Source organism: Centruroides vittatus, unplaced genomic scaffold (genome assembly GCF_030686945.1).
Source record: "Centruroides vittatus isolate TY-2023 unplaced genomic scaffold, ASM3068694v2 contig_19, whole genome shotgun sequence".
NCBI lineage: Eukaryota > Metazoa > Arthropoda > Arachnida > Scorpiones > Buthidae > Centruroides > Centruroides vittatus.
In genome coordinates, this window is record NW_027121169.1 from 4,776,744 (window position 1) to 4,920,922 (window position 144,179).

Here is a 144,179-nt window from a genome sequence, read left to right on the forward strand (position 1 = left end):
AAGACAAGATCTAGTCTTTTATTTTTGGGTTTAGTTTATTTTTTTCGATTTGATTTATAGTTTAAATATTTATTTTATTCTTTTACATGTAGTTTTTTCCTGGTTTTTTTGCAATATGGTTTTATTTTATTGTTCTTTTAAAAAACCCTGTTTCTCACATTCACATTTTTATGCTTTGGTGAAGTGATGCCATCCACTATCATCTTTTAGGCATTTTTTTCATTAACAGATATGAACTACAGCAGAGCACCAATTATCCGAATACAGATCAACTGAAACATTGGTTAACCGAAAGCATTCCAGTCCTCAAATTCAAATTTCTGCTAGTGCTTTGGCACTGCAGCACTCTCCTTCTCCCTGCTAACCTAAACTGTAGGCCTACTTTAATGTATGGTTTAAGATATATATTTGTAAGACGTGTAATACAAAATATACAGTACAGTTTTGTTTAATATTTTTTTTGTAAATGATCAGTTATCCGAACAACCCCAGTTCCGAATTGTTTCGGATAATCGATGCTCTGCTGTACTTTTAACAATAAAAGCAGTAGTAGAAATTATTTATGCATCTGCTTCTATTCCATTTTTTAAATATTTTTTTTGGAACATACAATAGTTTGTACTTTACAATATGTATCTGTTTGAGAACTGTCCATTTTCTAAATCTAAGATGAACATGTCTGTACATGTGTGCTTACTGAGTGGAAAACACTTTGGAAAACAGTTTGATGAAATGTGAATATTTGTTATCAGGCAAGTGGATGCACCTTTAAAAGAGGATGCTGTAAATTATATAATTCTGTAGTTTAATGAAATTAAATTTGAATTTTCCATGGAAGAGAAATGTGCACAAATGACAGTCTCCTCAAAAAAATTGCTTTAACTAGGACGTTCAATAAGTAATGCACATAAGTCTTTTTCTTATTCAAGGTTTATTTTTTTACAAATCCAAATATACTACATTATTTTCCAAATAATTGGCTACAAGTATTCTTATTCCACATAGTCTCCATTTAAATCTATCATCTTATGCTACCTAGATGCTAGAACCTGTATTCCAGTTCAGTACCACTCAGCTGGTCTCTCAGCCATTTCTTGACATCTCCTATGATTTGTTCATCGTTGTCATATTGCTTCCCTCTCTCTTCTCTACTTGCTCCATCCCTCCAACTGTGCACTTATCTTACCATAAAATTTACACTTATCAAAATGATAACTGTTTTATATCTTAATGACATAAATATAATGTTAATCCAAGAAAATATAATCTGATTCTACTTATTTATAAGTTATTACGGTAGCTTCCCTGTGTGCTGGATACATTCCAAGACTCCCGACAGATGTTTGACACCATAAATAGTGCTAAAAGTTATATGTTTCTGCCAGATTCACATAAGTGAAAAAACGAAATTTCTCTACTTTTTATCTGTAAAGAAGTAGTTTACGGTATATTCTAATTGTCGGCATCACTACTGTTGTGGTTTAGTGCCATTGTAAAGTAAAATAAGGGTTACTTAAACACAAGCATTGTGATTATGTGATAGCTAGCAAGTGACTAATGGGCTGGTAACATATATAACATGGATATGCCAGATAAAGAGATGATTTACATCCTAGGAGGGACAGTGCAAGATTTCATTATGCTACTGAAAATAACATGCAGGCTAAACCTGTAAATAGGAAGTTACAATTTTTTTGAATATATTAAAATTTGATGTACAGTACTGTACATATTTGGAGTAAAGAATTAAGCTGAATATTTTTAAAATTTTTTTGTTACATATTTCTTAATCAAAACAATTCAAATGAAAATTACAAAATTTTTAAGTTATTTTAAACTTTTATATATACCAATTTCAAAACACGTGCCAAATCATCTGAGATAGAAATTTCAGTTTATTCAGATGATGTATACTTATAAGATGGTAATGTTTTCAATATTAATTCATATAAATTTATAATGAAAAATTTAATTTTACAAATTATACTTTAATAAAAGTAATTTTGAAAAATTTCATTTCAAAAAACATCCTTTAAACACATTTGTGATGTTTAGAAATAAAGAATGACATGGTTCAGTCAGATGTGTCAATGTTCCCATCATGTAAATAAATATTTACTATCTGTGGAAAGAGTTAAATTAATAGTACTTTAAAAATTGTAGTTCAAATTATATTATTTTCTAGTACACTGTTGTTATTAGTTCTGGTTTTTCCACCCTGTTTTTTTAAATAAATGTAATAAATACATTTTGGACTCAGAATATGGTCTGACTGGTAATCTATCAAATTAATGCATTAAAGTTAAATATAAAACAGGTATGTTTGAATCATATGAAAGTGAATGTCTTGCATCTAAAGTTAAAGGATTATTAATTGCTATACATGTCACAACCATTGACATTTGGAGCTAAAAAGAGAATTGGATAACCAGTTGCCTAAGGTGGCAGCCTATTGTTCTCAGTGAGCAACCCCAGAAATTTTTTGCAGACAATCTGGAATCACCGTTTAGCCATTCCATTCTTGGCCTGGCCAAAAATTCATAATGGATAGGATTAAAAAGGTTCTTTTAGTGACAGGACACAGGACAGAAAACAGCCAGAAATAAAAAGGGAAAAAACAAGTGTTAAAGATGGAAAACCAAACAAATTTGATTAAAGTGAAATATGAAGCAAATACACACAAATCCTAAGTCATATTTACCATTGAAAATGAATATGCACACAGTTTTTGTATTTCTGTTTGCATTTCAATGAGCTGCTCATTTTTTATATGAATAGAAGCAATGCTGTTTCTATTTTGTTTTTTAAAATATTTCTATCACCATTTCTGAATTGTATGAAGTTTTGTGCATTATGTCAGAGTTTCATAATGAAAAAGAATTCTTTGTCAAATAAAAGAAAATATGAGAGATTGCTTCTTTGCAAAAGTGGATCCTTAGTAAATTTTAAAAGTAAAATTGATTTATGAGAGGAAAAAAGTATATAATGCAAATTTATTTTGTTCCTCTAGAATTTTTATTCTTTGGTCAGTAGATACAATAATATACAAAGTTTACTATAACAAAATTGTATAACTAGTTTATTAATATGCTACAAATGAATAGCTGACATCAAAAATAAAATTGTTATGGAATGCATATTTTTGAAAGTGGTTTGATGGAAAGATTCCAATATATATAAAACTTTCCTGTAATACTTAGTAAATAGAATTATTTTGTTAATGTTTTGCATATCTGAGTTATAAAAACCAGTAAGACAATTTATATTTTATTATACCATGAAAGTAGAGGATAAAGTGTGTATTGTACTGTTGTTCACATGCTCAAATATTTTAGTATTATATTAATAAGTAAATTTAAATTAGCAATTTTATGAAACCGGAACCTTTTCTTTGTTCAAATTATTTTCTTCTGTGCAATAAAATGAAAAATATAAAATTTTATATTCAAAATATTAAAAAAAAAGGTTAAAATTCTATTAATAAAAATATTAAAGGAAAAAAAGAAGTATGTGCCTTTTGCTGGTATTTGATAAAAATCTTGCAATTTATTATGATTTAAAATATTTATATTTAAATAGAATTGACACAGATATGATATATATATTTGTCATTGATATTATCAAATGTTTATAGTTTTAACAAATAATTTGTAAGAAAAATTGCACTTTTTTGTTGTTCTAAGTATTAATTAATAAACTAAATACTTTGAAAATGCTATTTACATGTAAGTTGATATTTTTAGGGTATGGATTTGTATGATAATCCATTTATAATTAAAATAGTGTTTTGTAGAGGAGACTTTAGGGATGTGCTCTGTTATCACTTCACTTCTATTTTTTCATTTATCTTATTTATTGAATTTTGTATCATAATTTATTAAACTTTCCATTATTGATATTTCCTTTTTATACATATATAAAAATGATTTATAATATATAAATTTAATTAAATATTTATTGTAATAATATATTTAAAAGAAGATGCACTTTTATCATTTATTTGAATAAACATCACCAATGAGAAAAAAATGTAATTGTTTATAATGAATGTGTATTAAATAAAAGTAATCTTTTTTATAAGAAAAACAAAACTGGTGTTTTGTAAATGTTTATTGTTAAAATTAGGGGTAAAGCATAGATGCTGAAAAATTTATTTGCTATACATTAATATTTTCAGCCTAATGTATGGGCCATCCTCTGGCACAGATAACGACCTTAATCAGTTGTAAACTGTTCCAAAATACAGCACTAGAACACCAAACTTTATATTTAAATATTTAAAATTTTAAAGAACAAAAAGTAAAATTCTAACATAAATGTAGCAAAAATTTTAAAATAAAGTTAAATTCTAAAAAGTGAAATGAAATAAAATAATTTTTATATAAAAATAGAGGGTATACTATAGATTACTCCCTATGGAATTTCGTGTGTTTGGGTATATATCTGAACTCAGGGGATCGAGACGAGTTCAACGATACTCTACTTTTGGACCGGAGACGAAAAATAAAAAAGTTATCATACTTTTTTTCCGGCGATCGCGCGATGATAGGGAGTCGCGTCGCTCTCCGCTAAGTCGGCCTCGCTATTTCGATCGGGAGTCGCGTCGTTTGCCGTTAAAATTGCCTTTAGTAGACGTTTCCCCCTTTTTTACTTTGTTCAAGAACTACCGTGAATCGATCACTAGTTTAGCACATGGCGGCGTGTGGTGGCGCCCATACGAGAGGTCAGTCGGGCCGCCATGTTCGCTGCCATAAGTAACATTAACCGAAATGGCGATCGCGCGATGATCGGAAGTCGCGTCGCTCTCTCCGCTCTCGTATCGCGTGTTTAACGCTCCGGGAGATGACCGTAGTCCGACGTCACGGTTTGCAGACTTTACCGCAAGATGGCAATACTAGCAACTACGGTGCCCTCTGCTAAAGAGGATTAAAAAAGTATGGTAACTTAAAAAGTGTGATAACTTTTTTATTTTTCGTCTCCGGTCCAAAAATAGGGTACCGTTGAACTCGTCTCGGTCCCCTGAGTTCAAATATATAATCAAAGTCCTGAAATTCCATAGGGAGTAATCTATAGTACACCCAAAATAGAACTAGAATTTAAATTTTAAATATCTCTTAGCAAATGTAACTAAGTGTTTCTATAAAGTATTTTTTTTACAATAAATGCCCATGCTGATGGTAAACGGTCTGCATCTCTTGCATTAATGCATTAAAACATTTATCCTCCCACCTACTCATATATTTCAGCTTTTTTCAGTGTTTGGCACCAATGTTGACTGTAGTCTTAATTATCTCTGCCTCAACCAATTTTACCATAGATTCTTCAGTTTGTAGCATCTGAGATAGTACTGTATTGTAAAGGCCCTTTTTTATACTATATTGTTCTTTTGGTGACTCCATTATAATTTTCCTTTATTCCTAATTGCATGTCCTCATAAGGTACCAGTATCTTGTATCTTGTACACACCTGCTTTTGCCTCTTTAATGTATCTTCGTTATTCCTGGATATACTGTAAATATTTGGCACTCGTTTGAAAATTAGAACTTCTAGATAATTTAGAGTAGCAATTCCCAAACTTTTTCGAGCCACCACCCCTTGGTTCCATAGATTTATATACCCAATGCCCCTAACCGTTTTCCCTTGTGAGAAAAAGTCTTGGAAATATTCTTAGAAAAGCATTTCTACAAACCTCACACTTTGTGTCCTTATCATATATTGTTCTCAAATCTGCTAACCATTAAACGCAATGTTCTTACTTGTTTTAATAGAGGAACGAGAAAGGTCAGTGACCCCAACCTCGCCTATGGTCACCGTTTGGTCGGGACCGTCTTCAGCACCCCTGCCGCCTGACTTGTTTCTTTTCGTGTCTTATGTTTACTCATCATCTACAGGGAGGCAGTAGCGTCCACTTTGGGAACCACTGCTTTAGAGACTTTACGATCTGCCATTTCTTTCATAATGTTCATGTTTTTGTTAAAAGTGAACTTTGCCATTGTATTGAGTCTGCTGTTTTGAATTTTTGGTCTGCTTCCTTTATAGTTTCTAATCAGTGCTGTTATCTTGATAATTTTGTATCCCAGAGTTTTGGCCATTTCTTTAATTCTATTAAGCCTGTCATGTACACTACTGCGATATAACGAGCGCTCCGGAATGCTACCAGTTTGTATTGATGTGGATCATTCGAATTAGATGGGATGTAGAATGGGCTAAGTGCTTGATTTAACGTATTTTCTAGTGACTAAATTTCCTCTTAAATTCGATGTTTATGCCTAAAAAATGTATCTTTAACAAATTCTTTTGTTCCATCTTCAGTTCCAGCCTAAATTTGTTATTGAATTTCTGGATAAGGTTAATACTAATTGTGAGGGAGGTCCCAGACGAGGTCCGAAATCGCGTAAATCGCAGAATTCTTCTGTTTAAATTATAACGATAGATTATATAAGAGAGAGAGAGGGGAGAAAAAAAACTCTTGATCTAAACAACGCGACACAAAATATAAACAACGAGTCCCATGACGACTCCAATACGTGTTAAAAAATTCTGTCAATATCAAACTGAAAGGTAGAACTCTGACTCAAGCGCTCATAAATAATTAATCTAGGAAAATACATTCGAAAAAGAGGAAAGATCTGATGGATAGAAAAACATCGCGTACGATCGTTAAAGTTCCAAGACGATAAAAATCACAAACAACGGGCTAAATTATGAGCGCTAGTCTTATGGTTTTATCAACAATCTCCGAGCATAGTCGACAAAAAGGTGTCAAATAGACACCTCAAATCGGACCTTTCTCGTGGCCCGAGTTGGTCTCGGTTTTCCACTGGAAGCAAAGCGGGAGGAGACCAATCGGGAAGCAAGGAATGGAACCAATCCGAAATGCGGATAGTGGAAGAAAAACTATAAAAATCGGAATTTCAAGGTCGAAGGACAGTCTCCTCTGGATTAAGCTCACCGTGTGCTTTATATAGTTGCAGTGGCGTGCCGTGACATTTGATGATAGGGAAGCTGTGTTTCTGTAAGAAGCCGACTTCCAGGGGCAATCAGTTAATAGGGGAAAAAAGTGAAATCTACTCCGTACGCGGCGCTAGTATCGACGAGGTTGTAAACAGACTAAGCGATACGTTGTCGGTTCTAAAGTACGATTTGTTAATTCTTTAAACGAAAATCCAATAATTATTTTAAGACTGGGTAATGGCTGATAGAGGTTTTAACATTCAGGAATAACTAATTACTAAAGAAGTTGTGGTAAATATACCCACTTTTATGAGAGGAAAAGCACAGCTGAGCAGCAGTTTGTCATCTCGAGACAGAAAAACATCTAGTAAAAGAATACATATTGAACGTATTATAGGAATGGCTCATACTCACGTACTGTACATATAAAATTTTGAGGCAACACATGCATCCGGCAGTAACGAAACTTGGCAGTGAAATTATATTTATATGTTTTATGTTATGCAATTTTAGACCATGCATTGTTGGCAGAGATTCTTAATTTGTTTCACTGTTAGTCTAGCTCTCTATTAATACCGTATATAATTTTTTTTTCCATTCTAGACCCTAGCCTAATTTAAGTTTTCCATCTATAGTATTTTTAAATTTTTGTCTGTTTATAAATTCTAAGATTAAGAATGTATACTATCATACACAGTAAGGTCTTCATTGTGGAACTTCAATTCAAAGTAATATAGTGGTTTTAAAATTTGTACTATAGTTGAATAAATATTTGTAAGCTAATAAAAGAATTTTAATCTTTAAAACAAAATCTCTTTTTATTATTTAAAAAAATTCACACTATACACCATCTAGAAAAATTTTACATAAACTCAAATTGTAAAATAACAATTAGCTCAATTATTTTATAAACTTAATGTTTATAAAACATTTTTTTTTAAAAAAGAACTGGCTTAATATGCTCATGGAAAAACATAATTAGTGTTTCAATCATGTCTGCAATGAATTTATTATCTCTTGGAATGATACAAACTTTGAAGTCACTTTTTGTGTAAATAAACAGATGAGCAACTTGTCTATTTGTCACTGCTAATTGTCCTTGGATTTGATGAAAATAATCATGATTCCGTTTTAAAGTAATTTTGTCATCAGTACATTCCAAATATGGTATCTTTAGCACATTCACAGGAAGTTTAAAATTGGAGTAAGGACATTTAACTTCTAATATTTTATCATCATCCACTAGCCCATCTGGACTTGCAGCTAAGAATGGGTATTTTGAATGAAGAAACATGCCACATTCTTTCACAGGAGTATTTACAAAAGAATATGTTTCAATTGCTTCTTTTTCATACCTTAAGCCGTGAGAAATTGCCTTACTTTTTATTGGCCTACTTGACAGTAATGAGCCACACAATTTTACTCTGTCTGTTGATTTTAATTTACAAACTTTTCCAAAGTTTGAAGATGTCAAATGCAACAAATGTTCCTTCTTCCAAACTGCACTTTTTCATTGTAATCTGGTCTCTTTTTCCAAATGTTTTATGTACTCCCTACTTGCTTCAGTTACATGTAAAGCACTTAAAAAACATTTCAGACATTGTGCTTTTGCAATAATCATGATCTGATTCTAAAGCCCTCATGTTTGCTGGTTGCCTTAATTGCAATATCGGTATTGCACAACCACTTTGCATGTTCATTGCCAAATTAATAACAAAGTTTGTATAATCAGGGATTGTACTGCCAGATGGTCTGGGGTCAAATTTTTTGTCTTCCAATAATTTTCTTTTCATTCCTCTCTTCTTAAATAAATGAAATGGAAGCTCACTAGCCTTAACTGGGGAACCTTTATGTTGGCGGGTAGGCTGATGGAATGTTTGCAGAACCTGTGCGCATGTTTTGTGACACTTATATGTGCCTGTTCTTCCATATTCTTCTATTGCCAATAGCGTTACATATACATGTTTGCAATACGCTTTAGGCCCTTTACCTGCTGTACATTCACATATTACATTTTCTATAACCCCATCATCTGTAATTACTAAATCTGTGTAAATCTGTTCCCCTTGATTAATTCAGATTTTACATTACCTTTAAAATATAAAAAAATGTTTCTCTTTTGTTCCTCTTATTATTAATAAGAATTCATTAAAATACATCTGCACAGCAGACAGTGGCATTCTTTGATCTGACATCTCCATGTAGGCATCAATTGTCTCTATAGTCAAAACTGGTATTTGTAAACTTGGAGAGAGATCCTTATATTCAGATGAATCAGGAAGTTTGAGTTCAGGAGAGCTATCACAGGATATAGAAAAATTATGAGTTTCCTGATTCCTCTCATATGCCAGTAACCTGAAAATTATTGTAAACAAGTTTAATAACTAGTTAAGATATGATCACCAATATTTTATTTAGTTTTTTCTGTCTCATTGACAGGAAAGGCAAAAATTATTATTATATATTATATTCTTACCTTAATATATTACATATAATATAAAAATAAACAGTATAAGGTAACTGAACAGTATTGACAAGCACCTAAATATGGCATATATATAGTGTATGCCAGATTTAGTAAAAGAAAATGGGCAAAAATTCACTTGTACAAAAAGTTTATTGGCGAAGAAATTAGTCTTATTGCATTAAATTATTGAAACAAGATGACTTGTGACCAATAAAAAAGACATTTTGATTATACTTATTTTAAATACTCCAAATATTGTTTTCTCTTGGTAAAAGATTAAGATATATATCTCTTATATTGTCTTAGAACTTCATAGAAAGTAGTTTTGTTTGTATTGATTGTTGTTCTAAATTACAGTGATAACCTATTGGTACAGTTAACATTTCAGATACTGATATAAATTGGTTATAATATATCAGGCTCAGTACATGACCATATTCCAAAGGAAAAAAAAATTTATTTTAATTAAAGTTTTGACCTTATGTATTGGTTAGACAAATGTGAAAGGAATCAATGAGAACTTTACTGATCTTTAAATGTTTTTATAGACGAAAAATGTGCATTTTGTGAAATCTTATTCTTAAAACTTTCATCTACTGGTAAGTTACCTTATCATGTAATAGTTATAATGACTTGAAATTATAAATGTAATAATTAACGATAAAAATATAGATGTAGATTATTTTAACTTACCTTTCTATTAAATCGGCTTTTCTACCAGCTAACTTGGCATTGTACTTTTTTAATTCTTCCTTTAATTGTACCGTTGTTAACCTTCCTAAAAAATATTTTCGTTCTTCCTTTATTATAAAGTAAGCTATCCTTCGAACGGAACAGCTTGTTTACAACCGTATCGATATGCACGACACCTATGTCACGTGATCACTTTTTTCCCCTATTGCGCGTCAGTGATGATCTAGGGTCCATTCGTACGTGCGTGGTGTCGGAAGAGACGTATCTGACAAAAACCGACAAAAAAGAAACATAAAATAAACATATAGTATGTACAAAATAGTTTGCTTTAGGACAATCAGTCGTTCGGACATCCTGGGTGTCGATGTGGTTCTTCGATGGTCGATCGAAGGTGGCCCCGGGACAGTGGCGTTGACAAGTCTGTAGGGCACGGGGAGACTTCCTCTGTTGGCGTCGAGGACACGGTCTAAGTCCGAAATGGCACGGGTTACGGGTTGGCACAACAGACAAGAAATTGTATTTTTTTTTTTTTTTTTTTTTTTTTTGCGCGCGTTGACACACGGCGTTTTGGTTATTCGGAACGTTAACCGAGTGCGAAGTGTCCTCGATTGTCGGGGATTATATCAATCTCCGTTCTTTCTTTCGTCCATTTGATTGGTCATTCTCCTTCAATCGCACTTCCCGTTGTTCGTCCCTGGTTACTAAACGTAACGCGAGACTCTTACCTGGAGCGCAAGAAAAGTCAAAATCGAAGATGAATTCGATTTTCCACCGATCATAGGACGACTTCATTCCGCGATTTATGGTTTCTTCCTGGCAGTTTGATATAAACAATGGGTGTCCGACTACAAACGACTTTTTCCTATGTTTTTTTTTAAACTAATAAATTTTTCTCTAAATTAACCGTTTTTTCGCGTCTTTCGTGACGGGTCAGACCTGTCTGGAACCTCACATTTTCATAAAATACTGGAAATACTGGAAATAACAAAAATAAACATTTTATGTATTTTAGTTCTAAACTACAAATAATACACACATAATACAAATTGATATGATACAAACAATGATAGAAAAACTTAGTTTATAAAAAATTTAAAAAACAACTCTATTCGGCGATTTTTTCCGCAAAGTCGTTAATTAGTTTATCATAAAAGTCGCTGGTCGTCGACTCCATCAACGTATTTGAAAGCTCTTTTTCTATCGAAAGCAACGCTAGCGACCACAATTTTTCCTCTGACCGAGTGTTCCTGGCCAATGTATGAATTCGCTCCGTGGTCGAAAAACTGCGCTCGACAGACGCACTGGTAGATGGTACCATAAAAATTAATGATATTAAATCATATAATTCTTTTAGTACGTCTTTGTTCGGATCGACATTAATTATAACATGTTTTATGTTTAAGAGTTACTTGTCAATATAGTCCGGACACGAATATAAATATTGCGATTCACTACGTAATTTAGATAAAAAATTTCCCATAAAATTTACTTAATTTAAAGAATTAAAACACGCTTGGAAAAATTGTTTTTCATAATTTTAAAATTATTAATATCTAAAAGTGATTAAAATTCTAAAAATTTTATGTCTGAAAATCTATCAATATAATTACAGTATAATTAAAAGAAAATTATAATTAAATATAGCTTTGCAAAGAAACGTACATAAAAATAACATTGAATACTCTTTACTTTTTAAATCTTAAACAATTCACTTAGTCAGATAGCTCCCTACCGAGTGGCTAAGGGATAGAATCGATGGAAGCGTTACACGTGTGTAGCTTTCACCAGCTAAACCGGTTGAGGTTGGTGCTCTGTAAAGCGCATGCGCCAATGCTGTCTGGCTGCTTTACACCACTCAGTTATTCTCGCCGTGGAAGCTGTCTCGTAAGCGCTTCCATTCCGCCACTGATATTCGAATATACACATTAGCAATCTTATCGTTTTTTTCACGTGTAGTATAGAAATTTGTAATAAGATACATAATGCAGTTATGACAAAATATTAATTTTAATTAATTCAAAGTATTGTGCGTTAAAATATGAAAATTTATATTTTAGAAACAAGAGAAGGTCATTGAAAGATGAAAGCGACGCTTCCACCGCTTCCAATGACGGCACGCCACTGTATAGTTGTCGCCGAAGACGTCTCTGCGCACTATTGCCAAGTCTACCGAATTTTCGGTAGATCTACCGATTTTGGGTCCGATCTACCGATCGAAGCACCAAATCTACCGAAAAGTTGACGATAATTCAAAAAAGAAATTTTTTATTTTCAGTGTATCTAAAAATTATCAATAAAACACTTCTTTGTACAGTACCTTCATTTCTTATATATTGTAAAAGACTTTATTGCAATAAGCCTTGGTCACACTATGCGATTTGCAGCCGCGCAGACGACTGCAACCGCGACGGCTGTTCCCATTAATTAGTAATCTCCCCTCGAAAACCGGCGCGACTGCAACAGCCACTAGAAACAAAAAGTTTGTTCTATTCGCGACGGTTGCAAACGCGCATCCAATCAGAAAACGTCTTTGTGCCACGTCATACTTTGTGTTGTATATTTGTCAACATATCTTGATTATAACATATGTATTAACTCAGTTTCAGTACATTTGAATATTATTTGATATAAATCAAGTCTGAATTTATAAAAGTTATTGTTAGATTTATTTTAAAAAGTTTGATTACTTTTAATAATATACAATTGAATAAAATAAATGCTGATATAAAAGAAAAAAAATATATCGATTATAAATGAATTAAATCATTCAAGCTTTCCTCTAAACAACACTTACCCTCAAATATTCACTTTTATAAGATTGATAAAAAGCATCCAAAACTTCTGGGATAATGACTGATATCGAATTATGGATCACTCTAAACTGGTATGCCAAACTACGAAACGTTTCGCCTAAATTATATAAGTATTGGTATTCATACGGATATATCCCCTATAACCTTCGGCATCCGAAAGCCTTAATTCATTCATCAGCTAGTGAAAGCACGATTGTTTAGCCCGTTGATTTTCATTTCGCCAAGTTTTAACCCAGCATGAACGTTTCTTCTTATTTTTCTCTTTGTATATTCTCGCCAGCTCTAACAAAATCATCGCCCTTTTTCTTTTATTTATTCCAGAAAAGGAACTGCTTGCTATTTTAATAATAAAAGTGGCTAAAATTCCGTAAATACTCTGAAGTAGAACGTAAAATGTCGGTAAACTCACGAAAATAGACAAAAACAAGCTATTGTAATTTTATTGGTTTATCATAGGGTCACGTGTTCCGAGTTGCAATGTCAAGGAACAATGTGTGACCAGGAGAAGACGCGTGCGACTCGCGCTTGTTGCAGTTGCGGTCGCTTGCGCGGCTGGAAATCGCATAGCGTGACCAGGGCTATACAAAGTTATTTCTGCTGATCTGTTAACGCCTTCTATTATGTAGTAACATAATCACTGGTTACATTATAACAGAAATCGCCAGAAATGTACTCTTTTTAAGCGCGCAATAATTAAAGAAGATTTTTTAAATGAACCTGTGGTGATTTCTTGTAACCGTGAACGAATCAAAAAGCGAGATAAAATTAAAGAGAACATTTATTAGCTTACATACGTCCGACTTGGATTCTACACAAAAAACATCTGCTATCGTTAACAATTGACGAAATAAAAGTATACATTTATCAGATAATAAACAATTTACTTTTTGTATATACAACTGACAAGATTATGTTTCAAGTTATAAACAAGCGGTCTTTCGATGGTCGGACATACAAAAAATGAACAGACAGCGCCTAACTAAAGCGCGGTTTACAATAATGAATATGATTAATCTTAACAGAACCAGACAAAACTCTAAATCTCCGAAATATATTCAAACCTTACCGGCTGCGCTACCGATGACTGAGTCGGCGACAGTGCAGGGCAGCTAGTGGCGCAGCCAGTCACATCGTTATTAAAGACAATAATTCAAAGGACGACTTTGACATTCTTAAGTAATTAAAAAACTTGTCGTCTGCACACACACAGTTCATCAAAAAGAGTATAGTACAACCCTTTAGATTCCCTTAATGACAGCATAGGGTGTACATGCATCTTTCTCTCCCTTCGTCTTCTCCTTTCTATTAAAAGTTCAAGGAGGAGCATATATAATTGTTGTCCGACATGTTTTCTCGTCAATAGAGCAGAGTAGACTGACAATGTGATGGCAAAACCGAGTGCAGGCGGGAGTGGCTGGGCCGCCTGGTGGCCCAGTGTAATAGTCTCGGTATGACACATGCCCCGACACGACTCTCCGCCACCTGTGGCTGCCAAAGTGGTCGCGGGGCACGGCAGCCAGTCAGCAGCCAGTTTGTGGCGACGCCACCAGCAGCCCTAATCTAATAGGCTCCTTAACAATCAATGCACAGAGACGAGCAGCGTCACCGTTGCCGCAGCCGGCTGCGCCACCTGGCGGCCTAGTCTAATAAGGGCCTTACTAATCCTACTCCTGTACCCATTATTTATTTCGGCTGTTTTGCTCGTGCAGAAACAATGGACAACCTTAACCGTGTTTCTGGAGTTTTTTTACGTTTACATTTATAAATATGAATCGTAAATTGACTTCAGTGGAAATACTATACAGCAAATTTAAAATTAGGTTATTTTAATAGATTTAAAAATGTGAAAATGTTTAAAATAAAATTTAATAATTTTTTAAAATGTAATATTAACTCCTGCTTTACTACGATTCTATGGGATATGACAGAACAACGCAAAGGAGTGGCTCTCAGCAGGACTTTCTATTGAAAACTTATTCCAGTTTCGGTATGAGACACGTGAAGAAAACTTCACGTGGCGAGTCCGTTGGTAAGGCGCGAACCATTAGTGTTCAGTGACGATTATCCCTTTGACATCTCAGATTAAAGGCGTCGTTCCTGATCCCATACCAGAGGCGGAGTTAGGGTTCACCCTCTTATGATGGATTTTTCCGAGTAAACTCAGGTAGTCAGACACATTACTTTCTTCACCCCTTCTAAAGATTTCTGGATCCGCTATTGTACCACTCTTATGCAAGTCAACCCCTTTGAGGCCAGGTCTACCTACTGTATATCGAGTATAATTATGACTGAAGTAATTATAACCTTACAGTTTTGATCATGGTTGATATAAATTTTCCGTTATGACTTATGAACGTGTCATATTTAACTTATTTCTGGTATTATACAATTGAAATTGTGTTTCCAGGAACGTAATACTAATTTTTTGCTTTGAGAGTTAGGAAATGCAACAGCTCGCTTTATGACGGTTTTCTTGAAACCAATTAGGCAGTAAGGCAGAGATATGTTATATCTGTATGTATGTAAATAACGTGCGATTTTTAATAATTATAGCTTATGTATTGTGAATTAACAAAATAAAAATCATAATAATTGAGTTATAAACTGATAAAGAATTACATAACAATAATCACTTGTGCCAACATTGCTATTGATAAAAGGGCAGAAAGTTTATCATCTCCGATCGCTAGCTTTTACTGATTTAACAAATACAACGAATAGCTTATTGCTAAATTTCATAGAATTTCGATCATTCTGTAGAATATGGATAAAGAAGGATTCAAATCTAGCAAATCTCAAATTTCCAAAGCGAATTCGAGGAAAATTTCGGAAAAATCTGGCGAATTTGTTAATTTGAAAGTAAATAACAGCAATAACACTAATCTTACAAAACATATTCATAATCTATCTGATACAGTTTATACGACACAGGAAAATAGAAGGCCCAGTAGTGAAGATTTCTTAGTAGAATCAATTAGATCCGTTCGAGAATCTGGAACTAACGGTCCAAGAGCTTTAATAAGCGGCGTTCTTACTGAATCACCTGAAGTAATTACAAAATCAAGAAGGAAACGGAAGTTAGGAAATCCTACTTATCCTTCAAACCGTGCCGTAATAAATGATAATGTAGATCAACGCAAAGAAACCTATCACGTGCCTCTTCCTTCAAAAGAACAATACAAGGCTACAAAACAGGAATGGGTCAGAAAATACGATCTAAACGACTCCAAAAGTGTCCAATTAACAAAAGAAAACAAGAATCAAATAGATGTTAAACTGTCAAAAGGTGGTATGAGAGAAAATGAAGGCCTATCTGTGATGAGTGAAACTGAGTTGGTAACTGATGGCCTTCAAGTTTTACTCTTCGATTCCTTAGACAACGACCAGGAGAACGTGAATTTGTTATCAAAATTGTCTCGGGTGATGGAATCGACTTGCATGAATCCTGAAGATATATCAAGAATCGGTGAGTGGATAATTAAAAAAGGAAACGTTGCTGAGCAATACAATAATAGGAGTAAAGCGCTTTTGAAAACGGCGAAGAAGATTTTAAACGAGAATTGCCACTTAAGAAGAAATATTCATAAATTGAAGAAGACCGCTGATATTCTGCAGAATAAAATAAACACGCATCCAATAAAACAAGAAATCTTGGAGATGAGGAACGAAATTCAGGAATACAGATCGAAGTTGAAGAATTTGAGCTCCAGTTTCACGAAAATCGAAGGACAAATTCACAATTTATGGAAAGATACAAGCAAAGAGTATCAAAAAGGTTTTAAAATTGCGGAAGATATGAGTAAATTCGCGGACCAGTTAAGAACTGAAAATGAAAATATGGAGAATTTTACGGAAGATTTTAAAAATAATGCCTCTGATGTCAAAGATATATTGCTAGAAAGAATGGATTCATCTCAGAAATCTATTCAAAAACTGGATAAGTTAAAAAATATATTTAGAGTTGCTCTCGATGAAAACAAGAAGGAAATAAGTGAATTGAACGATGAATACGTGCTGCAGATTAATATATGCAACATCAGGAAAGATATAGAGGAATTAAAACAAAATTTGAACACTTTTCGAATGAAAACTAAAGATTTAGAAGGGAAATCGCGGACTACAATGGACAAAGCTCGAATTTTAGAACAGGAATCTGTTAAGCTCATTCACAATTTCCAGTTTATCTATGACAATTTACCAAAACAAAGCAAACTGGACATTCAGAAGGACGTCATTACTTCAACCATGCAAGAGATGTTCAACAAACTGAAGAACGAAAAACGAAACGTAGAAAGAACGGGAACGGAAATTAAGAAACTGGAATCGGAAATTCAATCAAAAATTAAGAGAGAGAAATGGAAAATCGTAGAAAAACCACAAAAATTACAGAATTTGCAGCGGGATCAAGATATCTGGGATACAAAAATGAATCGAATTTTCGAATTATTCGAGCAGATGGAGACAATGAAAGAAGACATCAGAGGTGAGGAAACTGAAAACATGCAAGAGAGGAAGGAATTTCTTAAACAATTCGATTATGAAGAGGAACAAGGACTCTATACTGAAGATAAGTTGGATATTGCAAATCGAATGATATGCAGCGAAGTAACTGACTTGGGGGTTTGCACGGTTAGTGAGTTCGATTCAGCAACAAAAGCGAATTTATTGAGGAAAGTCGACTTAGCAGAAGCCAAAGAATTTCGGCAGAATACAAAGAATTCGTTGCAAGTAGGCTTTCGGGATATGAAATTTATTCCAGAATCGGATGAAAATTATTTATCCGGTACTTACGGAAAGCTTGCAACAAGCGAAGCTTTCAACATTTATTGTTGATGTAACAGAACATTCAATTTCTATCGTTTATAATAAATATAATACGATGAACGTAAATATTGTTAGTTTTCTATTTTATGGTTCCCACTGTAGTAAGACTCCGCTGTACTGTACGCGTCAAATCAGCTTGTCCAAAGGCTTGGAGTGAAAATATAGTAGGCTATGTGAGAATGTCAGATCGATTGTGTGGGAGTTTCAATTAGTGATGCCACGAATATTCGGCTACTATTCGGTATTTGGCCTAGTCGGCTACTTTTTTAATATTCGGTATTCGGCCGAATGTTGCGTACAGCGTACTATTCGGCCGAATACCGAATCATGGAACAAAACCACATATTACTGAAAAATGTATTTATTTTAATTACAAATTATGACATTTAATACTTAAAATCTATCTGTGGTAAGTTATGATGAATGAAAACAATTTTTTCAGCATTTGTTGATAACAAACGATTGCGCTTTTCCTCATAAACTATAGCAGCTTCTGAAAATAGCCTCTCACTATACACACTACTGCCGGGAGACGATAGATAAACCTTAGCGAATTCTGTCAAGCTTGGAAACTGTTTTGCGTTTGCTGACCACCACTTGTAAAGGTCTGCCGTCCGATCTAGGCGAACAGTTTTCATATAAAAATAAATCTCGTTTGCGGTAGCACTTTTCTTCTCACATCCTCATCATTTTGCATATTTCCGGAACAACTTCCTCAAAACAGTTCCAGAAACTGTCGTGTATTTCAATGGTTTTATCATTTTCTTTTGATATTTCTTTTCTTACGAAGTGGAGAAGAATCATCATCGGTACTAGTAGACTCATCACAACTAATTTTCAGAGCTTCTAAAAGAACTTTTCTTTTTTTATTTCTTGCGTAGACACAATGCAGAAAATTTGCCCAGTGTTTTAAATGAACTGTCACTGCATTGTGTCTACGCAAGAAAGAAACTTTTTGTTTTGCTCTTTGCGTTTGAGTTAATCCCAGGAAACTGGTATTGAAACGCGGGTCAAGAAAAGTAGCAACCAGATATTTGTCATTCTCATCAAAGTTGAACAGTGTTTCGAGCTCTAGTAACACAATTTGATGTAACAATGAACATAATGAGTGTCGTGACACGATCTACTCGCAAATAAAACAAATGCGCCCGCGGCGTCGCTACCGCACCCACCGCAATGAGACAGGTCGTAACCTGTCACCCGAACGGCCGGATGGCCGAGCGGTCAAGGTGGCAGCCTACCGCTCTGGGGGACCCGGGATCGAATCCGAACGGGTCGAATAATCCCCAGGAATTTTTCGGGGGGTGGTCCGTTCGGATATGTCGGCCCCCGTCCCTCACCACCCGGTCGCCCCATTGTGGGCCTGGCCGAACCCATAATGGGCCTACTATAAGAGGCCCTCTTAGTGCCCACAGGGCGGAAAGAGCTAAAAAAAAAAAAAAAAAAAAAAAAGAAAAAACCTGTCACCCGCGAAATGTACACATATTTTGCCGAACATTCGATGCTTCGGCCGAGAGAGTAGCCGAATATTCGGTATTCGGCAAAATCACTATTCGTGGCGTCACTAGTTTTAATGGGTTTTTCAAGTAATCGCCTAATATCAAATTACAACCATTATTGCGTAGAATGTTTGCGAGGTAGCTAGCTATTGTTTGCTTCAGGCACCGAACACTGGTAGCTGGTCGCGAATTTGCTCCTCAACAGGCTGGCTACGTGGAGTTTTCCAGATTTCACGTTCCTAACACATAAATAGGGGCTAGTTTCTCAAAGAAGTCCTTTCAGAAGGAACTCCTTCTTTGACAGATGTTTCTTCCGTTGTTCCATCAATCCTATATTACTACTATTGTTTACTTACCCACCTACGCATTTTCCTCGAATTATCACAACATACGGATTGTTTGTGTCTTATATAAAGTTAATTTTACAGTAGTTGATCATGACATCTTCAGATACAACGACCATGTCATGAAATACCATTGCTTTCCCCTATTAGTTCGTTATATCGAGGATCAGCTGAATTACTATCAAAATTTAAATTTTTACTTTTAAACAGTAAGTTATAAAATTAAAATATCCAGTAACGAGTTGTGTAACTTTCCCGGCTGTTATGAATTTTATTTTAAAAATACAGTGGTATTTCGTACTTCGAACGCAAAATCGGACAAAAATTTACCTTGTAGTCCGAACGGTGCTTCGAAGTTCGGACTGCGAGATGATATACCCGACATGCTTTTTATCCGAGCACATTACAACTGTTATAATTAAATCACACATCTATGTTAAGATGCCAAAGTCCATGGTATGCGACCCACAAATTATGTGAATTTTCTGTTTTAAATTTATTGAAATGGGTATTGCTCGGGATCTGGTAAGGGATTAATTCACTTTCGTTAATGGAAAAAATTGATTCGAACTTTGAACAATTGTTCGAACGACCACTTGGAATGAATTAAATTCGAAGAACGAGGCATCACTGTAACTTTTATATTATTTCAATAATAATAAATATTATTGTATGTCCGATTTTGGTAAAAGTGTAGCTAGGTAAATGTGATGGCGGCACTTCCGAGCTCCATCTTGTTTGTGAATGCCACGTTCACAAACAAGATGGCAACAGGCGCAACTACTACCTGTTGTACTGTCCAGTTCTTATATTTCTGGGCAAAATTCAATCGTTTCTTTTTCATATTTGGGATAAGCCGAGGTTTCCTAGCTGGTTTGTAGGATAATAAAGCAGAATCTTTGGTCAAACGTCTTGAAATAGTACTCAAACTGATGTTGTGCCCTTTGCAGCCAGAGTATGTTTAATCTTCTTGCTGGAGGTTGGAGATTTCACTACCATACTTCGGATCACATGATCATCACGAGCACTCGTTTTTCTTTGGCGACCGCTTCTCTTCAGGTCTGTGTATTTTCCTGAATTGTTAAATTTACTGACAGGTTGATGAACAGCAGTCTTGCTCACATGTACCCTTTTAGCTATTTCACGTTCAGAGAAGCAAACTTTATGCAGGGCCACTATCTCTGCCCTTTTCGCAACAGTAAGTGATGGCTTTTTACCCATTACAATGATTTAAAAAAGCATCTCTATGGTTAAATCCACAAAAAAAAAAAACTGGCGATGAATGAGGTGGTGGTGGTTATTTATAGCAGTCAAAAGTGTCTCATGCAATCAACACATAAGATGATGCAATATTCTGTGAAATTGATGCTGTTTTAAAATACAAAAAAATCGGCTGCTGGTCTTAAACTTTTGCACAAGACTAACTATACCGGCATTTAAAGAAAGAAAAATCCTTAATCACCGTTGACATATTTCTAATTTCTTACTTCCAATTTCTTCGGTAAATAACATGGTTCGGATGATTCTTTGGTAAATTCATCCTTTTCCATCGTAGAAACTTTTTCCACATTATTAACACACGTCTACATTCTTTAACATTTTCGGATTTATTGGTACTGTACTTACTTTCTGGGCTGTAATTTCTGGCTCTCTTCAAACTGAAACACGACCCGCTCCTGGATAAACCTTACACGTATGCTAAACAAACAGGTCGAAACGTTCTCCTTGTTTTTTTCTTTTGCTCACATCAATCTCGTCGATTTCGACAATCCTTTCCAGGTCCACCAATTCTCATTCGGGGCAAATTAGTCTATGAAACCATCATAATGTGTAGTATGAAATTTGTCCAGTCAACAGCTGTTTGACTACTCACGCCCCAAGCGATTAGGTCAAGCTGAACGTACCGTACTGTACAGTATATTCTATGCAAATTAGATGCCAAATAAACAAAAAAATAGTCCCCCAAGAAATTTTCCAAAATTTACATTTAAATGTCGCTAAAAATAACGAACTGTTCATCACGCATTTATGACATCTAAAACAAACAGGATCACGATCGTTTCGATAAATTAATTTACCACGATCATCACATTTTGTACAATCCGCGTGTAAAGTTATTTTTTTCGCTATTTTGATATTTCTTGTCGAAATTTCTTTAGCGAAACATTACGTAACGTAAGAAACGAAACATGTTTAATTGTAACGTTTGACAGAGTAGAATCTGTTATATTTCCAACGGCCGCCGCCATCTTGAAATTGAATGTTCGCTAGCAAATAAAAGTTATTTTTTTCTTTATTTTGATATTTCTTGTATAAATTTACATAGCGTAACGTTGCATAACGTAAGAAACGAAATATTTCTAATCGTAACGTTCGACAGATTAGAATTTTCTATATTTCCAATGGCCGCCGCCATCTTGAAATTACAAGTTCGCTAGAATTAAAAGTTATTTTTTTCGCCATTTTCATATTTTTTGTAGAAATTTTTGTAGCGTAACGTGAGAAACGAAATATTCTTAATCGTAACGTTCGACAGATTAGAATTTGTGATATTTTTGATCGCCGCCGCCATCTTGAAATAAAAAGTTCGCTAGAAATCAAAAGTTATTTTTTTTATATCGATATTTCTTGTAAAAATTTAATTAGCAAAATATTGCATAACGTAAGAAACAAAATATTTTTAATCGTAACGTTCGACAGATCAGAATGTGTTATATTTCTAATGGCCGCCGCCATCTTAAAATAGAAAGAAGTACGCTTGAAATTAAATAACGACACAATGTTTCGTTTATTGTTTGTACTCGTTTTGTCGCAAGGTCTATAAACACAAAGTGAAGACACGATACGATGATGCATCGCAGCAGTCGCCATTTTGGATCGCGGCAGTCGGCATTTTTTAAAGTAACAGTTTTAGTGAAATTGGAAAATACAGTGTCGGGTTACTAACAGATATTTATTTTAAATATTTTATGTTAGATGAAGAGTCCAGTATATAGACTGGTTTAATATTTAACACTTATTACCAAATGTTTGAAGTATGCATCATTAAGTGGTTTTAATTAACCCTGTTCAAATTACATTAAAACATGGTTCTAAGATCAGTACTAGACTGTAGTGTGTTTGTTGTAAAGTTGTACTTTTTTGAAAGGTTGTATAACAACATTATGTAAATTGTTAAACACAATTACAGAAACATTAGTATAACAGATTTAATAAAGAGAATAAATGTTATAATATTGTTTGTGGATTAAAAGCACAGAATAAAATTTAATATAAAGTATAGTATTGAAAATTAAACCTTTCAGCCATTTAAAATAATATTTCATAATAATTGAGAGTAATGTAACATACTTTACATTGCATATTCAAATAAATAATTGTGTTGCTATAGAATCTTTTTATTATAAAATAAAATTATAAATAATGTTGAAATAGATATTTCTATTGTTTGCCTACTGTTAATATATTTTTATAAATTTATTTATTTATTTCTATATAATAATAAATAAAATTGTTACATGTGCATGAGAAAGTTCCTAAATAAAGTAAGTTATTATTTTTTGCAAGTACTTTAAAGAGTTTACTTTATATAGCATGTAAAAAGCCTCCCCCCTTTGTTCCCACATGGCAGAATAAGCTTTTAAAAAATAAAAATCTTTAAAACTGAAATAAATCAATAAATATGCATTGAATTAAAAATAATCAGGTGTTTTTACTAAATCGGCTTGATCGTCACGCGAAACGCAAAAATATCGGCAACAATACATTTTTCCATTGTTTCACTTTCTTTGTTGTAAGTGGGCGGTTTTCGAATGAGAAAGAAACTTTTGCGATTTTTTGCTTCATTTCTTGAGAATAATTGCTTCGGATATAAATGTGAGTAATATTTTGGCAGATTACACAATATACTGTACAAATATTTTGATAAAAATAGAATTACCGATCTAGAAATTTATCATAGAGTAATCATAAGGTCATTCAAGTTGAGTAAGAGCACAGAACTAAAATAAAAATATCCATTTAAAGATAAATTTCAATATTTTAAACTGATCTGTAATATTCCAAAACCGTTTAAAATATAAAAATTTATTTTGCTTTATTATTTTTCCTATTTATTATCAAGGCGATTGACTTTATTCAAAATTTCCTGTAGTTGTCGTCTGTGTATATTCTCATGTTGAGTCCTACTGTTAGATCTGCATTAACTATTCTTATGAATTAACTTTCAATAGTTTCCCTTATTAAATGTTTTTTCTGAGCTTTTATTAATAAAACAAAGTTTAAAAAGTAATATTTTTGGGAACGATCCACCGTGTAACAAAGCTTTAGTTACACTGCTGCCACTCGAATGCCCTCTGGCGGCGTCCCGGACTAATAGTATTGTTTATATTTCGTTGTGTTTTACAGCATGTAGCAATTATGCACGAATCTCGCATGCACACAAATATTTGAAAATAATTTTTAAATATAATTAATATAAAAATAATAGTATAATAGAAACGAAAAAAATTAAATAAAAAAGGGATGCCAGGGAATCGAATCGACAAAGTTGAGGCCTGGAACCTCAAGATGGACTACCGCGCTCCTACGAGCCACCAACCAGTCGGGGAAAAAAGTGACAGTTTGAACCTTTTAAGTGATTGTCCTATTTTCAACTTTTCGTTTTTGGCGTCGCATTTCATACTTGGCACATGTCAGTCGTTAAGGATGCAATTTAAAACCCGGATAAATTCGCTTGTGCCAACGATAGATCTGACACCTAGTGGTATTAGCGCGAACTACATAATGGCGGCTGCTATGGGTATAAAGTAGTTTGTTAGAATAGAAAGTGTTCACCCTTGCTAATATTGTGTTGTGTCCTTTGTCAAAATTGTATGTATGTTCTCGCAGACGTACCGCCAGGTTTCTTCTAGTCATACCCACATAATCTTTTTCGATTCCTAACTGTTGATTTTCAAGTGGAATTTTATATACCCCAGCTTTACCTTTCTTTTTTACGCTGTCTTTGTCGTTCCGTAGCAAGCTACAGATATTAGGTGCTCTTTTATAGATCATTCTCGATTTTTATAAGAAAAAGAGCATTTGATAAACGTTGACAAACGACACAACAGCACAATATTATCAATTATAGCACAGACTGAAGGAGCGATTGTAAAATGGGAAAAGGCTAAAGTCATTTAAACGGTGCACTCTCTATCCATTGCGTTGGAGATGGAAAAAATGGAAATTTATAAAAGTAAAATGAAAAACCGTTGCCTAAATGCTATGGATGCTAATGCGCTTCCAACAGCGTGGAAATATATAATAGAAAAAAAAATGCCACTTAAAAACCCTTAAACCATTTCTTTCTACTTAGCTTTGTTTTCTATGTTTTATTTGTTTATTTATTTATTTAATAGACACACTTCTTTCATTTTAAAGTTAAATTATTTTATTGAATTTTAAATATGTAAAATATTCGAAAACGGTACGTTCTATTTTGGAACATTTATAATATTAAATCTGGCGATGGCCTATATTAGATAGAGTGAAAACATTTGTATAAAAGAATTTTAAGCTCAGCAAAATTAGCTGTGGGAAACGGAAGTGAATTGTTTGCTGAGAAAGAGCTGGATAGATATGAAGTTATCAGTTTTGGTATTTCCTCTCCTTCTGTAAAACATCTTTTTTCGATCAGCCACCAGGCCCGCCGTAAGCAGGCGTGCAAGGCGTGTACCGCACGCGGGCGGCACGTCCAGGGGGCGGAAAATTGGTATTGCTGGCAAGTTCAGCATAGGTAGTCGTAGTTAAACAGGGGCGGCATAATCGGTATTGCACACGGGCGCTCAAACAGCTAGCGGCGCTGCTGTCAGCCACATATTCTAAAATGTCACAAAGTGTAATCATAGTGACTTAAACAACTACGAAATTAACTAGGATTAATGTCGGATACAAATGCGAATAAAACGTTTTGACTACAGAGAGAAAACTTATTAAAAAGACAACACACAGGTAACTCGTACATTGTCAAGCACGCTATACCCTTTGTGGCTATAGCCGTATGAGTCGACCATTTTGGTCGACTCATACGCCACCTATATTTACTGGCATAAGCGAATTAAATCGAAAATAGTTATATTTTCTACTTATCCACATCATCTGTAATTTAAAATCATTATGTTATTAATTTTTTTATAAACTAAATACACTTTTTCTTTCTTTAAACATGATATAAAATTAAAAAATGTAATTACGAATAAATTTTTTTGACAGAAAAGTAGAAAAATGTTAGAAAAATGCTTGCTTGAAAACAGGAAAACTATTTACTAACCAAATAGATAAACAGACGGCCGGATGGCCGGAGCCTACTGCTCTGGGGGACCTGGGATCAAATCCGAGCGGGTCGAATAATCTCCAGGAATTTTTCGGGGGGTGGTCCGTTTGGATATGTCGGGCCCTGTCCCTCACTACCCGGTCGCCCCATTGTGGGCCTAGCCGAACCCATAATGGGCCGTCTATAAGAGGCCCTCTTAGTGCTCACAGTGCGGAAAGAGTGGCGGCCGGATGGCCGAGCGGTCAAGGTTAGCAGCCTGCCGCCCTGGAGGACCCGGGATCGAATCCGGACGGGTCGAATAATCCCCAGGAATTTTTCGGGGGGTGGTCCGTCCGGATATGTCGGTCCCCGTCTCTCACCACCCGGTCGCCCCATTGTGGGCCTGGCCGAACCCATTATGGGCTTGCTATAAGAGGCCCTCTTAGTGCCCACAGGGTGGAAATAGTTACAAAAAAAATAGATAAACAAACTTCTCGCCTAAGATCGACTCTAACGGCAATTATCGTACACAATAAGTGTACTTTAGAGTATAGCGCAAGGACCAGTATATCTATCGACTCTGCCTGGAGTAATTCCGAATAACTCGTTCGAAAGAAAATTGTTTTATTAGGTAATGTGCAAAATTTCAAGATTTTCTATAAAGCTATTGCCGAAATATAAGCAATTGAAATGTGCAAAATTCGCCAAAATAGCTGTATTTTCTTCTCCTTCATCTGACACTGCAGACGCCTTTCTCGTTATCAGAATAGTTGTTTCACTGGCTATTTTGAGTGTTTTTATCTAATATTAAGATGGATAGTAATTGCCAAGGTATGTATTTTAATATATATAATTTATTAATAATAGTCAATGATAAGATTTTATACGAAATAATCGCAAACACACGAAATTTTTACACTTTATTTTAAATAAGTAGAACTTTAAAACTTTTGCATCTTTTTTCCTACGTTTTAATTTCATTTTGTCCGAATTTTTGAAGGTGTCCTAATTATGTCTAACAGATATTTGTCTGCGAAAACGCGCGGATTTTGATGTATAGCCATTTTTTTGTTTCACGGACGTCGACTCTTAGTTAGCAGGAGGATAGACGGCCGGATGGCCGAGCGGTCAAGGTGACAGCCTACCGCTCTGGGGGACCCGGGATCGAATCCAAACGGGTCGAATAATCCCCAGGAATTTTTCGGGGGGTGGTCCGTTCGGTTATGTCGGGCCCCGTCCCTCACCACCCGGTCGCCCCATTGTGGGTCTGGCCTAACCCATAATGGGCCTACTAAAAGAGGCCCTCTTAGTACCCACAGGGCGGAAAGAGTTAAAAAAAAGTTAGCAGAAGGTAACTTTTTGAAAAGATAAAAAGATAAAATGATAAAATGATAAGCGGGTCATCCGAATTACTAAACATTATCGTAGACTACATTTAAAAAAGTTTAATTTAACAAATCCTAGTCGAGTTATGGAAAATGAGTTACGTCGAATCATTTCTTCTTTTTCCGTTGGTCTAAGTCAAAGATGGAAGAGATGTAATCGAAATAGCAAACATTTTTCAACAAAAAATCATTTTTGGCTCAATGATCAGATAATTATCGAAAATATCGATTTGCCACAAACTAGTGCAAGCTGTAAAACACCACAAAAACAAATAATGGGTCATCCTAAAAAGGATTTTTTGAAAACTGGACCGACAGCAAAAATGAGAAAAGTTCAAGAAATCATCGATGATCGAAACTTAAATGATATTACTTATGCTGCTGAGGTAAAATTAAGATTATCTGGAAAAAGAGACGCAGCTGACGTAGTACAAAGTAATATGCAATCTCCAAAATCAGCCACGAGATTGAAAAAAGCATATAATCGACCATGGGTATAACATAATATATATTCTCCCGAAGAAACTCTGGCTTTAATTACCTTCACCAAGTTAACTAAATCGCAGTATATATAATGTTACGACAAAGTGCTATAGAAAAAGGTTTTATCCATCCTACCACATCATTAAGAAAGCAAAGAAAGCCATCAGATGCTGCTACTATTACAGAAGATAAACTGATATCGAACTTCGAGCTTTAGTGGATCTAACGACAGAACGTCTTTTTATCACTCTAATAGATGTATTAAATAGTTTTTTTTTTACAGATAAATGTGATTTGAAAAACATTACCAACGTTTCCGAGTGGGGTTAGGATGGCAGAGCAGAACAGAATCGATACAAAGAGCTTCGGAAGACTATTAAAATTTTTTTTTATAATATAAACATATTTAAATGTATATAATAAAAAATTTTTATTTTAAAAATTTATTTCACTAGCCTACATAAGTCCTGCTAGAATCGTCTCACGACCCACTGTCGGTGATCGCCGAACACAGACTGATGTCTTCACGTAATAATACAATTATTAAACAAAAAAACAATTGATATCCAAATCAAGAACAAATATCAATCTGTTCTTTGGTAAAGATAAGCTTGAAGCGTCAAGCTTATCTTTAATAAAGAAAAATTCCTGAAACAAACTTTGACCGTCGTCTAAATTGTCATAGATTTTTACATCTCAGATGTTTTTGTTTGGATCTTATATACTGTACAATAAGCACTGTTTTGATGATAATTAAACTACATCAATGAGAAAAACAGAAGTTTGACTCGCTCCCGTTTGCGGTATTTTCGCTAAATTTGATGCGCAATTGCCAAAAAATTACTCTTGGGGAAAAAAACAATAATCGATGAAATGCTTCCAGGTTTAAATGGTAATTGCCCTTTTCGTCAATATATCCCATGAAAATCGAATAAATACGAAATTAAAATGTATGCGCTTTCAAAATCTGGTGCTCATCACTTATCTGCCAATCCAGTGGGATACACTTGATGCACCATTTGTTCACGTATACTTTACTATTCCTTTATATGTAATTGCTCCTCATAAGTATCCAATGAAACCTGTTCATTATGATTCTGTAATAAATTTTTTGACAGTATCAGAAAACTGATCAATGGGGTCATCAAATTTCCATATAGATATACCATAGTATAGAGCAGTGTTTCTCAAACTTTTTGGACCGCGACCCCCCTTCTTCACTTAAAATTTCAAAGGACCCCGAAGAATGAGTGTGTCGAAAAACATCCCGGAGGGAGGGGATTAGGCTCGTATTTAAATATTTATATTGTTATTATTTATATGTGCAATTTATTAAGTAAAAGTTATTTTATATACTTTTTATTTCTATTATTTCTAAACATGAATCCATAGTAAATTTATAAAATATTTGAAAAAAAATTGATCTGCATCAATTTTTCAGCGACCCCCCAAATATTTTTCACGATCCCCTTGGGGGTCGCGACCCCCACTTTGAGAATCACTGGTATAGAGAACCCTGTTGCAGTGTGTCCTGGGGTAGTGGTGATGTACTGTAAGATTATAGACAAACCCATATAAATCTTCCTAAGAATAGTGCTCCCTTGTGCAGATTGCTGCTTATTTGAACAGATTGTTTACTATCCAGAGATCTACTAATGGGAGTCCCACTACGGTAAAACATAAGAGAAAATTGGGAATGTGGGAGAGTGCTTCTCTTGAACTGCTCCCTTATCGGGTGCTCTGTTAAGTGGACTTGACTGTATTAATTTCTAGATCTCTAGAGCTTAATAAGTTGTACTAATTGGATAGATTGAATATCATTATATATGGATTATATAATGTATTTAATACTTAAACTTGTATTACAAATAGACATTAAGTTTTTTTAAAAGAAATTTCATTTAAAATTTTAAGAGGAAATTACTGTATACATATTTAATATTGCTAATGCTACTGGATACTGTAAATTGTATAATGAAATAAATATGGAACCAAACAATTTCTAAAAGCATTTTTTTTTATCATCCCAATGTACATAATTAACATAACAATATGTTGTTACTCTTTTTTACAACAGAATGAATCCTGTGACTTTCATTATATGAGAGACATATAAAATTACATTAAAATTATTCTCGATTTAGTTGATAAATACAATCAAATACGCTTGTATGGGTATCTATATGGATTCACAAAGTGTACAAATGACGAAACATTTTACATGTGTTGAACTACGGCTAGATGACGTGAAAAAGATTGAATTCTTCCCATTCTCGATGTTTTTATTCGTCATCATTTGGATCTGTTCTAAATAAAAATTCATTTCTTCTATCCACTTCATATGGAAATTCATTCTTTGTTCAAAATCAGTTAGTTAATCTGTCATGTTCTTCTTCTCTTCGGACCGGGAGTTGCTGGACTCGATGGTTTCGAAGAGTCATCCTTCAATGGTCTTCCGCTTCGTTTTCTTTTGGGAGAGTTTTCTATCACTTCGTCTTTCACTAAAACTTGTACTTTTGCAGGTTTTAAAGCTAATTAAAAGTAATAATAATTTTATATTTTGGCATATGTATATTTCTTTTAAAGTTTATTGAGAAAGCCAGTGCCGTAACTAGGATTTTGGATGCCTATGGCCAAGAATAATGGCGCCTTTTTAATTTTTGTTATTAAATAAAAATAAAAATGATAGTTTATTTCTGAAATATATGTTCGTAGAAATTACAGATAATAAATACTATATAAATATAATTATAGAAGTTTTTTTGTGTTATTAATTTCGAATACATATTATTCCTAAACCTTCTCTTTGGTGCCTTTATTAAATCAGCGCCTATGGCGGGAGCCACGTTGGCCATATCCTAGTTATGGCTATGGAGAAAGCTATTGAACAAGTACTAGTTATTAGGATTAAATATCTAGTATTAAAAAAATAAAAACTAACTACAAATTAACTTTTTTCTGTACATTAATTCCCTTTTCCCTTAAGATACTAACAGAATCGTCTGAAGAAGATCTCAGATATGAGTTGGAAGCTGATGTTATGAAACCATTTATTCTCTAGGCAATTCCATTGTAATTTCATATTATATATAGAATATTAAAATTTGTTACAGTAATTTTGAAACACTACAGAATACTGTAATAATCTAACTTTTAATATTTTCGAATATTTAGCATTGCTTTAGATCAAGAAATAACTTTACAATTTGTATATTGTCTTGCTAAGATTTTGCTCTTATTAGTTTTCTTTAAAGCTAAATTTTTAAAAAAATGAATATGAAATGTCTATTCAGTATGACTCAATTAATCACAAATGAATCCTATTTTAACTTCTTGTATGTTTCATACTTGTATAGTTTACAATTTACAGAACAGATGATAATTCTAAACATAAAGAATGGGTTAACTTAAAATAGTGAGAATCTTTAGAAGTCTGTGAAGAATGAAATAAAATGAGCAATTATTTATTGTGACATTGCCACAATGCCGAACTGCAATCTTTCATCACAATGTTTCTCAATTTTTTTCAGTAGGTTTTGTCCCTGTACATAATACTATTCCTGTTAGCAACAGAGTTGGGCTGATCATCCATCTAACTTCATTCAGGAGAAAAGGGTCACAAAACTTTTTTCACAGTGAGCCACATAACTGAGGGAATGACCAGCATGGACCATATATTTTGGTCAATACATTACACTGAATATACAAAAAATAAAGACAACCAACATATTTATTTATTAATATGCAAACATAATTGCTACAGCAAGCTCGTAATCTTTTTTCTTAGAAACTTATTGCAGGTAGTTACATAACAAGTGCTCTGATATCCAAAGTTGCTGAATTTTTTATTTCACTGATTTTCCTAAAATGTATATTACTGTCAGATGCAAAAATCATATTGGACCACTTCTGGCATTTTTTCTTGCACTTATTTTAATTTTTTCTACATAGTAAGTTTCTCTACAATCTATGATATTTCCATACAAATAATTATATTTTACTTCATTTGTGGCACGGTGTGATGGCGGGCTGATCCAGTCCGTGGGCTATAGTTTGGTGACCTGGTCTATATGAAGATTTATTGCTATACCTAAGATTTATTTTACTAATTCCATAAAAGCAGAGCAGATTGTCTGCCATATATGTTAGTATTAATACACTAATCATGTCTAATCTTAAAATGCTGGAACATATTTAAATAATCCTGGATTTAAAATACGTAAAAGGTTCAGAGTAAAAGATGATAAGTGCCACAATAAAAGTTGGAACAATTAAATATACAAAGTAGTTTTGTTTTCTTTAATCAGAACAAATTGCATGTTTTAGTTAAAAAGTACATATAATATTTAAATTGAAATATATTACTGTTTAGTTGTTAAGCATGCATTATACTAATGGAAATGACACTTGCCATCTTTTACACCCAAACCTTTCAGCTGTTAATTCTGAGATTTGTTTATAAGTTTGCTGATGAAATAGGGTCTAAAGGTTTATTCCAGAAAATGAGTTGACACTATGATTCACATTTTTGATCCATTTTTCTACAAACACTTGTTTTCTAGTCGTAATCTATAAGCCACAAGACTGTGTGGAACTAAACAGTTACTTTGTTTATCTAATTATCAACAGAATAACATGTTTCATAAATTTTTACAATTAAAACACTTCAGAAAATTTCTTTTCCATTCTTGATGTGTATCATTAGTTCATTAAAAACTGAACTTTAATAATTTAATAGTTATTCTTAATTAGTTATCATATTTTTAAATTATTCTTGTAATTGATAAGAATTTAAGTTCATTATATGTAGACTAAACTTTATTATAAATCGCTTACCTGAAATAATACTTGAATCATCTGTAGATATTCCGTCCTTCCCTCGATTTAGTGCATCTCCTTTGTTTTTGGATCCATCGGATTTAAAAATCTTATTTACAGTTTCTTTTGCATTCTTTACATTTGCTTCTTTTGAATTGTCTGTTGATTTGGTTTTACCAATTGTATCTTTTGTATTTTTTGATGCACTGAAGTTACTGTCTGCTTTTAGTTTACCAGTACTATCTTTTGCATTTTTTAATATTATGTTAACTTCTTTTCCTGTTTCTGCTTTGTATTTACTAGAGTTTTCTTTAGCACTTTTTGAAATTCCACTTTCTTTTGAAACATCTTTATTGGCTTTACTGTCTTTTCCACTCTTCTCGGAAGATTTGTTTACTTCTTTCCCACTTTTTTGTGATCCCACAAAATTGTCTAATTTTAACAATTTATTTGATCCACTGCTACCGGGACTCATTTTTCCTCCAGATACATCTTTCACTTTATTACCTAAAGTGTCACTTGCACCTTTAGAATCACTCTTTTGTTTTCCAGTTCCTTTATCAGATTTTGATATCTTTTCATTTTCTTTTACTGCTGGCATGTCGTCTGCAAATTTTAAAGATTTCAGACTTCCATAATCAGAATCAGGCAAAAAAAATTCCAATTCATTATTTGGAAAAGGAATTATTTCTGATTCATGCTAGAAAAAGTTAAAATAAAATTTTATAAACATTTTAAAATAAATTTACACATACAGTGTTCAATATAGCTAAAATTCCTTTCTCAGTATAGTAAAAATCTATCATATAATCTTTTTAGTAAGAAATAAAAGATAGAAGTTACTTTTATTATAAATTATAGCTTAAGTATCAATATTTAATTTATATACTTTAACAATACTCGCGTGTTCATATTTTCTATAAGATGATCACTAGTGATGTAACGAATATTCGGTCACTACCCAGTATTCGGCCTATTCGGCCTATTTTTCACTATTCGGCCGAATACCAAATATTTAAATCACTATTCGGCCGAATACCGAATATTTAATCACTATTCGGCCGAATACCGAATACCTAAAAACAGGAGTAAGAAATAACAAAAACACAGTGAATTAATCATTTTGGTTACTTTTATTAATGAAATTATAATTATTAAAGTTAATAAGAAATAGCATCTAACTCTAGTATTAAATTATTTCGTAATTAAATAATATTATAGCCTTTATCTAGCCCGATATCTTATGGCATTGATGGTGTGTAGGTTAGAATGTATCGGGCATTAATGTTATTGTTTAGTTAATTATGTTATATTTGTATTCGCGTATATTTTAATATTTATACGATATATTTGAACTGTTCCACAACTGGGGAGAAACTAGACCATATTATAAAGTAATATATCCTTAGGGTACTATTCAGTCTACAAATACACAGTAAAAACAAAATTTTAGTGTTTAATTAAAGAGTTAAAATGATCGATTGCAAATAAAATAACTTATAAGTTATAACTTACATCTAAATACCAACAACTGCCGAATCATAGCAGGCTATTTACGGCTATTACATAAAATTATAAACCAATTTGGCACTAGAGGTAGACGTTAAGCTCCATCTCATATTAAGTTTAATAATTATAATTTAATTAATTTTAAATAATTTAGACCTAATGGAAGAAAAAATCGTAGTGACAGCGGGCCAATAGAGAGCACGGTGCGTGATCTTTGCCATAATGCGGTTTGCGCACCAATTTTCGTACACGCGTTAATCAAGCCGAATAGTTTGGCCGAATATTCGATATTCGGCCATGCTCCTGGCCGAATATACTATTCGTTACATCACTAATGATCACTATTACACTTTCAAAGAATAAATGTCAGCTAAAATTAGTTCATATTAATTCAATTGAAAATATATGAATTTCAATATTGGAGTGAAAAATACTCAAAAAAGCACTAGCCTTATAAAGCAGCAATGAATACTTATGAATGAACCTTCATTATAATTTATTAAATAAATAACTTTTAGTATCTGTTAATTACTAATGTACAATTTTGCATTGCAAACAACATTGCTATCATCAAATAATTTCAGACGCAAATCTGCATGTAGATCCATTACTGTATATTATTCTTATTATCCCTTGACTTAGTACCACAATCAATTTAAGCTACATTTACACAACAAAAGTTAAACAATGTACAATTTTACCCCAATTAAGTTAACAATGAATAAATAGAATATAGGTTATGATGAATGTTCATACAGAATGCAATTAGATTTAGGTTAACATGATTTCATTCTTCTGGTGGTTAAATCTGGCAAGGACTAATGCTGTGAGACTCATGTCACTGATTCTCTTGAAGAAGATTAACTAAGTTGCAGAAAGTGTGTTAAAATAACCCAGTTGTTAGAATATTGATCAGGATCAGCTACTTCCATTCTGTCCAAATGAAAAAAGTTAATTGGATTTAAAGTCTTGATCAAGGTTAATCCTTGTGTAAACAGAGTATTAGAGTCAGATTTCAAAAGGTGAATGAATGTTGGTGCTAAATTGAGATTTGATTGTATATTTACATTGAAATTTTACCATTTTTTAAATAAATCACTTTACTGAAATATACAACCAAATCCCAAATTATTTGTTTTTTAAATGAGTTAGCGTGCAACTATGCAGACACGAGCGAGCGAATTTTTCAAGCGAGCAAGAATATGTGGCAAGAAGAGGCGAGATGCAATAAATATACCAAACCCTGTCAGATATGTGCAAGAACCAGAAATTTGCTCTCACCAGCGATATTTCTCACTTCTCGCTTGTGAATGATTTCCCATGTGCTTCTTTGTGATGTGCTCATCTTGTCTGAGTGGTGTGTCCCATAGTGTCGTGTTTCAATGATTTCTGCTTTATTGCTTCTGTGCGCCACAAGTGTCCTCAAGTGCTTCATCAGTGTTTGCTTCATCAGTGCTTGCTTCATCAGTGTTTGCTTCATCAGTGTATGCTCCAAAGTGCTCTTAAGTACTTCATCAGTGTATGCTTTTGTGCTCATCGCTTAATGTGCCTCAAAGTGCTCTTAAGTGTTTCATCAGTGTGTGCTTCAAAATGCTTCCATGTTTTGCATCTGTGTGATGTCCACCTCTGCTAAGTGTTGTGTCCCATATGCTTCATCTCTATTGTGTGTCAGTGTGACCAAAGTGTTCTCAAGTGCCTCGTATGTGCCGTGCTCTGTTTACCTCATCAAAGTTAGGCACCTTATAGTGTTGTGCCTTATGTCTAGTGCAGGTGTATCTCTGCATTTCAACGTGCTTCATATCAGCCTCAATGGGCCTGTTTAGGTCTCTTCAAAACTTAAAGTGCCTCAGCTTACTTCCAAATGTAATTCGTGAGGTATTTGTGTTTAACCTTTTGTTTATTTTGTGTCATATGGTGGTGTGCCTTGATGGCTTGTGGGTGCAGACATGTTATGACGTATTCTCTTCTGGTGGAGCCCATGCTGTCCACTGGCCTTTATCAGCATGTCTTCCTCTGGTGGAATCTGCTCTGTGTAATGCCTACAGTGTTTGGGGGCAGTGTCTGGGCAGAGTGATGATGCTGGAATTGCTTCAGTGACTTCTCTCTAAAGTTTCTACAGTGTTCTACACTAAGTAATGCTTCATGGACTCTTCACTATATGCACTACTTAACTTCATGTGACATGTACATGTGCCAATGGCCATTATAACCTTTGAACAAAGTTGCGCTATTCATGAATGGACTTGTTCTGCATAATAATCTGGATGTTCATTCTTTATTTTCTTTTGTTTGCTCTGTTTGGTTATATTATTTATTATAATTTACAAATATTGTTGTTTTACCTATAATTTACAAAAATACTATTGTTCGCATACTATTATTATATTCTCTTTTCTTTTCTTTCATATATTTACAAATAATTGTAAACATAATAATTCTGGTAATTATAATAATCTGGCATGGCCCCCCTCGAAAAATTCCTGGGGATTTTTCAACCCATCTGGATTTGATCCCAGGTCCCCCAGGGCAGCAGGCTGCCAACGTTGATCACTTGGCTATCCAGCCAGCAGCATCTTAGTGTTGCTTGTGATCACACATTTTTCCAAACTTGTGTTAAGACATATTATGTATAAACATCAACAACCATAGTCTATTATATAATAAACATACCAAATAATATGCCAAATTCTTGGGCTATGTTAAGGATATAATTAAATATTAAAAATTAATTAATTTGACTAGAGGTAGGCAGTTATGCTGCCATCTCATATTAAATTTAATGACCAATTCCAAATTAAATTTTAGAAATGTCTAAATTAAAAATTAATTATTTATAATTATTAAATTTAATGGAAGATAAAAGCATAACTGTCTACCTCTAGTCAAATTAATTAATTTCTAATATTTAATTATAGCTTTTACACAGCCCTAGAATTTGGCATATCATTTGATGTGTTTATCAGACATAATAGAGAGGTTGCAGCTGAAGTTTTCATCTATAAAATGTGAACATCAAACGTTGAGCACCACCATCTTATAAGCCTAGAAGTTTGACAATGGTGTTTGGAACATCAACTATGACTCCAATGACATTCCAAACTCCATTGTCAAACTTCTAGGCTTATAAGATGGTGGTGCTCAACATTTGATGTTCACATTTTATAGATGAAAAGTTTGGCTGCAACCTCTCTATTATCTGTGATTTTTTTTGTTTCTGCAAATTGAATTTGCATTCCAGGTAGGTTCATTCCGCACTAGAAGAAAAGATGAAGATGATTCACACTCCTTAACAATGTATATTGCATAATTTTCTTTGAATAAATGTTATACATGAAATATTTGAGTATTTTTTTGGCAATGAACGCATTATCGTATCTTACATTAATTTCTATGGGAAAAAATGTTTCGCTTAATGAGCGTTTTGCATTATAAGTAAGATTCTGGAACGAATTTTGCTCGTTAAGTGAGGTTACACTGTATATATTTCAGAATTACCATATAGTTATATTATACTGATTAAACTCTCTCTATGCTGTCTGTGTTTATAAAATCTGTTCATAGGTACTCAGACAGCTGTAGGAGAGTATGTATGTAGGTACACATATACTAGAAACATTATGATTTATACATTAATTAATATTAAAAGTTTTGAATTAATAGTAGCATATGAATGATAAGTAAAATCAAAATATAAATCAAACATAAAATTTATATTAATAGGAAGAAAAATTTCAATTACATTGAACTCTAAGGTAGTGAGTTAATCATATCCAGTTCACAATGTATGCAAAGAGTAGCAAGAACAAACAAAATTGCTTATTATATTGGGTATATCAATAGCTCACTGTATATTTAATCCAAAATTTGCTTGTAATTTTTTAGATTATGAACGTATTTTATGTAAGATTTTATCTATTTATTCATGTATATATTTTCTTAAAAAGATTTTAACATTGAACAGTTAAAGCATCAGCCTATCCCTCTGGAGATCTGAATTTGAATCTGAAATTGGTATCTCAAAAATTTTTACCTGATCTGAATATGCAGAGCTCCATCTCTCATATTATTGTGAGTATGGTCAAACACATAATGAAAATAAAAAAAACTCTTTTAGAGCCCCAGAACAGCAAGCAAAAATTATCCATTTTAAAAAGATTATATAGAAATTATTTTAAAAAAAATTTTTGTTACCTGATGACAATGACAATATATCACTGAAAATACTTGCACATACCTTTGTCTAAAAAAAATATTATTTTATGTAAACGCAATGACTGTTTTGAAACAAGTCTAAAGAATTTAACGAATGTCATTGTGAAAAAGATACATTAAAACAATTTCTTACACAATTACTGGAATGTATACTTTATACTAGAGAACCTTAAGAGTCCAGTAATAACACTTTAATGGAAAACAAACGTTTTCGACCATACTCCAGTCTTCCTCAGGTTTTTAAAACCAGTAAGATTGGAACTTGAAATGCAAAGAACAATATTTACAAATTAGTTTTTAAGAAACCTATGGAACAACATGTTCAAAAATTATTTTAAAATCTGTGGAACAATCTAAGTGCGTGTATAAAACATATATCCATGTATGTTACCATGGCAATAGAACTATATCAATACTATAAACAATGAATAATATGATGTAAATAAAGGTACAGAAAAAAGTTTTTAACTGCTGGTGTTGCCCATTTTTAAAGATTTTAAGCCACAGATTTAAAATAATTTTTGAACATGTTGTTCCATAGGTTTTAAAAAAATAATTTTTAAATATTGTTCTACGCATTCCAAGTTCCAATCTTACTGGTTTTAAAAACCTGAGGAAGACCGAGATACAGTCGAAAACATTTGTTTTCCAACTATGTGTTATTACTTTTAAGGTTCTCAAGTGTAATGTAGTGAAAGAGATATTAAGTCACACCTCAAATTTAGAGAATCTTGGAAAAGATCCAACATACAGCATAACTGTAAAATTATCTATTGAAGTTAAAAACCTGGTTCTATGGAAAACAAATTAAATTTACATTATTTTATAACTTTTTAGATTTCATAAACAAAATGTTTCTGTACAATACTAGATTTTTCAGCTATATTATATATTAATTACATACAGTTTTTAAACCACTTTTGATAATCTCCTCCCTGTTGTGTACTTTTGGCAAACCCCTCTCCTCTTTAATTATGTGTACAACGGTTCATGATCCCTTGATATTGAAGAAATGACTATCAGAAAATATATGCAGAACTGTTTAGTTTATTCACAAGATTAGTAAATAGGCTTATAAGAACAAATTTCTATGCCACTAATACTACTCTCTTAGAGACAATGTAGACAATGCCTCAACCCCCTCTCTCACCATTGCATACAATGATGTACAGTACTTTTCATGATCACCTCTCTCCATAAATTGTATACATAATTAATGTATAGACTCTCACCTAAACATCAAATTGCCAGCAAAACAAGCAAATTCAACATTCAAACATTTTCGGCCACTCCTTAATCAGGTTTCATCATGAAAAGTCACACGAAAATAACTGTTCTATTTATAGAATGTTCTATAATATAAACCATATCATATATACCACAGAATATACTATTTTCTGTGGTATATATGATGCTATGTTATTTTTCTTTTTTTTGAAAACTGCTTTGGATAATTGAGTTTCTACTGTATATATTTTAAAATTTATATAAGAAATCAAATTTAAACTTTTCAAAAATATTTAATTATTTTATATAAAAAAATAATATAAATTTGAATCATTGATTAGTTAACTTGAGACTTCAGTACATTGTAAGCAATATGGCTAGTCACAATTATGCCTATTATAGGTGACACAATGAGGTCAATCAGAATGATGGGAAATGACATTGTAACTCATACTATGCATAATAAACCACAGCAATCTGGACCAGATTCAAATCCATATTTCCCACACAGAGGTTTACTGTTTACCCACCTGGCAGTTCCTATAACAGTTCCTAAAACATCAATATTTTAAACCTAATTTGGGTTAATATAAACCCAAAAAATTAGGTTTAAAGTATTGATGTTTTATATATATATATATAGAATTTTTTTTTTTAATTATGATTTGGATATCTTTTATATTAAAGACATCCAAATCATAATTGAAAAAAAATCCAATTTAAATAAACTTACATTTGCAGATAAAAAAGCAAAAAATAACTGATTCACACTTCATTATAGGAGCTAGGATAAAATTTATTTTGAATAAATGTTTTCAGAATCTTTAATTCCAGCTTTAGAGTTTAAAACTCCAAAGAAGTTTATCCAAAATAAATCTTATTTTGACCCCTAAAATAAAACCGTTTTAATTTGTCTTTTTACATTTAAAAAAATCTGATATTACTATGTGGTGATAACATTTTACTGAAGCAATTTCTATGCTGGATATAAAATCAGAACTTCTTCAGACTTTTAATAAGATAAAACATCCTTAAAATTATAAAATTCAATATTTCAGATATCATCATTTGTAAAAAATATGTTACAAATATGGAGAAAAACTATTTAAAGAAAGGTATATACACTATTTATAGGATTGTTTACAAAATTTCTCCAATGTTCTCTGTCCTCGGCAAGTTCTTGTATTTGTTGGGATGTTAACTCTATTATTCCAATCTGTCAATTAGTTAGTCAATATTAGAACGTGCTCACATTATCTGTTTTAATAAAATTGTTTTCCATTATAACAATAATGTTTATAGTTGAATTCTACAACATCCACACATCAGATGCTTTCACTAGATAAAAAGTTAATGATTTCTGTATATCTAGAAGTGAGTATAATTTTTTTTATTGTAATACTCTATAGAATTAATGATCAAATATGTAATATTATATATATATATATATGTTAGGTCTATATAGAAATACTGTATTTAGAATATTTTACAGTATATTTAGAATATTTTCTTTACGAAATTCAATACTTAATAACTTCTCGTTAAACGAAAAATAATTATGACTGTTTAAATTCAACGTATTATTTCATATTTTATACTGTAGTGGTAGTGATTTAAGAAACTCGATGTAACCAAATCAGTTAAGGATTTCTTCAAAAATTAAATACATTAGAGAATATTCTTTTAAAGATAATTCAGTCAATAAAGCAAGTTATCTGAAAAAATTCCAATTTGTCTTCAAAATTTTATTTATAAGTAAACTTTAAGATAAATGTGTTATGCAAGATACATAATAAATATGTATTTTACAAAATTATGGTGTATTAAAGTTTTTAATTATTAATACAAAATATCTGGAGTAAATTTGTATTTATTAATCTTTGAAAAAAATTAAATAAATATTTTATCCTATTAGTATTTACAAATTAATAAACATAAACCATAAAACTATACATAATTTTGCCTGTTATTTGCTTTGCCCACTTGTTCAAAAATTTTATGATATTCATTAATTTCTAGTGCCATGATTTCTATTTCCCCCTTGCCATAGGTGTCATTATTTCTCTACTTGCTTTTCTCACTCATCCCATAGACTTCCCATTTTTCCCAGTATTGACTATTAACAAAAATTTTATGATGATTAATTAATTCCCAGTTCCACCATTTCTATTTTTTTTTTTTTTTGGTTTTTTTTCAATGATTTTAAGCTAAGTATTTTATATAGAGGGTGTATCAGAATGACATTTTAAAAATTTGCAGATTGTAGAAGATGAAATTTTGAACGTTTTGATATAAGGAACCCATAGCTGGAAATGTGATATAAAGTTTCTACAGCACTTTGCACTTTGTAGTCGGTATGCTGAATGAAACAGCAGAATACACTATTTATGACAAGTTTTATTGACAAAACAGTAGAGTGCAATCAAACTGTACATTGAATCAGTGGCTGCACTATTTCAGAGTAAATGTTCAATGTGACGACCACCAACTTTGTTACATCATGTGCAACGATCAACCATATTTTGTCTGACTCTCTGTAAGATGCCACGCTCCTCTATGATGGTATTAAATGCTGTAAAGATGCACTCCGTAAGCTCATCAACTGTTCCTACAGGTGTTGCATACACAAGGGTCTTTACATAACCCCAGAGGAAGAAGTCAAGAACAATAACACGACATCAATGGACAGAAAAGGATAGCTACCAAAGAGAAGAGCAGTCAAGCACTTCCTACTAGTGTAAAAACTTTATATCACATTTCTGGCTATGGGTTCCTTATATCAAAATGTTCAAAATTTCATCCTCTATAATCCCCCAAATTTTTAAAATGTCATTCTGATACACCCTGTATATATATAGAATAGATAAGATTACAGGTGAAAAACAATAAAATATAAAAATGAATTTAATGTTTTCAATAATAACTGAATAAAAACAAATACCAATTTAAGCTGTATTATCATTTTTCAACTAATAAGAAGCATTAATTCTACAGGTACAAAATTTATTAATTATCTGTGAAAGTTTATACTTAATTTCAAGAAATTCCCTATTTCAAAATTCTTTGTAAAACAAATTTCTTTCTAATTAAAAGTTTCCAGAAATGCAAGTATCAATCAGAAGGATACATAAGAACAACAAATGAGTAGAGGAAATACTTCATTGTATGAGCACTGCACAAAGAATTAGAATTTGCTAAAGACACACACATCATTGAAGATCCATGCATCTTCAGTATAAGAATCTGGTAGGTTGAATAATCTTGGCTTGGAAACAACTGGTATCATTATATAGTATGTCTGTGAAATTTATACAAATTGCTTATATTTGAAGTGGAGGCGTCATCCAAACAAAGATTTGTTCTCCTTATAGCTAACACCCAAAATTTTGGTTTCCTCAAATTTGTTAATTAAGAATTTCCTGTTAACCTAAAAACATTTGTAGTAGTTCAACTCAATATTATTTTCTAGGAAAACTAATAACAGAATACATAAAAGAAATGTTATAAACTAACTGAAAAAGATGTAAAGTCTGTTCTCAAATTTTTTAAAGTATACTTATAGTAAATACAAATTCAATCTTGAATGTATATAGTAATAGTGAACTCATTTAAAAGAAGCATATCAATATCCACAAACTGTATACAAAGATTGTAAGAACTGATACTAATGTATATTATAAATATCTTTTTTATAAACAAGAACCTACGAGCTTAATTAATTCACTTAATATAAAATAATTGTTATAAATTACAGATATATGTCATTAAAGTAAACAATTAACCAAGTAGTTACTTATTACAAAAAACTTAAAAATCAATCATAATTCTCTATGCTTAAACTTTTGAAATTTGTAAGTTATACCAATAAACATTAAATATGACTTCAAATTTTAATTTTTAATATTCATTTACATAATGCCTATAATAAATTAAAAGTTAAAATAGTGGTTTGAATATATTTGTTAAAAGTATTTTCATTATGAAAATTAGATATATAACTGAAGAGAAATTAATAGGTTCAAAAATGTTTCTATCTAAATGAATACTATTTTCAATTTCTAGAGTTGTCTATTTTAAAATTTTTAAATTCTATAAAGTTATTATTTTTCAGTAAATTTTTTCATGTTTTCTCACAAAAAATGTACAGATAATTACAGGTAGCATTATAACAAGAAAAAATCTTTTGTTTGGTTTAAGTGAACAATCATTAACTCTCCAAAACAACTAACATTCAAAAACTACTTTATTGGAGCAAAAAATAACAAATACTATCAAATACTTCTTCAGATCCTTATTGGGAATGACATAACATAAACAACTGCACAAAAATCTTGAAAATAAAGCTTTTGTTCAGTTTCAAAATTTTTATTCAATTTCTGTTTACGTTATGTTTTCAAGTTAAATAATAAAAATGTTCTTTTATCCCCTGATGATGATCTGAAGTCTGAAAGCACATAGAAATCAGTATTTATTTTGTTTTTTTGCTCCAATAAAGGATCAATTTTTGGTATTTTAAGCAAAATGAAAGAACAATGTCTAGTTTCAATTATGTATAAACATAATAGATACTTCTTTTAAAAAATATATCAGAGAAATGAAGATATGAAAATTGATTCTCTTTTGTTTCTTTAAACACAAATTTAATATTTTTTCAAATATCAACAACTATGCTTTCTTGTGACATGATTTAAAATGTTAAACTGTGTATGTGTGTACATATTTTGATTTTATAAATATCAGATTTTTACAATATGTTTAAATCTTGTAAAGGCCTGAAGAAGCCTGACTTTTTATACAACACATACTCACTTTAATAAAAGTTTTTCATTATCCAGAATTTCTCAATAATGTTTTCCACTGTTAAAATAACAATAGCATGTGTAAGGTTTAAAAATTCTTTTATAAATATTGACAAGAAATAAATTCTCAATTTCAATATTATATATAATTGCTGGATAAAGATCATTAATAATAAATAAAGTATATTATAATTTGTTAAAATTTCTTAAAATATGAACTTTACCAAAGCTGCCATGTCGTACATCCCATCCAGATGAGACCATATTTGCTTAGAAGATATTTCTTTATTTATAGAATTACTAAATTTTTCATGAATACATGCCATTTGAAAATATCGGTTTACTCCTAAAAAGAAAAAAAGTATTAATTTTAGTATTAGCTACAAATTTATTAATAATAATAACATATACTTCAATCTAATACTAGTATTACCAAATGATCTGTCATATTATTTATCAGGCTACATTAAGGTTAGTTAATTATTAAATGTAGCCCAAAAATAATATGGCAAATCATTTGGTAATGATAATTTTTAAACATCACTAATTTAATGCTGAAAATTATCAATACATTTAAGTGAAATAACAAAATATTACAATTTCACAATTAAGTACAGTACTGGAGTTTATAACTAGCCCTTTCAAAACCTTTTTATTTTCAGTAAAATATAATAATATTTACTTGCACAAAATATTAATTAATTCTTATAACTGCTAATTTCATACTATACATTTTTGTACAGACTATTATGGTAAGACTCATAAATTAAAAAATTAATGTGAAACTTGAACCTATGCCAAATGTAAAACTGCCAGATTATTTTAATCCATTAATTAATTGATTGACAATTAGACTTAATATAGTTTTAATATAGTTTAAAATACTGATATGTGCTGCTTAATGATAGACTACATATACCACAGAGATCCCATACGGTTATAAATAAGCTAAAAATTCATAGATACCTGTACTTTTCTACGTTTAGATACATAAATACTTAACATTGTGTTAAACCTTATATAGCCTATACTATATAAAGTTTGTCTAGGTATATTAAAATATTCATTTAACAATGTATTTCTAACACATTCCCATCATTACATGGTGCATACTTGTAATCCGCTGTAGACTCATGTTCAAGAAATAAAATTTTATTTCTCTATAAATCTGCATATAGGATATACCGTATTTTACGGACTATAAGACGCATTGTTTTTCTTCGAAAAATTGCCTCCAAAATTCAGGTGCATCTTATAGTCCGTAGCATCTTATAGGTATTTAAAAAAAAAAAAAAAAATGCTTAAAAATGCTTAAAAATTAAAGTGCATCTTATAGTCTGTAGCGTCTTATAGTCCATAAAATACGGTATGTTGTACAGAACTTTTTAGAGAAATAAAAATAATTTTCTCTTGATTTTTCTAATTTTATAATAATGATAATTTTTTTTGATTCACATTAATTTTCATCTCAATTCTAGCAATTAAGAGGGCTATGAACTTTTGTTATTAATTTTAAAAAATATGTAGAAGTTTTAATTGCTAACTTTAAACTTTAAAAAACAAGTTCTTAAGAATCTCAAATTTAATATAAATGAGAATGAAATACAATCGTTTCTTCTAACTGTTCATATTTGCCTTATACTTGTAAGCATGTTTATAAATCATAAACTTGTATCAGGTATTTATTTGTTTATTTAATAATAAAAATATTTAATAGAATGCAGACATTCAAAGTATTTAATTCAACTGTAATATGTTACAAAATAAAAATAAACATTTTAGTTATCAAATCTTAAACTTTCTTATTAACTATCATTTCTGTAATTAATTAACTGTTTTTAATTACTGAATCTGCCAGCAGTTTTTAAATTTTTATTTTGTTTCATATCAATGCACACAATCATTGTATCATATTACATTTTTAAATAAATAATATATTAATTAGAAAACATAAAAATTGTTTGTATAAACTTTATTATTGATTAAAAATACATAAATCATTCCTAAGTTTGAGCAAAATGTCATCCATTCCATACAAATAGCATGCTTCTATTTGACATTTGATGAAAATTGATTCAAATAATTAATATATGACATTGGGCAAGTGTGTTGAGAGGTATTAAATTAAATTAAGTCATTATTTTCCTTCTGTTTTGTCATTGTGACAGTATATAACAGTATTTAATATATTTTACAGCTTGTCAACACAAATTGTGGTGAAAATCTTTTGAATTTTACATATTTAAAACACATGTACGATGATTAAGTGTTTAATGAATCAATAAAGAAATATTTATGATCTGATAAAGGGATTTCAGATGACAAACAAGAGTTTGAGCTTTGAAAGTCATATTTATGTTAAAAAATAATGTAAAACATTGTGTAACGTAATCAAATACGTGAAATTAGCATGAAATTCAGTAAAAAATTGGTGTATATTGTGATATTTTAGGATTTCGACATCAGTTTTTTGTGTATTGTTTGAAAACAACTCTTCAGGAACATAATGCCGGTCTGTCTAGTTATTAAATTACATTTTCATATTTTATAGTTAAATATGAATGAATTTATCGTTTATACAATGTAAAATTGACTTACCGACTGGTTTGTGTCCTTTCATAGCATGGAAAAACTGTACTTCCATGTCGACATTCCAGTCTAATTCACCGTTTTCGTTCTCGGCCGTCGCCATTTTGATTTGTGCATGCCAAACAAATGTAACTAATCAATTCACTTCTAATCGTCCATTATCGTAGCGCAACCTGGTTTTCGAAATACGAACTGTACCTTGTATGTTTTCTAAAAATATTTACTTATTTTTTTTTTAAATAATAAAATTAATATATTAACTTCCATCATTTTAATTAATTAAACTTTTCAATATATATTAATAAACTATATTTAAAAGGCGTTTAGTTTGAAAAAAATTTCGAAATATTCTAAAATATGTATACTTTTACAAATTAAAACTGAATAAATTCATAATAAAACACGATTCAGTTATTTCTTTATTAATTATTAATTAATTAAATATAGTAATATATTATATCTTGTATTCAAATTTCAACAGTGTTTCTCAATCGGGTGTCATGTATCCCACCCTTTTTTTTTTTTTTTTTAACTCTTTCCGCCCTGTGGGCACTAAGAGGGCCTCTTTTAGTAGGCCCATTATGGGTTCGGCCAGGCCCACAATGGGGCGACCGGGTGGTGAGGGACGGGGCCCGACATATCCGAACGGACCACCCCCCGAAATATTCCTGGGGATTATTCGACCCGTTCGGATTCGATCCCGGGTCCCCCAGAGCGGTAGGCTGCCACCTTGACCGCTCGGCCATCCGGCCGTCTTATCCCACCCTTTGGGGCCATAGAACATTATAAGGGAGCCACAGATTAAAAATCAACTTTTTTCCATATGAAATAGAAGGAGAAGAAGAAGAAGAAGAAAATCAACTTTTAGGAAGCCAAAGCAAACTCTAGGAGAGCCACTTAATAGAACTTAATATCAAAATATAAATCTATTGTATAGGTGTATAGAGTGAAAAAACGGCGAAAATTTAATTTAGCGACACTATTTGCTCACCTCTAAAATTGACGTAAAATCGAGTGTGGAGCTAAACTTAGGTATGTCAGGTTTCAGACCGAGTCCGAATCCGTTATAAATGGCGCTAAAAATATTTAAGATAGAAAAAAGTTGTAACAAATGAACCGGACGCGAAACTAAAAAATGTGATTTCTAAGCGCGACTCCGATACGTGATAAACAATAGATTAGTGTCAGGCCGGAGAGTTCGAACTTTGACACTTACGCTCGTATACAAAGGATGGAAGTTAAACTGAGTCGGGAAACGGGGAGTTTGACGAAAGGAAAACATCGCGTTTGACAGCTAACATTCCAAAATGTCAAAATGGAGAACATAACGATCAAGCAGGGCCGGCCTTCTCGATAAAGGGGCCCGGGTGCAAGAAACTATTTGGGCCCAAATGTTTTTCTAAAATAAAAAAATTTACAAACACGAACATATATTAATGCATGTTTATTTAAAGCGTGATTTTGTTCTTGCTAATACATTAATTACTTCAGAAAAATTACAATTTTTTGCAATTTCTTTTTCGATGCTTAATATAGCAAGTGCATTTAAGCGTTCTGCACACATGCTGGATCGAAGATAATTCTTTATTAATTTTAATTTGCTGAAAGAGCGCTCAGCACTTGCTATAGTAACTGGCAACGTAAAGAAAAGTTTTAATACAGTTAATACATTTAGAAATAACTCATTATAATTATTATTTAGTATGTATTGCAATATATCTTGTGCGTTATTTACATCCCTTTCATTCAAAATCAAATCCCGTAGCAAACCAATTTCCTGGATTAGGTTTTCATCTACATCTTTGTTATAAAAATTTACAAAGTTTTTGGAACATTTTTCTAATTCATGTTTTTCTAAGGTTTTCATATCAGTGATTAATTTGAAATCAGAAATAATATTTGGTATACTTTTAAATCTATCTTCTATTTGTACAATAACCGTATCAATTAGAGTGTTAAAAAAAATAACATCTAAATTCCTCTACCGGGTTTTCTATAACTTCATCTTCTGCTATTTCGGAATATAACCTTTTTCTTTTTCGTATTCGTTTTTCAGGAAAATGTTCTGAAATATTTAAATTACGTGCTAGCACTTTTGCTTCGTCTAAAAATGTGTTAAATTTTGTTCTTAAATTTTGGATTTCAGTTTTAATTTTATTGACTAAATTAAAAGCCGACTCAAGAATAATTGTTTTTGCTTGAAATAGTATATTGATTGCGTTGATTTTAGACAACATTGCAAACCATACTACTAAACATAAAATAAATGGCATTTCTTGTATTGAATCCAATAGACTTTTAGCTTCGGATACCGCTGTATTATCGTTACTTACATAAATAAATTCTTCTAGGGCATTACAAGTTTGTTCAAACTGTGTATACACTGCTTTAACCGAATCTATTTTGGCTTCCCAACGAGTGTCACATAATGGTTTAAGAGTAATGTTTAAATGTTTTTGTAGAATTTTCCATCTCTTTGTAGATGCAGAAAATAAGCAATATAAACGTTGCAATATCCCAAAAAAATTTTTACAATATATACTGCTGGAAGCGGCATCACAAATTAATAAATTAAAAGAGTGTGATAGGCAAGGCACATATATTGCATGAGGGTTTAGAGCAATTATTCTAGATTGTACACCTTTATATTTCCCTTTCATGTTGCTACCGTTGTCGTATCCCTGCCCTCTGCAATTCATAATATCTAAATCAAGCTCACTTAATGTTTTCAATAGAGTTTTTGCTAGTCCTTCTCCAGTCACATCAGTTGCTTCAATAAACCTTATAAATGACTCATTTATAATTAATCTTTTCTCTTCAAAATTTACATACCTAATAATAACTGAAGTTTGTTCCTTATGGGAAATATCAGGAGTACAATCCATTTGGACACTATAGTATGTGGCTGCTTTTATATCGTTTTTAATTTTGTTAAGGACTTCATCTCCTAACGCAGAAATAATTTGTTCTTGTGATCTATGTGCTAAATGATGCACAATTCTATTTTTCGAATTTTTTATTCTGTTTATATGATCCATTAACACAGAGTCGTATTTACTTAAAAATTCGATTAAACTTAAAAAATTTCCATTATTAGGCGTTCCTATTATTTCATGGGTTCCTCGAAGTGGAAGATTATTACATGCTAAAAATAGAATCACATCTACAATTCTTTGAAATAGTAATTTAAGTCGTTCCGTTTCCTTATTTATATTAACTTGATTAGTTTCATCAATAGTCGAACATAAATTTAGTCGTTTTAGTAATTCTTTCCAAGCAATAAACGAATTAAAGTGACAAATAGAACGCTCATGATCTTGAATTACAGTTGACAGCTTTCTCCAGTTACTATAGCCACCTATAAACCGTGTAGATTGTTCATTTCCTCTTCTTTTAGAAAATAGTATACAACAAAAACAAAATACCGAGTCTTGCGTTTTTGAATAAATTAACCAGCTGCGAAGCTGGGTTTCACCATTTGGCATTTTTTTAAAGTAGTACGTAGTGGAAAATGACCTACCTTCATCATTCTTAGCAAAAACTCCTTTGTGTTGTACAGGTCCGGTTTTAACACAAAACATTCGAAACTTATCAGTTATAATACTTGGCCATAAATCTGGATCACTTATGTTCATTTGATCATATTCGTTATTGTCATTTTCGACGTTATTTTCTGATTCGATCATATTTGTATAAACATGCGGTTCTTCAACGAATTTCACAGTTTCAACATTTTCATTGCAAGACTGTGTAGTTTGTGCGGAACTTTCTTCTCCAGTTGAAGCTTGAACTGTAACTTCTGAAGTCGAAACAATTTCATTGCTGGAATTACTTCGTAGCCAAGAAAACAGATCTACTTGTGATTTCTTGAAATTTAGCTTTTCTACTTTTTTCTTTTCTGCTAATTTTCTTTTTTGACACCCAGAGGGATATTTCCTTGGCATGGACATGATTAGATGTAACAATAATTAAACGTTTTGTAGTATGACACGTCTTTCTTTCTCGTGCTGAACTCGAACTCTCACAACTTCTCGGAGGCTCCTTGTAAAGTATTGATCTTTTAGCAGAGTGGGAACAAAAGAAGCGCGACCTTGTCAATTGGACCCACGTGCGGTCGGGTAATACCACTTGTAAGGTCAACACCTTACAGAGGGAAAACAAAGGAAGCGCCGGCTTTGTCAATAGGACCCACCTGTAGGCTGTAGTCAGACCGAAAGTTCCAGAAATAAGACAGACAAAAAAAGATAGAAGAAATTATAAAAGAAACATTAAAACTACGATTATATACCAGGGGCGTGCCGTGACATTTGATGATAGGGAAGCTGTGTTTCTGTAAGAAGCCGACATCCAGGGGCAATCAGTCAATTGCGCGTCAGTGATGGTCTAGGCTCCATTCGTATCGTTTATTCGATAAGCCAGTAAAAACCGTAGACTTCTCTAAATGCATTTTTAATATCACGATTACATTCCGAATCGCTAGCCACGATATAAGGGCTACAATTAAAAGTAAAATAATAAAAACTTACTCGGTGAAATAAAATATGTGGTGGATGTACTGGTACATACAAAATATTCTTCAATTATATGAATATACTTTTAAAGAAAATTATAATTAAATATAGCTTTGCAAAGAAACGTACAGTACATAAAGATATAAAATATTCTTTACTTTTAAAATTTTAAAACAATGTACTTAGTCAAATAGCTCCCTACCAGTGGCTAATGGATGGAATCGAAGACGGTTGCAGAGGACTGCCAAATCCCCAGGGTGCTGATACCGGTCAATGTCAAATACCTCTTTTGTCGCATCACTAGTATATCTCAAAGGACGCGACAGGGCTGTTGTAAATTTTAAACGTTTCTCACCATAGCCGTAAAAATCTAAATATGTTAAACTTAAAAGTCATTTGTTTTCTAACTAATTCGTTTTAGGACCAGGTGTTGTCCACGGAAATTTCCAAAATTTACAACTTTTCGGTCACTCTCGTCGAATTGGAAAAATTTGTCTTTATTACATCTAATACAATATTTCGAAGAAATCAGTCCCCACTATACTCGGCTGTATATTGGTTCGGTTAAGCTTTTGTTTAAGTAATATTCCGGCTCTTTCATCGGGGTTTTGTTTATGTCCCCAATTCCCTAATCGCTTAATTATTTAACTACTTCTTAAGTAGAAATAAGTCGAAACCGGTTACTTTCTACTCGAATATTTGTAGTATCGGGAAAAAAGTGGAAAGACAAATTTTTATGACAAACGAATACATAAATCGTATAATTTTATATGGCCGACGGCCACAGTATTATTTTCATTTCTTAACGCGGGCTATATGGTTTTGAAATTTTTTTTAAAAAGTCGAATTTAGGTGGGGATCCTCGGGAGTTCCCCGAATCAAATAACAAAAACTAAACATTCGCATCATCGAGAATTAGTTTAAAGATTGTCGAAATTCAGAGATCTACAATAATAATGTTTACGATAAAATGTACTTTTCGTCATACTGATAACGATAGGAATATTGTCAAGTTTTCGTGTGCATTCTTGATAATGTTGGGGCCCCCTCAATCGCGGGGTCCCGGTGCGTAGCATCCGCCGCACCCCCCCGATGGCCGGCCCTGCGATCAAGAATACGTGCGCAGGTTTCGAGATTCCATCAATATCTCCCGGTCAGAGTCGAGAGATGGTATATGTTGAGCAGCGCCGGATTAAGCCTCTAGCGGGCCCTAGACAAAATTTAAATTGGGGCCCCATTTAAATAAGTTGCTTCTAAACAAATCTTATATAATGTGACATTAGCGTAGCTAGCATGGGTGACACCCGGTGCGGATATCGTGGTGTCACCCCAAGTCACACCGTAGTGTCACCCTTTTTAACTCTTTTATAAAACACTATTGAATTGTAATATCTTCGCACTCGAGCAACTTGAACGCTATATCGAATATGCGATGTCGCGACGTATAAGTTTAGATTTAGAAAACAAATCATACCCATCCATGCATCAGTACTACCACGAGAGCCGGCCCTAGGAATATTTCTAGGTGGTGCGAGAGATCTCGTGGCGTACATCACTTCTGACGCACGGGTGGCTGTTGACCTTTTTTTTTTTTTTTTTCTTTTAGGTAATGGCTAGTCGAGCGGAGCTAGGTGGGAATTCTTAAATACAGCCTTTTCTATCCTGTCGAATTTCTTAAATAATTTTAAACTCGTTTTGAAACAGAGAAATCTTCTGCACTGAAGCCGGGCCCCTCCGAATTACGGGCCCTAGACATTTGTCTACTTTGCCTATTCGATAATCCGGCCCTGATGTTGAGCACTTAAGACCGTCCTTTCTCGTGACCCGATCCGATTTTATTTCCACTTGGAAAAAGTGAGGACACCAATCGGGAAAAGACAAGAGGAAATTAGAACCAATACGAGAAGAAAATTAGAAGATGAAATCCCTTAAATACCCCGAATTTCAAGGACGAAAAGCGGAGTTTTGTCGTTTTGTATCGTCAAAAGACCCGCGCACTTCTCTTGTCTTTGTGTACCATGGCTCAGAACGAAGTTTCGTCGTTCCTGCCTGTGCTTCGTCGTGATCCTCCGTCTGCTGGATTACCCACGACACCACCCCGGAGTCCCAACGAGATTCACATCGCTGCAAATTAGCATTTGTGGACTCTATTAATCTTCGTCAGAGAAACGGGAGAAATACCTTGTAAGCTCTTCTGATATAAAATAAACGAATTTTATTTGTAAAAAAACCCGAGTCAATGTGTGCCCATCACTACTCCACATACAGTTCAAACTCACCGTACATCCGGATATGTCGAATCTCGTCTTTCACTATCCATCTCCCCCATTGTGACCTTGGCCTAATTTATGATAAACTTCATAAAAAGGCTTTCTTACTACCCACAAGACAAGAAAAATTCCATAGATAGAGCAAAATATAAACAAAATAAACTGCAGAAAATTTATGTGAACATTTTCAACAATAAAAGTACTCATCACTAAACGAGGTCCACCAGTAGCCGTGTGGTTAATGGTAAATTGTAATTGTAAATCACTTGTTTTGAACTCTTCTTTTCATTGATAAATGAAATTGTGCATTCTAATTTTATATTTTTAACAAGAAAAAATGTTAGGGCCGAGTACCAGAGGCAGGATGGCGTGAATACACTACTTTTTCTCCTAAATATTCTCTGCTGAAATGCGAGTACCCCTTACATGCCGTTTTGGAGAGGGGTAAAATCTCGTCCAGTCTCTGTCAGGCCTTGCTTACTATAATACTGTACTAAAATGTTAAAATGAAATTTTAATCTCGGTTTTTAGAATTTCATTATTTGAAATAAATATTATTAAATAATATTTTTACGTTTAATATCTTCAATTTGAAAATAACAATTTTCGTTTTAAAAAGTGAATTTGTAAACAAGTGATCAAATTTTGTGTACATATTCTAGGAAAAGACAAGAATTTGAATATATTTATAGCTTTATTATGACAAACAAATAGGTGCTAACTGTTATAAAAGGGGAAATTTATAAGCTAGACTCACTACATCGCCGAAGAAAAGGACAAATATGAAATTTTTAATTGTTATTCTTCACGTTATAGTCGATTTATTCTTTATGCTGAACGTTATATTTGCATTTCTACCAGATGGTGAGGTTCATTTTTCTATATTTTATAAATATTTCTTTATCATTTTAACATAATAATTGTCTGTGTGACTTATAAATATGATTTAATATATAAATCAAAAAATAAGATGCTTACTTTTTATTTTATTTTACCAATGTCTTATACAGAGATATATCAAGAAAATTATGATAATATTTATATTGAAAATTCAAAAAATATTGCTATATTATTCACTGTCGAGCAGGCCGATAAAATATGCACAACATTAGGCCTATACATTGTTCCCAGATCCATCAAGTCTACCATACACCCTAGATTTTTGCCATAGTATTCAATGAACGTAACAGGAAGACGTCTGCTATTTACTTATTTATATTATATTAGAGATACGATGAAATCGTAAAGTTTTTTGCATAACAATATTATGTAATAGGCAATGTAACAGTTATTCTGTATAAACAGAAGTAGATAGGACTTTAACAAAGAGAAATCAAATTAAATCAGGTAAAATTATTTTAAATGAGGTGTAATCAAATTACTCGAACGTGACTATAGTGGCTGATGCATTTTTATTTTTGACGATTATGAAGTCAAAAAATATCTTTTTGCACTACAGAAAATAATATATTTTACTCTATTCTGAACAATCATTTCTCCGGCTCTGTTGTACTGTGTATACAGAGGGAAAGTGTGGCGATCGGTCAAAAAATGAAGATTTTTGTATCTTTCGACTCATGGGTCTTTAAAACGTTTAGAAATGCAAAATATTTGGTTGTTTTCTGTATGCTTGGATGTGTGCCTGTGTGTGGGTGTGGGCGCGCGATTTTGTTTAACCAATTTGAAGCTTAATAACTCTCGTGGTTCTTGTCGTGAATTTCTGAAAATTCGCAGGGAGATTTGTATATTAGGGGAATTGATACTACTAAATTTTGGTAGTTAAAAGTCGAGGGGTAGGGAGATAAAGAGTCGGATCTAATGCAGATTTTATTCGTTATTAGCATTTACGATATTGTTTATAAAACACAACCCTACCCAAAACATTAAGTTTTTTTGCCATTTTATAATAATTAATTATATAAAAAGTTCTTAAAGAAATTATCATAACAGACGATACCATACGCAGTTTTAAATGTTGTTGGCGGGAAAGTTAAGCAATTGGTTGCTGGTTTTTTTTTTTTTTTTTTTTTTTGTATTCGTACTGTCAAGAATAATGTATAAGACTTATCCTTTCTTGAGTCTCTCTAATTCATTCTACTGTTGGTCAGGCTCACTCGTAATAGGAATAATTAGTGTCGGTCTGGCCATTACTCAAACAATAGAACCAATCGATCAGTCATCAATCACTCGGCTTTCAGTTAAATAAATATATTTTTAAAACTATTTATTCATCATATATCACAGTTCCAGTTTATTGTTACAGTATAGACGGATCGATATCAAATTATAATTTGAAATTTTCCTGTTGTTGTTTAATGCTTTAATATTCTACTTAATGATTGACTTAAGTGAAATTTTATCGAATAAAATCAATGATAATTATAATAATTTTTTTTAAAATTTTACAGAGAGTTATTACAGACAAGATTATTTATTGATTAATTCAAAGGGAAATGTGGAAGATGTTAGCAAGAGATGCACTAAACCAGAATCAAAATTTCTTTTAAGCTTTTTCTACGATGGAACATATGATAATTTATATACAAAAATTTTAGTTTTTGGTAAATTATTTTATTAAAAATTCTATAAAATTGTTTAAAAATTAATTTAAGTGATTTCAGTCGAATATGTCACAAAATAACTGAATTTTAAAATATTTATTATAGGATTCTCACCAGATTTTCATATAACAGTTAAGAAGAAAGAATGCAATTACAATGCTGTACCAATTTCAGGTATATCAGATGAGTTTTTTGAAATTTACTTTATAATAATGTATGTGTTCAAGATAACTCCTGGCAAACGTAAACCTATTTGACAGAAATCTAAAATGTTTAGGAAAATGTGTAATTCCAGGTTGTATAACGTATGTAAACGAGTATCACCTATTTTCGCGAAACAATTTTATTTCACGTGATACGCTCTAAAAGCAGACGAGTGGAAAATACTACTGAACACTAGTAGTTGGTCGCAGGTATGTGCCTGATTAAGATGCTGGCCACGTAGGGTTTTCGAAGTTTTCTCGTGTTTAACACTTAAATATGGACAGTTTGCATAGAAGGTTCTCCCTTGGCAAATTTCTAAAATATTGTATTGCCTTATTTCATCAATCTAATATAAACCAACTGGGTATATCCATATTCGTAATGTATTCTAGCTGATTTATAATGATATTTCTTTTTTACTAAAAGATTAGTGATTTTCCATTGTTCATCCACTTTGCTTATCTCATTGCGGCGAGACGTATCAGTAATGTGAAAATTGTGCTCAGCTATATGTCCGGTGTCTGGCGTTGATAAATAAATACATTTTAAGTAATATTGAAATACCAAATGTTTTTATCAAAATTCATTATTAGAGAAATAGAAATGGGTAGAAATTCTCTTTTGTACTTCCTTTTTTTTTGTTTTTCAAATTATAAATTTATTAAATAATAGCATTTATACAATTATGAAAACGCACTTACTTATTTTAGTCATTTGTTGATATTTATAATTTACTTCATCTAAATAAAATGATTTTATTATTTACAGATATGTTTACATCAGTCGAATTCGTCCTACCGCTGAACGAAGTGCCAGATAATTCAATAGTAGACATGGAATTATTTCACGACACCAAATTTATAAAAATCTGTAGAATTGATATGTTACGTGATACAGGTTAATTTTCAATTTTTTTACCAGTAAAATTGAATTTTTCATCAAAAAATTAATGATTTTATAATAAATTTATCAAAATTACAATAAAATATTAGGTTAATAAAATCGGTAAATTTCTTTTTACTTATAGTTGACAACATTAATCCATCAATGCGTGAACGTGAAGGTGTGTAATTTCAAAACTTATGTTAAAACTTTTATTTACAAGTTGCCGTTTTAGCTTTATTAAAATAAAATTTCCGAAATTATTTTGATTTACAGACTTTAATCTACATAATACAGCAATTGAAGATATAAGTCGGGATGAAATAAAAATATCTAATGACAACAACGACGACGATATATTGAAATCTGAAAGAAATATTCAACAGGCTACAGATCCAATATTCGACAGACAATTTTCAAAAAATTCTGATGCTGCTGATAGAGAAAGATATAAAAAGTTTATAAAGACAACTACGAGACCGCCTGCTGGTGCTGATACAGAAACATATGAAGAAAGTTCGGACACATTTATTAATGAAGAAGATATAAAGAAAAAATAGTAAGACTAAATGTATCTTTCCTCGATGACATAGAACTCGACGATATGACAACATGGTTGAAAGGTTCAAACAAAAGTATGCCCGAAACTCGTAAAACAGAAACTTCGATTAAGAAGAGGGGGTTACTAGTGCACCACGTTTTACTTTTTTAACTCAGATAGGATAATTTTATTAGTTTACAGTTTTTGTACAATGAATTGCGTATGGCTACGTTAATAAAACATAAAATTTATTATTACTTTTGCAAAAACATTCTGTGTGTCATTTTATGATGTATAAAAGTTCTTTGTGTTTCAAAATTGTATAACATTAAAATGACTTAGCTATGAAACAATTTTTAGTTTCATTTTATACGTTCACACGGTATTTATGAGATATTATTTTGAAAGTGATATCTACAATACATTTTCAATTATATATTATTGATGGTGTGACGCTCTATAGACAATATACAATAAAACCTGCATTAACGAACACTCCCGAATGGCAGATATCGCTGTTTAACGGACATTTTTACAATTCCCAAATTCTTCAAATAGGACTGCTATCATATTTACCGCTAAATAGCGGACAAACTTCTCGGTTCTGCTATTCGAAGGTTAAACTATATATATGTTTATATACATAAGAATTATATATTTATATACTAGATCAGAGATGGAGAACTTTTTTTAGTCGGAAAGCGAATTATTGATAATGAATTGCTGAAATATGTTTTATGTATAAAAAATATAAGCAAGCCTATATCGGTTTCAATTGTTTTGTAGTTTACTTTAACTTTAAATTGAACAAAACATATAAGAAAAATTGGAAATGTTTTAAACGAAAATCATACCAGATAAAGAAGGAAAATACTAAAGTGTCTTTTCTCAGTTGTTAATTTATACGAACTGTTTTCTTTTAAATGGAAATGTTGATACAATCACCAAGTAGCAAAACTACATCAGCACCCATTCATGTAGCTTCGAAGACACTTAAAAAATTACTTAAACTGGTAAATAGCCGGCCATGATTACGTGATGGTGTCACACACGACGGCAATTTCTAGTTCTGGTTCTTATAGTGATTATGAATTGCTGAAATATGTTTTATGTATAAAAAATATAACAAAGGCTACATGTATTTCGAATCTTTTGGAGTCTTATGGCGAAGTCATAATCTATAAATCATACAGTATTGAGGAAGATAAGAGCCTACACTAAAAGACCGAATGTTCAAATACTTTTATCCAATATTGCAAATCAGCGCCCATTTTACAACATGATGGTGTAATTTTTTATATTCGTAACGGAACATGATATGTTGTTTCGAACCAAACTTACACAACTATCAAATATCGATATGTTGACAAAAAACAACTAGAAAAATCTGATAACAGTTACAAATTCTCCAACAAATTACTCCATTTTTTCGTTGCATTTAAAATCAGCTATAAAGTATCAATCAAATTTATAATAAATTAACCTTACATATTATAAGAACTTTTATAATTAACATGATTAATGAAAACTCAATGGAGATTGCTGAAGTTTAATTGTACGTCTTACTTTTTGATTGATTATATCAGTGAAATGGGATTTCTTAATCATTATGATTTAATCTCGGTTCATGTGCCCGTAATTTTCTATATTTCCCATAAAGAAGTAACGACGAGGCATAACTCATTTAACGACGAAAAAAGATAAATTTTTATTTTTTAATCGTGTTACATAATGCATTAGCGAGCATTCCAATGACCGACTGCTACTGAAAACTAATAGTTGATAGCGGGTTACGACCTCATCAACGGCTGGCTAACTATTTCGCCAAAATGTTCAACTCGTTTCTTGAACACATTGTATTAAATATTGCGTCACAAAAAATTCATGAAACATGTCTTTATATAAAAGAAGCGAAAGACGCTGCGTAGTAGCAGTATGCGTAGCGAAATAAATAAAATGTATAAAATAAAAATGCGTAGAATCCTGAATGACGAACATAGTGAGTAAATGGAGTTTCTTCACTAATTTTAAACGAATAACGTTTAGACACCCGAATAACGAATTAGACACATCTCTCTGTTTTTTGCTCTTTCCACCCTGTGAGTACTTTTGAACGCCTTTTTGCTATGATTTTTCGATCCGTTAGAATTGGATCCCGGGTTTTCCACAGCGCTAGTCTATAACCGTAACCATTCGTCCATCCGGCTGTCAAATTACACACGTGATCAAAACGAACAGTTTGAGCTAAATATTTCAGCTGTAGCTCAAACTGCGAACTTGCATATTTTAAACATAATCCGTGGCTCTCAAGCTGTTTAATATATGTTATATTTTGTATTAATATATGTTTAAAAATGAATAAAATTATTTAGATAATGCTATTCGATAGTTTACATTTGAAAAATAAATATTTAATTTTGAAAATAGATTACACTTGATGTCGATTCTAAGAAATCACACAATTTTTGTTAATTGGTCTATTTGTTATTGTAAACAAATTACATTGATGTATTATAATAAACAGAATGTTTTACTTAAAGTTCATATTTCAGCCTATCGAAGTAGAAAAGAAACATAAAAATTTTCAATATTATTAATGTTGCAATCAGTTTGTATTTCATAATGAATACTGTACTTGTGTTCACCAAACTCCAGGGTAAATTTATGTCCTTTATATAGCAGCATTTGTTTCATATTTTTAATGAAATTTAATCAGTATGTTAACGTAAATAATACGTAGAATATTTAACCATAAAAATATTTAAAAAGTAAAGTTTTATTTGTGTTGATCATATTTTTAAATGAAACTTTATATTTTACAATTCTATGCGAATAAATTGTATGTAAATTTAAATCATTAATCGATTTAACGAATAAGCGTCAATGTATTAAATTTCATAAAATATTTTAAAAAACCAATGGAATCAGATAATCAGTCTTTACCCAATTGTACTATTAACTATCACACGGAAAAATAATTCTCCTATCCTCTCTGACTTCTAGAGGCTAAAAAATTCCAAGTTACTAATCCATTCACTCAAAACGGAACGTGGACTGGTATAAAAAAGCAAAAGGACAAACAGGTTAATGTTAAGAGAAAAAATAGTTTTTTATTATTTTACACCATACTTAACCCTAAATGCATTTCGCCTTTATCGGCCTCCTCAGTAAGGTTTCTTACAAACAGAATGTAATACAGGTTATCCATCAGTAGAAGACACATCGCGTTCCACTCCGAAAAAATGCTCAAATGTTTTATGTATAACGTTTATTCAAAAAAAAAATTGTACAATATACACTGTTAGTATCATCATCTTTTTTCTAGAGAGGAATGAACCATCCTGGAATGAGAATTCGATTTGCAGCAACAAAAAAAAATCACAGCTAATATGTAAACATTCCAAAGGATATGCCAAATTCTTGGGTCATGTAAAGGCTATAATTAAATATTAAAAATTAATTAATTTGACTAGAGGTAGGCAGTTATGCTGCCGTCTCGTATTAAATTTAATAATTATAAAAAGCTAATTTTTTATTCAGACATTTCTAAAATTTAATTTGGAATCGGTCATTAAACTTAATGACCCAACAATTTTGGCATATCGTTTGGCGTATACGGGCTATGGTTGTTGATGTTTATAAGTAATATGTGTAAACACAAGTTTGGAAAAATATGTGATCACAAGCGACACTAAGATGCTAGCGGAACGAGTGCTAAACACAAACTGATGGAGCATGCTGCATGCGCACAATTCGGGACTTCCCCTCTCCTCGTCACTCGTTACGCAAAATATAGCTCGTTAAGCGAGGCAAGTTTTTACAATTTGTTTTGCTCGTTATACGAACTACTCGTTGTGCGGGGTAATCGTTAATCGAAGTTCCAGTATATTATGTATGATCAACTCTTCTCAGCATTCCGCGGGTATCACGCCGTTATTCAAATTCATAACATCATTTTGCATAACAATCGCGAAATGTTCTTTGAATTTCATTTTTACTACATTTTTTCCCCTATTTAAGATCTCTATATTATTAATATCAACATGGCAATTATTCGCGTGACAATGTAAAACACTGGAGATGTATTAACTGCAGCCGCACTGCAGCCAGATGTTCCAACATCCTCACTTTCAGTTTCCTCTTCGTTTCTCCAACATAATAGTTCGATATTCAACATGTACAGTGTAGTCTATAGATCTTTTCTTCTTCTTCCAATAGCTCTTTATCCTTATAAGGTTCAGTCCTTATCAGTCCAAATAACCTATTTTTATAGTTATTATACTCCAAATAACATGTTATATTTCAGTTTGTTAATTAATAATACAATGAAACTTCAAAATTAACAACACTATTTGCTAGCCTCTGAAATTGGCACTGAATCGAATTTGAAGCTAAACTGAAGGACATACAGTAAGAATGATATTGTATATAGTAATGACATTTAAGTTACACATATGTTTAACTTTCAGAATTCGAAAGCACGTGGTTTCATGGATACCATGCTGTTTGCATGAAAAATCCTGAATTTAACAATTCACAGAGAACTACAATTATTAAATCCAGAATACTCAGCTTATTTCATGAATCTTGACCGGAATGTAAAAAATGCGCAGTAGCAAAGTAATGTTGTTTGACAAATCTGTGATAAGGCCGTAGTGCATTAGGAAAAAGATGGTATTGATCTTTACAAGACTTCCAGAGCTCCAACCAAGTATTGCTAACGCCAAAACTCAAAGCCCTCTACGAGTGTATGACGGCATCAAGTCCAGGCTGTCATCGGTAACTACAACTTAAGACGTTATACACTTACTGGATTAAAACTACAGTTTGTACACATTAAATTTATGATGATATAAATAATATAAAAATTTTATAACATTGAAGGCAAAGTCTGCCCAAAAGGGACCGCCATTTATTTTTTCTGTGTTTCAGACAATACACATTCTTGGCTACTGACCTTTCTTTTTAGGCTACTTGTCGCCAGAAGTTAAAAAAGTCCTTTTATAAAACACAAAATATATCCAATTAAAATTACAAGTAATTTCTAAAAAAGGAACGTGACATACAGACGTCTTGCTTGCATCAATCATATTTCCGTTGGGGTGTTACTGCTTTTATCTACCAAAAAAAGCGCTGGAAAATGTAGATTTTAAGAAAGCTACCCCCGGTGACTATATTTGTAGAATTTCATCTGTCAATGTTCCTCTGATGGAGATTATTATTTTATAACATTGAAAACAAAGACAAGTAGCCTAAAAAGAATGGTCAGTCGCCAAGAACGTGTATTGTCTGGAACACAGAAAAAATAAATGGTGATCCCTTTTGGGCAGACTTTATCTTCAATGTTATAAAATAATAATCTCCATCTGACAAACATTTACAGATAATATAAAAATATTTAAAAAACTTTTATTACAAGGAAAGAAAGGTCTTTACATAAAATAACGAATCTGTCGTTTCGAATTATAGGGTTTGTAAAGAATGATATTAATAATTGGGCTACAATTTAAAAAATTGTAGACCTATAAATTCTCACTGTCGTCTCTGTCTGTCTGTTTGTCTTTCCTTAATCTCGAGAACGGTGTCAGATAGATAAATGTCGAGACGAGGCGTGGAATGCTTAGGAGTAGGAGGCTCGGTTAACTCGGTTAACATTTGAGCCGGAAGTTACGTTATTACAATTGAAAAATGTTTTCCAAAACGGAGTTAGAAAAATGTCCGGCGTGATTTAAATGTCAACAATAAAAGTATAATGTACAGTGGCTAGACGCTTCTAAACTGAAGTTTATTGTAACGAAAATTTGCGCCGGCATTGTGACCATGTCGCAATAAATAATTGTTCGTAAGTTATAATAATATTTTAAGAACACGGTATAATTTGATATTAATTATTGAAATAGATCTCACTTTATGAGGTTATGGTATATAAAAAATATATAAAATAAATAACTTAATTGAAAAGAAACACGTGATTTTCAGTCTACACCGGTAGTTCGTATATAGTTAATGGAGTCTTCAGCCCAGTAAGATTTCCACATTTGATTTCATTTCCCTCGAAACAACCACGAGAAAGATAACCCAGAGCAGAGGAATATCAGGAGAGAAGTCCTCTATCCATCTGTCACTGACAACGATATCCCGTTCACTTTTACAGAGACAGCTGCTGTTATTAAATCTCTACGGAACAATAAGGCTCCCGGATTTTCATCTAATTTATTCACGAAAGTAAAAAGGACAGACGGATAGATGAACACCAGTGGGAATTTATAGGTCTGCAATTTTTTTCAAATTGCCGTTCAATAATCTTATTTAAAAGAGTATATATATATATATATACATAAAAGCCAAATATATAACATATTATATACACGGTCTATATAGGCCTATATACATTCCCACTGTCGTCCGTCAGTTCGTCTGTCTTTCCTAAATCACGAGAATGGAGTTACATAGATGAAGACGACACCAGATATGGAACCATTAGAATTGCAGGCCCCGATTAACACAAGTATACGAATATCCGAAGCAAACCGGAAGTTATTTCAATTCAAAATTTTCACCTGAAAGCAGTTAATAGATGACCGGCACGACAGTATTGCTGGCGGAAGAGTCTGATGTACAGGGGCACGTCACTTCTAATTTGAGATAGAAAGCACATATTTTAAATTAAATAAATTAAAAATATGATTAAAAATTACAGCCGAAATTGTGACGAAGTCAATAAATAATTGCTCGTTTATTTTGTCTTCAAATAAGATAATAAAAGATCTCATAAACTTTAACTGTTAATAGTAAAGTATTTACATTATTATATACGTTATTAATCTTATAAGAATGACATTAATAATTTTTAAATATTGTTTTCCATTCCTAAACACATTTGTATTTTTCTTATGGTGTCCCTTTTGTCTAAAAGGAATAGTTATTAATGTAATTTATAACAGGAAATTTTTTAATATTTTGTTATACTTTTTTTTTAATTGACGATAATAATAAACATGACAATTTATTTTATTCTCAACAATTTTAAAACTCATCTTTGCCCTCAAAGGTAACTTTAAGGATAAAGATGACTTTTGTTCTTTGTTCTTTAATAGCCTACGTATTAACACATTTCCGTTCTTATCCTTTCCTCAAATTTATGAAATAATTATCAAAAAACTATATATTTTAATATGTTGATATTGCGCCATCTGTTACGATATTTTATTTAAAAATTTTTGTACAAATAATTATTATAAAACAGCAAGAAGCATAATTTTGAGGGTAGGGATGAGTTTTGTAAAACTTGTAAATACTAATAACGAGTAAAATCTTTATTAAGTTCGAACTTACTCGACATATGACACATTACCCCTTATATCGCCACCTCCTTGATATTTAACCACCCAAATTTAATATAATCAATCACCCTAATACAGAACTCTTCCTGCAAAATTTCAAAGATTTCCGACAAATACAGAGTAGTATGGGAGTTATTAAGCTTGAAATTTGATAAACATAATCGTGCCCCTCACACATACATTAACATCTATACATGCAAAACAAACCCCGATTTTTTTGCATTTCTCGATGTTCCAAAGTCCCTTGAGTCTAAATATGTAAAGATTTTGGAGGAGTCATTTTTGATCTATCACCATACTTTCATACATATAGCAAAATAGGGACAATAACCTAGAAATACCATACTTTCATATCATATATAGCAGAATAGGGAAAGTAAAAGTTATTTGAAATCATATTTATTACAGGCCCCTAAATTTTTTCGTAAGTATAATCTCTTTCCGAGATCTTATTGTTAATCCTCCAATTTTTATGGCGTTCTTTTCTAAGATAGTTTAATTTTTACGTCTAGGATCATCGTCAAAATCATCCTCGACGTAAAGACCTCGATACACTCAAAAGTTTAGAATCCGATTATGGTTCGTGGCCCATTCGGTGGGGTATTTTCATGAGCCTTTACTCGGGTTGCAGTATTCAGCAATGGATTCGATTTCTTATTAGATAAACGTTCTTCATTCCACGTATTTTCTCGAGAATTTGTAGATCGAAAACCATCATCATTGGAGACTTGTAGCCTATTCTTTGGGGTTAGAAATGCTAATCCTCTCGATGTATCATTCAACCAAGGTTCAGCAGTGAACATATCCGATTCTGTATTTTGTAACTGTTCTTCAAGTTGTTCCTCGGATGTCGGATTCATTTTTGCTTTATTCAAAACAATATTGCCTGAAAATAAAAAATATACGTCTACTTTTACTGAAATTCCGTATTCCACATTGTTTGATTCGCCTTATGGATGTATCTAGGCTATTTTCCATAAATCTTGAACTCGTGTTCGAGCAAACAAATTTGTGGATAATTTTTAATTCTATTTTTATTATTTTAAGAATAGAACGGAATATATTCGGAGCTATTAATAAATAGTAATTAATTTAAGCATACTAAAGTTAAACCTGTTTTTGACAGAAGTTCAACGTCGCATATCCTCATATTATTTGTAAGATTCTTAAGCTGAATAGTTATCATTGAATTCTTGTCTTCATGCTTCATAGGAAAGATGCATATGACGGAATAATAGTTTTCTTTAAGTAAAAACACACGATTATTCTGTGCAAAATACTGTATACAGTAAATTCTATGTAAAATTTATTTACCAGCAAGTTTATCAACTATATAGTTACATGAGTTCTTGTCGTTAAATAGGTCAAAAGTAGGAGGGAACAGTCCTGTAAATAATATTTCAAAATTTTAATAAGTTTAAATTATATATCCTAACTTATAACCTGTAACCTTACCGTAAATTAAAAGCTTTAAATAAATATATTCGTAAGTTCCGTCGTATGAAAAGTTTATAAAAAAATTTCTTCCAGGTTTACTGCAGCTCCTATTAATATTTTCTAATTTTATATTAAGTAACGTATACCGGATAGGTCTGTCTATTAAAATAAAACATTTAAAACGATTAATTTTAAAGAATAATGAGAATTATTTTGGAGATAATGCAACTTTCCTTATACATATGTAGCATAGCCGAAATGTCAGTTATATAGATCGATTAACTAGTTTTTGGACCGTTTAATAACAGAACAGACTGCACTGGTTTAGCCAAAATGCATGAAGACCGGAAGAAATTATAGTCGAAAAAAATATAAAAATAGAAGTGGAGAGTAACAGAGAAAGAGCAGTCCGGCATTGTGACGATGTCATAATAAATAATTGTCTTCCAATAGAACATTTTTAATAAAATGAACGTATTAATTAAGTGTTAATTAAATTAAAATGTAAAAACGCTTTCTACAGTTTCTAATTTTATGTTATTCGTTATCTTTGAAATTTATATATATTAGTTCGTTTTTGGGTGGATATCAACTGTCTTTCGGGACTTTTACATTTATTTGTAAAAATAAATAAATAAATGAAATAAAATAAATTATTATTATTATTATTATTATTATTATCGTCAATTGAAAAAGTAAGAAAATATTTCAAAAATAGTCTGTTATAAATTACGTTTAATGATTATTCTTTTTAGACAAAATGAATACTATAAGAAAAAATACAAATTTGTCTAGAAATAAAATACAATATTTAAAAATTATTAATGTCATTCTTGTAAGATTAATAACGTATATTATAATGTAAATACTTTACTATTAATAGTTAAAGTTTATGAGATTTTTTGCTATCTTATTTGAAGACAAAATAAATAATCTTACTTAAAAGACTATACTGTGTATATATTGTATACTGTAAATATAATATGTTATTTATTTGGCTTTTGTTAAATTACAGTATTTACATTCCTTATATACAATTAGGCTGCAATTTATACATTCACACTGTTGTTCAACTATCCGTCTGTCCTTTCTTACTTTCGAGAATGAATTAGATGAAAATCGATACCAAATGTGGAAAACTTACAGGCCGAGGCCTTCATTAACTATGTACAAACCTCTGGTCTGGATATGAAGTCGCATGTTTCTTTTCAATTAGATTATTTACTGTTTATATTTTTTATACATCATAAGCTCATAAAGTGAGATCTATTTCAATAATTAATATCAAATTATACCGTGTTCTTAAAATATTATTATAATTTACGAACAATTATTTATTGCGACATGATCATATGCCGGGCTGCAAATTTTCGTTACAATAAACTCCAGTTTAGAAGCGTCTAGCCACTGTACATTATACTTTTATTGTTGACATTTAAATCACGCCGGACATTTTTCTAACTCCGTTTAGGAAAACATTTTTCAATTGTAATAACGTAACTTCCGGCTCAAATGTTAACCGAGTTAACCGAGCCTCCTACTCCTAAGCATTCCACGCCTCGTCTCGACATTTATCTATCTGACACCGTTCTCGAGATTAAGGAAAGACAAACAGACAGACAGAGACGACAGTGAGAATTTATAGGTCTACAATTTTTTAAATTGTAGCCCAATTATTAATATCATTCTTTACAAACCCTATAATTCGAAACGACAGATTCGTTATTTTATGTAAAGACCTTTCTTTCCTTGTAATAAAAGTTTTAAAAATATTTTAAAATTATTTACATAAATTAACATATAAACATAGTGTCATAAATTTAATGTGTACAAACTGTAGTTTTAATCCAATTTGTCTATAACATCTTAAGTTGTAGTTAACGATGACAGCCTGGACTTGATGCCGTCATACGCTCGTACACGGGCTTTGAGTTTTGGCGTTAGCAATACTCGGTTGGAGCTCTGGAAGACATGTAAAGATCAAGAGCATCTTTCTCCTAATGCAGTACGGCCTTGTCACAGATTTGTCAAACAACATTACTCTGCTAATGCGCATTTTTTACATTCCGGTCAAAATTCGTGAAATAAGTTGTACTGTACATACATTGCTGAGTATTCTGGATTTAATAATTCTAGTTCTCTGCGAATTGCTAAATTTAGGATTTTTCATGCAAACAGCATGGTATCCATGAAACCATGTGTTTTCGAATTCTGAAAGTTAAACGTATGTGCAACTTAAATGTCATTAATATATACAATGTAATTCTTATTGTATGTCGTTCAGTTTAGCTTCACTCTGATTAATTGTATAATTTAAATTTACATACAATTTATTCACATAGAATTGTAAAATAAAAGTTTCATTTTTAAATGTGATCAACACAAATAAAACTTTACTTTTTTAATATTTTTATGGTTAAATATTCTACGTATTATTTACGTTAACATACTGATTAAATTTCATTAAAAATATGAAACAAATGCTGCTATATAAAGGACATAAACTTACCCTAGAGTTTGGTGAACACAAGTACAGTATTCATTATGAAATACAAACTGATTGCAACATTAATAATATTGAAAATTTTCATGTTTCTTTTCTACTTCGATAGGCTGAAATGTGAACTTTATGTAAAACATTCTGTTTATTATAATAAATCAATGTAATTTGTTTACAATAACAAATAGACCAATTAACAAAAATTGTGTGATTTCTTAGAATTGATGTCAAGTGTAATCTATTTTCAAAATTAAATATTTATTTTTCAAATGTAAACTATCGAATAGCATTATCTAAATAATTTTATTCATTTTTAAACATATATTAATCCAAAATATAACATATATTAAACAGCTTGAGAGCCACGGATTATGTTTAAAATATGTAAGTTCGCAGTTTGAGCTACAGCTGAAATATTTAGCTCAAACTGTTCGTTTTGATCACGTGTGTAATTTGACAGCCGGATGGACGAATGGTTACGGTTATAGACTAGCGCTGTGGAAAACCCGGGATCCAATTCTAACGGATCGAAAAATCATAGCAAAAAGGCGTTCAAAAGTACTCACAGGGTGGAAAGAGCAAAAAACAGAGAGATGTGTCTAATTCGTTATTCGGGTGTCTAAACGTTATTCGTTTAAAATTAGTGAAGAAACTCCATTTACTCACTATGTTCGTCATTCAGGATTCTACGCATTTTTATTTTATACATTTTATTTATTTCGCTACGCATACTGCTACTATGCAGCGTCTTTCGCTTCTTTTATATAAAGACATGTTTCATGAAATTTTTTGTGACGCAATATTTAATACAATGTGTTCAAGAAACGAGTTGAACATTTTGGCGAAATAGTTAGCCAGCCGTTGATGAGGTCGTAACCCGCCATCAACTATTAGTTTTCAGTAGCAGTCGGTCATTGGAATGCTCGCTAATGCATTATGTAACACGATTAAAAAATAAAAATTTATCTTTTTTCGTTGTTAAATGAGTTATGCCCCGTCGTTACTTCTTTATGGGAAATATAGAAAATTACGGGTACATGAACCGAGATTAAATCATAATGATTAAGAAATCCCATTTCACTGATATAATCAATCAAAAAGTAAGACGTACAATCAAACTTCAGCAATCTCCATTGAGTTTCCATTAATCATGTTAATTATAAAAGTTCTTATAATATGTAAGATTAATTTATTATAAATTTGATTGATACTTTATAGCTGATTTTAAATGCAACGAAAAAATGGAGTAATTTGTTGGAGAATTTGTAACTGTTATCAGATTTTTCTAGTTGTTTTTTGTCAACATATCGATATTTGATAGTTGTGTAAGTTTGGTTCGAAACAACATATCATGTTCCGTTACGAATATAAAAAATTACACCATCCTGTTGTAAAATGGGCGCTGATTTGCAATATTGGATAAAAGTATTTGAACATTCGGTCTTTTAGTGTAGGCTCTTATCTTCCTCAATGCTGTATGATTTATAGATTATGACTCCGCCGTAAGACTCCAAAAGATTCGAAATACATGTAGCCTTTGTTATATTTTTTATACATAAAACATATTTCAGCAATTCATAATCACTATAAGAACCAGAACTAGAAATTGCCGTCGTGTGTGACACCATCACGTAATCATGTTTTTGTCTTCTGAAATAGATTGTGGCTTTCAAACTGATAAAGTTCTCCATCTCTAATCTAATATTTAAAAATATACATAGTTTAACCTTCGAATAGCAGAACCGAGAAGTTTGTCCGCTATTTAGCGGTAAATATGATAGCAGTCCTATTTGAAGAATTTGGGAATTGTAAAAATGTCCGTTAAACAGCGATATCTGCCATTCGGGAGTGTTCGTTAATGCAGGTTTTATTGTATATTGTCTATAGAGCGTCACACCATCAATAATATATAATTGAAAATGTATTGTAGATATCACTTTCAAAATAATATCTCATAAATACCGTGTGAACGTATAAAATGAAACTAAAAATTGTTTCATAGCTAAGTCATTTTAATGTTATACAATTTTGAAACACAAAGAACTTTTATACATCATATAATGACACACAGAATGTTTTTGCAAAAGTAATAATAAATTTTATGTTTTATTAACGTAGCCATACGCAATTCATTGTACAAAAACTGTAAACTAATAAAATTATCCTATCTGAGTTAAAAAAGTAAAACGTGGTGCACTAGTAACCCCCTCTTCTTAATCGAAGTTTCTGTTTTACGAGTTTCGGGCATACTTTTGTTTGAATCTTTCAACTATGTTGTCATAATGTCGAGTTCTATGTCGTCGAGGAAAGATACATTTGGTCTTACTATTTTTTCTTTATATCTTCTTCATTAATAAATGTGTCCGAACTTTCTTCATATGTTTCTGTAGCAGCAGCATAAGGCTTTCTCTTAGTTGTTATTATACACTTGCCATGTCTTTTTGTAGTAAGCTGTGTCGTAGATGTTTCTATAGGCTTATCAGGTCTCTTCGTAGTAAGCTGTTTCGTAGTTGTAATAGGCTTCGTAGGCCTTTTTGTAGTAGGCTGTTTCGTAGTTGTTTTTGTAGGCGTCGTATGCCTTTTTGTAGGCTTCGTAGGCCTTTTTGTAGTACGCGGTTTCTTAGTTGTTCTACCTGGCCTTCTAGTTTTTTTATTCCTGAAATAACTTTTTGTAGTAGGCCGTTTCGTAGTTGCTTTTAAATTAACGATAAAACTGTTCTCAACAGCAGCAGCGTCAGAATTTTTTGAAAATTGTCTGTCGAATATTGGATCTGTAGCCTGTTGAATATTTCTTTCAGATTTCAATATATCGTCGTCGTTGTTGTCATTAGATATTTTTATTTCATCCCGACTTATATCTTCAATTGCTGTATTATGTAGATTAAAGTCTGTAAATCAAAATAATTTCGGAAATTTTATTTTAATAAAGCTAAAACGGCAACTTGTAAATAAAAGTTTTAACATAAGTTTTGAAATTACACACCTTCACGTTCACGCATTGATGGATTAATGTTGTCAACTATAAGTAAAAAGAAATTTACAGATTTTATTAACCTAATATTTTATTGTAATTTTGATAAATTTATTATAAAATCATTAATTTTTTGATGAAAAATTCAATTTTACTGGTAAAAAAATTGAAAATTAACCTGTATCACGTAACATATCAATTCTACAGATTTTTATAAATTTGGTGTCGTGAAATAATTCCATGTCTACTATTGAATTATCTGGCACTTCGTTCAGCGGTAGGACGAATTCGACTGATGTAAACATATCTGTAAATAATAAAATCATTTTATTTAGATGAAGTAAATTATAAATATCAACAAATGACTAAAATAAGTAAGTGCGTTTTCATAATTGTATAAATGCTATTATTTAATAAATTTATAATTTGAAAAACAAAAAAAAAGGAAGTACAAAAGAGAATTTCTACCCATTTCTATTTCTCTAATAATGAATTTTGATAAAAACATTTGGTATTTCAATATTACTTAAAATGTATTTATTTATCAACGCCAGACACCGGACATATAGCTGAGCACAATTTTCACATTACTGATACGTCTCGCCGCAATGAGATGAGCAAAGTGGATGAACAATGGAAAATCACTAATCTTTTAGTAAAAAAGAAATATCATTATAAATCAGCTAGAATACATTACGAATATGGATATACCCAGTTGGTTTATATTAGATTGATGAAATAAGGCAATACAATATTTTAGAAATTTGCCAAGGGAGAACCTTCTATGCAAACTGTCCATATTTAAGTGTTAAACACGAGAAAACTTCGAAAACCCTACGTGGCCAGCATCTTAATCAGGCACATACCTGCGACCAACTACTAGTGTTCAGTAGTATTTTCCACTCGTCTGCTTTTAGAGCGTATCACGTGAAATAAAATTGTTTCGCGAAAATAGGTGATACTCGTTTACATACGTTATACAACCTGGAATTACACATTTTCCTAAACATTTTAGATTTCTGTCAAATAGGTTTACGTTTGCCAGGAGTTATCTTGAACACATACATTATTATAAAGTAAATTTCAAAAAACTCATCTGATATACCTGAAATTGGTACAGCATTGTAATTGCATTCTTTCTTCTTAACTGTTATATGAAAATCTGGTGAGAATCCTATAATAAATATTTTAAAATTCAGTTATTTTGTGACATATTCGACTGAAATCACTTAAATTAATTTTTAAACAATTTTATAGAATTTTTAATAAAATAATTTACCAAAAACTAAAATTTTTGTATATAAATTATCATATGTTCCATCGTAGAAAAAGCTTAAAAGAAATTTTGATTCTGGTTTAGTGCATCTCTTGCTAACATCTTCCACATTTCCCTTTGAATTAATCAATAAATAATCTTGTCTGTAATAACTCTCTGTAAAATTTTAAAAAAAATTATTATAATTATCATTGATTTTATTCGATAAAATTTCACTTAAGTCAATCATTAAGTAGAATATTAAAGCATTAAACAACAACAGGAAAATTTCAAATTATAATTTGATATCGATCCGTCTATACTGTAACAATAAACTGGAACTGTGATATATGATGAATAAATAGTTTTAAAAATATATTTATTTAACTGAAAGCCGAGTGATTGATGACTGATCGATTGGTTCTATTGTTTGAGTAATGGCCAGACCGACACTAATTATTCCTATTACGAGTGAGCCTGACCAACAGTAGAATGAATTAGAGAGACTCAAGAAAGGATAAGTCTTATACATTATTCTTGACAGTACGAATACAAAAAAAAAAAAAAAAAAAAAAACCAGCAACGAATTGCTTAACTTTCCCGCCAACAACATTTAAAACTGCGTATGGTATCATCTGTTATGATAATTTCTTTAAGAACTTTTTATATAATTAATTATTATAAAATGGCAAAAAAACTTAATGTTTTGGGTAGGGTTGTGTTTTATAAACAATATCGTAAACGCTAATAACGAATAAAATCTGCATTAGATCCGACTCTTTATCTCCCTACCCTTCGACTTTTAACTACCAAAATTTAGTAGTATCAATTCCCCTAATATACAAATCTCCCTGCGAATTTTCAGAAATTCACGACAAGAACCACGAGAGTTATTAAGCTTCAAGTTGGTTAAACAAAATCGCGCGCCCACACCCACACACAGGCACACATCCATGCATACAGAAAACAACCAAATATTTTGTATTTCTAAACGTTTTAAAGACCCATGAGTCGAAAGATACAAAAATCTTCATTTTTTGACCGATCGCCACACTTTCCCTCTGTATACACAGTACAACAGAGCCGTAGAAATGATTGTTCAGAATAGAGTAAAATATATTATTTTCTGTAGTGCAAAAAGATATTTTTTGACTTCACAATCGTCAAAAATAAAAATGCATCAGCCACTATAGTCACGTTCGAGTAATTTGATTACACCTCATTTAAAATAATTTTACCTGATTTAATTTGATTTCTCTTTGTTAAAGTCTTATCTACTTCTGTTTATACAGAATAACTGTTACATTGCCTATTACATAATATTGTTATGCAAAAAACTTTACGATTTCATCGTATCTCTAATATAATATAAATAAGTAAATAGCAGACGTCTTCCTGTTACGTTCATTGAATACTATGGCAAAAATCTAGGGTGTATGGTAGACTTGATGGATCTGGGAACAATGTATAGGCCTAATGTTGTGCATATTTTATCGGCCTGCTCGACAGTGAATAATATAGCAATATTTTTTGAATTTTCAATATAAATATTATCATAATTTTCTTGATATATCTCTGTATAAGACATTGGTAAAATAAAATAAAAAGTAAGCATCTTATCTTTTGATTTATATATTAAATCATATTTATAAGTCACACAGACAATTATTATGTTAAAATGATAAAGAAATATTTATAAAATATAGAAAAATGAACCTCACCATCTGGTAGAAATGCAAATATAACGTTCAGCATAAAGAATAAATCGACTATAACGTGAAGAATAACAATTAAAAATTTCATATTTGTCCTTTTCTTCGGCGATGTAGTGAGTCTAGCTTATAAATTTCCCCTTTTATAACAGTTAGCACCTATTTGTTTGTCATAATAAAGCTATAAATATATTCAAATTCTTGTCTTTTCCTAGAATATGTACACAGAATTTGATCACTTGTTTACAAATTCACTTTTTAAAACGAAAATTGTTATTTTTGAATTGGAAACTACCTTTTCATATAAAGTAATTAAAGTTTAAAAATTCTGTGTTCAAAGTCAATATTTTCTGGTATTTTTCTGCGTTTTTAATGTTCAATATTTTGTGTAAATCATTTAGAAGGGAAGCCAGGAAAGGTTAGAATAGTACGTGGTTTGGTTTTATTATTATTATTATTATTATTATTGAATAAACTTTAATGTTAGAATGTTAACTGTTAAGTAATCAGATGTGGCAATTAGTTGGATGTCATTATGTATTATCTGTTTTAATGTTTTATAAACAGTATTTACAGAAAAAAATTCTGTTTTACATTGTGTTTGTTTCAATTTACTCCATACTTCGGGTATATTGAAACGGAGAATGGGGGTAAGTTGGAACTACATATTCTGGCTATTGTGAAATCGTGACAATGCTGCTAGCTTTCTCAATGTAATGAGTGTTATCGCTTTTTTAGAGTCCGTAAAGATCTCCTTTGATGTTGCGATACGCTACATCTATCTTCAAGAATATATTGCTGGTGAAATGGTCGAGACGGTTGTGGATGCTTTGTTTAGTTAGATCTGTTAGTAAGAACAAAGATGGCATCGAATGGGGAGAAATAATGTGCATAATATTTCCGCCAAAAATGCTTCCTGGTTATTCATATTCTTCTTACCTTTCTGCACATATCTCTACTACATGAGGTATTTTGCTAGCCTTTGCCACAACATGAACAAACTCATTCGATTCCAAAACACTTCTAACTGCATTCAGCATCATCTCTTCACTCAGTTCTGTGTTTACTTTTATCGTTTCGTACCATCCTAAGAAACGGAGAATTTGTACATCTTAAAGACTGCAACTACGAGAAACGTTGGAACAGTTTGCCCCACCCCGTTGTTGCTACTTGCCCCGAGAGGTCTTTCCGACGATAAAATTTAATATGAAAATGACATTTAGGTTTGCTTGACTGAACTTTAATAATTCTGCGGGATAACATCCATTCCTCTTGTAGACCAATATAGAAAAGATTCCCATTGAAGGAGACGAGGATTTTGGAGTTACTTTAGAAAGAACTGTATATTAATGATGGGATATCGTTATTAATTCAACTAAATTTAAAGCAAAATACTAAATTGGAAGGAATGATTGCTTGACTGGGAGTAGGTACTGTACATGTACTGTACGTCGGTACTTTCATAGAATTGTGAAAGTATTGTAAATAAATCCGATTCTTTTTGGAATTTTCTGTGTACTTTTGATTTCTTAATGAAGACGTGATGGGATGGCATGACTGTAATTTCCGATTTTCATAACATGAACAACTTTTTTTGTTTTTCAGGAAGCAGGTTATCGAAAGACTGATAGAGGTCGTTTTATTGTGTGGCGGGATGCTTTTGATAATTAATTTTTTGAAAGTGTATATTTTAGAAAAAGACAGGCATTGGATCGTTATGGAATTAACAATAGGGCATCTAGTAGTTTCTTTTTGTTTTATGTATGTAAGACTTATTATATGAAATATTATTTGGACAGAAATAGTCAGATTGGTTTGCTGTTACAAGATAGATTTTTTTTTATTAGTGATTTTAATGCTCGCATTAATGCGGTGCTACAGGAATGGATTTATGACTGTAATGAGGATCTTGGTCAGGGTTGAATGTCGAGGCTGTCACAAGACATTTTAAAATGTCGCAACGTTTTAGCTGGCAGCTTTGTAAACTGTCAGTTCATTCTCCCCGTTGTTTTTCTCGCAGGCGTTTGGTTTCGCGTAAAATGTCCAAAGGTTTCTACAAATAATCAAATAACAATCGCGGTTACATCGGATAACAAATTTTTAACAATGTATAAATTTTTCCCTTTTTTGACGGCCCGCAGGGAGGTATGGGTGTTTCCTCTGCGTTTCGTCATATTCGTTTCCCTCGGGAGAAGAGGGTTTTTTAAAACTTCTATGGCAAGTGTTGCACAAGCGTAGAGTAATAGGGTGTTTTTTTTCGTGCGGCGTTTACGAACATTTAGTGTTGTATTGGATCTTATTTGAACATTTAAGTTACGTAGGCAAAAATTTCATGTTTTATAGACTGAGCAATTTATATCAATTAAAAAAATTCCATTAAAAAAAAATGCCAAAAGGGGGTTTTAAAATCGAATATATTCGCATTCCTTTTCAGGTTCTTCGGAACACAAATAGGGATTCGATACTTAGTTTGATCGGTCTGTCACACGCAAATTGTAGATGTAGAAGCTACTTCCGACACACGTAGATACGTAGAGTCCGAGGATCGCGTGCCATCAGTAGGTGTGTTTGTCTTCCTTTCTCGAAGTTTTCCAACAGAAATAAAAATTTTTTTTGGACATTTGGAGTGAACTTTATTCCATTTTCTACTGGATTGAGACGATGATGGGGTGTCTACACTTTTCACATTCTACAAGGTTGACATTATGAATAGTTTAGAGTTCGCCTATGTGGCAAGCCTAAGTTACTTCCGCGTCTGAAACTGTCACATTAATCGGTTGTGTGATCTTCGAAGAAGTCAAGGTTATTCGTTTACAAGTCCCCGACTTCTAAGAGCAAATATATTTGAGCGGATGCTTGTCGATTAACTAGTGTTTCCGTTGTGTCTACGAGGCCCGGCTGAGTTGACTCCAAAATAAACTCATTCCAAGGATTTCTAGATATAGGCTGTGAGTATTCTGAGGTGGATGACTCGGAAGCTTTTGCTTCGGACTTAGGTTAGTCCGCTGCAAAAGATCCAAAATCCATTTGCGCGAGCGCGAGCTTCATCTGCTTAGCGTGCATCCTCTTCCCGTTGTGCATGTGCTGGATAATAAAGTCGACCGGACTTGTCTCCGCTTCTATCCTATAGAGTCCTTGCCACCTTGGGGCCAGTTTTCTCTTTAACCCTAATGGGATAGTTACTTCCGTTATGAAAACTCTGTTTCCTATAGAAAATTTATAAGGCTTATTCATTCGCTGCTGGTATAATTTCCTATCATTTGCAGCCTTGTCAGCGTTCTCCTGGGCCAACTTGTGTGCTAAGAGCAACTTCGACCTTAATTCGCTTGCATAATTCTTTCTGACTAGGTCTATTGTGTTCAGTTACGATATCAAACGGATAAACTGGGTCTCTTCCGTACAACAAGTAATATGGTGTCTCGTTTGTACTGGAATGAATTGTGGTGTTATACACAAAAAGGGCGTAAGGGATCATTTCATTCTAATTGCGCTGGTCTTCATCTACATAATGCGTTAGGATATCTATAAAGGTTTAAAAGCACAGGAGTTATTAAGCTGAAAATGGAAATTGAAAATGGTTGAACTAAATCGGTTGGTACACATTGTAACATCCGTTTGCACTTCTCTACGTTTTGAGACTTCCCGAGTCCAAAAGAGTAAAAATCTGAGAAAGTCATTTTTTGACTGATCGTCATTCTTTTCCTTTGTACTACACTGTATAACAGCCCGGAAAGTAATAATGACGACGATTCTGATTATTTTTTTAAAAAATACAAAATAAAACGATTTAAAAAAATTAATTAAACATTAACATTTGACATATGTACTGAGTATATAAGTTCACATTTATTGGCTTGTTTGATGATGGCATTGGCATTTGGTAAGCATGTATGAATAAAAATAGTAAATACAGTCTTATACAAACAAATTAGTTTAATAAAAACGTTGTACAGTACATAATATACGAGTATATTGGGTAATATATAAGTGTACAGATACATTAAACTAAGTCAAGAATGAGAAATATAACATTTAGACTGGTAAAAAAGAGGTTGCTTATTTGGCCATGTTGATTAATTTATTATTTTTCATCTCTGTTATGAACTGAATTACTCCTTACAAAAAAAATCACTTCTATTAAGTCAACATTCACTGAAGCTCTTAAATCATATTTAATAATTTTAAGAGCGGAAAAAAAAACGTTCTACCGAAACTCGGTTGGTGGCAATGCTGTGACAATGAATGTTGTATTTTGGATAAGGGGCTGTCCATAAATTACGAAAGGGCGATTTTAGCCATTCTGGACCCCCACCCACCCCTGTGTAAGAAACCGTAATATTTTCTTTGATCCCCCTCCCCTTCCCTATCTTATGTAATATTTAGGCATAATTTTATAGAAAGATTTTAACAAAAATAAATTTTTTAAATGAAACCCTAAAAACCTTAGGTCCAAAATATATAATTATTAATTAGTTAATTAATATGTACTCGCACTATTATTTATAAAAGACTATGTGAACAAATTTAAAAATATAAAAATTTAATAAATTCGAATGAACAATTTATTTTAAGAACTTTATTTTTTAATTGTTAACAATCTTTTTATTATTATTATCATTAATCAACGTCATATTATTCATTTTTATATTAATTTTAATTTTTCCAAAAGGACACAAAATATTTTGACAGATCGACTAGCTTGTGCACGTGTAAACAGAAACTTCATACAAAATAAAACAAGAGATAATAGAAACCACATTCCGTTGCCATATTGATTACATCTTGGCTAAGGCCAAGAAAATAAACTACATGCTGATAAAATGGTGTTCGGTGCACCAGGGAACTAAATCGTAAAGCTTATAAAACTCTATATAATGGGGCAACACAACCAATGCTACTTTACGCGGCCCATAGCTTGAGTCCTGTAACTAGTAAAAATTCAGTAGCAAGTAAATTACTCTCTCTACAAAGACAGTTTATCATCAGAATTTCAAAGTGCTGCAGAACTGTTTCTACTAATGCCTCTCTGATTCTAGCAGAGCTCCTTCCTTTGCCACTATGTATTGTAGAAAAGGTTCTGAACTACTACATCAGAACTACAAACATCAAGGCTCAACAACAGTCTCTACTCCTATCTACGGCTGTTCAAATGCTACCAAATTGCAATTACCCTATCTCTGATCATCATCCTGTAAACAAGGTTACCCCAGGGTACTGTACATTTGGTGTCATCTGCTTCCTCCATGGATAACCATGCAGACATTAATATCAACACAGATGGGTCAAAAGCACCCTTCACGTTGGCTCAAGAATCTGTATCTTCCTCCAAACTGATATATTTTGCTCAAAATATGTTAGAAGGTACAGATACCTCCCCATATCAAGCTGAAGAAGATGCTGTCTACCAAGCTGTTCAGTGGGCCACTTCACTACCAAATAAAACTCTGTCTATCAACATTTACAGTGATTCTTAGTCTGTCCTAAAAGCTCTATTAAATCCCAATTACAATAGCAATAAAATCACATATATCCAGCACCATATTAAAAATCTTGTAAATAAGATAACTTTTGTGTTTGTTCGTGGCCATACTGACATACTAGGAAATGAAAAAGCCGACGTTGAGGCTAAGTCAGCTGCAAAGGACACTGACTTGGAATACACTCACATCCCTCTCTCACGCAGCAGCCTTAAAAATTATATTTATGACAACGCTATGCAAAAGTGGAATCAACAATAGTTGAGCAGTAAAACTGGTAGAATAAGAGGATTATTTTCCTAGTGTTGAATGCAGGTTCTCGTCACCACTTAGAGATTAAACGTTTGCTACTGCTCAACTACTTATTAAGCGTGTATAACCGGACAGAAACTGCCTCTTGCTTTTGCTCTACAGAAAACCTAGACACCATCGACCATATGATCTATCATTGTCCAATTTACGATCAAGATAGACTTATTCTCAAATTAGAAATCTTTACGCTTGGTTTTAGGTGGTCATATCCACTCGATAATCTTGTTCAAAAGTCACTGTTTGATGCTTTTCACAATTATGTTCAAAAAATATGGAAGATAAGATTATTTATAATTTCTAATTTCTAGTTTTACATTTTAGTTTTCACTAAAAACCGAATACTAATTTTATGTTTACTTTGTATCATGAATTTCGGTTTATGTATACTTAGTGTTATCACCCATAAGAGTGGTGCACTTATTCAAAAAAAAAAAAAAAAAAAAAAAAATAGATAGAAACAACTACACGGCCTTTCTCCCATGATAAAAAATGTATCTGCTAGCGTTATTATTCTATCACGTCACACTTGATGGCGTTAGTACAATGAGCGTTCTTAATAGAAATTGCCAAATTACAGCCAAATTCAAAACTCCACCACTCAACGACATCAAAAAATAAAAATAAGAATATTACGTAAGACGAGATCTATTACCCTCCTACCCCTGAGTAAGAAATCGTAAGAAATCCTTGACCCTCACCCACCCCAAAATACCTTACGTAATTTATGGACGGCCCGTAACGTCTGGATAGTGCAATATTACCGTTTTAACATCCAAACTTGAAGAGTGGTCAATGTGATTTATTTTTTCCAGTGCAGTATGAATATCATCTTCAAATTTTGTAAGATTTCCTTTTCTGTCTGTACTCATATTAGAACTTAAGCTTAATTTTGAGGGTAGAGACGAGTTTTATAAAAAAAAAAAAAATAAATAAATAAAAAGTAAGAAAACTAGCAGATGAGTCAGATATTGCTCACTCAAAAAGTAACAATAACGAAGATTAAGATATTTAGATTATAGCCGATTTTATCTGTTTTCACTGGGTGCAAGAATTAGGTCCTCTCTCTTCCGAGACTAATTAGAGAATTTTTAGAGTCTAAAAGTGATGTTCGATTTTTCACAAAAACGCAAAATACTGCATGTAGAATAGTACGGTAGAAACGGAGTTTTTCGGGGTAATCCGTAACTCTTCCCCTTCCCCCCGCGAGAGGAATTTCGAAAAATCCCTTCTTAGTGTACATTCTTATGATATATCCTAACTGTGTACCAAATTTTAACCCTTATCCGTTTGAACTCTGAGCTTATCATTATTATTATTACAATATTATTCTTATTATTATTACTAACCCATGTCGATTATATTATAAGATTGTAAATGCTAATAACGAGTAAAATGTTCATTAAGTCCGACCACACTGGAGATATGACACATGACCCCTTCTATGTCTCTACCCTGTCGACCTTTAGTAAAGAATTTAATAGCATTAATGCCCTTTATAAACACGCTACTGTGACAAATTTTGTTTCTTAAACTTTACTCATTCTGAGATATTGTTTAATAGTTCAGAACAGAATAAAGAAATTAAACAAATTAGACGCCAATTTTTCTCTTCATTTGACATTTTTTGAGTTCGAGAGATTTCCAAACGTATAGATTTGCAAAAACTTCGGAGAGTCAAATGTGACACGATTCAAATACTTTTTCGTTTTTTATGTACATAACAAGTTGGAAAAGTAAAAAAGAGTCGGAGTCGGGGGGACTTTTGTCAACTCCGACTCCACAGCCCTGGTTTTAAGTGTTGACTAATGTTTTTGGATATTTGTGAGACTATCATAAATAATGATTTATAATTCTGAAAAAATAAGTAAATTAACATTTAGGTTATCAGCCTAACGACCTAACCTAAATTATTTATTTATTTTTGTTAAAACCTATTCGTCTATTGCCTTCAGACAAAAATACATATCTATACTCAATAATAAGTAAAATAAGTTACAGTCTTGTCAATATTCTCTTACACATTTAATAGTTAATAACACAATCTATTCACTTAGATATTAACTATTCAATAAAAATATTTGCGTCATTTTGAATGTGTTATTTACAAATACTGTGTGGATGAATTTGTAGATTATTCCTTCATTACACTATCGAGTAAGGCACAAAATATTGAAAGTACAGTGGAACCTCGCTTAACGAGCATAATTCGTTCCAGAGTCTTACTCGTAATGCGAAACACTTGTTAAGCGAAACAATTTTTTCCATAGAAATTAATGTAAAATACGATAATGCGTTCCACGCCGAAATGTTTTTTGTATAACGTTTATTCAAAAAAAAATTGTACAATATACACTGTTAAAGGAGCGTGAATCATCACCATCTTTTCTTCTAGCGCGGAATGAACCATCCTGGAATGAGAATTCGATTTGCAGAAACAAAAAAAAAATCACAGCTAATATGTCTGATAAACACTCCAAACGATATGCCAAATTCTTGGGTTATGTAAAGGATATAATTAAATATTAGGATTTAATTAAATTAATTAATTTGACTAGAGGTAGGCAGTGATGTTTCCATCTCGTATTAAATTTAATAATTACAAATAATTAATTTTTAATTCAGATATTTCTGAAATTTAATTTGAAATCGGTCATTAAATTTTATGACCCAAGAATTTGGCATATCGTTTGGAGTGTTTATTATATAACGGGCTATGGTTGTTGATGTTTATAAGTAATATGTGTGAACAACAAGTTTTGAAAAATATGTGATCGCAAGCGAAACTACGATGCTAGAGGAACGAGTGCTAAACGTAGACTGATGGAGCATGCGGCATACGCACAATTTGAAACTTCCCCCTCTCCTCATCACTCGTTATGCGAAACATCGCTCGTTAAGCGAGGCATATCTTACAATTGATTTTGCTCGTTATACCAATGCTCGCAGTGTGAGGTGCTCGTTAAGCGAGGTTCCACTGTAACTTAATTTAAAACGTTGTTTTTTTTCATTACAAAAGCACTGTTATTTAGAAATAATGAACACATTTATTATACTTCCATTAGTATATTAGACATGTATATGCATTGCGTATACAGTACACCCCCTATAACACGGTAAATACGTTCCGTGATATATGAATCCGTGTTGTACGAGTCACTTAAATACATGAGCCAATCACAGCCCGGCACTTGTGCAGTTTAGGGGCTACATCTGTTTGAAAGGTTTTCTTCCATAAAATTAATCGATACTAGACTAATTTGACTCAACATTTCCAAATCACGTATAATTTTTTGGTAATAATCCATATAAACTATGCTATAAACAAAAAATTGTAGGATTGTAGGATACTTACCGAATGTGCACCGTTCGACGACGCCATTGCTTAAGCTTGTTTTCGTCGCGGAGCAGCTCATCGAACGGCAGGCGCGTGTTTCCTGATAAGTTATTTTTCTGCGAAAAATTCGCAGAACTTTGGAGACATCATTAATAAAAACAATTTTTATGGCCGTTAAATAATAAATGTTTTTAGTAGGTCCAGTGCTCGTTTAAACTCAACGGTTTGTACAATATCCGCTATTGGTCCAGATTCGACAAATCCTGTTGCTACACGAGTCGGCGATGACGTTTTACCGTGTTATACGAGTCTGTTTTAGCGTGTTATACGAACACGATCGCAATTTTTTCGCCGTGTTATACGAAACCGTGTTATGGGGGGTCTACTGTACATGTCTTATCTGTTATACTTAACTAACTCGTAAGACATGTTTAGAATCCTAATGACAGCAAGGCTGAGCCGATGGCCATACTGTCTTATCAAGCTACTGTAGTTCAACAAATAAATTTAACAATAAGGTATAAGTGGGGCTCCAGTTTCACGACTCTCTGTGTTTTATATAAAGGCTTATTTTTAAATATTTTATTATATGGTGTTTTATGTTGGCATGACCTCCTGAAAGGGTATCAAAAACTAATATGGAGTGTCCTTTTAATTTTAACTAAGGGGTACAAAACTGTATCTACTGTTGCCCTTCAGGTGATTGCAGGGCTTTTACCTATAGATCTTAAGATTGATAAAAAGTAGTTTAATACTTTAATAAATAAGAAAATGGTTTTTAATTTTGGTGGTGTGGCGTACGACGGCACTGCACCTAATATTAATGAAGTTAAAACTACTGTAAGTTGTCTATGGTTATTAATGGCATGTGGCAAGACCAGTGGGACAGGTGTGTAAAGCGGAGAGTTACCTACAGGTACTTCTCTAGTGTTACTAATAAGCTAATGGCAAAGTAGTTTGAGCCTAATTTTTATACCACTCAAATTGTAAGTGGTCATGGTGACTTTAAAAGTAAGCTTAAGTCGTTCCACCTGGTCGAGGATGACCATTGTGAGCGGTGCCGTCGACACCCTCCAGCATTTTATGTTTTATTGTAGTATATTTTACAATGATATTAATAGGTTAAAGGGGATTTTAAACATAGACCCCTCCATAGATATTAATTTTAATGAGGTCTGCGCCAACTTGGTGGCCACCAAGTCTATAGAGCTAGTGGAAGGAACGGCGAAACTAGATTGAGGCGCCTCTAGCGGCGACGCCGGGTAACAGAATCGGGGCTACAAAGGCAGCACCAGTGTTGTTTCACCTAGTACTTTTGTACTAATCTAATACCTTTTTACTTGTTCCAGTACCAAGATACCCAACACCATTTTCCTAGTACTATTTATGAAATCCTAATATCTTTCCTTTCAATTTAGTACCTTTCAAAACATTCGTTTTAATTCTATATTTCTATATTTTTCTACTTTACTTTGGCAGTAAATAGATGTTTTTATTGCTTCCTCATTCAAGTGCAGCAGTTGAACGTATTTTTTTGCAATTAAATTTAATAAAAATTAAACTACAAAATCGAGTTCTTAAAAGCAACAATGATAAAATGTTACACTTGGAAACCATCATCTGCTTCAACCATACAAAAACATTCTAGTGAGGAAGATTCTGATGATGACGATCTTACCAGTGATTTTTCAATGTGATAATTTTAAAGTTCAGTACTTCATGTTCATTACTTTTGTTTCATCATTTTGTTCATTTGATTGTTGTTGAGGAATAATAGCATTCTCGCAACATATGAATTTATCCTGTATGAATTTTGTATGTTACATGTAAAACTATTTATATTTTAATAAATAGAAATTTGATAAATTCTAAATTTATATATTATTTATAAGTATATATTTAATAATATATAATATATACATACATTCTGCAGTTTAAGGTCAAAGTAATGCCTGCATTAGTCAATACAGTCACTTCTCGACTTACGACGGGGTTCGGTTCCGCAACTTCGGACGTAAGTCGAAATGGTCGTAAGTCAAGAAGTGACTGTACTTCAACAAAACAGTTAGCCATCTTACACAAGCACACGCGAAGGGTAACTAACTACACAACAAAACTAAAGATGACGCAATCAATCGCCAAAAGCGTGCAAGATATATATGTATATGATATATATTCCACGAAACCTATAAAAAATTGATACATTTTAAAAATTTTTTAATGAAATTTTTCGTCATAAGTGCGAATGGTCGTAACTCGAGAAGTGACTGTAGATCATTGGGACTGAGCAGTATTAATATTCTTATATTTATTATACTCTTAATTTTGTACAATTTAAAGGGTGGTGTGGAAGAAGTAAACTATATATCTATTTCATGGTAAATAATGAAATTTGTAACTAACCATATATATAAAGGAACTTCAATAAGGACCATAGCAATAGCTAATAGTATTGTATTAATAGGAAATTCTTATCCTCATTTCCTCAAAATACTAATTTTGCTTCTTACTCCTTTCTTCCACAGATCTCGTAAATTCAAATATCACATCATATGCCAATTAATATCTGTCAGATTAACAAAATAACATAAAAAAAGAAAATTACTAAACTTTACATTAGAGAACTAAATTTAAAATAGAGCCAACTAAGGTTAACAGGAGATTGGAGATTGGTTAGAATGCAACACATCATTATGTAATTAACCTCAGGAATTAAATTGCAGTCAGCCATTTCTCTTTCGTCCCGGGTAGGCCTATTATTCATGCGGGAACGAATAAAACTTTGTACTTGGCGGCGCAGTAATATAGGTAACACTACAACCGACCACACAACAGTTATTTTTTGAAGTTTTGTGTGGCAGAAAGCTGTTTTTCATTATCACAGGCAGAAAACAAGCACCGCGTCTCACTACGTATCTAACCCAAAGACGCTCGTGTTTTCCCGAAAAAGTTTCCTTTGCCTGCGTACAGGTGGCGCTCAACGCAGTTCCACTAGCTCTATATGGTATGGTGCATATAAGGTTTTTAAACATATGTTAAGTAGACGTATTGATTTTAGGGTTATTGGGTTTTATTGTAGCAGCAGTGATGTCCATAAACGTCCTGCTGCATTTCTAGCATATTATATGGTGCATACATGGTGTTGGCATGACCATACCATGCCAATAAAAATCTACTATGGTGTCCTTATGGGTATGGTGCATAGGACTAGTAGATATTGGATGGTGTATTAAATCTAAGGGACTTGCTGGTACGCTCACGCAGGTACAGCAAGGGGTGGTGGTGGAACCTGTGAGATGGGATGTATATTTGTTACGTTGGTTCATCTCTCGGCTGAAGATCGGCAGATGGAATTGTCGCACTCTCCACACAGACGTAGCAATGCAGTGATCGTGATAGATCAGGAATACGCTTGGTTCTGTACCAATTTGGATTAAAAGTGCCACAATACATACGAAATACAGAAGCTACTGGAATGGAGAAGGGACCAGAAAATCCAACGGAGACGGAACAGAACGATGAAAGCGTAATAGAAAAACAAAACGAAAACGACGATGATAAAAATGACAAATTGCAACCTGTGTCTATTGAAGGGAAATACAGATGAATAATAGTATTTAGTATATCACTATATTTTATTTATTTATTTAGTGACATACTGGGAAGAACCCGTGATGCGGGGAATATATACAACAAAATCATTACATATGAATTGTAATATTACATTAGTTTGCAATGTATAAGATATCACAGAGAAAAAAATAAAATATATATAAATAAAACAAACAAATTATACAAAGCGATAATAAGAAATATTTAAACAAAATATCTATACATAAAACAAAAAATAAAAGATTGTGGGGAGAACTATCCAAACAATAAAAAAACAACATTATATAAAGAAATTAATTAACCCACCTATAAGACACAAAAGGATTAAGTTATCACGTCAAACAATGGATAGTCTCCCAAACATTCTTAGCCACGAACACACTTTTAAAGGAAGAAAGCAAACGCAACCTTTGGGCAAAATCGAATAGTCCAATATGCAAACCAAACAAAATATACACCATTCTCCGTACAAAGGATCACTGAAACAAAATAAGTCAACATAAGATTACCTAAATAATAATTTAACCTTCTGAACAAAATTAATTAAATCAAAATTGCGTGAATTACCAATAAGGTCCAGAAAATTCTCAAACGGAATAATAGAGATACCAAAACTACTTTTACGGATTTTTTCTAAATTAGCACACCTAACTATCACGTGAAAAGCATCCAATAGCTGATCACCTTGACAATATATGCAAATTTCTCTGTGATAATTCTGCAAAAAATTGAGAGAGTTACATCTGATTTGTATTACCGTAGAGCTGATATTGAAAGAGAAATTGTTATTATAAAGCGAACAGTCAAAAAAAAATATTTGTTTAAATGCTTATACCAAACATTATAAGAGCTTACATTAATACGTCGATTCGAATCAAGAATAAAATTATCCAAATAATTTAGTTTCAATGTAGGACAACAGTAATAATTATTCAGGAATTCATCAAAATTAATACCATTATTAACACAAATTTTCCTTAAATTTTTAGACCACAGAAAGTCCCTCTTATTTAACACATAACATAAACACATTCCACTCCATCGCTTTTCATCCAATTCAATTGTCCTAAAGATCCAATTCAAACACTTAATATATCACTATATAAAAAAAAGTAATATAATACTGTAATCGTATGATACAACTTTTTACGATTACCAAATAATTTACACGAAATAATAAAAATTAAAAAGCGCAGAAAAATACCAGAAAATATTGACTTTGAATACAGAGTTTTTAAATTTTAATCACTTTTTATGAAAATGCTAACTAAGCACACTTTTTAATTTTGAACCTTTTTGGCATTGCGTATGCATTGTATATATCAGGGGTGGCTACACTCTTTAGAACTTGAGCCATATATTGAAAACAGAATTCGTTGAAGAGCCGCATATACATATATACATATTTTTCCACAGCAATTCATTTAAATATTTATAAAAAAAACAACACTTTAGCTATTATTTTATTTTACATTATGTTTTATAATACAATATAATTTTTTTAATAATAAATAAATTATAATTGCCGTATTAAGTAGCATAATCTAAATTTAAAAACCAAAAAAGTGCTAAAACGTTTCCTAGTTTCAATTGTCAATAAAGAAATATAAATTTCAAAACTATTAACGTTATAGAAATTGTTATTCATTATATATTCGTTTTTAATGTTGATTTGGATAAATAAGCATTATAATTATTTTTTTTATTAATGTTTTTACGTATTATGATATTTAATAAATATTACATTTATTTTTCAATAAATAATGTATAACGTTACTATATTTTGACTTTTTTATTTCAAACAATATATTATTTATTTTATATTATCCAGGAATCATACATAAAAAATAAAAGCAAAATTAAAATTAAAAAAAATTTGGTATAAATTTAAGTATCTTGCAATGAGCCACAAGTATACTAGAAAAGAGCCGCATGTGGCTCAAGAGCCACAGTTTGGCCACCGTGGGTATATATCTAACAATATAATTTTCGTTTTTTTAAAAAAATTGGACTGCATTAAATTTTTATTATTTTATATATAAGAACGCATTAATATTTAATACTATACATAATGATATTAATACCGGTTCGTCACGACATTGACCTTGTCGAGTCGTACATAGTTGCAAAAAATCAAGTTCAGTGATCGTATCGTTGTTTTAAATTCCGATCACATACAGAACACTTTCTGACTTATGCAGAGCTCCGTTCAAAAAATTCATTAAATAGATAAATCCATTTCTAAATTTAAATTATTTAATACGTTTTATTTCCTTTATATTAATCAAAAATACATCGTTTCACTTTATATGTAAAGCCAAATTTAACCAATTTCTTTTGAACTTGTTTTTATCATAGATTTGAATGCAAAATAATGAAATTACCATATTTCAGGTTATCAGATGCACCATGACTTTTAAGATTGTGTCTTGTGAAGAGAAAAATTGTTGTAATAATTTATTAAATTTTGATTGAATGCGTTGAATATAATAAAATATAAATGCGTTGAAATAAGTAATATTCGACAGCTTCATTTTTCCATGTTCATCTGCATATTTAATATTGTATATGTAGATGAACATGGAAATATATACTTTTGTAATGTCGTCTTGAACGAATTTGAATGTTAAAATAGAATGTAAATTAAATTCTCGCAAAAATAAATTGATGATGCATATTGTATCATGTACTTTAGATGCAGTGATCAATTATTTCCAAAGAGAATAGAAGCACAACCGATTCTAATAAGCACGTCTGTATCCGACACTTAATAATAGGGTAGGAGAAATGCGTTGTGGAATTAAAAAAATATGTTCTATTTAAAATATTTTATCATTGTTAATTTATTTGTGAAAACTTGTCTTCAAGTTTTTACAAATCAGCGTATTTAATTTCATGAATAATTCTCATATATTACTGTACTTTTACGTAAGCATGAATAATAACAGAGTGCTACAAAAGTATCAAATATAAGTTGAAGTCATTTATTTTTTATTCTACTATAAAATAAATAAGAGTAAGTAATCAGAAATCAATTTATAAATTTTAATGTTAGAATATTTCATTAATTCATATAAATTTATTAACCAAAACAATAGTAATTTCATTAACTTTACCAGTCGTAACTTGTATTAGTTTTACTCGTGCCTTAGTTTCACTGCCATCTTCATATTCACTTCCCGGATCCTCCATAAAGTCTAGCAGTTCTACAGTAGTACACACCCCTGAAATTACACCCTAATAAAGGTGAGCTGTTTGGAGTAGGCATAATCCGTTTTGCTCAAATGACAAGCTCATTATCTATGCTTCTTCATCAGCGGCGCCCGGGCAAAAAGGGGAGCACAAACTATATAAAAATGGCATCGTAGATTATACAAGAAGCTCCAGTCTATAATTCAAAGTCGGATTAGCGCTCCTACAAGGTGGTGCTGGTTACACTCGGGGCTAACTTGGCCTCGCAAACAAAGAATGTATGTAGTTTTTGGTCAACATATGACGAAGTTGCATGAGATAATAAACAAATGTCGTTCATTATTTTCTTCTATATATTCAGAATAGGCTAGCTAGAGAACATGGATTTTCTTTTCTTATTGATAACGAAATTTGGGGTACCCTTGGAGATTAGGAAAAGAAAAACTCAGGTGAAAAAAGGGGATACGTGCCCTAAGAGTACCAATGTACGGGTGTCCCTGTTGTCCGTACATCGCAAATCAGTTTTACGACTTCCTCATAAGAAACAGACTTTCTGTTTCCGAAACTTGTAAATTCTTTATTCCCATTAGCAATTTAGTCTCTTTATTTTTCTCACCTGATTTTTAAGAAGTTTATTCATGTCAGTGTCGAGGGGTTGTATTAAAGGAGTTACCCCGTCTAGAATGTAATAAATATCAATATTTTTTGTTTCGTTGTGGCCTGTTTGTCTTCTTCCAAATGTGAACAAGCCGAATCCATAACGAGTAAGCAATTCGGCTTAAATAAGGAACTGGTTCGGGCATTCCAAGATTTTAGGGGAATATACTCTTCTATAAACGTACGTGCTGTCATTACGCTACCTGTCGTTCCATACACAAGACATCTTTGCAAGAAATTTTATGTGCAAGTATAAATTGCTGAATGCCACTAATTTATGCTTGCGCATAAAACGGATCAACAACCCATGTGACGCCTTAAATGTTGAAGAAAATTCTTTTATGTTCTCCAAAATTACCCAAATGTTGACATTTGGGTAATTTTGGAGAAAGAGGTGCTTAATCATTTCAAGGGTATTACAAGTATTACCAATAACAGTTATACCTTTTGACCGTACCACTTTAACCCACTTGGCCAATGCAGATTCCTTTTTTTGGATAATTGGCAGCAATTTTATAGGGAAGACGACGCAATTGTACAGTTTAATATTCTGTGACTGAATGCAGTCAGAATGTCATCTCTTTTCGTAAACCATCCCAGTAGCATTGATCTTCAGTTTTCGAGAAATTATCGACAAATTTTTCGTGTTTTCATATGCGAGAATAGCTTTTTTTTGTTTTTTTAATGACAAACTATATGATTTTCATTTATCCGTTTTTCGCATACAGGATTTCTAATAAAGCAGCGTGATTTATAATAAAATTTTTGACAAACACCGATGATGATTGCGCTCGAAATACATTGAAGAAATTCCAGCACTCATTTTTCCAAGGTAAAATATAACGGCATGACGTAATATATGAAATAAAATTAAATTTTGTTTTCAGTCAAAAACATGCAATTTTCGCATATTAATGCATACCGTTAAAGGCATAATACGTTAAGACAAGCATGGCCAACATACGGCCCTCGTAATAAATTTATACGGCCCGCGATTAATTTTTCAATATTAGCTATTTAACTTCCAATAATTGGTGGAATGGATTTGCGATACTTCTTTATTTTTTGAAAAAAATTCCAGTGTAAAGATTTACAATTTTTGTACTCGTCTGTGTGATAGTGCCAGAATAAAAAAATGGCCAGTGAAAAAAGTTCTCTATCCAATTTGACCCGTGGGCAAAAACTGTTGGCCACGCCTGCGTTAAGATGAATGTGAAGTAACGAAAAAAGGGGAAAAATACTTTCCTCTTTCTTCTCCCAAATGGAAAGTATTAAATACACAAAACCTTTCTCGTTTGCACGCTCTTGGGAAACAAAATTTAAGAGTGCCATCTCATTGTTTTTCGCAATTTTATTACAATGATGTTCGTAACTGTATCGATATAAAATATTTGATGATATCATCAACTACGAGTACAGTATACTTAGTGCTTCGTATATTTTGATGACAGACTTGAAAATAGGAAGTATTAAAAACCTCTCAGTATCCATTTTAAGTTTTAAATCATCAAAGAGTAAGTATCAAGTAAGTTCTTTCACTTACTTGTAAATTGCAAATTATTAAGATATTATTTCTATAGATAATAGATTATTACTATAATTTTTTAAAATAAAATAATCAGAAATGTTAATTTAAATAATCACCTTTATATATTCATTTTGAAAGTGCAAAGGAAGAATCGATAATTATGTTCAATAAAATATAATTGGCACTCAGCAGAGATATGTGACAATCCAAACAAAAACATATGAGATGAAAAAAATTATGCCAAGTAAAAAATTTATGACAATTTAGACTCTATCAAAGTTTATTTTTAGGAGCTTTTCTTTGGTAAAGATTAGCTTGGCGCTTAAAAGCAAAATGTAAGGTAAATAAATACAAGTAAAACTCTTGTGGGTACCGCTTCGAAACATCAAGCTTATCTTTACCAAAGAAAAGTTCCTAAGAAAAAGACTGTCACACAAACTGTCATAATTTTTTACATCTCAGATGTTTTTGTTTGGATATAAGTTGATTTTTTTTTTTAGTTAATAATTGTGATATTACATCGAGATCTAAGACGACGACGTACTGTATAGGGATTGCAATCCAGCAGTGTTTTGAATCCAGCTGGATTTTTGCTGGATTGAAATCATTCCAGCTGGATCCAGCGCGGATGTATTTTTGGTGCAATAAAGTGTTATCTGTCTATCTATCTATCTATCCGGCAATTTATATTTTTTTTAATGAAATAAAACATTTTTAAAAAATACTTTAAAAGCTTTTATTATTTAAGCTGGTCACTATAAATCAGTAAAACTTCTTACACATTTAGGTAGTAAAATTAACTTTGGTTCGGTTTAACATTTGAGATAGACATAATTAACTTTAAATGTTTAGTTAGATTATAATTATAATGTAATCTTTAAGTTAAATAATAGCAAAGGTAATTCTACTGATTAATTTATATTAATATATTATAATAATGTAAGGACGGATAATCAGTGGCTAAGTGGCTATCAGTCTTACCAGTTTTCATATATATAGGCTCTACATATTAGTCTGTAGTTATTTATAGGTATGTAAAACTATGTACTAGAAGTAGAATAAGTTAAATAAACTACACCTTTATCAATCCAGCAAAATTTAACAAAATAATAACGTTTTCAATCGTTTTTAACGATCTTCCTCGGTTACAAAAAAAAAAAAAAAAAAAAAATAGAACATTAAATATGGAACATAAAATGTGTTCGGAATAAATATGAAAATTAACGGAAAACGCCCAAACGGACAAAATATAGATAAATAAACAAAATAAATAGCGGAAAAAATATATACAGGGTGTTTTTTTTTAACTGACGGTACTCAGAAACATCTGTAGAGCAATCTAGCAGCCGGACTGTCGCCAAATTTGGGAGAGTGACTAAGGACGACATGGAAAAGAGATTCCGCGAAGAAAAAAGTAGTACCTAAATTCGCCGGTAAAGGAGGATTTGGCGCTGTTGTAGCAAAAAGCTACCAGCACTTCACTGAAGAAAGGGTCATCAGTCGCTTTTTTCCACTTGCGTGGCCGCATCGCTCCCTGGATCTAACCCCGTGTTACTTTTTCCTGTGGGGTTACTTACAAGGTCTATCTTGGTAGTGTCTTAAACTTGATGCCTTTGAAGGACAACATTTCTCGAACTGTGATGAACATTCCTGCGGACGGCCATGTTACGTTCGGCCATAGAGAACACGGTGTTCAGGATGCAATGAGTTGTCCAGCAGGACGGTGATCACATTGAAGAAGGAGAAGGTTATTTGCTGATTAATTAAACTTTCGTTATTACACTGAAACCTCTGTCTGATTATTCATTCGTGTGTTTGTTAATTGCAGCTGGATTTTATGCAGATTCTTAGCTGTTTTGCTACAACAGCGCCAAATCCACCCCTACCGGAAAATTTGGGTACTACTTTTTTCTTCGCGGAATCTCTTTCCCATGTCGTCCTTAGTCACTCTCCCAAATTTGGCGACAGTTCGGCTGTTAGATTGCTCTACAGATGTCTCTGAGTACCGTCAGTTTAAAAAAAAAAAAACACTCTGTATGTAAGATCCAATGAAACCAGCATTGTCCGTTAATAACATTAATTAATGTAAAAGGATCTCCACACGGTAGACAATGAGTCCGCATCTCTATGGTTTATACAACCAGTTGTCATGTGCGCCTTGCAGATTTCCAATCTCTCAAGATGTTTGACCGTTTGCCTATTCGTCGTCGTTTTTATAATTGCCGCTTGATCCCATTGGACGTTAACATCCTTCTGTCTTGCGTATGATGCCAGCGCAGTGTTGTCAAGGTTCTTACTGATTGTATATTTGTGCTCTTGAGCCTTTGTTTTAAACTGCGCATCGTTGCACCCACATAAACAAGCTTGGAATTGAAACGTTGGTTGTGTAAAGGCACCGAATATATACCCGTTGTTGAATTCCGATCCTCTTTCTTTTTATCGTTTCTTAAAAGTTTGAAAACAGTGGGATTACGTCGGTATACAATACGAAAATTATCAGACCTGGCAGTACATCTATGTATCTTGTTTAAAAAAATTGGGATGTAATTAAGCACTATTCTTTTTATATTTATTCGAAACACATTTTATGTTCTATAGTTAGTGTATTTTTTTGTAACTGAGGAAGATCGTTAAAAGCGATTGAATACGTTATTATTTTATTAAATTTTGCTGGATTGATTAAGGTATAGTTTATTTATGAGTAATTTAATTATTAGTGTTAGTAAAGTAGTGAGTAAGTAATTAGTAGCAGTCTAGTAGTTAGCAAAGCGGCAACGCGACGACATAGACTTTTTCGCAATTATTTAGAAAGTTAACTGAGTATTTGCGGATCTGCAGCGCTGGATCCAGTAGGCCGAAGAATGCGCTGGATCCAGCAGGCCGAAGAATGCGCTGGATTTAGCTGAATTGCTGGATGAGGGATCCAGCAATTGCAATCCCTAGTACTGTACAGTTCAGTACGTCATCGTCTGAAATCACTCGATACGCGTACTGTTAGTAAAATCATTATAAAAATTTTTGCAAAACTTATGCAAATTAAAAGTTTGAGGTACTGTTATTCTGGTTAAAACTTTGAATGAATGTTATTCTTTTCCATGCAATTTTATCCTTACAAGCGTAAAATTAAGCCATAAATATAAAATAGCTGTGTTGGGAACCCCGCGATCTTTGACCTATCGACACAGAAGTTTCGCCAGCACCTCACTGATAACGAGAGAAGCTTAAGTTTAAAATTTTACCTTTTATACACCCAGTAGTTTTACTTTAGGAGTGTCTGTATAAAGAAAAGAAGAATAAAAATACAGCTTTTTTGGAAATTTTTGCACTGTTTGATTGCTTATATTTTATCAGCTCTTTACAGAGCTGAAATTTTGCACACTACCTAAGAAAACAAGTATGATTCTAACGAAATATTCTGACTTACTATAGCTGTTTGCGGGACGGATAAATTGACCTCCGAAAATCGGCCACTGTGATTCTTGTATATACAGTCAGTCAGTGACTTTTTCATTTGAAAATAACAATTTTGCATCCCTGGTGTACAGAAATGGTCTTTACTTTTGCATTTGTACAATTCTGTTTTTTTTTTTTCTTTTCCACTTCACATTCATAGCATTACATTCAACCTGGAAATAAATCATTGAAAAGAAATTAGGACAAAAATGTCTGATTTATACTATGCCCCCTCAATCAGCTTTGTTCTTTTTATTTTATTTTATTTCTAATTTTTACTTTTATTTTTGTTAAATATTATATCTTGTTCATTAGGCTGCAATTTGAAAAAATTAGAGATTTATAAATTTCCACTGTCGTCCGTCTGTCCGTCAGTCTTTCCTTAATCTCAAGAACGGAGTTAGATAGGTGAAAGACAAGACCAGATACGGAAACCATAGAAGCCGGAGTCCCCGAATAACTGTATATAAACATTCGGACTGAACCGAAAGTTACGTGTTTTTAATTCAAAATTTTTAAAAAGATAAAATTTTTATATAAAAGTTAGTAATATAAACAACATAAACTTGCATTTATTTTCCTTAAACCTGACATCTATTTGCTATAAAAATCCAGTAAGAATTTGCGTAACTTTCCCGGCAAGTTAAAATTATGTAGCGCCATCTGTTACGAGATTTTATTTTAAAAATTTATATTATTAATTATTTATAAAATGGCAAAAAGCCTAATTTTGAGGGTAGAGACAAGTTTTATAAAAAAATTGCTAATGCTAATAACGAGTAAAATCATCATTAAGCCACTGTTCAGGGAACAGGACCATTTGACCACTGGTGGACAGACGTAATTTTCTTGTGTAGACCAATATTTATTGGCATTTCACAAAAGAATTAAGGAATTTTACAAATAAGGATTACGATGTATATCAGAATTAACAGTTCGGTGTATTTGTAAATATTAAATTTATCCGTGTTAATAGAAAAAAAAATGCAAAGTTAAAATCTTTCCATTCTTAATATATATTAAATGAAATTATCTACTGATTTGAAAATTTTCTTTTCAGAAATAACGAAAATTTAACATGTGCTAAATAAATTAAAATTAATAAAAATTAGAATAAAAAGTCATAACAAGAACAAAAGTAATTGTGGCAAACATGACAAACATGACCGCAGATTTGTTGGAGAATATTTCTTCATTTAATAACACTAATAATGTTAATGTTTCTTTCTACATCGCTGAGAACAATTCTTCATCGAACTGTACAACTTGTATTGATTTCAACGATAATGTTTCTGAAGCTCTAAAGTCCGCTACAGATAACTTGATGATCATTATGGTACTAATAATAATGATGGCAATGGGTACAGATATATCTTGGAATCAGGTAATCAAGCTTATTTGTGAATAATTTTTATTTAATTTATGCAAAATTAATTAATTTTTAATAAGCATTTAACTTATATTTATAGATCTGGAAACATTTACGAAGACCATGGGGGGTCATCATTGGAGTATTTTGCCATTACGTTCTTATGCCATTATTAGCTTTCATGTATAAACATATTTTTCGATTGGATTCAGAAATATCCACGGGATTAATTATTGTATCTTGTTCTCCTGGTGGTATATTGTCGAATATTTTCAATTATTATTTAGACGGAGACGTGTCTTTAAGGTGTGACCTTCATTGATCATTCCCCTTACGTATTCCTTAATATCGAATTAAAAACGCATTAATTATATTTTAGTGTCACCATAACTGCGATATCTACTACTTTAGGATTAGGCCTGATGCCACTTAACGTTTGGATATATTCGAGAGAAATAACTGCAGGTCGGATAATTATACCTTTTGTCAATATGATAATATCGTTAGTAACAATAACTTCTCCCATATTTGTTGGTATGATCGTAAGATGGAAATTTCCAAATATATCAGCTTATATCACTAAAGTAAATTTAATTATTAATTATATTCTTATATAGTAGTTATTAGTAAGATATGCATTAATATTTTATTTATCCTTTTACAGTGGGGTAGTGTGCTAGGATCTTTACTCTTCCTCATCGTATTCATACTAGAAATGGTTCCTGTCGGAAAAATTATTCATGAAATAACTTTAAAATTAATTTTAACTACAACTCTTACGCCTGCAACTGGTATTATCATTGGATATTTACTGGGTTTCGTTTCTCGAAGATCTCGATCAGTTTGCACTACAATAGCTATTGAAACTGGAATTCAAAACGTGCCAGCTGCGATCACCATCATTACTTTATCTTTCCCTGTTCAGGTATACATTTTTTTTCAATTTAAATATTGAATAATTTGCTTGTTTTAATATAACGAAGAGAAAAATTTCAGGAACAGATTAAACTTATCCTGGCACCATGTTTCTATTTAGTATTTCAAGCCATTATAGGCATTCTTATGTGCGTAATATATAAAATTTTAATAAAATTTCGCAAAAAGCCAGAAATTTCGGGACAAAATATAAATAAAAATGTTAAACATGCAGGTAAATAACTTAAGTGCATTATATGGAAATATTTTCCTGAATTTATTAACCGATTTTCTTTTTTGTAGAAAATTCTTCATTATAGTACATTCGCATCTATCCATGAAGAATTGTTTTATTCAACATAAGGAACACGAGTTCTATCAAGTGCAAAGGAAAAAATTGAAACGAAAAGAAACGTATTTTCAACGAAATCAAGTTATCGTTATACAAAACAGAAGCCAAGCAAATATTGAAAAAAAAAAAAAAATCCAATATTCGATATCAAGGAAAAATTTGATAGAATACTTTAGAATATGTTTTACTTAATAAAAAGCAGTTTTAAGTATTATTTTTGTTAGCAAAAGTAGCATTAACTTATAGATGTTATGGACAAATTGATTAATACGGGCATTATGAATAATGACCAACAAAATCCGGCATTGTAATAAATTTCAGTAATTTATCAAATTGACCGGTCATTACGAATACTGCTATCATCTAGTCGGGCAAAGTGATAATAATACGTTGAGGAATGATCATCCGACATACACTAGCGACATACATCATGATTCCACTGACTTTGCAAACACCATTGTCAAACTTCTAGGCTTGCAGGAAAGCGGCGCTGAACGTCCGACATACATATTTTCGCGTTTAAAACTTCGGCCTCAACTCGCTATTGATACATACCAGATATTGATACGTGTGTTCAAGAACTACCGTGAATAAATAACTAGTGACGTTAACAATCGGCGGCCTGCCGAAGGCTCTCCTCCGGGAGGAATCCGTCGAGAGAACAAACAGTCGCGACCGCCGCCAAATTCGGTACTAAACGCAATACACACGTGCAACTCAGATGCGAGTGCTGATTGGCTAGTGTATGTCGGATGATCATTCCTCAACGTATTATTTTCAGGAGTTTAAGAAGAACCAATGGAGTCAGAACTTTTCACAATCTTACGTATTGCACTTTAAAAAAAAAAAAAAAAAAAAGTGCACGAAAATTTCAAATTTTCTATTCTTTTTCGACTTTTTTCACAGTAAACGAAAAATATTACCGCCAAAAAGATGGTATCTCTATGCGTTCCGTCATTGGCCCGAAATTGGCAGGGATCTTTATGATACACGTGGACATAAACATGGACATAGCCATATCAAAAATTATAGGAAAATTTCTGGCAAGGTACAGTACATGGATGATATAATACTTATATATGACAGTAAAATAACATCACCCGACCAAATACTGGAACAAGCAAATAGCCTTAATTCAGATATCAAATTCACCTATGAGATTGAAAAAGATAAACAAATAAATTATTTGGATATAACAATTAAACGCTTTAATAACCACCTAGAATAAAGAAAACATGAAAAACCATGTAACGCCAAAAAAGTTATAAATTTTAAATCATATCGCCCGATAAGCCGAAGACAGAATATACATATTATGGAAATAAGAAAAATCTATTCTAGAACGAAAAAACAAAAATTTAACGTAAGAATAAAAGCGGCCGGATGGCCGAGCGGTCAAGGTTAGCAGCCTGCCGCCCTGGGGGACCCGGGATCGAATCCGGACGGGTCGAAAAATCCCCAGGAATTTTTCGGGGGGTGGTCCGTCCGGATATGTCGGTCCCCGTCCCTCACCACCCGGCCGCCCCATTGTGGGCCTGGCCGAACCCATAATGGGCTTGCTATAAGAGGCCCTCTTAGTGCCCACTGGGCGGAAAGAGTTAAAAAAAAAAAAAACGTAAGAATAAAAGAAATTGAATCAGTAAACAAAAAGTATGTATTGAACGGATACCCAGGTAAATTGTTAAAAAAGTGGCACGATGATTTTATATTGAACAGATTTCAAGTTAAAAAGAAACAGGAAGTAAAAAGTACATATCATTTCCATATATCAGAGGAATATATAAAAAATATCAAAAAATTTTTTATAAGAACTTAATAAAATTGGCCCCTACCCAAAAAAATAGGTTGTCAGAACTGATGAAAATAGACAGCATTAAAAAAGATCCGTTGGAAGAAGGAGTGGTGTATAAACTGCAATGCTCCTGTAAAAATCCAAGTTTCTACGTGGGAGAAACAAAACGAAAGCTAAAAGTTCGACTATCCGAACATCTGGCTGCAATAAAACTCGAGGTTAACACCTCACCGGTATTTTTTGCATTGTAACACTCATAATGTAATATCGATCTTAATAACGTTAAAATAGTATATAAAGAAAAAAAAATGTGTAAAAAAAATTTAAAAAACACTTTACAATCGTCAGACAAAATAACGCTGTTAATTTGAATAATGGTGTGTTGCCAGCGGAATGCTGGGTAAATCTAATCGGGTATAGAGAGGTTTCATGTCGACATCACGAGTGACGTCATGAGCATGCGCAATTGTCCAGCGCCATCTTTGTGACTCTTTGTGACTTGTTTACGTTTTGTGTGTGTTCACGTGCGCTTTAACTGGAGTTTTTGTGTTGTTTTTTTTCGTCGCGTATATCACTATGGTGATTTGTTGTGTAATTGGGTGTGATGCTAGTTCACTCAAGAACAAAGGAACATTATTTTTTAAAATTCCCGGCATTATTTGTCATCAAGGATCCCAAACTGAGAAGCTTTCACAACGAAGGCAAACTGCATGGCTCTCGAGAATTAACCGGAAAAATTTCAATACGAATAAAGTGAATATCAATACAAGAGTTTGTCAGAAACATTTCATTTCAATATTTACATTAATAAACACTAAGTTATATTTTAAAACCTAAAAGAGTTTACTGATTTGCTTATATTAATTTATTTCGGTATAGTGCATTTATAAATGAATAACTAATGTAATTTCAAGCTTTAGCTACTGCAAACTTATAAACGTTACACGTTAAAACTAAAAGCAAGTAGGCTTATTATATGCTAATTTCAACTAGAAAATAAAGGAACAATTTGAATTAAAAAAATTGCCACAGCTGTTTTTAATTAGACTTTTTTACTTTCAGACATAAATTCTTAGTTAAGAAATACGTAAAAACACGAGTTTTACGTACAAACAAAAGAAAACATATCTTTCCAAGCAATATTATTTCGCTGTTATTCATTACTTTTACTTTTATATCAGGAGAAACCCAGCCACTTGTTAAATAGTTATGGGCCTCTAAAGATTTATAAGCTTTCATTTGTGACAGGGTGTAGAAATTTGTTGTCAAAACCAAATAGTTTATAATGTCACCAAATTCTACTTTCGGCCACAACTCTTGATCTACGACTTAGTCTGATAAACTGGCTTCGTATGGATCGCCTTGACATAACGAAATTTTCTCTTCGTATAGAGCTGCATCTCGTCCTGTTAGACTGCTAGAATAGCCCGCAAGAAAAAAGTCTTTTTTAACTTAATCCATGATAATAGAACTGCAGTATTTTTGTACGTTTAAACTAAAAAAAGACGTCGAACAACAACCACGTGCAAGCTAAGCGAGCGAAAACTACCACAAAAATGGCGAATGGGCGGAGCAAACGTGTGTTTTATCACGTGACATGCGACCTTGAAACCTCTCTATAGGGACTGTAAACAACCAATAAGAGACGGTAACTGACCTTTATGATTGTACACTCTTTGAATGATCATCCTTTTGTACTTATGTAAGCCCTACTGAAGAGGCCAAAGAGAATTGGCGAGATGCATTTAGGGATAAACATCATATAATTAAAAAATTTTTTTCTCTCTATATACTTGTTTGATTTTCTTGACCCGTTGAGAGAATTCTATTTCATTTTTATAAATGTTTTAGAATTTTTAATTATTGAGTCCTCTTAAAAGTCGGAAAAGAATAGAAAGTTTGAAATTTTCGTGCACTTTTTTTGAAAGTACAATACGTAAGATTGTATTATTATCACTTTGCCCGACTAGATGATAGCTGTATTCATAATGACCGGTCAATTTGATAAATAACTGAAATTTATTATAATGCCCGATTTTGTTGGTCATTATTCATAATGCTCGTATTAATCACTTTGTCCATAACATATATATATATATATATATATATATATATATAACAAGAAATCCGATTGATATCAAAAGAAACAAACAATCAGTTTCGCTCTAGAAACATCGTACAGACCAAAAGAGCCCCAACATGACGACTGCCGCGATGCATTACGGTATCGTGTCTTTGACCTTATGTTTATAGACTTTGATACAATGTGTTAAGATGTAGCGCCATCTGTGGAAAAAGAAAGACAACAAACAACTCGCAAACAGACTTCGATTATTATATTAATCAAGCTGGGAATCGATATTACGCTACGTTTAGTGAGATATTCAAATTTAATAACAACTGGAGTTTGAATTTGTGGAAATTGGCAGCAATACTTTCCGAGAATCGACTAGTGTCAGATTACTGAATATGTAGAACTAGCGAACGTACGGATTACCGAGATAATGCTGCATTGTGTAATTTTAATTCATATGTAATATACTAATATTGGGCAACTTGTAGTGGGAGTGACTTTTACAAGAAATTAGAAGCACTTTACAAAATATGCATTTGTTTATATACTCTATGACAATAATACAAGCATAAAAAATTCATCTTTAATTTTCAGCATTTGTTTTGTGTGATAGAATTCTATAATATAAAAGACAGACGAATAAAAGATTGCTCATCAACTACAAAGAACAATTATTAGCAAATTATCGTTTTAAGACTGATAACTGTCTGGATTTTGGACCAGGGTTTTATTTCGATGATCTTAATGATAGGAACCTTTTATATTCTGCATTCAATTAGAATTTTTCCTGTTTTCTTCTTGGAAACAAAAGAGGATAATAGGAAGATGGTGCAGCGAGAGAACATCACGTTGTTTTGCGGAAGTTTCTAGTTTATGGGAATTCAGTTTTAGAAACAGAAAAAGAAATTTAAGTACAATAACAAATAAAATTGCATTTATTATTCTAAAATATCCTGATATTAATTTTAATTCTCGCAAAATTGGCGCATTCTCATTTCGATTATAGAAAATTTTGTGGACATCTCTGTATCCTATTAGTGTCTACAACAATTAATTTTAACTGTTTTTGTTAAAATTAAATTTAAATTTAAGTTGGCTTCGTCCTTAATGGATACGACTAGTGGCAAGGACTGCCTCAGAAATGTTTTTAATGGGTTAATCCCGTTTAAATCTATCCACAAAAATTTCTGTTCCAACTTGGTATTAAATTCATGTAACATTTTTTATTATATAATTTTAATTTATGATATATTTAATAGAAAATTAATTGATCAAATTAAAACATATTACTAAACTAAAATGCGTGTAATGAATATTTATCATTATATTTAGTACAGGATACATTGCAATATGATTTGCCGGAAGAAATAATGAAATCATTATTTTTTCTCAAATTCCTCCGGATGTATAAAAATGCGTTAACTATCAATTCAATTTTATCGTCTTTATAATAGTTTATAGTTAATAGACTATATATATACTTTGGTGTATTGAAATTACGTATTACATGTAAAGAGTAATTGGAATGAAGAATGGAATTCTTTATCAAGTAACATTTACAGGTCTATATATAGTGTTTACTTGTAATCAAATCCGGAATGATAATTCAGGTAAGTAACAAATCCATGTAGGTATACAGAATATAAATAACTTAGCTAATGGCGATTGTATGCGACTTGATACTAAAATAACGTTTAAACGTTTGAATATTGCACATTATTATAAAAATTTACCTGTAATAAATAATATAAATAAATACATTTGAGTACAGGATGTACAGCAATTAACATCAAGAACGTTGAAGTAAACAACCATAAATATAAATGCATCAATGACAATGATTACTTGTTTGGAAATGAAAAATTAGAGTGCCAAGAGGATGGAGCTTGGAAAGGAGAAATACCCTATTGTGGTGAGTTAGGGCTAAGCTTCTATATTATTATTTTCGTACGATATAATTAATAATAATGAAATACATTTAATTTATTAATGAATAAACGATGAATATATTATGGATGAATCGACCTAAAATGGCTATATAAGATAACAATGGTCCACATGCATTAAAGTTGACGAACAGTCGTAACGATTAAAATCATCTTTTACTATATACATAAGTAAGTAATTTTTATATATGATAAGTTATAATTATTAAAATTGCCTTTATTAGAGTCTCTCTCTGATTTTACTTCTCAGCTGTTAAACCCCATATAACAGAAGGAAAATATGGTCGGTAACGTGAATTGTAATGTTATTAAATGTCAAGTCTCTAATCTCAGCCATGATTTCCAATTACGAATCTTTACAGCACCACGTGACCAAGCAAATTTCGATTCGCGAAATACTATCAGACAATTCCGGATTATTGGCCATTTTAGAGGGTGCGAAATCACTGGACATTCCGCACTTTCGGACCCAAATTAACAAACCTTCACTTTCTCAATTTCAGCTCAGCCAATTCCAATACAAGCATGGAAGAATACAACCACTGAAACGAATATTTTCTATGAAAACAAATGTAAGGAATGCCGTAGTAATGAACCTTGGAAGATAATAATATTCGATAAATCATTCTCCGTTATTAAATTAGTATTTGAAGGTAAATTCACCGGTAATCCAATTTTAATACTTAATTAGTAATTAATGTTAATTATATTTTCCAGATAACGAACTCGATGAGCAAGATTGTATTAGTCCGATTGATAATTTATCTATAAATAACAAGACGTACAAAGAAAATATAACAGATTGTATTGATAGTAAGTAACTTTTTATACAGTATTTTACTTTCCTGACTGTTAAATAATAGAGGGAAAAATGGATATCGTTCAAAAGATGATCCCCAAGACACATTTTTGAACTGGGCGGTCCTTGAAATGTCGAGAAATGCAAAAAAAAATGGGAGATTATTTTGTATATATGAACGTTAATGTTTATATGAGCACGATTTTTTCCCCTCACAAATTTGAAGCTTATATGTCAGGGGTGGGCAAGCAAGAGTTCAGTGGGAGCCAAAATGTAGGTTTTGCAAAATGCATGGGAGCCGCAGTTCTATACTGTCGTGGCAGATAGTATGGTAAGGCGCACGATTTTATTATATAATATAAATATAATATAAAATAAATATTGAATTTTTTTAATAAACATATTTTCACAAAGTTATAAAAATAAAATTGTAAAAATAATAATAAAAAACAGAAATTAACACTTTCAGCAAGAGCTGCATGCAGCTCTCGGAGCCGCATTTGCACATGCCTGTTATATGTCCTATGCTTTTTGTCGAAAATTTCTGAAATTTTGCAGGGAGGTTTTTGTGTTGGGGAAATCTCGAGAACAGAATTAGATAGATGAAATCCGAAGTTATATATGAAAAACTTAACTATATAAGAACTTCCGATGCAAACCGAAAGTCATGTTATTTCATTTCAGAAATTTCCCCCGAAACTAATTCCCAATAATTGCACATGCGTAATTGGTGGATTTTATACTGAAAATCGCGCAAATATAATATCTTATACAGTTGAACAGTTTTTCTGCAATGAAATTTCCTTGGTGTAAAATCTACAGCCTCATTTCAAGGGTAGAGCAAGAGGTAACTGAAGAAAGAACGGGAAGCAACCGAAAGAGAAGGAAAATGATTGAAAGAAAGAGGCCTTGGAAAAAATTTCACAAACGCTTAGAAAATTGGAAAGAAGGTTCAAAATTTCGCTTGAACGTGTTCTTCGAATCTTGAAGAAATGTGAAGTGATTCTTAAGAAACAAAGTCTACACCAAAATACACGACGAAGCAACATGATACTCAAAAAACTCTTCTGGTGAAGCTGCGTGATGGAGTTTCAAAGACGTCAAACAATCTCGATGTGGTTGGGGACTACATGTCCTATTTCATTTTTTGACGGAAGTGAATGTGTCGGTAATAATCACTATTCCACTAAAGTAGGTCTAGATGTAGATCCCAAAGTGAAATTCAACGACATTCCAAAGTTTTCTCCAAAGCTTTTGATTTGGCTGGTAATCAGTCCAAAAAGGCCTTCATTGCCCCGCCACGGCATTCCTTCACCAAAATGTATGACAAGGAATTAATTCAGAAGAGTCTAGTATTCTTCTTAAAGAAACAATACTCTGACCATGAATGTCTTCTGGCCAGACATGACTACAGTTCATTATGCTCACGATACAGTTGCCATGTCAGACCATTACTAAATTCGATATATCTCCCATGAAGTCAACGTTCCAAACGTTCCGCATTTGAAACCGATTGAGAAAACCAACTAAAGCAAAATTTCATGAAAATGATTAGAAGATTAAATCAACGAAGTTGAAGAGCAGAATCAAAGCCGTAACTTTCAAAGCTGGCTACTTCCAGAGGTTAATGGAACAATTTAAGACTAAAATTCGATTTGCAGTCGATCGTGAACCTAAATATGTCGTCTGAACGTTAATAACTTTCCTTTGCTCAAAAAACCTTACTTTAAAACAAATAATGTATTTTAAGCAACAAGAGCTCAGGTTTCCCTTCATCCTCGTGATTTTAAGCAACTTTGAAGTTTGTGCAGATTTTTAGTATACATGCCCTTACTTGTCAACAATCAATTCATATTTAACAAAACTCATAATAATTATCAATGTAGGTAGACTGGAATTAATTATTTCAGGATGAGAGGAAGGGTGGACGAAAATGTTTTAGGATTTTCTGGCTCCTACCTCGCCTCATCTTAATGCTGTTTATCGCTTTCAAAATATCCCCACCCAACGGATGACATTTACCTGAATTTTCATGTAACATTAATTGTAAAAGCCTTACTGTCCTTAAATTCTAATATTATTGTTAATTGTCTACTTGGACTTTATTTATTAATAGGACTATAAAGTCCTATTAATAAGTAAAGTTCAAGTAGACAATTAACAATAATATTCATGTAACATTATTTAAAATTCTTGAATTATTTCAGATCAGTTAGTTGTTGTATACAAGTTTATGGATATAATGAAAGGAAATATCACGTTTATTGTGAAAAATTCGGAGAAACGTTACGCAATTTGTGGAATATTTATTTATTCGAAATCAGGTAAGGGTCTTTTCAACATAAAAATTATTATTATTATTATTATTATTTTTAATTTTGTTTTGTTATTTTAAAATTTTTTAATTGAAATTTTTTTTGAAAACCGCAAGCCGAATAGCAACAACATAATATAATATAATGAAAATTCTTGTAATATTACATCACTTTTACTGTATATTCAGTGATATAAGCATCGTATTAAGCAGGTAATATCGCATCTAAAATGAATCTGTAATCAATATATAACAGATCCATGATAGATCTGTTATAAATTCATTACAGATTTATAATATGCAATGTGTAATATATCTATTACAAATACAGATTATTACAGACATATTACAGACAGATAGATATTAAAGATCTATTGCCTGTTGCTCTTTGCCTGTCGACTATTTCATATTAGTTATTATAGATCTATTAGCGATTTATTATAAATCCATTACAAATCTATTATAGAATTTTTAACTATTGCCAAATGCCCATTGTATAGTGTCTATTGTTTTTTGCATGTTACCTATGGCTATTTGCTTATTATCTATTAAAAGTCTATCAAAGATGTATTGTATGTTTTATAGCTCTATTATAAATATTTTATAAAATTTTCTTTAAATTAATTGTCCATTAACTACTGCCTATTGTCTGTTATAGAATTTTACAGACTTAAAATAAGCCTATTCAGATTTATCATAATTTATTACAGATATATTATCCATTAATTTACGATAAATCTATCACAGATTCATTATTGATTTATTGCCTATCGTATTGCTTATTTCTGATAAATGTATATATAGGTCGGTAGATTCATCTACCAGCCTACATATAGATTTATTTATTTATTATTTATTCCCCTCTTCCTAGACCTATTATAGATCTACTATCATGCAAAAAAATAATATAACCTGCATGCTCACAATAACACATTAATATCCATTAAATCCAACTACACACGGATTTTTTGGAATACTGAGGAATCTTTACTCTTACATAGCATTTTATATGCCTTGTCTCTCTTTAGTTACAACAATAAGTAATAAAGTTTGATAGACAGGACATCTAAAGATTATGTCTTTAATATCTAATCTGTAAAAACTCCAGCGACTAATCAGGCGGTCTCCGGAACTTGAACCGAGGAACTGCAACTCAAGATTCTGTTAATATGTTGTGTGGCGGCTACTAGTCCCGGTTTGTCGCTGCGACTGTCCCAATGGATTTTCTTGTGGGCTATTTACTGCATAGATAGTTCTTGCCATTATACTTCCGGTCAATAATGGCCAAAAGGGCTTTACAGGCCCAATGTTGAGTGATTTCCCCCTCCCACAATCTGTTGTTTTAATGCTATTGTTTTTATAAAAATTTCTTAATACTGTATATATATTTTTTTCACAAATAATGTTACAAAATCCAGCAACGAGTTGTGTAACTTTTCCGGCTATTAAAAAATCATTTTTACGGTATATTTTAAACTCAGTATAATAAATAAAATTATGTCTGGCGCCACTGTTATGAAATGTTGTTATACGAGGGCTATTTTTTAAATAAGGTCCGTTTTTTAATAAGAAGAAAAATACTGTAAATATCGTTAAAATATATTTTTTTCTATATTCTACATACTTTTATCTACTTTTCTACATAATTTCCATTTTGTTTAAACATTTGTCATACCGCTCAACAATTTTTTGAATTCCGACTTCAAAGAAATCTGCCGCCTGTCAAGAAGCCCAATCCACGACTGCAGTTTTCACTTCTCCTTCGTCGTTGAAATGTTGACCACCAAGGAACTCCTTTAAGTATCGAAACAAGTGAAAATCACTGGGTGCAAGGTCTGGACTGTGTGGATGATCGTATCGAGTCAAAACGATAAAGCACTGTTTAATCTTTTTGTTTTGTGATCGTCAGAAAGCAGTCTTGGAACGCACCGAGAAAACAATTTTCGATAATTCAGTTTCTCCGAAACAATGGTATACAAAACTGATCTTGAAATCTGTGGAAATTCAATTGATAACGTTGAAATCGTGAATCGTCGGTCCTCTCGAATTTTGTTATCCACATCACGAACCAAATCTTCAGAAATCAGAGAAGGTCGACCAGGGCGTGGCTCATCATGCACATTAACTCGCCCATCCTTGAACATTCTTACCCATTTTCGAACTTTACTGTCACTCATAGCATTATCACCGTAAACTTCACAAATCTGACAGTGAATTTCCGCTGCTGCCAAGTTTCTTGCATTCAAGAATCGAATAACAGATCGTATCTCACAGTCGGCGGGAGACTCAATTTTCTTAAACATTTTAAACTTTTACAGCTCAGCATACAGACAGACGATATGGCTGCAAATGGCGTCAAAACGCGCGCCAAGCTTGCTCGGAGCAGAAGCATATGCATACTGCCGTGATTGCGCATTATTCTCACTTTTATTCACAAACGGACCTTATTTAAAAAAATAGCCCTCGTACATTTATTTTTATTTTTAATTATTATAAAATGACAAAAGAGTTAATTTTCAGGAGAGTGATGAGTTTTATAAAAAAATTGTAAACACTAATAGCGATTAACATCTTTATTAAGTCCGACCTCTCTCGGTATATAACATATGACACCCCACTTTTTTGACCTTTAACCACCAAAATTTAATAGCATCAGTGCCCCTTATACACAAGTTATCATGCGAAAGTTTGATTCGTCATAATTAAACTATCGAAAATTTCGAAGAAAATTGTATAGGTTTTACTGCTTTATTGACAGAAGAAAGGTGCCTCATTTCCTCAATTAATATAACAAATGGATTTATTATACCGAGAAATGTTACTGCGTTAAATTATGGAGAATATGGATCATTTAATTGTAGAGAAGGATTTCTGCCGAATAGGAATCAGCACTTTTACTGCGGGGTGACAGATATATCGGCACAAATCCCTCAATGTCAACGTAAGTTAACAAATTATTTGTGTCATTCTCTAAGGAAAATCTTTATTCAATATTTTATTTTTCTTAATTTGAATTTTAACAAAGGAATTCAATGCAAGAACACTCCGATCAAAGTAGTAAACGGAATGTGGAAAAATTGGAACAAAAGTCAAAATTATTATTTTGAAGATGAAATTTATCTTGTTTGCAATAAGGGTTATACATTACTTTACAGAATAGTTAATAAATGCCTGAAGGATGGAAATTGGTCTCATACTTCTGCAGTTTGTTTAGGTATGTAATTGTATCTTTTCGTCATTTATGAAGTTTTAATGTTAAAATAATTGCGATTTTGTACAGAAAAGAAACCACATCAGAGCATACCGAAGCATTTGGGTGAGTAATAATAGAATTAAACTTTAAATATGTCAGATTAAATTGAATATCTTTTCTAGTTATTACAATAGGAATCGTTGTTACACCCGTGGTTTTTATGGTATTAGTTGCATTGTTTATCCTATCTAAAAACAGGTTAGACGTTTTTGTAATACATACATTATTAAATCCCCTAAAAATTATAAATGATCATAAAATTTTAAAAAATAATATTAATAGTTTTGGATTAATTTAATTTAGGAAGAAAACAGTCCACTCTGTTAAAGAAATAAATCAAATAGATGAAGATTTACCTTCGCTTCCATTTCCTGAACGAGTGATGAATTCATTATCATCTTCAACAAATATCAACGATGATGATGATGGATCCTTATATGAAACGATAAATATTCTCCACGATTCTAACGCGAATATAACAGAAACAACAGCAAATAGTATTTTAAGTGAGTTCAATGATAGAATTGATATATGTAATAAATTATATACTTCTGTTTAAATCATATTTTAAGTAATTTAATTTTACAACGTTTTAAATATCTGTGTGTGTGTTTTAATTGTTATAAACAATGTAAATTACAGTTATTCATTATTATATTTATTTATTAAATGCAATAAAAAAATTCCAGCAATGAATTGCATAACTTTCTCCGGCAAAATTTAAAATTGTGGTGGCGCCATCTGTTATGATATTTTATTAAAAACTTTTTATATTATTAATTATTATAAAATGGCAAAAAGTTTAATTTTGTGGGCAGAGATAAGTTTTATTTTAAAAAAATTGTAAATGCTAATAACTTGTAAAATATTCGTTAAGTCTGACTTCACCCCAGATAAGACATTTTACCATCCCTCTATCTCTCCACTCCTTCGACCTTTAACGGTCAAAATTTAATGGCATCAATCACCTAATACACAAATCACAAGTATTAACTTCAGACATTTTTCTTCGGGAGAATTTTGGGGAAAATATTTTCTTATAAAATATTAATGTACTGTACGCTCCCTATTAGTGAGAGCTCTTGGCAATTGCTTTTTTTGCCGATAAGATAACGCGCTACTGACTATAGAAATGTTTCAATATCACATTATATGTGAGCATATATTATGAGTACCTTAAAGACTCTTATTATTTATAAATATTTTAGTGTTTTATTGTAACGTTCATTACCATATATTATTTTAGTCTCTAGTGTTAGTATTTACTGACACATTCCATGCTAAAGGTTGCAATTCCATAAGAAAAATGTATACTGTCCACCGGAAGCTACAAAGTTCCCTTGTGCCCAGCAAAGGTTGCTCTAAATAATACTTTTTAATGTCGAAACAAATGAATTTTAATTTATAAAATTAAAGGAAATTTTTTAGATTTCTTCGTTCTTGTAGGAAGCTGAGGTCTGTATTTATCGTGAAAATTTAACTCCTGATAATTCACTTCACAGTATTCATTTTCTGGTACAGTTTCCTCCATTGATTCTTCGAATTCCTTGGCATAAGCTATGGTTTCAGTTTTTGAATCCGATAAGCTCTTCTTTCTAAAACAATTTTATAATTTTTGTTATGAATAATTATGAAATTATTTTGATATGTAGTTTCAATTTTTTTTAAATATTCTATGTACAATATACTATGTCAGCATATATAATAATTACAAATATCTAAATTCAACTCTAATTAAATTATTAAATACATAATGAATTGATATATATTACAGTAACTTTTTACCTGTGTTTAAATATGGTGAAAAATCCAATCAACAATGTAATTAGCCCAATTATAACAGCCATCAAAATTATAATTACTAAAAATAAATATTATATTTAATCAAACATTTAAAATTTAATTTCATTATTATTTACTTACCTAAATACTTTGGAAATTTCTTCTCTGTAAGAAATATAAATTATTTTAACTGCAACTATTTCGTTATTTTAAAAAATAAACTATTTACGTACCTATACAAGCTGCATGAGTATGGGACCATTCTCCGTTCTTAAGGCATTTAATACTTCCAGTGGCATTTAATTTATAACCAGGATCACAAATAAGACGAAGTTCGTCTTGATAAAAATAACTTTTTGTTCCATTCCAATTTTCCCACAGACCATTTAATACTTTCATTGGAGAACTTTTGCATTGGATCCCTTCATAAAAATTTAATGAAAGTAATTAAAAATAAAATAAAATTTCACACAAAAGCTGCCTGAATAGTTTACTTACGTTGACATTGAGGTATTTCATTCGATATATCCGTCACTCCACAATAAAGATATCGATACCCATTCAGTTGAAATCCCTCATTGCAATTAAAGGACACATAATCCCCGTATTTTAACGAACTGATATTTATCGCAGAAATATACCCATTTGATGGATATAATGATTGAATGGGACATTTTTCTTCTGTTGACGGAAATAAATTGTCAATTTTCATTAAATATTTCTTATGAAAAAGTGTTTTGAGCTAAATCAAATTATGCGGGCTGTTTTACATAAGGGGTAGTCCATAAATTACGTCCATTTTTTTTTTTTTTTGAAATATTTACTCCCCTTCCCCTCTTGTCCCAGTTTGTCCAAGTTTCTATAACCCCTTTTTCTTTTCGGGCGTTCAACAAAATATTTATCATTTTATGTAGAAAGGAAACATACAAGAAATTCTGAAATAAATATAATAAAATACATGAACTGTGTAAAAATTCAATGAAATAAACTGACGCCCACTGAAGCTCAATCCGCCTCTTCCCCTAGTCCGACTTATCTTAATATGTTTCTTGTTTACTGTGGAAATAGTGTTTTACGAGTAATGAAGGAACAAAAAAATTAATTTTAATTTGATATAAACATCAAAATAAAAAAAAATTCTGAGTGATTCTAAACGTGAAAAAGGTACTTGCCTGATTTTGAATAAACGGAAATTCCACATACTTCAAAGTAACGTGAAAATTTCCTTTTTAGAGTAAATTTAATGTCCTTATTCATAACGTTTTTAAATTCATATGTAAATTGTACAGTATCTGAAATAATGAAAATTGGGTTTAATATTTTTATATAATGGCATCAGTATAATTCTTTATAAAACAAGAATATAAATATAAAATATATCAATAGATGAACTAAAATTCATAAAAAGTTTAAGGGATTTTAACTTACTAAACAAAAAGTATTACTATTAATTCTTTAAGTATCTCCATATTAATTTTTTTAAATACTAGAAATAATTAAACAAATATTAAAATAAGAGCACAACAACACAAAAATGGTCATGGTTTTTCTCTTCAAGGATCCTGTTTAATTTAATGTAATACATTTAATTTTGCGTCCTTAGGAAATAGATAAACAAATAATTTATATGCGAAAAATGATAAAAGATTTATTGACTTACTTTGTCGACAACTAGTTTTATATTGTTCTTTGTATACATAGCTATTAACACTTAAATTCACGACAGGACATCCAATGTCATCTCTGTTCGCTAAAAGATTAAAATTATCAATAAATTAATTATTTGTATATAGTAGACTCCGCTTATTTTAATCACATTCGAACTTCCCTAAACTGATAACGTTAAGCGAAGTAAATAAGGCTACAATTAGTAAAAATTCTGGTTTAGTTGATTTTAATATTAAAAGATTATATTAAAACAATTAATAATTGTTTTAATATATCCTTTTATAATTCATAATTGTTTTAATATATATTCTTATATCGAAGATTTAATAATTATAATTATTATGAATTAATTCATATGTATTGTTTGTCTGCTACCAACTTCAACAACAGCTAATGTTTAAACTATTGCAAAAAATTAACGATTTTTTTTGCGATTAATCTTTAATGTTTAAAGCAGTGATAAGACTAGTAACAATTACGTGTTATCTTGCACATGTTGGCTCTTATACAACGAAAAATAGCTTTATATACCCAAAGATAATGATAATAATAACCAAATTGCAATGACAATAAGGAGAGGTTTTAATTTATGTTTTGAAACATGCTAATTTTGATAATATTAAGCGATTGATAATAAAATCAGTGATTTCGATGAGCGGAGTCTACTGTAGTAATAATTTTAAAAATTTACCTTTAAACAATATTCTAATAGCTGAGAAAGATTGATTATTTACTTTTATCTCCCAAGACGTGTTATCACCGAATTCTACACATTGACTGTAACTAAGTATTACTTTTTTGTCATTACCGTCTTTCCAAATCTCCGTAGGGATTGTCCTAGCTGAATCAAAGTAAATTATCTATTATAGGAAAAAATACAAAATATATGTATGATTTCATTTTATTAAAATTGAATGTAAAAGTATTGTTACGTGACATTTTTCTTGCATAGTTCAGTTGTACTGCACATTTCTACGTTAGCTAAATATAAAGGAAGATGTCGGTTTAAATTCTCAAAAAATACACGTATTTCCTTTTTCGTATATTATATCTGTGGCACGCATTTACTGTTAAGTTTTCAAATGTTGATTAATTAGAGGAAACGTTTTAATCGATCGACTTAACACATTATTTAATGAAATTTCCTTCCATCGGAAATACCATACTTGAATATATTTAATGAAAATGTTTATTATACATAATTCTGTTTTACGCTATTAGTCCTACATATTCTATATAAAAACATTATGATAATATCAGTTATTTACTATGGAATTAACAAAATATTAACTCACCACAATAGGGTATTTCTCCTTTCCAACTTCCATCATCTTGACATTCTAATGTTTCATTTCCAAACATATAATAATAATAATCCTTGTTACATTCGTATTGGTGCATGTTATCATTAAAAAATCCATTTTTGATTGTGATCGGTATACATTCTATAATTAAAAATATTAAGAGAAAATTCGTATGTCTGGCATTTTACAAACAAAATTGCTTCTCTAAAAACAATTTTACACATATTTAGATGTAAATATATTAAAGTTTTAAATTAATTATTTACTTGAGTGATTCCGCACTTCTTTACTGACAAAAACTAAGCTTAATCCTGTAAATATCATTAATTGATTGATAATTCTTTGGCACATTCGTAAAGGAATAATACGCGTACATATACGATATAATTGTTAGAACCAGAGCGAAATTCTATAACGTTTATTCTGATATACTCATATTTTCCGACGGAAAAACCTCGACTTTTTCCTTCTTCCGTCAAATCACATGATACTATATCCTGTAATTTACATTCTAACAAATGTTATATAAATGCTTAAATTTTATCATGTTCAATCGTAATGTTAATTTCGATTTTTTAATTTTACGGTGTATATGCTACTATATACAGTAGATAAATAAATGTTACGTAAATAAAAAATTGTTTTATACATTATTATGTGTATAAACAGAGAGGTTCTAGTACTCTCCTTAAAAGGATGCGGTGCCAATAATTGGATATATACAGGAACCGACTAAAAGACGTAATCGGATTTACGAATCAGATGACGTAATTGATATATATAACCACTAGAAAATCCAGCGACGAGTTGTTAAGTTTCTTGGCAGTATTTTAAACTGCGTGTGAAGCGCCGTCTGATATGATATTTTATTATTAAATATTTTTAAATTTTTAATTATTATAAAATGGCAAAAAGCTTAATTTTGAGGGTACGATGAGTTTTTATATATAAAAAAAAAAAAAAGTATAAACGTTAATAACGAGTAAAATCGTCATTAAGTCTGACCCTACTGGAGATACACAAGACCTCCTTTATCTTCCCATCCCACGATCTTTGACCACCAAAATTTAATCGTACCAATGCTCCTGATATGCAAGTCACCATGCCAAACTTCCTTTCTTAATCTTTTCCCCATCCTGAGATATTAAGCGAAATAGATGCCAATACACACACACGGATTTTTTTTTGCCATTTTTTGACTTTTTTTTTATTCAGTCAGTTTCAAAACGTGGAGATTTGCAAAAAACTCGGAGGGTCAAATTTGACACGATTCCAATACTTTCCATTGTTATGTAGGGGAAATACGTACAAAATGACATACGGTTTTATTTTAGGTTCATAACTCTTTATTGGTAAATCACAGCACTGTCATATTCTACACCAATCATCTTTGGTTCTTGCCTATGAAATATAATAAACATTTATAATATAAAAATAATAGAAAAAAATATTGTTAGTTTAATTGAGATCAGCCAAAATTCATTTTGTCCATATGCTATGGACAAAATGGCATATTACGTAAGGACAAAATGACATACACGTAAAAACTATAAAATTACTGACAAAGTTCACAAATGAAACGGTTGGTTCTTTTAGAAACGTCAGCGCAAGAAGCGTGAGCCCAACGCAAACAATTTAAGCACCGTAACTAGTCTTCTCCAGGCTTAGATCGGAAAAAAAGATTATTGCAACATATGCAAGGACAGTCATCATCATCTTGAGAGTTTTCAGGAAAATTTTCTTCTTCACTGTCTTCTTCAAGTAACGTTTTAGTAACGTTTCGTCTCCTTTTCTGTGGCGGAGCTCATTTTTGATTTAATTGCCTTCATATTAGGAGTAGAAGTTAAAGCTAAACAGGTTTGTCGAGTCTTTGGCTTACGTTTTTCTTGACCACTTATAAAACGTCCTTTTGGGACTGGAGAAATCTCAATAGACATAGAAAGAGTAGAGGACGATGGATGTTCTTTAGTGGCATCAGATTAATGATATTGAATTCAATGAGTTAAAAAAAAAGTTCTTGTTCAGTGTTTGCTGATGGAACCTGAGATGAATTATCGGCTTGTTGTTCGGTAGGTGCTATTATTTCAGCTGTATTATTGTCGTTAGGTGTGACGGCACGGGATCTCTGTAGCTGATATTGAGGTTGTGTAGTTGCAGCAACCTGAAGAATGCTAGATACAGGAAGCAAAAATGATTCATTTTGCTGCTGTGTAGATGGCCCAGCTATGGAAACTGGACCAGGACTTGTTTGCTGATGACGTTGCTCATTCGGGGTGTCTTCCAGCAGCGGTATGTTTGTAGTCTCCGCAGGCTCGTACATATAATCGGGAAACATATCAGGATTTAGACGCCAAATACCAGTGCTTTTAAATCCATGAGAACCATTTCGCACTGTAGCTGCCTTGGCATATGCTTCGTTGAACAGGCCGGCTATCTGAAATTATGTAACAACACGTCCATGATGTGCTTTCAGCCACTTGGATATTTCTTGGTTAAAGTAAGTCTTCAATTGCGCAAAAAATAAAACATCAAGAGGCTGCATACGATGAGTGCAATGTGGGGATAGACAAATAACAATAATATCTTTTTTTCGCATATTCTAAACTTTCAAACCCTTTATGACTTGCATGTCCATCGACAATCAAAATTACTTTATCGTCAATAGATGATTTAACAAAACTTTGAAAATGCTTCATCCATTTCAGATATATCTATTGTCATCCACCCTGATTGTTGAGCTACACCTAAAGTGCCAGGTGGAGCTTCGTCGACTAGTTCATTTTTCATATTCTTCCTCGGAATATCATCATCTGCGGGACAAACGTACCAACGGCATTAACAAACAAACAACAGTGGTAAACGGACATAATGACATACCTATGTCATTATATCTGTTGCCTATGTATGTCGTTTTGTCCATATAACGTTGTATTTATTTTATAATTTTGTTTTTTTATAAGATGATATTTTTAATGAAAAAAGTTATTTAAGTGCAACAACAAATTCTTGAGGGTTGAAATAAATGCTATACAAATAGATAAAATAGTGAAAATCTTACCATCTATACAAAAACTTGTTGCAAGGAAAAAAACTCGTAACGTATCAATGCTTGTCGTCGGCCATGACACCCGGGCGAATGAGAGGAGTGCGTTCACGTTTTGACAGGTTAATAAAAGCCGCTTGGATAACGTGGTGTCGTGGTCAGTTGCGCGCTTGAGACCGCCGATTTCGAATTATGTTGACTATGTCATTTTGTACGTATTTCCCCTATATATAACAACCGGAAAAGTAAAATCAAAATTACAAAGGTTCGAACCTACATCACGTAACTCCAGTACCTAGCACCTTATCCACCTGACTAACGCCATTACAAGGACTTAATAGCTAAACACTCAATTTTTACAGGATCTTTTTTTGAAAATGCTTAAGAAGTGGGCCCTATTGTCTGAACAAGAAGCTGTCTGTGTTTACGGATACATGTTTACCAAGTTTCGTTCGAATCGGAGACACGAACGTCTTGCCCTCTTCTTGTAAATCTATGAGGAAAGTTGTATAATAATATCGACGATCGAGGTAAAAGTCAACGGTATGTGATCACAATGCAATTGCGAATGAAATTTTCAGTTTATTATGCAATATTTACGAATTTTATTTATTGTTTTCGTGTTTTAATTTATTATTAGGACATTTAATTATGTTTCTTTTACCTTAAATTATGTATATTTGCTGTTTTAAGTTTATCGAAATGAGTTTTGTTTAACGTGTAAGAATGAATTAATTGGCTTTTCATTGCTTCTAATGGCACAAATTGATTCGAAGTTCGAATTGTCTCCTAGAATGAATTAAATTCGAAGTACGATACTATTGTACTTACAAAATACCAGAAAACTCCAGGTGACTGATACAGATATTGACACAAAAGTTTTATTAACTAAAATTCAGTTAACATCGCGACAGGCAAGAAGAATTTAAAGTATAAAATATTAAAATACCTGACAATAACTAATGCCAAAATTGTAAATTTTACAGAAAGTAGCCTCACGACAAAACTGCTAAAAAGTAAGTAAATAATAATACAAAACCAAATAATCAAATATACATTGTACCAGCATTCTAAACACATTTTCTTATTACGAAAAAGAATAAATACAGAAATTATAAAAACCACAAGCTATAAATCTATGTAAGTAAAAGCATTAAATACAGAAATCTTAACTAAAAAACTGAAATATTAAATAAATATAGTAACAAATATAACATAGTAACATAAAAACTCATGCAAAAATTTCATCAGCAACAATTTCTTCTACAGTAAACGGTCACCATCAGAACATACGCAAACTGTGTAATAACACACCACGCAAAGCAGAAAATAAGTAAAACAGTAAATATCAGAGCTAACATCCAATTTACAATTTTATAATGAAATGCATTAAAATTGCCAAAATAAAAACAATCGCTTACTAAAAGTACAAAAAATCCAAATTACTGTAGAGGTAAGAAAAATAGTGAAATAATAATAAAATATTGTAAACCAAAACTAATAATCACACTTAACATTTCATAAAACAACCAACAAACACCAGTAAATATCAATAGGTAAGTACTAAAAAAGTTTTAAGATATCATTTTAAATTCCTCATATTTGGATATCACCTTAGCACCAAAAGAGTTCTTATCATGTTCTCTTCTAATTAATCTCCTAAATATCTCTGCTTTCAACTTTTTTTTCTCAACTAGATCTGCAGTTTTTACACTCGCAGAAAAGAGTTTCAATTCTTCTTCCTGCCATCCTTCTTTTCTCAATTGTTCTAAGGATCTCCTTAACGTACATCCACCATAACTAATTACATACGTAGATAGTAGATGACATTTCCTCCAATCTTCTCTTCCTACACTCCTACTTTTCTTTGCCTTTTCATTTTCCTCTTTCTCCTTCTGTCTTTTCCTCGTCTCCAATTTTTCACTCACTTTTTGTCTTTTTCCATCATTTTTTACTTCACTCCCTATTCTTTTCACTGCTTTATCCGTATTGTTTTTTACTTCTTCAAATTTTTTTTCTTTTCTTCCAATTTTCTCTCCTAACTTCTTTTTTTCTTTCATATAATCTTTGCTCTCCTCTACTGTCTCTACCTTTATCTCTTCTACTGAAGTATCTATTATTAAATTATTTTCACTACTTCCTACCGACTTTACCTCCACCTCCCATTCTACTGTTTTATCACTTCCTTCTGTTTCTGTATTCTCTATATTCATATTTCCTTCATTTATTTCCTTTTCTCCTGTCCCACTTCCTGCTTGTCTACAATCTTTCTTTCTATGTCCTACTAAGTTACAAATTAAACATCTTATTTCTGGACACTTACTTCTTATATGGCCCTCTTTAAAACATTCTACACACTGCCTAACCATGCCTGGATAATTTACTTCAATTATTCTATCCTTAACTTTTATCAGGTTTGGAATTTTCTTACTCGTTTCAATCAATAATATTCTTCTTCCGGTAAGTATCATAGGAAACTCTTTATATGTCTCTTCAAAGTACGTTTTTACGATTCCATATTCTTCAACTAACCTGTACACATCTTCTTTTTCCATCTCACCTGGCACTTTATTTAATACTATTCTCTTACATTTATCGTCACAGCTTTCTAGTAATAAAAATCTATTATCTATTTTCAAGCCTTTTTCTAATACGGTCCATTTATCTTCCGGATTCTTCATCGTCACTTCTGTCCCTCCAGGTAGACGACAAATCTGAGCAATTTCAGCCTCTTTGATCACTTCGCGGATGGCTTTAACCAAATCACTCAAGTTAAGATTTTTACGTAATACTCTGAATGACTTCTTTCCCGGAAGAACGGCCAACCTCTTTTCATCAAAATTCATCTTCCTGCTTTTTCAGGGATTGCTAGAACGCCGTAGGCCAAAGATTACATTGACAACCAGAAGAACCCAGGAACACTCAGATCACAATCCAGCGAGGACACAGTGAAGGAACAGGAAACACCAATCCTCCTCTTCCTCCAGTTGAGTTAGTAAACACACTAAAGTTTACACAAGACGAAGGCACAACACCGATCACAGCATTCGGAGCTACACGACACAGGAATCACATCAACCATAGAAACTACACTTTGATAATAACGGAAAGAGACAAAAGAGATAGTTTTGATTTCCAATATTCATTCTCAAGGTGACTTCGGTGTTTGGACTGTGGTTACATTACAGTTTCAAATACAACAAAATAATATCTTTAGAATGGAAGCAGCAAGTGTAAAATAAATTAAAACTGTAAATATCATCGATTTATTTGATAACATTACATTATTTATTTGTTGACAGCTGTCCTTATTTTTTCAGACTTGATGATAAAATTTTATCTCTAATCATCGATAGATGGAGCTTGTGTCTTAAATGTAAATTTGTTTTAAAAAATAGGATTTATATATTGTAAAAAATACAAATAATAAAGATTTATACAAATTTAAATATTCCTATAATTTTTCTTGTTGTTTTTTTCACAATCACAGGGAACACGATCCACATTGGCGAAGTCGACCTACCTTTCTTTATATGCTACTTCCTCGCCTATAAACAAGTAAATCAAGCTATATGTAAGCAAGCTGTGTAAGTCAAATTTACAAAATTTCTTTACATTATAAATTTTTGTATATTTGACTTACCTAATTTTATGGAAAATATCCGAAGTCACGAAACTTTTACTTGATTTACATATCTATAGGCTGGGAAGTAGCCTGGAGGAAAAGTCGACCTTCGCCAATGTGGATCGTTCCCTGTGATTGTGAAAAGAACGACAAGGAAGATTACAAGGGTATGTTTTCTTTTTGTATAAGTCTTTATTTTTTGTTTTGGACTTTTTAAATTTTTTTCTTTATCTTTTGTACTTTTCTAACATCATTAAGTTAAGTACACGGGCGAGGCAAAAAATATTTCAAGGGGAAAAAGCTTGGAAATATTTTTATTTTCATTTTCATTTTTTCGGGTTTTATTACAAGTAGATTATAGAGTGCAGTATTACATCGGTACAAAATGACAGACAAAGCATCTCTTGGTCGAGGGTGGAAGGTAAAATTTATCAATGACGTTTACGATTATAATTTTTGCGATATTTTACTCAATTATAGGGGACAATTACCCCGTTTTCTTTTCTTCGGGGATGCATGTAAATAGGAGCTTTTTTTAAAAGAAAAATCTATATTTTCAGATTTATCTAGTTTAGTTTTTAACACGTAAATATTTCTCCTCATCATCATTAACTAACTCTGGGCTCATCGCCCGTTGGTGTCTGATGCCTTTTCCACTATTTCCTTCCATTTCTATCTATCCATTGCCAATTTTCTCAATTCCTGTACATTCGCTCCACACCTCTTTTTTACATTATCAATCCATTCTCTATATGGTCTGCCTCTTTTCTTAGGTCCATCCATAATACCATAGACTAGAGTCTTAGTTTTTCTGTTTTCATTCATTCTTGTGATGTGTCCAAACAGACGAAAAGACACTATTTAGCTGAAGTAGAATACCAAATGTTATCAACCGCTTTGTAGAGGGGTTCTATCTCCACATCAGATGGTTCCTGTTCAATCAGTAGCAGTATGAATTGCACCAATATACGTGTAATGACGATCTATAGCAGTGTTTCCCAACGTGGGGCCCACGCCCCACAAGGGGGCAATTCGATTGTTAAGGGGGGCAATTCGAAACTCATCCAGAGTTTAAGTTAACCGTATAGCCGCTGTATGCCATATTTATTGTAAATATTGATTTAAGTTAGTTTTAATTTTCTTTGTTTCCTTTTCCTTCTAGAACTTTCCTTTATAACCCTTTTCCCTTGGGGTGGAATTAACAATTCTGGGAACCACTGAGAACAAAGAGATGAACAAGGCCCTGAGGCCGGTGAAAGAGGAGAAAGAACATTCTTTGCCCAGACCTCGAGGTGGGCAGACGTGAGTTGTGGTGTTCCAGGTCGCATTTGGCAATGACTGGAAAGTGCAAGAGACTTTGATGAAAGGATTGGGTTTTATTGTGGTTACAATAAAACAGTGTGACAATTAAGTGCAAGAAAAAACTTCAACAAACACGGCAACGAGAGACCATCCAAAAGAGTTCAACATATATGTTGGGGGGCATAAGAATTTTAGAAAGGCTTAGGTGGGACATAGCACAAAAAAGGTTGGGAAACACTGATCTATAGCTAGGTATGTAAAACAAGAAGGTTTATACCGGCATGAAGATAAAGGTAGAGGAGCTTTCCAAAATATTAAAACTAATAAATACGTATCTAATTCTAATTTAACTTAGTACGATTAAGTTTTGAATTTAATACACAACTGAACATTGATATTTCATTATTTTATTCTCTACAGATTAACATTCCAGACAAGAAGATCTGTAACAAAATCACTTTGTTGGTTTATGAATTAAGGGGGAAAACCTTAGAATTGATATTTTATATTGATAATTAAACTATTCTGTAGTCATGCAGAATTTAATTTTTAGCTCTGGTACTCTACTAACTTCCTGTAAAAAGACAAAATATGTTTATTATTGCATTATGGATACCATTATGGCAATTTTATATAGTCAAAAAGTGTTTAATTAGAAGTGTAATAGCGAAGCCAGGTGATAACATATTCTAATTTCTAACTCGGTTGCTTTATGATAATCCTGATCTCAAATATCATTGCTCACTAACAGTTCTTCAGAGTTCTACAATGGTAGATGACTGCCTATTACTATTACTATTACTATTACACTGTAAGACAGTTATAGAGTACTGTATACTTTTTTATTTTTTATTTTACAAATAGAAATGTCTTGTATATGACAAAATATTTCCACTCCTGATTAACAATATAACCCAGATACAAAATCTTTATATTAACCTTAAAAACTAATGATAAATTGCAAGACGGCGCGCCGTCTTGCAATTTTGTGGGTCTCACAGTGGTCGTGAGGCGATTCTAGGAGGACAAAAGTCAAAAAATGCATAACTGATAATGACCCTTACATATTTATGAATTAATAAACAACATTCCAGTGAGTCAATTGATATTGATAATTTTTAAAATACGCCCCGTGGAGTTGCTAAACAACAAAAGAAAAGCACCAGTTTTATATCTCGTTGGATTCATAACGTTAGTGCTGTGTTCGGACTTGTTTTGAATAGTTGTTTCGCTAGCTGTTTTGAGTGTTTTTATCCAATATTAAGATGAATAGAAATCGCCAAGGTATGTATTTTAATATGTATATTTCACTAATAATAGTCAATGATGAGATTTTATATAAAACAATCGCAAACCCAAGGGATTTTTACACTTTATTTTAAGTAAGTAGCACGTTAAAACTTCTGCATCTTTTTTCGTATGTCTTTGTACGTTTTAACTTTATTTTTTCCGGATTTTTGAAGGTTTTATAATTATGCCTAACAGATATTTGTGTGCGGAAACGCGCGGATTTTGATGCATAACCATTTTTTTCTTTCACAGGGCGTTGGCTTGTAGTCAGCGGGAGTGAACTTTTTGAAAAACTAAGAGAAAAAGATAAAATGATAAGCGGGTCATTCGAAGTATAACATATTAAATAGACTACATTTAAAAAAGTTTAATTTAACAAATCCTAGTCGAGTTATGGAAAGTGAGTTACGTCGAATCATTTCTTCTTTTTCCGTTGGTCTAAGTCAAAGATGGAAGAGATATAATCGAAATATCAAACATTTTTCAACAAAAAATCATTTATGGCTCAATGATCAGATAATTATCGAAAATGTCGATTTGCCAAAAACTAGTGCAAGCTGTAAAACACCACAAGAACAAATAATGGGTCGTCCCAAAAAGGATTTTTCGAAAAATGGACCAAGAGCAAAAAGTTCAAGAAATCAGTAATGATCGAAACTTGACTGAAATGCTGCTGAGGTAAAGTTTAGGTTATCTGGAAAAAGAGGTGCAACTAACGTAATAAAAAAGTATTATGAAATCTTCAAAATCAGCGACGAGATTGAAAAAGGCATTTAATCGACCATCGGTACTACACAATTTGTATTCTCCCGAGGAAGCTCACTTTAATAACCTCCTTGAAATTAACTAAATCGCAGTATATAATGTTACGGCAAAGTGCTATAGAAAAAGATGTTAATATTTATCCGTGTTACCACAGCATTAAGAAAGCAAAGAAACCTGTTATCCATCAGATGCTACTATTACAGAAGATAAAAGTGATATAAAACTTCAAGCTTTAGTGGACAGTGAACGTCAAGCTACAGAACGTCTTTTTATCACTCTAACAAATGTATTAAAGACTTTTTATGTAGAAGATAAATGCAATTTGAAGAATATTACCAACGTTTACAAATGGGGTTTGGATGGCAGTGGAGGACAGAGTCGATACAAACAAAGAGCTTCTGAAGAAAAATTCCGAGGACACTAATATAATTACGACGTCTTTGGTACATATACAAACTTTTGCTTACGACAAAAATGAGAAAAAGGTAATTTTATGGCAAAATCCTAGACAAAGTTCTACCAGATATTGCAGACCAATTCGTTTTCGCTTCGTAAAAGAAACCGACAAGGAAAATCTGTATGAATTTATTCACATCAAAAACCAGATTTGTGAGATACAATTGTACCGAAATTAGTATATAAGAATTTCACTTTAAAAGTAAATCACAAGTTTATCGAAACCATGGTCGATACTAAGGTCTGTAATGCTTTAACATCAAATAAATCGACTCAAAAGTGATACGTATGTAGTGTCACATCCAGCCAAATGAACGATCTACCTAACATTAAAATGAGGCAATGTAATGAAGAAACTTTTTCATTTGGTCTACCGACTTTTCATTGTCACATAAGATTCATGGAATGCATTCTTCGCATAGCGAATCGAAGGATATTAAAAAATGGCAAGTGCGCAAGACCAAAGAGGAAAAGGTATGTTATCAAAATCCTAGACCAAGTTCTACCAGATATTGTGGACCAATTCGTTTTCGCTTGGTAAAACGAAACTGGTTTACTTCTGGATACTCCCAAGCGAGGTGGTGGAAACACGAAGGACTGTAATTCGGCAAGAAGATTTTTTTCGAATGCCACTCTTACTGCAGAGATAACCGGTGTTAACAAGAACCTAAAAGAACGATTTTCGGTTATATTACAAGCACTGGCAACCGGCTACGAAATCGATACAAGCAAATTCAAAATCTACACAAAGGAAACAGCGGAGTTATACGTGACGCTTTATCATTGGTATCCCATGCCAGTCACTCTTCACAAGAGTTTTAATACACGGATCAAAAATTATATCTTATTTTCTCGTTCTAATAGGACAACTGTCCGAAGAAGTGCAAGACGCTAGACACAATGAATTTTAAAAATTTCGTGAGAGTTATTCCCGAAAAACTTCTAAAATAAACACTAATACAGATAGGGTGTACTATGGATTACCCCCTATGGAATTTCAGGACTGATTATATATTGGAACTCAGGGGACCGAGACGAGTTCAACGGTACCTTATTTTTGGACCGGAGACGAAAAATAAAAAAATTATCATGCTTTTTAAGTTACCATACTTTTTTAATGCTCTCATGAAGACGGCACCACAAGGTCTGTATAAGAAGGTCAGGACACGCGTGACCTACTTCTTGAGCCGCCATTTTGAGGTATTTTGAGTCGCATGTTTTAAGCAAATTTGTACGAGCAGTCAGTTTTATACGACATTAATTAAACTAAAATTGCATAAATTCAGTGATTTCCAGTCAACATTATAATAATAATTTCGGATGATTACGCAACCCCAATTTTATGTAACTTTTCTATCAAATAGTTTAAAAGAAACAATCATCCACATCATTTGCTGTCGTGAATAAAACTAATTAAATAGGTGCTAAAACTGATGTAATTACGTATATAAGCACTTCGTAAAGTAATGCAATTACATAAGTTATCCAAAATTTTATTTTAAAGCATTTACCAATACAATATTAATGCATTAAAAAATAAATACTGGACTAACGTTTATTTAATGAACATTTTTTACTTTACAAACGCTTAAACGTCATATTTTCCTAATTACATAAAATTTAATCAAAAAGGATAATATTAAACACAATTTGATGATATTTTTAACAGAGCTTATCTAAGACATAACTTCTTTCTCTGTAAACACACATGATATAAATATAATAAAACACCATTTTCGGAAGTCAGCAGAAGTACGCATAAATGAGCTTTTGCTTCCATACAGTTTTTTTACATTCAAAGTACTGTTCGTATCTCTGGCAAAAATATGTAATCTCACTGACAGAAAAGTTGAGATTAACAGTTCAAACTGAGATTCTTCGACATGAAGCTGAACAACAAATAATTTAATATGAGCTCACGTATACATCTCACACAGTACCTATAGAAAAATACATAACATACACTACCCTCACATAGTTTAGAATGTTCAGTTGGCTGCCACTTATTTTGTCTGCAGTTCTGCACCCATTTCGCTTTCCTCTGCTTATCTGCAGGAAATCTAAACAATCGAAGGTTGGTAGACTTACTTTTACAATTAGGTGCCACAGAATAACCCATTGTTTAACGTTTTGAGTACGTATATACGTAATAATAGTCGACTCACGCAGGAACCACGTGTAATGATCTCTATCGATATGCCCGAACATGGCCGCTGCCGCATAGAATCACGGGAGCGTGTCCTGACCTTCTTATACAGACCTTGCGGCACCATAGTTACTAGTACTGCCATCTTGCGTAAAGTCTGCAAACCATGACGTCCGACTACGGTCGTCTCCAGTAGGGTTAAACACGCGATACGAGAGCGGAGAGAGCGACGCGACTTCCGATCATCGCGCGATCGCCATTTCGGTTAATGTTACTTATGGCAGCGAACATGGCGGCCGTTAACACTGTTTGTGCTCCCGACTGACCTCCCGGAAAGGAGCCGCCGGCAGACCGCCATGTGCCAAACGTCACTAGTTATTGAACAAAGTAAAAAAAGGGGAAAAACGTCTACTAAAGGCAATTTTAACGGCAAGCGACGCGACTCCCGATCGCGATAGCGAGGCCGACTTAGCGGAGAGAGCGACGCGCCTCCCTATCATCGCGCGATCACCGGAAGAAAGTATGATAACTTTTTTTTATTTTTCGTCTCCGGTCCAAAAGTAGGGTATTGTTGAACTCGTCTCGGTCCCCTCAGTTCAGATATATACTCAAAGTCCCGAAATTCCATAGATAGTAATCTATAGTATCATCTACAGATATTTTACATAATTTTTTTAATTTCTTCGGATCCTCTCATTACAAACCTTAGATCACTTGGTATTAAGAAAAAAACTCCGTTTAACCGATAACGTTTTAAAATTACTAAAAGCACCGAGCGTGAACATAGTACAAGATGAATCCGAGTCAAACTCCAAATGTGATTCCGATATGTAAATTTTTAGTTGATACGATATCTAAGTAAAAAATTTTTATTGTAAAAATGAATTGGACTAGCCTACATACTTGAGTCCTGCTAGAATCGTCTCGCGACCCACTGTGGGTCGTGAGACGATTCTGTGGACGAGACATGTGGGTTTTCTCGACCCACATTTCGTGTCCACTGATCCGCCGCGGCGGCTCACTGGACACGAAATGTTAATAAGTAGTGCAATCTTTCCGAAAATTTTCGAAATCTGTCTAATAATTTTGTAATTTATCTGCTTTTTTTAAATAGCGCACAAATTAAATTTTATTAAATTTTGAGAAGTATGAACCATTTCTTGTAAAGTTTACAATATTTTCTATAATATTTCGCTTAAATAGAGCAAGGACTGTAATATCAATGTAGAAAAAATAGCTTTAAGTAAAGATAATAATCAAATAAGTTCAAGTAACAAATCATATAATTGTCGAGTGTAATATGTAAATTTTTAAAATTATTTCAACAATAAAAATTCTTTTTAAAAATAAAAAAAATAATGTTTATTTGTAGTAAAGGAAATGTATATTTTTAAACTCTGCACAGGGGCATATTTATATGATGACTAGCATGGGTTGGTCAGAGCAACAAGGGACGAAGCTTTACATATACATCAGAGCATAATTGAAGAAACACAAGGAAAAATAAAAAAGCCAGCAACGAGTTGCATAACATTCCCGGCCGTTATGAGACGTTATTAAAAATATAAGTTTTATATTATTAATCATATAAATAAAATTGTGTGTGGCGCCACCTATTACGAAATTTTGTTATAAAAAAACTTTTATATTATTAATTATTATAAAGTAACAAAAAATTTAATTTTTAGGAAAGAGATTTTTATTTTAAAAAAATCTTAAATGCTAATAGCGAGTAAAATTGTCATTAAGTCCGACCCTACTCGAGATATGACACGACCCCCTCTATCTCCCCACGCCCTCGAGCTTTAACCACCAAAATTTAGTAGCATCAATGTCCCTTATACACAAGCTACCGTGCCAAATTTCGTTTCTTAACAATGTCACGTAAACTAGCCACTAGTTTCTTCTTCTCAACACAGTTTATATGGAGATACTAGCCTTTTCGACTCTTTCTCCGCTAGACTGCATACTCTGGTCAAAGGAAACGACCGGTGCGAGTGACGTAGTTCTCTAGCTCCATCACGTGATGGCGGGGGATGGTGGTTGACAGAGGCTCATAAATAGAAAACAAAGTGCAAAGTTAGAAATCGTATTGGCAGCGTTCTTCTCTTTTGTCTAACTCTCTAACACATGGCGTAACACGTCTAGAATGAAGTTTCTAATTTGTTTTAATGAATATATGGTACAGTACATTGAAGCAATACGTTAAATATATGTCGAGAAACTAACCGCAGTGTCGTCTTTAGAACGTAAGGGGCCCTGGGCCAGGACCAAAAAAGGGCCCCCTTAAGGAAACAGAAACAATAGTATATTACAGACCTAGGGATGCATTATTTGTTTTCCCCCTTGGAGTATATACGATTTTTCACTTCCCTTGGCCAGGAAGTCGAATTTTCTTTCCGCGCAGCAGGAAGAAAGTACCGTTTTCGGCCGAAATGTGGTGAATAAGAAGTATCAAAAATGTTTTAGGTTTTCTTACTCTAAGAATTTAAAAAATTATTATTTTAAAAATTAAGTTACTATATTAATTATTGAGTTTTTAATTATAATCAAACTTTTTAATCAAACTTCAATTAAACTATTTCAGTTAACCTATTTTTTATTTGTAACTTTATTACTTTCGGATTAGGGGGCCTCCTACGGCCTGGGAGCTCTGGGCCATGGGCCCCGTAGCCGTAGGCCCTGCCCTAAAGACGGCACTGAACAACCACAATATAAATATAAATAGTTTTTAAATGTTCAGGACATCCGGAAACGTCATTTTTCGACGTTTCCAGGTGTCCTGAGCTCGAAAATGTAAAAATCTTAGTGTGTCATTTTTCGACTGATCACCATACTTTTCCTTTGTTACACTGTATATAACAACCCGTATTTTTTAAAACGTTTTGCAATATTTAATTTCTAAAAGCATAAAACATTGTTATATAAGTTTTAACTAAAACATCACAAACACTTCAAGCATCATAAACTTATAATTTTTAATAAATTTAAGAAGTTTATTTTTTCGTAAATTGCATAATATAAAATTTAAATAAACGTATAAATAAATAAAAATATTTACATCTGTTTCTTTAACAGATCTGTTTAATAAAATCGTTTGAATTAATTAATAAACATTATGTCAATTGACTGAAGTCGAGCAGATTCTGTCACTTCTTGTGAATGTGATTGTACGCATTTTTTTCCACGTTCGACTTCATTACGTCTATTGACATTAATATTAGTCTATGCCTGCACTCGAATGTTTTTACATTTTTTCATTAATATAAGAAATTGAGGACTATGAATATGCTCATGAAAATCCAAATGGTTCTCTACATTTTCTGCTCGTTCTGGCAATACTTCCTCGATGATTTCGTCTGCTGACTTTGCATAAGCCACTTTCTCCATTCTTCTATTCTCCTGATGTCTTTTCTTCCTAAAACGAATTTTATTGCAAACTACATTCATAGAAATTACAAAATACCTATCATAACTTGATTAAAGTAGAACTATAAAATAGCGTTAAGATGGCCCGAACAGTACTAGTACCACCATTCGGAGCGTCAAGCTCCATCCCTTAAATATACAGACCGAATAATTGAGGTTTAGGTTTTTTGGTTTTTTTTTTGGTTGGGATTTGTCAAGAGGTATGTCTCTCGAAAGGAGTTTCTATGTGAAACTTGCCCTTATTTAGCGTTACACACTTGAACAATATCCGAAAAACTCCACGTGGCCAGCTCATTGACCAATTTTCTGTGCTTTTATCCATTCTACCACTGGTGGGCTAGCGTTTAAGCAGTCCTGCAATGTGTATAATTAACAATTTGAAATGGTATGTAATATAGAATTGTACTGACGCCTCGAACTAGCTAATGAATAGCCGAAAAACTAGCCAACAATCATCAATAATTAACACCAAAATAATAAAAATACAAAGATATGGTAACATTTAATCGCATAGTAATTTTCCATTAACATTCATTGTGATTATATAAAAAAAAAACATATCGAATTAATATTGATTCACTTATCATACATTATAGAAGTTTTTCTTACCGTTTTTTACATATGATTAAGCATCCAACTATCAATGTAACAAGCGACACGGCACCAATTACGACTGTAATAACTTCAAAAAATAATAATAAACTGTTCAATTAAAGTTATAATTAATACATGGAAACGTCGTTATTAACATACCTAAATAAATTGGAAAAGTCTTCTCTGTAAAAAATAATGTAATAATTTTAAAGTTTGAAACTTTATTAAGAAATAAAATTTCAGAAATTTTCAAATACTCAAGCATATAGAAGTAGTGTGGGACCATTCTCCATTCTTAAGACATTTAATACTTCCTGTGGCATTTAATTCGTAGCCAAATTTGCAATTGAGTTGTAGCTCTTCTTCGTAAGAGTAATTTTTACTTCGATTCCAATTTTCCCATATTCCATTCAATACTTTGTTAGGAGAATCCTTGCATTGGATCCCTTTATAAAAAAAAGTTAATGTACATAAATGAAAGCAAAATGAATTCACAAAAGAAGTCTTTCTGAATAAGTTTCTTACGTTGACAATGAGGTAATGACGTTATTGCATTTGTCACTCCACAGTAAATATAACGATAGCCGTGTAGTTGGAATCCTTCGTTACAGTTAAATGATATATATTCCCCGTAATTTAAAAGAATATCTGTTGAGGTAATGTATCCATTCGGAAGAGTTAGTGATGAAAACATGCAGGTTTCTGCTATTAATTTAAACAAGAAAAGTTCTCTTGAAAACTTTTATATTATTATTTTAAAATTAATATTGCACCCTATTAATATTGCACCCTATTTGAGACTAATGCCATTGATTTCTCAAGTCAAATAAATGTTACTTTCCTTCTCATCCCTTTCCATGTGAGAGGCAATTATCTGCTTCTAGAATAAATCTTTTCATCCAGAGAAAGAATAATTTAAGTTACAATAATCAGGTTTATTAGCTACTTTATTCAATCCCACTGCATGTCTGTTCAATTGATTGAAATAGTACAACATTTTTACGTAAATTTTACGCTATTCTTTAGATACTTTTTTTTAAAAAAGTAAAGTTTTGCATTTTGCCATCCAATCTAACTGACTTCATATCTGACTTTTCTATAAAAGCAAATTAGCTTATCAGATTAATAGTAAATTTATCGATTATTACGTAATTTTGTGTAGAAATTTAATCTTATTTAAGTTTGTGCAATAACAATATTGTACAAACTTAAATAAGACTAGTAGTAACTGGTTGGTGTTTTCCAAATCTTAGACTTATCTATCCAACCCCCTGTCTGAGAAGAAAATTGAATAGTAAGTTGACCTACTTTGTGACATTTAAGACAGTTATTGGTATTAGAAAGAATAGTTTCAGAATGTAAATGGTGTAAGTAATTTCAAGTAAATGGCGTTAAATCTTTACGTAATATTAATATCAGTAGAGAGATTGAGGCCGGTTTTAAACGCGAAAACGTGTACGTCGGACGTTCAGTGCCACTTTCCTGTACGCCTAGAAGTTTGACAATGGTGTTTGGAGAGTCAGTGAAATCATGCTCGACATACCAAACGCCATTGTCAAACTTCTAGGCTTACAAGAAAGCGGCGCCGAACGTCCGACGTACACGTTTTTGCGTTTAAAACTTCGGCCTGAACTTCGCTAGTAATAGTGATGTTTGTGGCAGAAGGAATTCTAAGAAGCTTCAAGGTTTTTTACCTTTGCAGTCATTATTCTGTATACTATCTCACCGTCTTTAAACTGTGAGAGTCATATTTCACAGAATTTGTGCGGTGTCACAGTCCCAATTTCGACTTTTGGGAACCGACAAGAAGATGATGTCTCTGTCGCGTGCAGCTAGGATCACGGAGACGAGACCCCCACAGTACTTCGTCCAAGATAGTTTCTGGGTTGTTAAGAAATAAAATCAATTATAAACTAACTTTAAATATTTTTATATTATCACAAGTAAAAAGAAAATAATAATAAATTGGTATTTTGTTTTTGGTATGTACTTTTATTAAACTCCTATAATTTTTTGTATGTTTTAACTTGTGGTGTGGAATTCTGGAAAGTGCCGTGCGTGAGAAAAGGTCGCGCAGCACGGATCTACAGTTATCACGTATTCCTGTTCTTACTCATGTTTTCATTTAATGTTTTTTTGTTCCTATGCATTTTTGATCCTATAATCGTTCGTAAATTTTGTACATATTATTTAAAAATAATCTATAAATATTGTAATATTTTTCCTGTGATACAATAAGCAATTGTGCAATTTTCATAAAAAGATGAATTAGTTCTACTACATTTCATGTTAGCATGTTCTCTGGCTGGTTTAATTCTTGTCCTGTTTTCCCTACTTCATCTACACTCTTAAAATCTAATATACTATTTCTTAACTATCCTTTACATCTTAGAAATAATGATAACATAATATTCTGGAATTTTCAATTGACTTACAATCTTCAAGAATACAAAAGTAGAAAGAAAAATTAAACAAGTAATTGTAAATATGAAACAAAAACACCTACCTTGTTTTGAATAAACGTAGATTCCACATATTTTGAAATCATGCCATAAATTTTCTCTTACAGTAAACCTAATATTTTCTTTTGTATTATATGGTAATTTATACTCAAAGAGTATGGGATCTGAAATAATTAAAATATCAGGATGTCTGCAGTGTTGTATACGAGATAATTATTAATATAAAATACAAAACAGTAAGATATAAAACGAACTTATAGCACAGATTTTATTACACAACACGCAGAAATTGTTATATCATACAATCTTCAACGTAATCTCCTTCTATACCTGAGCACTTCTGCCGTTGTTTATATCACTTGTTAAATTAATTAATCCAGGAAACTATATTAATGTCTTTTGTCGCTAAATAGAACCGCATCACTTTAACTCACTTTCGCTTCAGAAAACAGATAATAGTCTACAGGAGCAAAATCAAGGATCTCAACTTTAAAGAGATTAGATAGCATTGTTCTGCCTTCCTATTTGTGTATTCTCTGACCGGGAAGGACCTATGAAAGTCGAACTTGCAGCTATAGTAAGTGCTTATTTTGAAGGACTTCTGTAAATATTTTACTGTGAATGTGATAAAAAGTTAATATTAAAAATTTAGTTTATTTTTGACTGTAAAGAATGTAATTAAAGAAGCACCTAATTAAATTACCTAGAATCATTAATGTCTAGAAATACCCGTTACAATTATTTTCGGGTTGTAAAGGAGTTTCAAAAGTCCACAGTAAGGTCTATATTTCTGACTAATAATCATTACTTAGCATTGATAAAACGTTGGAAACAATTTAAACACTATAAAAATGTCAACGTCAATTTTTTCTGAAGATTAAATATAGAAATTATCTATAATCTATGAAAAATATTATTTCAATATCAAATACAGTTTGAAAATTTTTTTACTGGTAACTTGTAACTTTTCTTTACAGTAAATCCTATTAATGCATCTCACAATAAAATTACCAACACGGAAACCAGATAAAACTTTGAGCGAATAAATTTCATGCCATGGATCCATATCCAGCTTTCAGAATAATTCTTGGTATGTTTTAATATGGAGAAAAATCAGATGTCCGTTATGGCTTTCTCATAATGGAATAAATTATCATTGTGAATATGATCTTTTAATGATAGTAATCATTCTACAATAAGACATCTAAGGGAATCATGATTGACACATCTTCGCATTCATGAAATTGTAAAAATATATTTTGAAAATAAAATCATTCACAAAATGGAATGAGCATTCAATGGTCGTGATTGAATTGAGAATTTGGATTGGGTTGATGGATAAGGCGAGGCAACAATTGGACAATTTGCCGAACATTGTGCTCCCGGGGAGGATTTTCCATGGAAAATTGAAGTGTTAGACACATTAAGAAAATTCTGAAAACTGTACGCAGCCAGCCCGTTGACGAGGCACGAACCCGAAACCAACTACCAATGTACCAATGTACTGTACCTCTTTTAGTGGTTTTATTCATTTGGCAAATTGATAATTTATAAAATCTGTTTTTGAAAAATGAGTATAATAGAAGTTCATTAATCCGGCACTTACGAAATCAGAGTTGTCTCTGATTATCAAAAATGCCAAGTTTCTGGAAGTTTTGTATTTTCGCGAAATTTGAAAAAATAGTTGCGATCTGAACATTACATGCATTGCTGTGAATTTTATTGCTATACGTTGCTGTATGATTATGACTTCTTAGCCACGCTGTTTAATCAGTTTGAAAAAGATACAGTGCGTAACTATATTGTGTTACAATTGATTGAAAAAACTGAAAAAACCGTTAATAAACACGTTATTTTATAATGACTCTTGTACATATAGACCGAAAATTTATTTTCCAGACATGTATTGTATTTCTGCCTGGTTTTTAGAGTGTCATTTGTCCAAATGCCTACCAATTGATGAAACACTAAAATGCCGGATTATTGTCCGACAATTCCTGAGTATCGGGTGTCGAATTAACGAACTTCTACCGTAACATTGCCTTCATCAATGAATTTGTTCTCATTACGACTAATCATAGTACAACTGTATGGGATGCATCACTTTCACTTTACAGGTAGAGTTAACGATATTAATGTTGACAATGAATATTTAAATCATTTTAAAAAATTAAAAAATATATAATAAGTTAAATTAGTCGTATTAAGCATTTGGATTATTTCGTTTAATTATTTAAGTAACTACTAAGACAGTATTTGTTATATATATAAGAAAAAATGAGAAAATAACGGTGTTTCGACTTACTACGTTCACAATCAGTTTTATATCGTTCATTGTACATTTGATTATTAACAGTTAAATTTACGACAGGACATCCGATGCTATTCCCGTTTTCTAGAAGACATTAAAATTATTAATGAAATAAATATTAATATTGTAACGATACTAAAAATTTACCTTCAAATATTATTCTAACACCAGTAAATGGTTTTCCGAATACTTTTACCTCCCAAGATTCATTATTTGTAGCTTCGACACATTGACCATTAAGGAATATTTCCTTTGTATCATTAAACACTTTCCATATCACAGTAGGAATTGATGTCGCTGAAATAAAATAAACTATCTGTTATAAGAAATCATACATATAAGATATCAAAAGCAATATTTTAATTGCAGTGTTGTTCAATTACCGGTCATTTTATTTAAATTTTAAAACAAAGACAGTTGCCCACTTGTTAACATTTTCTTCAATGTTAACAAGTGGGCATCTGTCTTGTTTTTAATATAATAAAAACAAGCCAAGATAAGAATAAGACATTAAATTTTATAAGCTGTACTGTCCAACAATCTCCATGTGATTTAAAATTATAAACCCTTGATATTCACTTGTATCAGGAATTAAATTTTCACCTGTGGATTTTTTTATGAAAGCTTGTACAAATTATATGGCACTGAAAAGGGGTTGAGAATTTACGTCACTCCCAATGCATATGTAAAAGAGAAAATTGAATTATAAATTGTACGTAGTTAAACCATTGCATATTTATTAGCTGTGGTAAATACTATACCTGACATAAACGATTATAGATTTAAACAAATAAGAAAACTAATTTTCATTTAGTTTATAAAGTGCTCACGAAAATATGGAGATAAAAATTTTGTTAGGGACAATTTCAACGCAAATAGATACCAGATGGTATGCTAGTCAATGACAAGTGTCAGTTGTGAATAAATACAAATGATTAACTTTTGGAGTAATAGAGCAGTGATTCTCAACAGGGAGGCCGCGGTTCCCTAGAGGTCCATGAGAAGTTTGCCGGGGGGCCGCCAAATTATGAAAAATTTCCTTTAGAATATAATAAAAAGAAAATTGATGTATAACCGAATATCGCATTGAAAAGTGAAAAAAAAAAGATAAAGTTTTCCTATTTAGTTTTTTTTTTATTTCTTATTTCTTCCTACATACATTTCTTACTACATACAACTTTGTTAGTACAGAAGAAGTAAATGCAAATATGCTACTTACACCGCAGTATTTACTTCTTTTATTCCAAAGCAATTCTAAGAAACTATCAATGCTTAGAATTTTAAAAATAATTAGGAAAAATAGTAGGCTTAGTAGTAGGCTTTGAAAATTTAAATATTTTTGCAAAAGATTTGCAAAATCTTTACGACAAGTTGTGGGTGTTTTAGTTTAGTTTTAGCATCAACATGTTTCTTATTTTATTTTTTGTTAAAAATTAATGAGTTTTCATGTTTAATTGTGAAGTTTGAATGTTATTTAAATAGATAATGAAATAATAAAGTTATGATTTACATTTGTTATATAAAAAATAAAGCAATAATAAAAAAAATCAATTTATTATAGATAATTTAACAAATATAAATTATTATTAAAGAAAATAGGGGTCACAAAAAGATTATGAAATATTTGGTGGGCCGCGAGTATAAAAAGGTTAAGAACCACTGTAATAGAGGATAATGAGAAATAAATATGGCGGAAATGAGTATAAATTTCTTATTGTATTTCAATAAGCTGTACAAAATAAACTACGAGTTATTATTGCTGATAAGACGACGTTTTAAATGCTCGTTAAGAAGTAAGATAAAAAGAAACCTGCTTACAGGCGTTCATTGAATACATTACATCTGATATTCCTTTTGGTTTAACTTCAAATTGTTAAAGTTTCCATTGACAGCGACGAGCAATGGCGACGAACGTTCATAGGCAAAGAGATAAAACTTTATTTCATCGAATTTATTTTATCGTGTTTGCGATTATGTAAAAGAATTAATTAAAAAGATTACATTAACCAATTAGATGGATTTTCATTCTTTCGAGCATGAGGAAGATTTTATTATTCTGGCGTTAGATACCGTACATACTAACATTTTATTGGCTGTCTGAAAAGGTAAGCCTTATGTCAGCGGAAAATATTCGATACGTCAGAATGTTTTTAGTATTGTGATTAGCAACATCTTGTGGCATTATTTCTATAGTAACTCCCACTCCTGCTATACACTTGCAATTAGAATCAAGACTTTAATCATAACGGTTTCAGCCATCAATTGCGGTCACGTTGAGATTAAGGCTCGAAAAAATCCTCACCGTTAGTTCTCCAGTATACTTCATATTATTAGTTTAATCAAACTATTGCAAGCTAAATACACCCTCGGCCGGAGAGTTTAGTGACTTTTTATAAATCCATTCCTGTAAAGCATTTAGGTCCTATAGAGAACAAATGTACTATTTATGAAACAGACCTCTGCCCTCTCTCCTTATCCACGTTTAAATCTCCGGACTTTAAAGTCAAGATAAAGCGATATTATCAATTAGAGTGCATTCTGAATATAATGAAAAGGGAAATGAACTTATTGGCGTTCGGTCCGATACCTCCAAATTGACTAAACATTTATTTTTTCGCGATTTATTTTGTGCCAGAAATCTTTGAATAATTGGAGAAATTCTAGAGATGATTACGATAAAAACTCACCGCAATATGGCATTTCTCCTTTCCAACTTCCATCTTCTTGACACTCTAACGTTTCATTTCCGAATAAGTAATAATTGCCTCTGGTGCAAATGTATTTGTTTTCGCTTATATTATAAATACCATTCTTAATTGTAATCGGTGGACATCCTACAATAAATATCATTTATTCATTCAAATTTAACTAAGTAATTTTTAGTAATTTATAATAAAGTTATTTAAATTATTTTGCGAAAAGTTAAAATAATTACTTACTCGAATGGTAATTATGCACTTTTCTACATATGAAAATTAAGTTTACTCCTGTAAATATTAATTGATAGTTAATTCCCTTCCACATTATAAGAATACACGTGCGTATATAAACATCTGTATAAAAATATAATTGATAAAATGAAATAAATAAACAAAAAGATGGCAAATTCTCGAACATCCTTATACTTTTCGACGAAAAACACTTTGATTTCATCAATCTTCCGGCAAATCACCGGCACCACATCCTCTGCTCTATATTTTTTATAGGTATGTCAAGTCAAATCTACAAGTTTTCTTCTATTAATTCGTAAAATTGCACTTCATATTTTATTTAAACATTTAATATAAGATTAAATGTATTTTAAATGAATAAATATAATTTATATAATTATTATTGTATATAACTATTTTATGTAAGTAATAATATTCTTAATCAAATGAGAAATCTTGGAAAAACTTTAAAAACACGTGTATCAATCGTTGTAATATAAATTAATTTTGTTTAACTAAAATACAGTAAAATTGAAGTTTATTAACCCGGCATCCGGAGTACCAGGTTATCTGGAATGCTATTATTCCTCGAATCAGAATTTGCATGGACACGTGGTGCACTAAAGGAACACCTAGATAGTGTTGCTTTACCTAGAGAGAACTCATGACTTGTTTTGTCATTGCACTTTGTCTGAAATTTACAAATATATTTATTTTTAATTTTAGTAAAAAATACGTTCCTTGGCTCAAATCCCTATTCCGATACAATGTCATTTTACTTGCGATGAACAAAATCACTCGTGCCCAAAAAATAAGCATGCCATGAATTTGGCTTATATCTTAGAAAATACTAATCAAAAGTAATTGAAATTCAACACAGATAGGGACATTGTATTCTTTATACAACAAAACAAAAAGTCAAAATATAATCCATATTACGACAAATTAAACACAAGAAAAAGTACAATGCCGAGAGCGATATGGCGTGCGAATGCCCGCTACATGCACAGCGATTACTTATGCTGGTTATGAATCTGTTTGTTAACGCATTTAAGTGCAAAATCCATTGTTGAATGAAAGCATCTTGGAGCTCCTGATGTGTTCTTGGTGGAGGCTGGCGAGTTACAGGCTCGTACCTCTAGAGCATTCTATGGAATTTAGATCCGGATATCTTGCTGGTCATTCTATAAGACAAATATTTTCACAATAAAGAAAGTCATTGATATACGCAATGTGCGTCAGCATAATGAAATCTGTACTCACAGCACCTCGTAAAAGTCTGAGTTGTGATTCCAAAATCTTGTTTCTGTACCTTTCTGTTTAGCCTTACAATATAGTTCTTTATTTCTTATAGTATTCTATATGGCGTTTTTGTCGAATTATCACTCTTAGTATCATACAGTAAAACGGTAATAAACTGTCCTGGTTAATTAAACCACAACAGAAACAATGTCATGCTATTGCTGCATTTATGGAGCCTGCTTATGGAGCCTGCATAACTTGTGTTTTTAATGGTACATTTATACACATCTTGAATACTTTTTATTATTTGGAAACGTTGACATAAATTTTCCATTGTTTATTTTTTTATTTTTATTTTTGTTGTATCAACAAAACAAAAAGTCAAAATATAATCCATATTACGACAAATTAAACACAAGAAAAAGTACAATGCCGAGAGCGATATGGCGTGCGAATGCCCGCTACATGCACAGCGATTACTTATGCTGGTTATAATCTGTTTGTTAACGCATTTAAGTGCAAAATCCATTGTTGAATGAAAGCATCTTGGAGCTCCTGATTTCATTCTGATTTCAATCAAATGGATCAATCAAACAGAGCATAGTATTTAGGCTATGAGAATATAAAAAATAATTATTTCGCATTTAATAGCATTTTACTCAATTCACAATTGAAACAGGAAATTTTTGTTAGATCCATTTCTTTATAACTTTGCACAGATTTAATTTAGCTGGAGAACAACTGCACAATTGCATTTTTCTCGAAATGCAATTGTGAAGTTATTGCAAATAAAAGTGAATGACAATATTTTTTTCACTTTTTACGGTTAAACATGTTATTACTTAATTATTTGGGTAATGAATTATGAAAATTAATAAGCTATATTAGGAATTTAAGCAAAAATAAATGCCATTTTTTATGTCCTTATCAGTGGCCGTTGTTCAGAGATTTAACTGTGTATGTATTTTCGATAGTTCTTTATGTATCACCTGATAATCCGAACAGTTTTCCACAGTAAAAATTAATTTGGATTATCGAAAATGCGACGCTAAAAATATACAATTTGTATGTATGTATTTGTTATGTTACAGTTAGGAATGGAACGAGTCGATATGAATGCATGAACACATCCATATGGATGCATTTACGGTAATGATTATTTATTTGGAAACGAAACATTAGAATGCCAAGATAATGGAAGTTGGAAAAGAGAAATGCCTTATTGTAGTAAGTTATAGATTACGAAATAATTACAATTAATTTAAGTATTATACGACTAATAATGTCATCGTTCCGATACCAGCAAGTAGAGAATTACAGATGCCAGGCGCTACCACGGATCTCACACTGCGGATTAACATGTTTAGATTATAGTAATAAGTATTAAAACTTTATTACGATAAAAGGATATTTTAAAGGGACGATTAGAATAAGGGAAACATTGGCAGGATCTCTTTCAAATCAGTCCCTTCCAGTATAGGAGACTAAAGCATAGGAAGAATGCGGTTCGTAAATATGGTTGATGGATTTAAGACTAAACTTTTTTATTTACATGAAACAAACAAAGAATATCATAACGTAACTTATATACAATTTAAATCTACGGAAAATAAGTTTAGTAGTAAATCGATAATTATAAAGAGGAACTACATTCAAGATTCTGGAGAGAGAGAGATATCTTAAAGGTAAACTACTATTGAAATATTCAATCAATACTATGAATTTTTTTTCCTTCCGAAATAATTCGTTTTAAGATAATAAATTCTTATACAAAATAAAAGATAAAACAATTTACAATTTTGAGAAAGAATATCAGCAATGTGAACGATTTATTTTTTGGGATTAAATGCGCGCAATGATTTTATTATAATGCTTAAACAATTATAATAATAAAATATTTTATATACAGTTAAACCTGTCAATCTCGAATCTCACGGAAACGAGAAAAACATTCGGGATAGACAGGTTTTCATATATGCAGGTTCCTATACAGTAAACAGTAATTGGTTTGATTGGAGATACGGTATTTTATTAATACAATAGTAAGTATAGTACCGTATTAGGTATAAATAAAACATTTTTTGCAGGGAAAAAATTAATTTCAAGATAAAGAGGTTTTCGAGATAAACATTTGAGATAAATAGGTTCAACTGTATTTAATTTTACATTCTATAATATCATAGTTTGTTAATAACTACAGTACATATAATACGGTAAAACCTGCTTAAACGGAATGCGACAATACCGGTTTTGGCAGATTTCCGCTTCGCTCGGGTTTTGTGTTTGCAATCGTTTTCCAAAAAGACTACTGTCTTTTTGGAAAACGGTCATTCTATGTTTACGCGTTCGGATCCAA

The 144,179-nt window shown here is 31.9% G+C and overlaps 9 protein-coding genes and 1 long non-coding RNA gene across 13 annotated transcripts; 3 read left to right on the forward strand and 7 right to left on the reverse strand.

Annotated features, from left to right (window-relative positions):
- Nucleotides 1-15,690: 15,690 nt before the first annotated feature.
- LOC136970233 (putative leucine-rich repeat-containing protein DDB_G0290503) lies at nt 15,691-17,760 on the forward strand. Its single transcript, XM_067264659.1, has one exon. The coding sequence runs from the start codon at nt 15,691-15,693 to the stop codon at nt 17,758-17,760; it is 2,070 nt and encodes a 689-aa protein (XP_067120760.1).
- Nucleotides 17,761-29,753: 11,993 nt separating this feature from the next.
- LOC136970271 (cylicin-1-like) lies at nt 29,754-47,075 on the reverse strand. The gene is made up of 4 exons (XM_067264691.1): nt 46,918-47,075; nt 44,544-44,665; nt 32,591-33,272; nt 29,754-30,285 (listed from the first exon to the last, which is right to left on the reverse strand). Exons 1-4 carry the CDS (start codon nt 47,009-47,011, stop codon nt 30,137-30,139), a joined length of 1,047 nt encoding a protein of 348 aa, XP_067120792.1. The 5' UTR covers nt 47,012-47,075; the 3' UTR covers nt 29,754-30,136.
- A 1,788-nt stretch (nt 47,076-48,863) lies between these two features.
- Nucleotides 48,864-50,858, reverse strand: LOC136970234 (zinc finger MYM-type protein 1-like). The gene has a single exon (XM_067264660.1). It carries the CDS (start codon nt 50,856-50,858, stop codon nt 48,864-48,866), a length of 1,995 nt encoding a protein of 664 aa, XP_067120761.1.
- Nucleotides 50,859-51,178: 320 nt separating this feature from the next.
- LOC136970168 (uncharacterized) lies at nt 51,179-52,471 on the reverse strand. The gene is made up of 2 exons (XR_010879953.1): nt 51,578-52,471; nt 51,179-51,501 (listed from the first exon to the last, which is right to left on the reverse strand). It is a non-coding gene; the product is annotated as an uncharacterized lncRNA (long non-coding RNA).
- A 1,945-nt stretch (nt 52,472-54,416) lies between these two features.
- Nucleotides 54,417-58,140, forward strand: LOC136970272 (uncharacterized). 2 transcript variants are annotated; one of them, XM_067264692.1, is made up of 6 exons: nt 54,417-54,553; nt 56,098-56,250; nt 56,356-56,424; nt 57,223-57,351; nt 57,482-57,517; nt 57,613-58,140. In XM_067264692.1, exons 1-6 carry the CDS (start codon nt 54,472-54,474, stop codon nt 57,894-57,896), a joined length of 753 nt encoding a protein of 250 aa, XP_067120793.1. In that variant the 5' UTR covers nt 54,417-54,471; the 3' UTR covers nt 57,897-58,140. The 2 variants fall into 2 exon arrangements, with proteins under 2 accessions (XP_067120793.1, XP_067120794.1); XM_067264693.1 differs by having other exon boundaries at nt 54,460-54,553; nt 56,139-56,250.
- Nucleotides 58,141-65,783: 7,643 nt separating this feature from the next.
- LOC136970235 (uncharacterized) lies at nt 65,784-75,246 on the reverse strand. The gene is made up of 8 exons (XM_067264661.1): nt 75,105-75,246; nt 73,408-73,560; nt 73,234-73,302; nt 72,307-72,435; nt 72,141-72,176; nt 71,791-72,045; nt 66,535-66,606; nt 65,784-66,106 (listed from the first exon to the last, which is right to left on the reverse strand). The coding sequence occupies exons 1-8, from the start codon at nt 75,184-75,186 to the stop codon at nt 65,784-65,786; spliced, it is 1,119 nt and encodes a 372-aa protein (XP_067120762.1). The 5' UTR covers nt 75,187-75,246.
- Nucleotides 75,247-97,800: 22,554 nt separating this feature from the next.
- Nucleotides 97,801-99,416, forward strand: LOC136970273 (hepatic sodium/bile acid cotransporter-like). The gene is made up of 6 exons (XM_067264694.1): nt 97,801-98,044; nt 98,130-98,335; nt 98,409-98,613; nt 98,694-98,954; nt 99,026-99,179; nt 99,248-99,416. The coding sequence occupies exons 1-6, from the start codon at nt 97,814-97,816 to the stop codon at nt 99,262-99,264; spliced, it is 1,074 nt and encodes a 357-aa protein (XP_067120795.1). The 5' UTR covers nt 97,801-97,813; the 3' UTR covers nt 99,265-99,416.
- A 13,393-nt stretch (nt 99,417-112,809) lies between these two features.
- On the reverse strand, nt 112,810-116,594 carry LOC136970274 (complement receptor type 2-like). 2 transcript variants are annotated; one of them, XM_067264696.1, is made up of 10 exons: nt 116,495-116,594; nt 116,220-116,369; nt 115,616-115,784; nt 114,917-115,006; nt 114,429-114,548; nt 113,755-113,937; nt 113,490-113,678; nt 113,398-113,421; nt 113,253-113,335; nt 112,810-113,065 (listed from the first exon to the last, which is right to left on the reverse strand). In XM_067264696.1, the coding sequence occupies exons 2-9, from the start codon at nt 116,253-116,255 to the stop codon at nt 113,256-113,258; spliced, it is 891 nt and encodes a 296-aa protein (XP_067120797.1). In that variant the 5' UTR covers nt 116,256-116,369; nt 116,495-116,594; the 3' UTR covers nt 112,810-113,065; nt 113,253-113,255. The 2 variants fall into 2 exon arrangements, with proteins under 2 accessions (XP_067120797.1, XP_067120796.1); XM_067264695.1 differs by having other exon boundaries at nt 115,616-115,765; nt 116,495-116,588.
- Nucleotides 116,595-120,845: 4,251 nt separating this feature from the next.
- LOC136970237 (calponin homology domain-containing protein DDB_G0272472-like) lies at nt 120,846-122,117 on the reverse strand. The gene has a single exon (XM_067264662.1). It carries the CDS (start codon nt 122,115-122,117, stop codon nt 120,846-120,848), a length of 1,272 nt encoding a protein of 423 aa, XP_067120763.1.
- A 9,713-nt stretch (nt 122,118-131,830) lies between these two features.
- Nucleotides 131,831-140,701, reverse strand: LOC136970199 (complement component receptor 1-like protein). Of its 2 annotated transcripts, none has more exons than XM_067264623.1 (9): nt 140,591-140,701; nt 140,339-140,485; nt 137,799-137,948; nt 137,646-137,735; nt 135,385-135,504; nt 133,404-133,583; nt 133,136-133,324; nt 132,894-133,061; nt 131,831-132,273 (listed from the first exon to the last, which is right to left on the reverse strand). In XM_067264623.1, exons 1-8 carry the CDS (start codon nt 140,673-140,675, stop codon nt 132,991-132,993), a joined length of 1,032 nt encoding a protein of 343 aa, XP_067120724.1. In that variant the 5' UTR covers nt 140,676-140,701; the 3' UTR covers nt 131,831-132,273; nt 132,894-132,990. The 2 variants fall into 2 exon arrangements, with proteins under 2 accessions (XP_067120724.1, XP_067120725.1); XM_067264624.1 differs by having other exon boundaries at nt 132,894-132,966; nt 133,038-133,324.
- Nucleotides 140,702-144,179: the final 3,478 nt, after the last annotated feature.

What these genes read in the sequence shown, in the direction of transcription:
- LOC136970271 (XM_067264691.1), bottom strand. Translation starts at nt 47,011, where the DNA reads ATGGCGACGGCCGAGAACGAAAACGGTGAATTAGACTGGAATGTCGAC. An exon ending in GAAAGGACACAAACCAGTCG is followed by an intron (nt 44,666 to 46,917) that starts GTAAGTCAATTT and finishes TTTTCTTTTTAG; the next exon opens with GAGTAAACCGATATTTTCAA. An exon ending in TGTACGACATGGCAGCTTTG is followed by an intron (nt 33,273 to 44,543) that starts GTAAAGTTCATA and finishes AACTTTTTCTAG; the next exon opens with CATGAATCAGAAATAATTCC.
- LOC136970234 (XM_067264660.1), bottom strand. Translation starts at nt 50,858, where the DNA reads ATGTCCATGCCAAGGAAATATCCCTCTGGGTGTCAAAAAAGAAAATTA.
- LOC136970233 (XM_067264659.1), top strand. Translation starts at nt 15,691, where the DNA reads ATGGATAAAGAAGGATTCAAATCTAGCAAATCTCAAATTTCCAAAGCG.
- LOC136970273 (XM_067264694.1), top strand. Translation starts at nt 97,814, where the DNA reads ATGACAAACATGACCGCAGATTTGTTGGAGAATATTTCTTCATTTAAT. An exon ending in TATCAGCTTATATCACTAAA is followed by an intron (nt 98,614 to 98,693) that starts GTAAATTTAATT and finishes ATCCTTTTACAG; the next exon opens with TGGGGTAGTGTGCTAGGATC. An exon ending in CTTTATCTTTCCCTGTTCAG is followed by an intron (nt 98,955 to 99,025) that starts GTATACATTTTT and finishes GAAAAATTTCAG; the next exon opens with GAACAGATTAAACTTATCCT.
- LOC136970235 (XM_067264661.1), bottom strand. Translation starts at nt 75,186, where the DNA reads ATGAAATTTTTAATTGTTATTCTTCACGTTATAGTCGATTTATTCTTT. An exon ending in ATCAATGCGTGAACGTGAAG is followed by an intron (nt 72,046 to 72,140) that starts GTGTGTAATTTC and finishes TTTGATTTACAG; the next exon opens with ACTTTAATCTACATAATACA. An exon ending in TAAAAAAACTAGAAGGCCAG is followed by an intron (nt 66,607 to 71,790) that starts GTAGAACAACTA and finishes TATTATTTACAG; the next exon opens with GACTGTTCCCTCCTACTTTT.
- LOC136970237 (XM_067264662.1), bottom strand. Translation starts at nt 122,117, where the DNA reads ATGAATTTTGATGAAAAGAGGTTGGCCGTTCTTCCGGGAAAGAAGTCA.
- LOC136970274 (XM_067264695.1), bottom strand. Translation starts at nt 116,579, where the DNA reads ATGTGCCAAAGAATTATCAATCAATTAATGATATTTACAGGATTAAGC. An exon ending in TAAAACTAGTTGTCGACAAA is followed by an intron (nt 114,549 to 114,916) that starts GTAAGTCAATAA and finishes TCATTATTTCAG; the next exon opens with ATACTGTACAATTTACATAT. An exon ending in TGAAATACCTCAATGTCAAC is followed by an intron (nt 113,679 to 113,754) that starts GTAAGTAAACTA and finishes ATTTTTATGAAG; the next exon opens with GGATCCAATGCAAAAGTTCT.
- LOC136970199 (XM_067264623.1), bottom strand. Translation starts at nt 140,675, where the DNA reads ATGTGGAAGGGAATTAACTATCAATTAATATTTACAGGAGTAAACTTA. An exon ending in AGTGCATAATTACCATTCGA is followed by an intron (nt 140,486 to 140,590) that starts GTAAGTAATTAT and finishes TATTTATTGTAG; the next exon opens with GATGTCCACCGATTACAATT. An exon ending in TAAAACTGATTGTGAACGTA is followed by an intron (nt 135,505 to 137,645) that starts GTAAGTCGAAAC and finishes TAATTATTTCAG; the next exon opens with ATCCCATACTCTTTGAGTAT.
- LOC136970272 (XM_067264692.1), top strand. Translation starts at nt 54,472, where the DNA reads ATGAAATTTTTAATTGTTATTCTTCACGTTATAGTCGATTTATTCTTT. An exon ending in ATTTGCATTTCTACCAGATG is followed by an intron (nt 54,554 to 56,097) that starts GTGAGGTTCATT and finishes AAAATTTTACAG; the next exon opens with AGAGTTATTACAGACAAGAT. An exon ending in ATCAATGCGTGAACGTGAAG is followed by an intron (nt 57,518 to 57,612) that starts GTGTGTAATTTC and finishes TTTGATTTACAG; the next exon opens with ACTTTAATCTACATAATACA.